Consider the following 108065-nt stretch of genomic DNA (forward strand, 5'->3'; position numbering starts at 1 on the left):
ATGTCCTTCTTATTTAAAAGCTAAAGTAATTCATAATGCTCTGGACTAAGCTGGATTGTCTTTGTGTCCTTCTTTAACTATTGATGAATAAACCAAGTTTACTCTTTTTCCATATGTGTAATGTATTCTGGTTTTGTGACTAAGCTGGATATTTTTATTTCACTACATGTTAAAGCCAATTAAAATACAAGAATTGCAGATTTACAATATCAACTCTCTGTACAGTTATGTGGCTAAGAATCCTCAGACTATTAAATATAAGAGAAATGTGACTCAAATGCAGATGCATAATTCACGTGTTACCACAGGACATGCAAAGTTGATTCATATAGCCTACATATAATAGGATGATGACACCTGGTGGATGTAGTGGGAACTGCATAAAGTAGGCCTCTGGTGCCATAGCCTACTTCTGGAGAGACTCTTGGATCTAAGAATCCATTTAAGTTAACTTTGACGTATTCCATAATTTAGCAGTAGTATATCCCCATAACAAAGTGAACCTGTGTGCTACTGTGGGACCAGATAAGAGGAAAAAGATATATTGCTCAGAAAGAGAAGGAAAAAAGTATGTAAGGGAATGCAAAAGTATTGGAAGAGCATGCAAAAAGTAAGCCTAAAAAACTCTCTGACCAATATGGGGCGAAATCACCATACTTTTACTTTACGTATTTTTATGTATTTATTGAAACTGTCCTTCATCTCAGATAGGAAAGGTGGATTGTATTTATTTATTTTATTTGGGGGGGGGGGGGCTTTTTGAGCTGTTATTTGATAGACAGGATAGCGCATAGAGTTGGAAATTGGGAAGCGAGAGAGTAGGGAAGGACTTTGAACACTGGCTGCCCACTACAGCCTCTGTACACTACACAGCACCACACTGCCCCCCTAATTGTACTTTTAACTGAATATTATATTTTATTAAGCTATGCTTTTATTAATACGCTGCAGCTAAGGCCTATTTACTAGCCCTTTGTAAATTCACATTTACAGTTAAAATAAACTATGATTTTGTTAAGAGACAACAGCATAAAATTAGGCTATATCTCTATTATATTCCAAATCCGTAAAATGCTGATTTATGCATCATTTAACAATAATATAATGTTATATAGACCACATCAAGCACTCTGTAAGGGGCTTTTCTGATTCTGAACAATCAGGTGAGAAATAAATGTATTTTACCAATTAATGTAGTCTATTCGATTTTTAGTGGGCAATGATTTCTTTTTTTCTTTTTTTTTTAAACTTTTAATTCTGTTGTTTTTATCCTTATTTAAAGAGTGGAAACAGCTAAATTTTGTTGCAACTCATTATGTCCACTAGGGGGCAGTCATAGTATAGTCTACTAATGACTACCAAAGATTCAAACCTCTCACAGATTTGATTAAAGTTAATACTAATTGTACCTAATTGTACAGCTTTTAACTTCCGTGTCACGATCAGTGCTTTATATTAACATTCAGTGGATACGCCTGCATACCATCAGCCTTTTTGTTCGGCGTTTTTATTCAAATTCGAATCTGTAATAAAGTTAAAATGCTGTAGGCTATTCATCATTTCCATGATATGTTTTTCATGTAACATAAGGTTACCCCGTTAAAAACGAAAAAAAAAACCCACTTAAATATAGGCTACCAGAGTGCGCAACAACTTACCAGCTGGAACTGAATGTCACATGTTGGATGCTCTCAGACCTGCCCTCTATCATAATAAAAGCTCCCACCTCCTCTTGGTGCCCTCTTCCCGCCCTCTTCATGTAATAGTATGATAATGAGGGCTGTGGATGTGGAGTGAGGGGTGGTTTTTAAGGCGTTTGACTCTATTTGGAGTTGTGTCCATTCCAGAAGAAAGAGGGTTTTTTTTCTCCCTCTTGTTCTTTTCTACTTGTAGCTGCATCAGCAGAGCTCGTCCGCAGGCTGCGTCCTCACAGAGAGCCTGCACCAGGATGGGTGCTCTCCCGGCGACAAGGATGTTATGGATTCTCATCTTTTATGGAATAACATTAGTTTATGGTGAGTTATAATTCTACTTTTGTCCTGTTTTCATGTTTTGCTACTTAAGAAATGTATATGTTGTAGAGGAACACTGATTTATAAAGTTTTTTAATCTGCTTTTACTATGATAAATGATTCTTAAAGTTGCTTATACCTGTACAGAATCCCTGTTTGCTATGATCTAGTTGGTGTTTCTTTCTTGCATTTAAGGATTAAGTGACTGCAATGCAGGCAATACCATTGGATACACTACAGAATTACTGCTCAGTCTTTATAGTGCCAACATTAAGCCCAATTAAATGCAGTTCTATTGATGTTTTTACCTTATATTTAACCCATACTCTTTTGTCACATGCAAAAGTTTTTATTTTAAATAAAAAAGAAGAATACAAAACAATGCTGTACTAGGAAAACACAACATTGTTACATTTTTAAGATTTAATGAATGAGGGATCACTTTGTTGAAGTAATAGCTCCACTTTTTGGTTACAGGTTCAAACGTCTGCACCTCCAGAGGGGCCAGCACATGCAAGCAGTGTCTGGCTGTTCACCCCAGCTGCGCATGGTGCCTACAAGAGGTGGGTTCCCTTTTCCGCTTCACTTCATTTAGGCAATGAAGGGCTGGTGCTGGGTGGTACAGATCTCCTCATTAAACAAGTTGTCCGACTTAGAAGAATTCATGCAGATGTATGATTTAGATGAAAGAAATTAGAGGGTAAAAGGAATGAAAGAAGGTCTGTTTGGGTTTGATTCCTGGTATATTAGACAAGTACTGTATGTATTCATGTTTCCTGCTTCACTCTAATGAGTGCAATGATGTAAAAATGTTAAACCCACCCTGGTGAGTCAACAAACTCAACCTTTCATTCAAGTGTGACATTTTCTAAGGATGACTAGATAGGTTCATAATTTTCAGAAGAACTTCTTGTACTTGTGTTAAAACTGGTGAATTTAGGAGATTTGTTTTTTAAACACAAGCACCATTTTCTTGGTGATTTTGGGACTTTAAGCCTCTAAATTAATCCAATATGGCCTCTTTCTGAACACAGCTTTTTCACAGATGGGAATTCTGTGAATAAATAACAACTTGATTACATTTTTAAAACAAAGTACTTCCAAAGCAGTGTGGAATTTGCTGAAAACGGACTGATTTCCCGTATAAAACCTGTGACCTATATTTTCTCAGGACTTTGGCCAGGGTGTTGCCAGTTCTTCCCGCTGTGATTTAAAAGGTAACCTTGTGGCAGCCGGTTGTGCTCCGTCAGCTCTGGAGTCTCCAAACAGCAAACTTCAGGTGATTGAGGACCGGCCCCTCAGCAACAAGGCAGCGGGAGCCACACAGGACGTCACCCAGATCAAACCCCAGAAACTGAGCATCACCCTCAGGCCAGGTAGATCACTAACCAAGAACAGCCAAGGACTTACTGATGGAGGAAATCTGTGTTTTGTTTTGAAGAAAGTTACATGCACGTTATGTCATGTTATGTTACATTATGTTACGTATGGTTAAGTCACATGCAATATTTACAGTAAAAGTAACATCAATTCATGTCTCCCATTAGATGATGCAAAGCGCTTTACAGTGAAAGTGCGTCAGGTAGAGGACTACCCGGTGGATCTTTACTACCTCATGGATCTCTCCTACTCCATGAACGATGACCTCTTCCGTCTGAGGACTCTGGGTAAGCTTCTGGCAGAGGCCATGAATCGCACCACCAGCAACCTCCGCATGGGCTTTGGGGCCTTCGTGGACAAGCCGCTTTCACCCTACATGTACATCTCCCCCAAAGAGGCTGTAAAGAATCCCTGCTTCAGGTACAGGTTTTGATTTTGAATGTCATGCTTTCTTACAGTTTTATGAAACAGTGTATTTGTTAATCATATTGAACAATAATGCTGACAAAAATGTATATTATCCTGCCATTATACTCCATGCTTACATTGTCTATCTCCAGATAGGAAAGACACTTCCTCAAACTATAGACATCAAAGATCAATTACTTCCATCATTCCCAAGTGTAACTACCTCCATGAAATGATAATGTTATGCAAGAGTGAGACTTACGTTTGCTTAGATTTGGTTAAGCTGTACGCTATGAAGGGAAATTCATCTGAATAAGTGGTTAATTGAATTTGTCTTGGTTGATTTTTTGCATAATGTGGTTTAATTTTAGAGACATTCTTATTCAGTTTAAGTTTGAAATTTAAACTAAAAAAGTACAACATTTATGTAAAAGTTTGGAAGTGTGTTTGGAAATACGCTAACATCTACTGTCAGACAGTTAGCTTAAGAAACCATAAAATCAGAGAGAAACCTAAAAGCGTTAAGTGTCAAAGTGTTTTACATTTTAAAGATCTAATACACACTTTGTAACAAGTCAAATATTGACTTTTAAAGTGTTTTGAGGCACACTTGTGGCAGAAGCTAAGCTCGTCATTTATGTTTGTTTAGAGCTCTAAAATAAGCTAACTGTCTCTTTGCTCTAGCTTTAGACTTAACATAGACTACAGGTGTATTAGAGAAGACTTTTATGTACTAATCTTCTTCAAGGTAATCCAATAAGCGCATCATTACCAAAATGTGGAACTATTGCTTTAGAGAAATTAGTCAGCCATTGTATGATTTAAAAAAACTTCAGGATTAGCCAAATTACCAACCTGAATCCAGATGAGTTTCTGATGGAAAGTTTATTTTAGTAGTCCATACTTCATTTAACAATTTTAGCACTCTTAATGTCTAGGACTATTGATTGGTGTTGATTTCACTTAGCTACTTGTTTATGTCTGTTTGTGGGAAGGAGCTTCATTATGCAGATGATGTCATGTTCTTCATGTTCGTCATCTTTAAACACAGCGTAGCTCAGTTAAAACTCATGCAGGCTCAGAGTCACAGCACTTGTTAAAGGCTTATTGTGGGTTCATACTGCTTGGTCAGCTGCTCTGAATCAGCTGTAGGTAATCTACTGAGAGGTTAAAAGTGTACCAATGCAAACCACCTAACCCCACCCAAAGCCTCCTCTGAGGTTGATTTGGTTGTTTGAGGTTCTCTTTGGGGTCATTTATTTTCTCGCTAACAAACACTCTGCTGAGATCCAGCTTCCAGGAATGTTTTCTGATAAAAGATAAGACAAGGGGAGAATTTTGGTCCAGTTCAAAATGGAGGGAGACAGAGGGGCACAATGGAAGTGCTGAGAAAGTCTTTTTAGAGGAAGAGTGATCTTTGTGAAACTAAAAACTTTTTAAAATGAACGATGAACAGAATAAAACATTCTAAATTATCTCAGATTGCAACTTAATCTGTTGGTCAGTCCATCAGATTGGTCCAAACTGAAACATCTCAAAAGCTATCTGATGGCTTTCCTTACAATTTGAGCAGATCTTCTCTGCCTAGTTTGAGTTCTACCAAGTTTAAGGAATCTGTTTGTTTTCTATGGCTAGCACTAATGAGTTTGACATTTCTTCTTTTATTTTGGTTGAATATGTCCAAAACTTCTGAATAGAATGACATTTAATTTGATACAGACAATCATGAGTTTAAGTCATAATTTATTAAGATTCATATCTTTTTTAAGGCTTTGGCACCCAAACTTTGGACTACTCAGAACACATCCCTGTGGTCTGCCAGTTCAAGAGTCAAATTTGGTTTATCTGTTTAATCACCCTACAAATGTTAATGTAATGGGTAGTTAGATTTTTGCAGTGAGCTAGGGTGTCTAACATTTTTTGGACATTTTTAGTTGCGTGGCTCATGATACAGTTTTATCTTTCATGTTAATATTTCTGGATGTTATGTCCATGTAAAGCACAATGTATCTCATGTAAAGATATATTGATATATTTGACTTACTTACTTTACTTACAAACAAATAATAGCAAAACTAATTGACATTCTTACAAGATGCACATTAAGTACAAGTTTATATTAGCTTGCAAGAAAACTAAACAAATGTTGACAATGTTCCTTACATTAGAATGTAAGCTTCATCATTGTTAGCACGTTAGCATGCTGATCCAGCTGTTTATTTTCCCACTCACAACTTCCCTTTAATAACTTTATCTCTAAGTGTGGAGGTCACACATAATATAAACAAATATATTCAGATGAATCCAAGCTCTGAGCAGCTTCTCTGATCAGATGATCTCTGTGTCATTGACAGCATCAACACCACCTGTCTGCCCCAGTTTGGCTACAAACACGTTCTGTCTCTGACGGAGGAGGTAGGCCGCTTCACAGAGGAGGTGAAGAAGCAGATGGTCTCAAGGAACCGAGATGCCCCGGAGGGAGGCTTTGATGCCATCATCCAGGCCGCTGTGTGCAAGGTGTGTACGCATACTAAAACACGTAACTCAGATGTTGTTTAATAGTCTTTCACACTTCTGTAACAGATGTACACACTCAAACATTTCAGGATTTGCAAACAGGAACTAGAGTTTAAGTAAACAAACAATATAATGTCAATATAAGGATTTCTGCTTAATTTCATACTTAAATATAATAGAAATAGTGAGTAATGACTGTCTACAATGGGTGTAACACCCGAGTCCCACTGTCTGTGATGTTTTCCGAGTTTTCCGAGTCATATTTTCTGTTTGTTGACATCGCCAGGACGGCGGCTGACTCCTCCCCTCGCGAATAAAAGTTGTTTAATTGAGGGACTAGAGAAAAGAAGAATACCATGCTGTACTCACTGCTTAACTGCGTTTCTAGATCACGCTCATTTCGGGTAAATTTACATGCAGTGTGAAGATACGAGCATAATAAAGATCGCTAGCATTAGCATGCTAACACAACAATGCACCGCGAGTTGTTTTGGTTTCATGCTGGTGCTCAAGGGCGACATCTGCTGGATCCGCATATAAAGCCTTTAAGTCAAGAGTCTTAAACTGAATATAACCTCTCATCCACATTCAGAATCAGAGTTAAAAAAGTTTAATTTTCCTTCCTATCTTTCTACATGTGTGGATGTTAACCAGGAACAGATTGGTTGGCGTCCCGGTGCATCCCACCTTCTGATCTTCACCTCTGATGCTAAGACCCACCAAGCTCTGGACGGTCGTCTGTCTGGAATCGTACAGCCCCACGATGGAAAGTGTCACCTCAACTCTGACAATATGTATAACATGTCCACCATCATGGTTAGTGTATACTGTAAGTGTGTGTTAGTTGCACAGGAAGAAAAGGATAAAAGGCTTTGTTTAAAACTGTAAAAGTGTGAAATGGAACATGTGTGTTTATGTGTGCATGTCCTTACTATACCACCTGGTTTGACCCCGCAGGATTACCCGTCTCTCGCTCTGATCACAGAGAAGATGTCAGAGAACAACATCAACCTCATCTTTGCCGTCACCAACCCTGTAGTTCCTCTGTACCAGGTCAGCCGCAACAGAAAAATACACAACAAAATATTTTAAGCACATGTTTTTAGAGGGAAACCGAGATAAAGACAAATCCAAGTCTGTTTTCATCTCATGCTGAACACAGAACCTTTTAGCCCAAGTCCTCCAAACCTCACTGGTTTGAACTGAGATTCTTGGATCCTGCATTGGAAGACTGGAAAACTCAAAATGAATCACTTTTTGTATGACAGACACAGTAGGATACAAACTCATTTTTTTCCAAAATAGAGCACTGTCGGAACAAACCGAGTATTTGCAGGAATTACAGAGGATGATTATCTAATTCATCATTCAGAAAAACCATCAGGTTAGGAATTTAAGGACATAAGAGGCAGGTTAAGAGTGTGAGAAAGTACTGCTTTTTAAGAGATTTTCACACAAGTATTTGTTGCCCTTACAACAGTAAAGGTTTGGTACAGCTTTCGCAACTACGTCATACCATGAAACCAATAAAACCAGTGTAGCATAAGGGTCAGAGTGTTTCCAATAAGCTTCCTTTTGGTGCGCTTGTTCAGCCTTTTCCTGCCATACAATTTAAATGAAGGAAAAATAAACTGTATGTTTTTAAATGTTTGAATGCAAAATAAGACATAAATAAATGACCTTGAACTGATAATTTCAAATGTGGTAAAAAAAAAATGTATTGACACAAATGCATTGATTCTGATTATTTAGTAGTCAGTAGTAGTAGGTGTAGTAAGGTGTAATAGTGTTAAAAGTAATTACATTATTGATGTAATATTGAGAAAATCTTAATAACCATTCATGTCATTGTTTATGTGACACAAACAGGTTTTATACGTATGAACTAATAAGTAAAAGTTATTCAAAAATGTTGATGAATAGTTTCCCTGACGGTGTATTCTGAAGCAGTCCTCCACTCTGTGTTTTTCTGTCTTGTAGAACTACAGTGAGCTGATTCCTGGCACCACAGTCGGAATACTGTCAAACGACTCTGGCAATGTTATTCAGCTCATACTGAAGGCCTACGCTGTAAGTGTTACATACACACACACACACACACACACACACACACACACACACACACACACACATACACATGCACAGACACACACACACACTCACTCATACACATGCACAGACCTTAGACTAGACAGTGTTTTAGGGATTGACATGTGTTTGCTGACACACACCCATAGCGTCTGAGTCATACACACAGTTGAGCCAGAGTCTCAGCTGAACTTCCACAGTGGCCAAAGTGTGAAGCTGACCAAATGTAGCAGACTCCTGGCTGTGTGATTATTTGGGTATAACGGCACGGAGCAGGTGGAAATTAAATCTAGCTTTATCTTTGGCTTTAACTTTGTAATATGTGTACACGTGCATATGAGCTTTAGTGTTCATCTTTGCTCTTGTATTTTCCTCATACAAATCAATGATTTGGGAGAATAGAAGGAAAAAATACGAGTTTTGATTTGTTAAAAAAAAGATTGTTGATTAATTGTTTGCATTTAGTTTTCTGTAACACTATCATTAACTTAAGCAGATTCGACATCATCTCCATTCTAAGCCTTCCATGTGTTTCTTGCTGTTTTTTTTAATTTGCTTTACTGGTATTGTCAGAAAATCCGTTCCAAGGTGGAGTTGGAGCTTCAAGGAGTCCCTGAGGAGCTGTCCCTGTCCTTCAACGCCACGTGTCTGAATGGAGAGCTCATCCCTGGCCTTAAATCCTGCTCTGGAATCAAGATAGGAGACACGGTTAGTTCATGCAACCCGTACTTTTGACTCCCTCTAAAAACATCATGGCATCACTGTTGAAAGTAATGGAAAGCTGTTCAAAGAAAAAATGATTATTATTATTCCATTCGGAGTATTCATTTTCAGAAAAAGGCGAAATAGGATGAAAGTTTGAATCAACAAATTTAAACCCTTACCAATGACACATACTGTTAGGTTAGGTTGGGTTAGGTTAAATTGGGTAAATTAATCTTAGGTTAGGTTATCTTAGATTAAGTTAGGTTAGATCATAGGTTAGGTTAGGTAAGGTTAGGTTAGGTTATTTTAGCTTAGCTTAGATAAGGTTAGGTTAGGTTAGGTTAGGTTATGTTAGCTTAGGTTAAGTTAGGCTGGGTTAGGTCAGGTTAAGTAGGGATAGGTAGAATAGGATAGGCCATCTCTTCTCCATAAGATACATAAAAGTTGCAGTAGCAGTATCCAATTGAACAGATTTATTACATGCATTAAAGAAGTGATTATGAGAAAAAATATTATCAACAGTCATGTCTATACTTTTTCACCACCAGCCAGTCTATCAATATGGATGGAAAATCACACAGGATGACTGACATTTATCATGACTAAATGGCATTAAAATAACATATTTCAGTTTAAAACAAGTTATTTTTGGTTTCTTTCCATTTCCCCTTTTGCTGCTGTTAACATGTTTAAAAGTAGGATTTTCCCTCATGGAGTCAGAGAGAAGATGATGGAAAAAAGTTGATCAGAGCTGTCTCAGAGTTTGATGTTTTCTTATTCTCCTTCTGGCTACTTCATTCACAGCAATCTGACAACACAAAGAGTTATTCTTATTCTTTTTTTTATTTAGCATTTTTTCTCTATCACAGCTTCTTTGGCTCTTTTCCCCGCTCTCTCCTCACTGCAGGTGACATTTTTTGGCCTTCACACATTTCCCTCTTTCTGCCTTGGCTCCTCTTGTTTTCACCATATATGGCTTTCTCTCCAGATTTTAAATCTGCCCACTTTTGGACATTTACCAGATTGGGATGTAATGCTGAATGAACAGTTACTTTTACTAAATACATATGGAGGCATTCCTGTCTGACATTTTTGTGTTGTTTCCACCCAATGCTTAGACAATGCTCACGGTTTAAGGGCCTATTAAAACAACATTTACTTAACTGCTGTAATTTGTTACCTCATTTACAATGGGGTGTTACAGAGAAAGGATAATCTAGGTACAAAATCTGCTGTAAGACTTAAGAAAAAAACTAATATTTATTTTATACAAAAATTTTTTGTCACAATTTCAATTCCCTCTCAGGTCTCTTTCAGCGTGGAAGCCAGAGCTCGTGGCTGCCCCAAACAGAAGAAAAAAACCTTCATCATTAAACCTGTGGGCTTTAAGGATTCCCTCTCCATCACTGTCACCTTTGAGTGCGACTGTAAGTGTCAGAGCAAAGCCCAGCCCGACAGCCCTAAGTGTAACCACGGAAATGGCACCTACGAGTGCGGCATCTGCCAATGCCACCCGGGCCGCTTGGGGCCGCACTGCGAGTGTGCAGAGGGGGATTATAACCCCACAGAGCAGGACCGCTGCAGTGGACCTGCGGGCTCCAGAGGTCCTCAGTCTGCCATCTGCAGTGGCCGTGGAGACTGTGTGTGCGGCCAGTGTGTGTGCCACAGCAGCGACTTTGGAAAGGTGTGGGGAAAGCTGTGTGAGTGTGACGACTTCAACTGCCTTCGCTACAAGGGGGAAATATGCTCAGGTAAGATCTAATGAGCCAAAATAGGAATATGATTTACCTTTCAAATGAATAATAGCATGATTAATAGATAGGTCAAATGGATACACTTGGAATGCATTTGGAATGAATACATTTGGGAATGTATTATGACTGCAGTTTTTGTTTGTTGTTGCTGTAGTTGTTTAGGTGAGAAGATAGAGACAAATGATCCCATCTTTATCACCCAGAGCGCGATGTCTCATTATATCTAACCATAAGTCTAAAATCTTAAGATTTTTAGTTAATGGTTCAAGAAAGCTTCAGCTCCTCACATTGGGGAGGCTGGAATGGTTGAATGAATATTTAACTTTTTGTGATTACAAAATTGCTCAAAATGTTGTTGGTGTAAAAGTAACAAATGTTGTTGGTGTAAAAGTAATTCCAAATATTATAATGATTTCATTTCTTATAATACTTTATGCTAATCAATACTAAGCTAAAGCTACTGCTGTCTTTACGTTCAGATTCAGCTTATTTCTCAAACTGTTAAACCATGCCTTGAAATGATCATGAACCAAACAATACTGGTGAAACTGAAAGATGAGGTAGGGTTAAGTGTCCCTCTGACATTCATAAACATAGTGTGTAGAGTTTCAGAGAATGTATGTCTCTTGGCCATTGGGGGTTTGCGGTCCCCCTTCACCACACTGGCTTGCCACCCACCCAATCTGGGAAGCATTACTTACAATAACAATCCTCCCCTCTGCCCGGGACATGGGCTCCATTCACAATAAACACATGGTGTGATGTGTGCATGCGTGTGAATGTAAACCCAGGTTGTATGTTTATGTCAGTGAGGCTGAGATTTTGTACAACAGAGTTCATCAGGATTGATGTATAGAGAAGATTTCTCAAGTTTGACAGTAGCTTGCTTCGGCCAGAGGAGAGTCTCTGTTTTCTGAAAGTTTCTCTAATGTGGTTGCGGTTTTGAAATAGTGAGGACGAGTTTGTATTTGGTAATTGTTAAGAGCTTTAAGTCAGAGCCTCATAATCCTTCTGTTTTCTAGTGATTTAAAAAAAAGACAGTATGTCATTCAGCCAAAAGAAATGATGCTATCCAGAGGATGTTTGTCACTTCTTTTCAGTCTGGGAGAAACATAAAACTATATTACGTAATAGCTTTTAATATTTTTCTAATAGCAATTCATTTCCTTGTTGTCGCTCAACGGAAGGTTTTGGGTTCAATTCCCTGCTCCTGAAGTCACATGCTGAGGTGCCCTTGGGCAAGTCACTGAACCCCAAATTGCTCCCGCTACTACGCCTGCTTTCTACAAATTCTACAGTTATCTATTACAAGTGCTCTTATTCATTGCATAGTAGTTAGTACATGAACTGGTAATTGAATTACTAAGAGGAAATCTTCATATAGCATTGTCGATTACACTGCACTCCTGCCTATAGCTTACTATAAGATCTCATATCACTCTACCCCCCATCTGCTCCCCTCACAGAGAAATGTTTTCCTTTATTCCCCAGTGCCCATAGATTAACATGAAAAATACCTTTCTGCTTACATATTGGCTCATGTGGTGTAATGAGGCTAAAAATAAACCCATGTTTGGGCAGAAAAGGGCCAAGATTGAGAGAACTGGAAATGATCAGTGTGTGTGTGTGTGTGTGTGTGTGTGTGTGTGTGTGTGTGTGTGTGTGTGTGTGTGTGTGTGTGTGTGTGTGTGTGTGTGTGTGTGTGTGTGTGTGTGTGTAAAACATGGTGTAAAACATGGTCTGCTTTTGTCTGGAAATACCTTGTTCAAGATGAGGAACACAGTCTATGTTCGTCCCCTCAGAGGGATGTAATTAAAAGTCAGCGGTCCTGTGGTCAAGTGGTAATGATAGTTTGGTTATGGTTCATTTTTATTTAGTCAGACTGTTCCAAGAAGCTTCCTGTCTCATTGTTTAAAGTGGCATTGTTGTGTTGATATAGGCTCTTTTTATATTGGTATGCCCATACACACATAGATACATGGAATAACAACAAACAAAAGTGGACACACACTGAATCATGTGTCCAAAAGTAAAAGCTCTCCACACGATAACAAATGGGGTTTGAGTTTCTTAACAAACATGACTAACCACTTCTGTTTTCAAGTGTTTGAAATCAAACAGAGGTTGTTATGCTAACATACTGTGTGTAAAAATGTCTAACCAAGATGTTACAGTGATTGTTTATGCTGGAAAAATTATACTTGAAACATTTGTAGTAGGTGTAAACAACTACATTTGTAAAAAAAAAAAAACAATGTAGTGTGTACCACTACCTCAGCTAGCATGTTTTAGCTAGCTTGTGTGAGCTTGCATGTGGTTTGTCTTACAGACAGAGTGGTGGATATTTTCAAGCTATTTTGTAATTTCTTAAACAAAGTTAAAGCACGTCATCAAACGGGAAAATACACAAAGTTCTGACACAGGCTTGTGGTAAATGTACTCAAAACCACTTAACAAGCTAGGTCATTACACACTCATGCTGTCCTGACAAAAGTTGAAACCCACGGAACTTCGTAATTCTGGTGGAGTTCCCAAGATTTCTAAAGAAACTTGTTTCCTAGAAAATGTCTAAAACGGAGTCTAATACTAGGCATTAGATTAATTCATTGTAAACATCATGTAAACGTAGTACTCATTTTTAGAGTTGCAAACTCACAATATGTTGATAGAGTGAAAAAAAAGGATGACAATGCTCCGACTAAGGTACATGAACTTTATTGGGTAATAACATGAAAAAGATTGAGACAAGAAGTTAATGCTTGTTAACGTGGCTAAAAATAACAACATATCATATTAGCCTATCAAACTGACTCTTCAAAACAAAATAATCCACAACAATTTAAAATATAGTCCTGTCAACCACCACAAAGCAGTCCAAGCCTTTCCTCTTTGTTTCCTAACTCCTACCACACCCTCGTTTTAGCACGGAATTCATTTTACTTGCACTGTCCTCCTCTCCTTAATCATTTATTGGCTGTCTCTTTGGAAAGGAAATGTTACCAGTAAACAATTTTGTAGTGGCTTTGAAAAGCCTCTGCAACCCACTGACATTTTGGTGGTGTTGTCACTACATAGGCCTCCTCATGCTGTGCAAAAAAGCAACGTGGTCAAATAATAAATGGATGTGTTCTCGATCCCTCTGCCTTCCCTTCTGTACCAGGCCATGGCGTCTGTAACTGTGGCTTCTGCCAGTGTGCACCAGACTGGCAGGGTGAGAACTGTAACTGCTCCAGACGCACTGACACCTGTATGTCCAACGTGGGTCTGCTGTGCAGCGGGAGGGGCCAGTGTGTATGTGGGGCTTGTGAGTGCACACAGCCGGGTGCTTATGGAGCCACATGTGACAAATGCCCCACCTGCCCTGATGCCTGCACCATGAAGAAGTGAGTCGACACAAAAACAATGGACGAATTACATTTTTGCTTTCAGAATGAAGTGACACCCGGATGTATGTTTTTCTTTATGAAGAGAGTGTGTGGAGTGTAAGCACTTCAAGAGGGGAAGGCTGTTTGAGGATAACACCTGCTCTAGAATCTGCAAGGACGAAATTAGGCTGGTGGACGAATTAGGTGAGACCAATCTGAACAATTACCAGCCCATAGAGCCATTACTTACAACTTGTAAACAGTACTTAGTTACTATCGCTGGCAAAAAAAAGAGTTATATCTAAAAAGATAAAGACCAAAGAAATGAATTTCCTGTTTAAAAAAATTCAGTAAACCAAAAGGAAGAGGAGAGAAACACCTAGAGCAACTCATTTGAACTATTTTCTCTCCATGCAGTGCTCCATGATACAAATGCTGTGAACTGCACTTACAAGGATGAGGATGATTGCCTGGAGCGTTTCCAGTATTATGAGGACACCAGTGGCAAGTCTATATTGTTTGTCGTCAAAGAGCCAGGTAAGACAAATCCATCCTTAATTGAAACCTTTAGTAACTGCAGAAAATTAAAGCTGCACTAATATGTAATATTTTAACAATGACTTATATAAAAACAATTGTGTGAATGGGGTTGCTCTTTGTGAGGAACCCAAATGTGATTATCTAAGCTCTAAGCTCTGCTGTTCTCTTCCTTCAGTTATTTATCTTAATTCAGCTCATTGTTTTGGACTTAAAACTCTATTAAACCTTCTTTACAGCTGCTTTAAAAAAGGTTTGATTTGGGTACATTAGCTGAGCAATATCAGAAAACTCTCAGAAAACTGTAGAAATGAGTTGTTGAACATATATTAGCATTTAGCAGATACCTAGTCAGATATTTATTGGACACATGGTTTTCAATGTAGTGTTTAAATGTTGTTTAGCTGCCCTCATATGTCCCAAAAAATGATTCAATACTGGCTAAAGGACAGTATATAAAATATGGTTTGGATTTTCTGTATATACGAACAAAGCAAAATTGATGTATAGACTGAAAAGCAAGCACTGCACAGAAAATGGACTTTTAAATCTAAACCCGCAAAAGAAAAATCAACATACAAGCTATATTAGTTGAATAAGAATATCCTCTCCTTTGTGAAACCTGTGTTTTCTCTTTACCCAAGAACAAGTTGTCACTTCCCTCTGCGTGCCCTTCATCTGCTTGTTAAGTGGCCAAATAGAAAGAGTGTGGGGCGGTAAAACAGCCTTTAATGACCAGCAGTGCCCGCAGAGAAAGTCTGTCCCAGGGTCTGCCTTTAATGAATGTGTGTGTTTAATTAAGACACAACTGGGTAGCAGAGAAGTAAACCAAAATTTGCCTTGAACACAGTGCACCCCGTCGTGTCAAAGAGGGTCGTAAACAGCTGGCCAGGTCCTCCTGGAACCCGCTGACTCCACAAATCCTCATGAGGAAAGCAGGAGAGGGAGAAGTAGAGGAGACTTTTTAAGAAAAAGAAAGGGATGGAAAACATTTTTAAAGGAAGAATGAGGCTTGGTAACTAAGGATAAAGAGAAGAGAGGAAGGGGGAAATAAAATATAAAGCATTCTCTCATTTTATAGCTGTCATTTGTATAGGTTTATAAATAGTCATGAGTTCTAACCTGAAATAATGTGTGCTTTTGCCTTATTGGTAGCATCTATAGGGATCAAAAGGGCCAGTTTAAGAGCAGGAAATAGAGGAAATACTGAAAGCTATAAGGAGAGAGGAAGAGGCAGAAAGCTTTGATGTCGGTTGTAAACATTCACCCTGGTTGCCCCTTTACGTTAACCCAGCTACCATCTATCCACTTGGCTTACTTTGCACATACATTATGTGAAAGTAAGTACAAACATGTAGAAAAATGGCTTGACGACAGAGAGCCAGACCGGCAAACAAACACATATGGAGACCAGATAGATCTTAACACTGGTGGATAGAAGTTTAAACTTCAGACATTTTTGCAATAAAGATGAAAATCTCTACCAGACTTCCCTCGTTGCCTCCTGTGACCATGAAAACAAATGCAACGAGTAACATTTTTTGCTTTGAATCAAATCATACCTTTTTGTCCATAATATTGGTATTCATTACTTGAAAAATTAACAATTCAAAGGAAAGCCGTACCACCTGTAGCTCCTTTACCGCATGTCATTCCCCACTCTCTCTCCCTGATTTCTGACTCTATCCACTGTCCTATCTCTCCATTAAAGGCACAAAAAAGCCCCCCCAAAAAAATAAAAGTAAAGCCGCTATACGGATTAGTTGTATATTCTTCTTATTGACATAAGATGACAACTCAGGTGAAAGAGGTACAAAAGAAGTGCTTTATAGTGACCCACCAATGAAGACCCTCCAAGCTCTACAGTTAGCTTAATAGTCACCGTCCGCTAATTGTTTTAATTTACCGTCCTAAACCTTACTGTTTTGGCTCATTCTCATTACTCTTCTTATTCGGCAACAGCAGGCAGTTGTGCTCTAAAAGCAACCTCTGAAGGCCACTGTGGAACAACAAACAATAAAAGGGCAAAGTTAGTGACTGAGCAAAGTGGAGCTAAATTAAAGCTTACAGGAATTGATATCAGACATAACATACATGAGGTAGCCCAAAAGACAACTCCAAATAAATGCTAATGCTGCTCGTGTCAAAAAGAAACTGTTCGCTGTCAAGTTTGAAATATCAACTTCAAAAGATGAATTTGCAACATTCTGTACATCAGCAAATATCAAATATAAGTTTAACTGTCTCTGGGTTTGTTGCTCTCGGCTCTGTGTTTATAGCGACAGGGCTGCTTCTCTTTCCAGATGCAGCTCATTCATGTGTCATGCAGAGGGGCATACATGTTACATACATGTACATGTATTTTTTTTTAGCATAAATCCCTCCCTCTCTAAACACCACCATGCCTGTATGTGTAGGAGGAGAGATGGCCCCACCCACTCTATGGTAGTGATAAAATGTCAGTGTGTTCACAGCTTGTTTTTACTGCCTTCTGGTGCAAATGAAGAAAAAACACTGAAATGAAGAAAAAATAATCACTGCTGGTGGCAGTTAGGGGGTTCCAGGCCGTTTTGTGAAGCATCAGCCACAACAAGTTAAAAAATGTCACTTTGAGCTGGTTTAAATCTGTTTAAAGAAAGAGGGAGAACAATGAATTAGTCATTTAATCATCACAAAGCCTGCAGCAATTCAACATTTCATTCCTTCCAGATTTGAATGAAACTCAGTGTGTATGTTCAGGAAATAGTCAAAGATCTTGAGTTATGAGGAAACAGGTGGTGTGCCACGCCCACTTTCATCAATCAGTATGACACTTCAGATTTTGATTCAAACACACCCACAGAGCAAGCAAACCAATTTGGAAGAAAATCTGCCTACCCAATTTTAGGACACACATTTTTTTTTAAGTTTTCTTCAGGCCATTTTTTTCCATTAAGGATAGGACAGCTACAGAAAACATTTGGAGGAGTGGGAGATAACATGCATCAAAGCACAGCCGCTTCAAGGTTTATAGCCTCCATACATGGGGCACGCAACAAAATCGCAAGGCTATCCGGCGCCCAGAATATACATTTTTGGTAACCCCTATGAGTTAGGATTCGATTAGAGGCCAATGATGATTGGCCGAATTATTAGTAGTCATGGCCATTTCTCTTGTAAACCCTTGTGAAATGTATTGGTCAATATCTTTTAAACTAAAGATATTAACAACCTTTGTAAAACATATAATAATCTTTGTCCAATGAGCATCCACAGCAAATTATGTACAATTTGACCAACAGTTTAGGAGATGTCAGAAATTTGATTTTCGGAAAAAGGAAAAATGCAGAAAATCCATCATGGGGGAATTTGGTCCAAGAGGATTTTCTGTAGAGCACAATGAGCTGGACTTGTGTGTCAAATTTCAATTAAATCTGAGTTACGGTGTGAGGGGCGTTGAACTACTGAGTTTTGTGTCCTTAAGTAAAGCGCCACCATCTGGCCAATTGGGTTTATATTTTTTTGGGGAAGCTAATCATCATTTCCAGTAACTGTGCCAAGTTTCGTGTTTCTACCTCATTCCATCTGAAGGGAATTTGAGCTGTGGAATAGGACAAATAATTATAAAAATAAATTGGCACAAAAACAATATATAGGGTTCTAAAAACCTGATCTCAAAAAGAAAGATTTTTTTGGTGGTAAATTAAGAGCAAAGTTCTCCGGAGCAGCTAATGTTGGGGAAAAAATTACCAAGGAGAGCAAAGCAAGAAGTGTAAAGTTACGAGGAAGGACGTAGGACAGAGAGGACAGCAGCACAAGCAACATAAAATCCATATAAGTGAAGGAGACAAGGAGGAAACAGTGTTATGAAAGCAGACTTCTTCTGTCCTTCCTGGCTTATCTTCTCCTGTGTGCCCATGTGACTCATTTCTTTATCTCTTCTTCTTCTGCTTTTTCTCGTTCCTCTTCCACCCAGACTGTCCCAAGGGTCCAGACGTTTTGGTGGTGCTTCTATCTGTGGCCGGAGCCATCCTCTTTCTCGGCTTGGCGGCTCTGCTTATCTGGAAACTACTTGTCACAATCCATGACAGACGGGAGTTCGCCAAATTTGAGGAAGAACGGGCTCGTGCCAAATGGGACACGGTCAGTAAATTCAGCACGTGTTCAGTTCAGTTTGTTCAGGTAGACCCAGGTAGACCCCAATGTTCATGGTCTTTAATTAAAAAAGAAACACTGAGCAATGATGCCACTCATTTGTTCTGCCTTGCAGTCCTGCAAGCACCCTTTCTACACACACATTCACTCACTAAAGGCCACACACGCAGCCTCTCACTCCTTGGCTGAAGATGTTTTTTATTATTTTTGTGGCATGTTGTAACTCCCAGCAGAACAAAAGGCAGCCACCGGAAGGGCTGGGTTTAAATTAGCTAACGCTAATTAGCTATTTACTGGTAACAGGCATCTTTGTGGCCTGAAGAAAAAGAAAAGAAATCCCATAAGGCTGAACACCATCAGAGTGCTTTAATAGTGACAGAAACCAAATTCATCAGCCACACTTTAAAGTTTATACTCGTGTCTAAATCCCAGGATAGGTGTACTGAATACATGCTGACATGGAGTAGGCATTCTTTGTATTAATGTTCTCGCTCATTCATTCATTTGTTTCCCCTTAACTCATGTATCTTAATGTGTATTTTCACAACAGGGACACAACCCGCTCTACAAAGGAGCCACATCTACCTTCACAAACATCACATACAGAGGGAAAGACTGACGCAGCTGAACAAGGACAAAAGAACAGACTTTTGCTGTCCTTTGTGGAAAGGCGCCCAATCATGTGCAGGCCTCTACTGTCCCAAGATAACAATGAATAATGATATGTGTTTGTAAATATGTAGAAAATGATTTTTTTTGGACACAATTTGTCAGGCATTTGTCATAAACACCCTCTTGTACCCTGATAAATGAGACTTCTACCTATACACATACCAGCCATGTTTGTAGTTTTTGTTTGCGCTGCTTTTACACAGCCCCCCCAAAGGCTGTAAATGTGGTTATTTTTTCACACAACTACAACTTCTGTTTTCAGTTGTTAATACCCATAGACTTTGCTGTGAAAAGTATTTTTTTTTACCATTAGTATGAAACAACTTAATACCACTTTTGTAAAGTGATGCAGTTTATTTATTGAATCATTGAAGTCAGGGGGAGAACAAATTGAGTCATCTTACACAACAACTTCATTTTCTGTTCATGATTTGTGGATTTGGTGTTTGTGGTTTTCATTTGGATCGTGGCATTGGCTGACAATCTGTCTTTTGGTCAAATGACGAGCCGGACATACAGTGTGGTCTGAAGTAAAAGTTAGAATTTTACCAGAAAAATGGTGCATTTATTTTGTGTTGACTAAATAAGGAGCATTATTCAGCAATGCCTTCTTGAAGTTGAGTCTAAGCCTTCTGAAACTCAATTTCACCCAAAAAAATACACCAAGACAGGCTCAGGCTGACATCACTCTGTGGTGGGCGAAATTGATTGAAACATGATGTGGTTTAATAGTAACTAGTATCTTCAAGGAAATGCTCCAATTTAGTTATTCAAAACCACAAATTCAATTACTAAAGATGAGAAAGGGACATCCCAACTAAATTTGACCTTAGTGTGTAGGGGCTGTAGTCTGCAATGCTCTGCCTCCATCTCCTGGATTTAAGCTGCAAGTGTAGATCACTGGTCTTTCCAACATGTGCAAAGCGATTCACATAAAAATGACAATTAGATTTGAATTAAGAGGAACAATACAACGCAAAGTAGAGGCAAAACCAAACAGATGAGTGTGAATTCTATTTTTGTGTGTTCTCTGAATTGTTTATGGACCAGTATCTGGAGGATGATGTGAAAACAAAACGTGCCATATACTGCAGATGTTTTTGTGTGTGGAGAGGAAGAAGGCCCTTTACTGTAAACCTACAGCTGCATTAAGGAGCGGGCCCCTATGTCCCCTTCCTCTTCTCTAATTAAACATTCATCAAAAATGATCTATGCTATTTAAACTTAATGGGCATAACAAGACAATAACAATACCTGCAAATACTTGAGACTAAAGTTGTCATTATACGAGAATTTTAAACTTAGATATGATACATATTGATGTCTGTATCATTACCTGAGCACAATAAAATAAAAATTGAAGTCCTAGGCCTTTGTTAAAAATATTATTTTAAGATCTGTAGTTTTTTAAAAGCCGCTGTTGTCTACTTTTCTACACTATCAATCATTCAAATAATGGAGATTTTGTCATTTTAAAACAGGTGGTTGTAAAACACCCTTACCTCACCCAGTCATTTACAATATGCCACAAAGTGAGTTGAAGTTCAGTTGTAGGAATGGACATTTTTTGATCCATGCATTCTACAGCATTAGGGGTGGTAATCACCCCCCACAACAGAAATGAAAATTGAAAAATGTACCAGACACTTCTGGAGTCCCTGAAGGTCTGTGGCTCCGGACAGCTGCCTGGCACACCCACAAAAGCCATGACTGGATTTGGCGGACTGTTTTCGGGGAGGCTCTGACCTGAGCGTCGCTCATATTATCTGGTTAATAAGCGCATGGGAAGCATCACTTAAAGCTCTCCCTGGAGCCCAGTGTGGCCTCACTGCAGGGGGTAATGATCTTTTTTATTAACAGTTGCAGAATGGACACTAACGAGGTGGCTGAACTTCTCCTCCCAGTGTGAACCTAACATCGCTCCACAATGACAGTACAAAGACCGAGTAAGCAGAAATGTAACAACAGTTGTTGGGAGGCTTCAGAGCATTGACAGCTCTGGGTTTGCCCGTGCGGGGCTCCAAGACGTACAAGGAAACCCCGAGGATCAGGGCCTCCTGTCCGGATGACACCAGCAGGAGCCAGCCACAATCCCCTCCTGAGCTAGCATTAGCCAGGCTAACAAATGTCTTCCCTTAATTCGACATAATTGCAAATGGATAACTGTATTCAAAAACTTTTAGTTGAGGTGTTTATGGGTGAGAGTTGTTAAGGAGGTCGCTATAACCGGATGGACGGACAACATCGATTTCAGGACCGTGAGTAAAAACTGCGGAGGGGTCTTCAGGTGAGAGCTTAATGCAGCCGATGTTAACATTAGCTCGTAATGGTAACTAAGAATACCACGTAGTTTAGCGATTAAAAGGTATATAAAGTAACAGCCTTGCTACTGTAAACACTGATTTGACGTCCACTTTTATTTGATACAGAATCACAGTGCGTAATCCTTTCGCGTTTTTCTCTTTTTTTCCCCGATTTTGAGAAGCATAATAACATGTAACTAGCCCAATTAGCATTAGCCAAGTGTAGCACCTTTTTATGTTAGTCAATAAAAGTGTTGAAATGGTTGTTTCACTAAAACCTCCTACAAGTCAGTTTGTCTGAAAGATTGAAGGTTTGTTTGACGCTATAACTCAATATCATTTAGTTGTATCGTTTACATTTGATTGTTCGGTTAAAATACTTAAACATTTGTTGGTTTAATATTATACTAGTTCATGTTTATGTTTCTGACTGACTGTCAACATCTTTAAATAAACATTTTGCTATTAAAAATCCGACACTAGTTGATGGACTCTCTGTCAGGTAGGAGCAAGTCAAGCCTTGTATTTCATGTAATTATTATAAAATATAGTAGAAGAGATCGAGGAGAAGTTGAAATAATTCTTGGTCTGTTGCGTGTTAATGACTTTAATTGGTTATAAAATGATGACAATGACGTAATTACCTCCCCACGCCCGATGTACAATTTGCTTGGTTTCCCTTCTTGTTCACTTGCTGATTTGACAAATTGAATATGCAATTTGTCAAAGTATCCTAGGACCTAGGCATCTGAACATGCAGGAGTTTTACTGTCACTGCAGGTTAGATCACGATGCTTTTTTGGTAAAATACTTTATCTGCCTGTGAACTGTTTCAGTCAGAATCTGAGAAAATAATTTTGCTTTGGTTCAACATCATCATCACATTGTATTGTCAGTACAGCTGGTTAGATTAATCTGCTACTGTAAAGCGTAAAACTTGAGCTGTCTGTGACTGTCAAATGTTATTTAAAGAAGCAGATGGATTTTATAAAAATGTTTTATAATCCTTTTTTACAGCTTATGAAATAGTGTTTTTTAATGTAAATGATTTTAGCTACAGTAAACTAATGCATGTTCATATGTGCCAGATTTCTCTATTCAGACGGTAACCAAACCCAGCTAGTGCACATTATAACATTTTTAATATTTGTGTCTGTCTGTGTCATTCTAGGCATGATGGAGGGACTTCATAGTCAGGCTATTAGCCTGGACCCACGCAGGCAGGAGCTGCTAGAGGCCCGCTTTACTGGAGTTGGCGTGACCAAGGTTCGCATTTCTAAATAACGATTTAAATAAAAAATATTTGAGCTGCTGATTTTATTCTTAAATCTAATGAGGGTTCCATTTTTAGGCGGTGCTTAGATACATGTTAAAATGCAGGAAATCCTCCCACAACCCTAGCCCTTTTGTTTAAGTGTGAATCTAAACATGGGCATCATATTTTCTCCCTTGTATGCAAGCCCTTCAGCTTGGGAGTATTCTCTATTTCCAGTATTGACTGATGCCCTGTGTTCTGAGTTTCCCCTGTGGAATGATGGTGTCTCCCTGAGCTAAAGCTAAACAAGACGATCTCTGTCTCGGCTGACATGGGAGCCAGCCAGCAGCTCTTTGTTTCAGTTGAGACTAGTGACACTGAAATGGCACCGAGGCTGAAGCTCACAGCACAGGCTGCGCGTGATGCTGCAACCCTGCTGTTGAACTGAGTATTAGAAAATGGCAACCCCTGAGAAAGCAATCACTCTTGTCTTCGACCTGTAGTGCTGCTTTGAAATGAAGTGTTAGGCCTGCTTGCCGTGAGATAACAACTGTGTGAATGATCGAAGACTTGGGGTATGAAAAATATAGGAAATGTTTTATTTAAGTACCATTCGATAAACATGTTTTTTTTACATGTTGAGAGAAAAAGAGCATTTCTGGCCGTATGTGTGACCTTGAGCAGCAGAAAGCCAGCAGGGCCTAAAAGCATTAGCCTCCTGCTCCAATTAGCCTGCTGTTTCTTCTAAGTCTCATCAGGCTGTGCAGCTGGCCGTGAACAGTATGCATGACTCAAACTGATTCCACCTAGTGGATGTTAACTGGAGATCTGCAGATTAAAAAGGGGATACATTATTCTCCTTCTGTGGTGTCCTTGCTTATTGGCTCTGCTTTGTTAGGAAAGTTACATCTTAGGTGATTAAAGCACGTGCTGAAATTTCTGCAAAAACAAGATCAAGGGTGGGGGAAAATAATATACTTATCAAGTCTTAAGTCCAATATCAAATCTTAAGCCAATAATTTGAAAAATGTGAAAGTTGTGAAGATCTGAACCTTGATATTTGAGTTTTCTTGTAAGTGGATGTCAACAGACCTCAACAAAAAAAAAAAATTTGGTAAATGTAGGACACTGGAATTATTGGATAGAGATCATAATGTTTCACTTGACTTTTCCATTTATAAATATGATTCTGAAATGTGTGTATCTACTTCAAACAGAGCACAACACAGATCTTCTGTCAGGTCTAATGCTTTGTTTTTTACTTTCCAGAGTTCAGCCAATAGTGAATCATCCAACCAGTCTCTATGCAGTGCAGGATCACTCAGTGACAAGGAACTGGAGGTTGGTGTGGTGGGATTTAAAAAAAAATAAATCTTTATAACAAATCAAGGTTGGAAATTAACTTTTTCGCCTACCTGCCACTGACGATGATGTGGAAAATTTCACAATGTTTATTTATTAAAGCTGTGCTTCTTTTCTGCTCATGTCAGACACCAGAGAAGAAGGGCAATGAGCAGAGAATCAGGAAGAGAAAAGGAGACATCTATGACAGCAACAGCCAGGGTAAGTCGTACTACTTACTGGTAGGGGTTTCCAAAAGAAACAGCTCCATTTTTATTCTGTATTATTCACATCATATGGTTTCATATTGGCTCTCTATATGCATGGTTTTTAATGTAGAAAACAATTCTAAAGATACAAGTCATATTCAGTGTTGTTCCTTACATCTGTGCTGTTTTTTTTCCAGGAAAACTGAGGGGGCAAAAAATAAGTGATTATTTTGAGGTGAGTAAAAACTTATATTGACCCCATATTCATTTTGTTTGTAAAAATGTTTGGCTTTAAACACTTTGCTTTGCCTTGTTTCAACTCACTCTCAAACTTGATGTAATCTCTTAACCCTCACTTTCTGACTTTCTGAGTCCTTATCCTTACCTTTTGAATAACATCTATTTGTGCTATTTTCTGTCTTGTTTGCATTCTTTGTTACTCATGTCCCTGTGGCCAGTTTGCTGGTAGCAGTGGCTCTGGCACCAGTCCTGCTCGGGGCATTTCCATGCTGGTGCGCTCCTCTCCCCAACATTCACTGTCTAATCCTTTGGTGAGCACCAGCATCCATCTCCATAGCTTTCTTCTTCTTTGTGTGTCCTTTGTCACTTCTTCTTTTTTTACATTTTCTTTTACTAATTTACCATCTGATAATTCTTCAGTTAGATTCAAATTCATTTGTATTTTTTGTCAACTCAGAGTGTCTTTATTATCTTATGATAGAGGGACGGGAAAGTACACCGTCTGTGTTGTGGCTAATAAACATGTGCGATCAGTGACTTACAGTGTACCATTGGATAAAAGGACTATTCAAATGTGTGGCCACTGTCTGGGGCTGTTTGTCAATATGTTTGACTATTGTATCAACCAAAATCAAGTTAGATTCATTTCAGTTTTCGGCTTTTTAAAAACATTTGTTCTGGTTCAAGATCTCTGCCCAAACTTATAAAACCATTTCATTTGTTAATTTGACTCCAATCAGAAAACAGGACCATTTTATTAAAGATTCCAAGGAGCTGGTTTGGTGTAGATGTTTTGCTTTGAGTAGAGGTGAGACAGAGGAAGCAACATGGGTTTGAAAGCTTACCATATTATGCCAAGACACTGTTGACTGCACAGCATGAAAAATAACTACAAAAAAAGTCTGGTTCAAGATCCAGGTTCAACATTTTCACAACCCAACATTTGTTAGCTCAGGCCAAAGAGTGAGGGCCAACACAGTTATCGTGTCAATATGATGTGTTTCACACGGTGCTGACCCTTTCCTGATCATTCAGGTCTCCTAAAGCAAAACGTGTTGTTATAATCCTTCAGTCTTACCAGAAATGTATCTCCTGTAATAGCTCAAGTATTTGATCCTTTTCTTTCATCCCCCTCTAATATCTGTGATATGTTACCATGACATTTATTACTGTTTTTTCTCTCTATCTTTCTCCCTTTCTGTCTCTCTGGATTGCAGTTTCAGCACGGCAGTCCTTCGTCCACAGGCTCAGTACACACTGACTCTTCCTCTTGCAGCTCAGTTAAAACAGCCCCCACATACTCATGCTCACACAAGGCCATCCAGGTAATAACCCCACAAATGGATCTCCATATTTATCTTTTCTGGGTTTTCTTAAGTTTATTCTTAGTCACATTTTAGGGAAACTTTTCATCTGGCATTGTATTTTGTCCTCTTGAGTGTTCAATTGTAAAAGTGTCTTTTGTTGCATAAAGTGTGCCTTCTTTGATACAAGTCGTTTTAGCAGCATTAGTTGAGTTTGGCTGAACTTGTATTCATGACACAGCCATGTACCTTTTTCAACTATTTATGAAGTACCACTTGTTTCTAAGCCGAGCACGCAAAAAGTAAAGGTCAAACTTTAAAAGGCTTTGCCACCCACACTGCACATAATCCGACATACAACACACATCCATCCCCTGCATATTACACTAATTGGCCTAATTAAAGGTCAGCGTTTTGAATTCTGGGGTAATAACCAAAACACCAATGACTTATTTTAATACATTTAAAGTGATGGTTTGTTAAATTGTGTCAGGCCCAAAGGGTGTCTCTATAATTTAATCAGGACGAGATGTGAACTGTCAATCTGTTGTTACCCCCCATGTTCAGTCAGAACTGACGCTGCTGAAGCTGAGCGCTCTAGAGAAGGACAAGAACTCTGACCTGGAGAAGAAGGAGGGGAGGATAGACGACCTGTTGAGGGTAAGGGGGTGTGAAGTAGGACTCAGTTTAAGCTTTGGGTGAGGGAAGTTTACATTTTATTCCTGACAAACTCTCATACTTTGAAATGCAACTTATACATATTACTCTTTTGATATATTTAATAATCACTTAATATTGTGGAAAAATGTGCTCCCACATGTCACACCAACCCGGGTAATTAGCCTGCTCCTGTCTGGTTTCAGCTCATCATGAACCATGTCCTCATTAATTCTCAAATACCATTGTTGCTTAATTTAGATTTAGATTTAATTTAGTCAGTTTAAGACGAGCACAGCCTTGAAAGCTGTAGGTAACCACGATTTGATGTCTGAGGCTTTATGTGTTGGCAGGCTAACTGTGACTTGAGGCGGCAGGTAGATGAGCAGCAGAAAATGCTGGAGCGCTACAAGGAACGGCTTAACAAGTGTGTGACCATGAGCAAGAAGCTCCTGATCGAGAAGGTGGGTTTATCTGCACGTTTATACAAACATGTTCGCCTGAAAGAGACAGCTTGTCCCACATTGTGAAAGATAATTTGGTTACTTTTTCCACTTATCCAATAATTTTAAATCAACACAAACATACATCTGTGTTTTTTGTTTTGTGATCGATGTATCAAATCATTCATACTCTGTTTTTTTTTTCTAATATCAGTCAAGTCGTTTTGTAAGAATACCTACATCATTTTTTGTTCATTCTTTTTTTGTAGTCAAAGCAGGAGAAAAGGGCCTGCAGGGACAAGAGCATGCAGGACCGTCTGCGTCTTGGCCACTTTACCACTGTCCGGCATGGAGCCTCCTTCACTGAGCAGTGGACAGATGGATTTGCCTTCCAGAACCTCATCAAGTCAGCATGCAAACAGGCTCTAACATCTGTGTGTTTTTCTTTGGGCTGTAAGAATACGGGAATGTTCACACGAGATTGTTCTTCCACACTCCAGGCAGCAGGAGAAAATCAACTCGCAGAGGGAGGACATAGAGAGGCAGAGGAAGCTGCTTGGGAAAAGGAAACCGCCATCCATGGCCTCAACCCTTCCACCCAGTCTGGAACAGAACAAGCGAAAGAGCCGGAGCAACGGCCAAGAGAATGAGGCGTAAGATCACAAACAATAGCTACATTACATCACATAATGAATGTTCTACACGGACCAGGCCCAGAGGTGGGCACAGTTAATCAAACATTCAACTCCATTAACAGTTAATCTGTAAACAAAGACGTTAGCTTTGATATCCATTCATTCCGTTATTTTTTTCCCTGAAGTTAAAATGAACTGGTCGCATCAATAAACAACAAAAACATCCGTCTTTTACAAGGTCTGTAGATGTGAGTTCTTAAGAAGCTGTGATGACTTAGAAAACTCTAAATTACACACGTCTGTGTTCAATATCTATGAAAATAAATTAAACTTTTCATTTATAACATATCGGCATTACGTTACACAGGACACAGATGTGTCAGCTGAAAAAAGAGAGAACAATAGAGTCAGCAGTCCCGTCTCATGAAGAGTCAAATGAGGTCAGCTGACTTGAGTCAAGGTAAAATTTATTATCCCCGATGGGTAATTTGCTTTGGAGGAAGTGATCGCAAGTAATGGAAATGACTTTAACAGAAACCAAAATTAACGGAAGTTAAATGTTCTGATAAGTTTTTTTTTTTTTTTACATTAATGTCTATGTTTAAAATACATAAAAGGCTTAACAGTGTTAATCCTCGGCTCAACGGACGCATTCTCAGCTCTGACCAGGCCAAAGTGTTAAGCAGAAAGAAATCACTGACAGCAGTAATGCTTGAATTGTGTTGTTTCTGATCTTGAGGGTTTAACTGGAATGCATCTGTAACCTTTGTTCCTTTGTCCCACACAGGTTGTCTTTAGCAGAATATCACGAGCAAGAGGAGATCTTCAAACTTCGAATTGGTCACATGAAGAAGGTACCAGATCACAAAAGCAGCTTTTTCTTCATTTTTGGTGTCTGTTCCTGGGGGCATGTTTCTCTCCAGACCCAAAGAACTACCACTACTTAGATAACATATTTGTGTGATTGTTACAGGAAGAAGCAGAGATCCAATCAGAGCTTGAGCATTTGGAGCGAGTTAGAAACCTGCACATCAGGGAACTGAAGAGAATCCATAACGAAGACAGCTCACAGTACGTATCATCTCATCATCAGTGTAATGTACCCTGTAAACGTTCTGTTGAGTGCTTTTGGTATGAAATAATGATTTTAAAAAAAAAGAAAGACAAATGATACGTTCTGCTCTAGATTTAAAGACCACCCTACACTGAACGAGAGATATCTTCTGTTATATTTACTTGGAAAAGGTGGCTTCAGTGAAGTTTTCAAGGTAAGCATGAGGGGTTTAAGCTTGCTTTCATACTTTATATGTTTCAGTTCATAATCTTACAAGTTGTTGGTGATCATATCATTTTTCTTGCAGGCTTTTGATTTGACAGAGCAAAGGTATGTGGCCATTAAAATCCATCAACTCAACAAGAACTGGAGGGAGGAGAAGAAACAGAACTACCACAAGTGAGTCTGATCTCCTGCTAACTTTGTCCTGTTCCAAACCCTCAAGCTTTAAACTGTGATTTGAAAACATTATTTTTTTATGAAGTAAAAATAAATATCTCATGTCTTTTCAGACACGCGTGTCGAGAATATAGAATCCACAAAGAACTTGACCACCCTAGGATAGTCAAACTGTTTGATTACTTCTCACTGGAAACAGACTCGTAAGTGACGCTCATCTAAAAAAAAAACCAGATCATTTATAGATATTCAGTCTAGTAGTAACTGAAACCTTCCCATTCTTTGTGTTGTATGACCTCTGGCAGGTTCTGCACAGTGCTGGAGTACTGTGAAGGCAACGATCTGGACTTCTACTTGAAGCAGAATAAGCTGATGTCTGAGAAGGAGGGTCGCTCCATTGTCATGCAGATTGTCAACGCACTCAAGTACCTCAATCAGATCCGCCCGCCAATCATCCACTACGACCTCAAGCCAGGTGATCTCAAAGTTTGAGTTTATATTTCTCAGAAAAGCTTAATTTCCCTTCTTCTTTTTGATTTCACTGATATCTGTCTGTTTACTTGTTGTGATTTTAGGAAACATCCTGTTGGTGAACGGCACAGCTTGTGGAGAGATTAAGATCACTGACTTTGGTCTGTCTAAGATCATGGATGACGACAGCTACAGCTCTGCAGATGGCATGGATCTGACGTCACAGGGCGCAGGGACCTACTGGTACACACACACACGTTTCACTTTAGTAACCAAACGACAAATATGGCCTCACAGGATTGTAGGCCAGGTGTTGCCCTTTTGGGAACCCTCTCTCCATCCAGAAAACCTGTAGAGGAAATGTAGTATAAAGAGTTTTTAAATGTGTTGTGATTGTGGTGTTTCTAGGTACCTGCCCCCTGAGTGCTTTGTGGTGGGCAAGGAGCCGCCCAAAATATCCAACAAGGTGGACGTTTGGTCTGTAGGGGTCATCTTCTACCAGTGTTTATATGGACGCAAGGTAACCAGTTGTTATGTTTTGTTCAGCTTTTGTTTAATCCATGTGAAAAGTAAGCAGTCTGTTCACTTTCTCCTTTTCCCCTTTTTCTCCAGCCGTTCGGTCATAACCAGTCGCAGCAGGACATCCTTCAAGAAAACACCATATTAAAAGCTACTGATGTGCAGTTTCCCCCCAAACCTGTGGTCACCACGGAAGCAAAGGTGTGATACTCATTTTACTCAGATATAAGTTATAGCCTGTTGAAATGCTGCATTTAGTCCTGAACGTGATGTAATTCCTCCTCAAGAATGTAGTTCAAGATGCTTTTTGATTTAATGGATGAGTAGAAAGCTAGTTTTGATTTTTGGCTTTTTGAATTTAAGTTGAAGCTTGTTATGACAAAAATGAAAGAAATGTTATAGGCAGAAATGAGATGAAGTAGGTCCAGAATTAAAAAAGTCACTTTGTGCCCCCTCTCTGCCTCCATAGGCCTTCATTCGACGCTGCCTGGCATATCGCAAAGAGGACCGTGTGGATGTTCTGCAGTTGGCCAGCGACCCCTTCCTCATGCCACATATTCGCAAAGCGCTGGGCAGCAGCACACTGCTGCCGCCTCCTCTTCCCTCCACCTCCAGCGTCTTCAGCAGCAGTGCCTCTGACTGAAGCTAAACAAAACAAAAAACAACCTAGGATGAAGCCACGTGGAGACATTACACGCTTTAAGAAACTTCTTTGCTCCCTTTATGAAAGAGAGCACGATGAGTCGTAGAGATCCTAAAAAAGTGTGAATGGAACCAAAATGATGGGGGATGTGGTGATGTAGTAAATAAGACATGACCACCTCCATCATCCAAGTGGTTAAAGTGATGTGCTGGTCTGTGGCTGTGGGCTCATTAGAACCTGAAGAGTTGCCCATATGCATGCACCAACACAAAAACTCTGGCTTATTATGAGGGGCTACTTTACCTGATAAAGAGCACCTGAAAAAAAAATTGCACAACCGACAGGCTGAGAACTTCTCCATGTGTGGAAGATCTGCCTGTACTCTGAGGAACGTGTGGAAGGAAAAGCGTTCATGAAGTGTCATTGCACTCTGCTCGAGATGTATCATCTATCAAACTATTTTTCATAACTACAGCAGTCACTTTGAAACGCGTCTCCCTATAGGTTTGAACCCGAGATGTAAGGAAGGGCTTGTTAAAGTAATAAGGAGTGACTGATGACCAAAGTTCAAGGCCGGCCTTGTCCTCATGAAACCATTAAATGGTTTATAAAAAACTAACTTGAAACAGAGGAGAGCTGATTCTAGAAAGCGTGGCTGCTTTTGACCTATTTTAAAGATTTACTGGAAAACAGCGTATCAGCGTATTATTTTAATTGTTCAGTCCATATTTTTCCATGAAATGTAATCCCTGTAATGGTTTTAACATTCAAGAGGGGACTGGCTATGAGTGAGTGTTGTGATGAGAGTTAAGAGTGGAAAGAAATAACAATGAAATTAAAAAGACATTTGTTTAACTGTGCTGTCTCTGTCCATTCTGGGGGAAATGAGGTTTAATCAATACACCTTTTATTGTGTTAAACAAAAATGTTTTTAAACTGATGCACATTCATATACGTTATTGATTGAACCATTAATGCATGATTCAGAACACGGTAGAAATTCTCCACACCAGACTTTTATTTTAACAGCGTAAAATGTTTATTAATTCAAATCCTGACATGAGAGCATCCATCACATCTCTGACAGAACTGTGACGCTGCAGACTGAACAGTCATACCATGTATCTGTTTACAGCCTGCAAAGCATGTTTGTATGAGATAACTGCAATCAAGTTGAATGAAATACTGACAGACTCCTGTTAAATACTAAACTTAATCTGTTTTTATAAAAACCTACCTTGAAGACATCACAGAGCTTATAAACAGAAACAGGAGGCTTTCTCTCTGACCGTGGAGAGAGTTACAGTGATTGAAAGATGAACAGTGCAACAGGAAATAAAGGATAAATCAGACCTAAATCTGGTGATGACTTATTTAAAATTACATTCTAGACAGAGGAAGTGTAAGTTTTATCTTTATGCAACTTTCAGATATTAGTGGAAAAAGCAGAGGATAAAAAGAAACAAAGTCTGTTATCTTATGCTGCTTTCTTTTCGTGACATTGCAACAAGCTTTGTTCCTGCCCTTTAAACTTCCACAATTCTTTCAATCTCCACTTCACAGCAAAAGTTACAATAACCCCCTCTTTGTAACAAGTAGAAACCCACGCGGTCTGGACTGAGGATCTAGTCTTCTGTACTGAAAAGTTTTGGGAAACGAGTGCAGAGTGCAGACATAATTTATTCTACTTTGGCAAAGTATCCAAATAAGATTTGAATGACATCCAGGAGCGAATGAGTTATTTTCCAGCAGGCTTATTTGTTGTAGAACTGCGAAGTCACCCAGGCCAGTCCCCACTTCAGGTTGGTGAGCATGAATTTAAGCGCTTTGGTCCACTGCTCCTCTGAGTTGAACTGAGTTTTGATGGAGTAAGAGCCGCCGCTGCCTCCCGTGTCCTCGATCTTACCCTTCTCCACATCCATCCTGAGACGAGGAATAAAACACTGATTACAGTCAAACACTCCTGGTGTCAAAATCATTATCTGGTACTATTTAGAAAGAAGTACACATGCTAAATGCTAATCTCTATGTTGGGGTTAAAGCTGGAGAAATCTTTGTCTCTCATACTTTTTGACTCAACAAGTTTCACATGAGACTCTAGAGGGCTTTTTGCAGCAATGTGATCCTCTTTTTGTTTTCTATTTTAAAATCTAAATCAGACCAATTGTTCCCTTACCCCCCATCTCTGTTCACCTAAGGTATTTAAAGTCTGCTACCACGCTGGTATATGATGATGACCGACACTAACAAGGTGTTGGTAAAGGAAAACTAAAGAGAGGTGGCAACTTCTACCATGTGCTACCTTTAACACGTGGAGGACTTTGTTTTAAGCACTGATCCCTTACATTTCAACAAGGATATAAACCTCAAACTTATCTGATCACCTTTAGTGGTTGAAATGCTTAATAAAGACCCCACGTTTAGCCATTTGCTATCTTACAAGCAGTGGTACAAAAATTGCCACCTGTGTTTGAGGATGGCACCACAGGATCATCAAAACGTCTCTAAATTTGTTGGCCTAATTTGCTGCTTCGATAAAATAACATTATTTGTGCTGAGAGGACATTAAGGCCTGTAGGTCGAGCAAAAGAAAGGTTCAGAGTCCAAAATGTAAAGGTTGTATGGAGAGGTTGGGTGTGTTTAAAGGCACATGTTCTGTTTCAGTGACATTTTTGACATAAGTGGATGCCTGTGATGGCTTCCCGGCTCTAGAGCAATCAGTAGGCGTCGACTTTTTTTTGAAGAGGAATATCGTTTGATCAATCTGAGCCCTATTTACTGACACAGAATCAGCTGGATCGAACCTTCAGACGCACCATGAAAGGGGAGCAGCAGACAGATGAGCACATGGAGCTCTATAAGGCAGCTGTCTGCATCACAAACTAAACAATAATCATGTTTTTACGTCCAGCTCTGAGGTCTATAGTGCATACAGCTGTACCGGGTTTACCCAGGTTATACCGCTTTATCTGCATTATTTAATGAAAATAATATAATTATGCACAATAAAATATGAAGCACCAGTGCAGTGTGGTTTAAGTGTTTGACTAAATGTCCTACTGGAGGCCCTGCTTTAATAATTCAAAGAGTTATAAAGGCAAAGCTTTCCCAAATGTCCCTTATTTTCCTCAATAGCATCATCACAGCCCACAATATTACAGACCCTCTAGAGTATGTTACACTTAATGGTTCAGAAAATTGTGTTCAAACTTCATGAATATTCACAGCTTCAACCTAAATGGCTGCAGTGATGCCCTTCTTAATGAGGACGGTGGAAACTGTTCAAATCATCGTGGACTGAGGGGATCTGACCTGTACGGAAGGCAGAAGCCAGTGTCTCCTTTCTCCACCTCCTCTTTGAACTGCTGCACACAGTCGAGGAAAGCCACCATTGCGTGGTCGAATTTATTGTCCCAGAAGAACCTCAGGCCGCCTGTGCAGTACAGAGGAAGTTCCTGGAAGAAGACGAATTATTAAATAATTTGAGCCTGTGAGAGTGTCTGATTGTATATGAGAGAGCTCAGCTTGATTATACTACAGTCATTACCTTGGACTTGTCTGTCAGAGACTCTAAGTACGAGTGGTTTCCATACGGGACAAGGCGGTATCTGAAGAGAGAAGGGTTGTTCAAGCTTTATTTTATGTTGAATCATAATCAAAAAACACTAAGTTGATGGTAAAAAGTAAAACCAACAACACTCCAAAAAGAAGGATTAGGATTTAGGATTATGTGCAAACTACAACTGACCTAAAACATTCAATCTGAATAAAATACTATGGGGAGGGGGGGGGAACCCAGCAGCAAAACAAGACCTGGAAACAGATGGAGAGTTAAAAATCCCTTTATAAGTGTAAGGAAGTTCACAAGAATCAACTAAAAACTCAGTAAAACGTTTATGGACAATCATAGACTCCTTCATTAGCTGTTTTCACACATGCTCAAAGCTCCTCAAATTTCCAGGTGTGAACGCAAAGCAGCCAAATATTTTCGCCCAACTTTTTCCTGATGGTCTAGTAAAATTTCCACAGGGGGGGGGATGAGTCGCTGTGTGAACACAGCAGGTAATATTCAGGAAAAAGTCCCCATGAGCGGGGTTGCCAGGGGGATGACATTTATATATCCTGTGACAGCTTTGCAACTGGTGGGATTGTCATGCATGTAAGGAAGCTGCCTCAGACTCAGTATTTTCTATTCAACTCGTTCGTTCTGTGAATATGTCCAATTACTCGTAGCACTGATGTAAAGGCAAAATATTGCATTATACCATTAGAGTCCTGTTGCCTCGTCCTTTTAAATCGTGTCTTGCCTCCCAAGACCACCCCTCCACCTTAGACAATGCTGCATGGAAGCACAGATGTGTATGTGTGTGTGTGTGTACCTCTGAAAGCGCAGCCCCATCTTGTTAGCCAGAGCGTGCAGCAGAAGCACTGTTTGCCCCCAGGCCGCGTTGATTTCATTCCACTCCACAGGCACGCTAGGGAGTCGACCCAGACGGAAGTTGTTGATGGTTCCAAACTGTCCGCTGTGCCTGCAAACAGACGATTCAGAATCGCATTCAAAGGAAAATTGAATTTGATAAAATGATGTCCAAGAGGCGATACGCGTTAAATATTTGCTCGTGCTAGATGATGAGTTACAGAAAAAACAAATGATTTATTCCTCACATGCATGACATCTATTGTGTCTGTGCGTGTGGGTGCATACCAGATGTGAAATGTGGCATTGAAGACGTTGGTCTTTTTCAGGCGGTCGAGCTGAATCTGGCAGTAACGCATCTGATTGTCGACACTCTTCAGCTCATCATCCAGCTCCAGCTGTTGCCGTTTAAACTCGCTGTACTCCTTTTGGTACCTTTAAGCACAAACACGGAGCAGTTAGCTGCTGTATCCTGGAGTTTACCTCCTGTTCGCACCGCCCTGCACAAACTCACTGTAGCTCTTCTGTGTCCAGCTGCTGAGACTGGATCCTGCTCTCTGCCAGGTCCTGAGCCACGGCGGCCCTCTGCTCCTCCACAGACTCCAGCTCCTGGACCAGTGCCTCCTCCTCCTCATTTAGCTGCTGCAGCTCTGCCAGCAGGGTCTCCTCTTCCTCCACCTGCAGGTGTGACAGCAGCTCCAGACACTGCCTGAAATACACAAACACAGTTTAACTTACAACATCTGGATTCAGTTATTTAACAGATTTTAACTTAACTCACTTGTAATTCTGGCATTCGTTCTCTGTGATGTTGAGCTGTGTGTCCAGGTGGTCCAGCAGGGTGTCAGTACATTCCTCACACAGCGGGTGGTCAACGTCTGTCTGGCCCGACATGATGTCAAACAGGTCGCTGGTCACCTGTGTGTGATAAAATCAGATCAATTAAAGGATCAGATAAACTGACACAGTTTGTTAGTTGTGTGGTTTTGGTTAAAAAAAAAAAAAAAAAAAAGCTTTACCTTCAGCCTACGACTGAGATTTTCCATGGTGCCACCATCAGATGCTTCTCCGATCAGCGTAAAGCTATTGGCGCTCTCTGTTGACATCATTCTGCAGAGCAAAATTCAGCAGTTCACTCAAAATGCAAACAAAGACACCACGAAAAAGTGATCCCTTTTCAGCTGAATGAAAATCTTTAAGTATTCACCGGGCAGGAGGGATGTATTTTCTTGAAACTCCATCTTGCTTGTTTTCTACAAAGGTCTCCTGAAAGGAAAATATAATTCTGACAATCAAGCATGCTTGCCGTAAAAAAAAAATTAAAAACCATGTCATTTAACATGATGGTATTGTGCAAGCATTTGTTTACTTTCTGTGCTGGATTCTTCAAAATATGCATAAAGTCAAAGGTTTATTATGGCAAGCCGTTCAGGAAATTAATATATTGAATGAAACTTTCAATATATTGAATGGAAGTCCGTAGTGTTATTTCAGCTGACATCTCAGTAAGAGACTAAAAAAATCCCTAAAGATGGATGCACAAAGTGCGCTCAGCAATGATTGTTGAACATTACTACTCATAAGCAGTAAAAGTGTTCCAATAATTGATGATCTTCAAGGTGACGCATTCTACATTCCAAATTATTCATATCATTTTGAGTATGAACAGCTGTTTTAAAAAAGTTTTGACGGACAACAAACTATTGGTATATTTCAGCTGATGTCATTTTGCAAAACCAGCATATTCAGCAGGGTGTCTTTTGGATTACAACAATGAAACTGGTGGATTTGGATCATTGAAATCAGCTTCAATTCCATAAATTCACTTTGTTCAATATATTCAAAGTTTCATTCCATATATTCAAAGTTTAATTCCATATGTTCATAGTTTCATAGTTTCATTCCACATATTCAAAGTTTCATAGTTTCATTCCACATATTCAAAGTTTCATAGTTTCATTCCATATATTCAAAGTTTCATTTCATATATTCAAAGTTTCATTCCATATATTCAAAGTTTCATAGTTTCATTCCATATATTCATAGTTTCATTCCATATATTCATAGTTTCATTCATATATTAATTTCCTGAACGGCATGCCATAATTTATTGATGGATTATTGATATAACTTGTAAAAATTCACAACACATTGTTATACATTGTTTTCATAATGTCTGTGGTGATGGTACTGTAGTTACTAACGGAGCTGTCAGGTTTCTGTTTTGTAAACATCAAACAGTTTAAGCACTTGACTTTGCACTTGGTTTGTGTGCTACACTTACCTCTGGTGCTGTCTGACCCTCAGTGCTGTCAGCTTGTTTGCTGGGGGTCACTGTGACCAAAGGAGCTGAGGAGGAGACAGTAACAAACAAAAGAGTCACTTCATGAACAGTTACACTAAACGTCACACGTACTTTACAGCAGAGATGGTTGACTCTTGGGATTATACAAACCAATCAGCTCCTGGATTGTAACCCGGTCCAGCACATTGAAGGATGTGTCCAGTTTTAGAGGCTGACAGCAGCGCTGACACACGAAGCTGACCTGCATGGTTGTGCTCGACGACTTAGAGCCCTCCATCGTTAACTACAAGAAAACACATGAGAACACAGAGCACACTGTTTGAAGACTGGATGAGTAACACCACTAGCAGCTTGGTATTATGTTTCCCAATGGGATTTTAGAAGTTACTGAAACGCTGAATATCTTTCGAACAATTAAACTCTGTTTGGTAAACAGCCACACAGCTAGGTTGCTAATTGTAGCTTCGCAGCAAACCAGAGCGTAACAACGTCAAAACACGTACGATGGACTCACTGTGGCGTGAAGAGTCAACAATATTGCATTATAATCCTGGCTTGCACATACCGAGGGATAAAAAATCGCTCTATTGCATCTACCGTGACTGTTGCATTTTACACCTCGGGACTTATCTTTCCACTTCCGTATTGTTGTTTACGTCGGACGTGACGTCAGAGTTAAATGTGTCGGAGGCATATATTTTAAACTAACTAACTAACCGCTGCTGCTAGATACAACAAGAAGTCTTACCAAATGACTTTATTAGTGTGTGGAATACATTTATTGAAAAGTGTGTGACTTAAAAAAGCAAAAACAATTTTAAATCAGCTGTAATAGAGTATGAATCTCAATGTTTGTGTCTGTTTGGACAAATTCAAGCTTAGAACTGTCTCTTTGAATAAAAAACGTTTCAGTCTCTCCTTTAATCTAGATTAAAGTATCAGTGTTTCTACGCTTTTTTTTTTTTTTTTTTTACAACCTATGGTTCTATACGGTGGCTGGGAAGTGCAAAGCAAAATTACAAATGTGAAAATGTTGAAAAGCACATTTACATTTTTTTTTTTTTTTTTTTTACTTAGTTTTTATTCATTTCTCTCATCAACAACAGTACAATATGAAAAATATTTCTTTTTTTCCCCTCTTTCCAGCTGTTTAGTTACATTCGGATATTAAGCCAGCAGAAATAGATTACAAAAGTAAGATACAAATCAAAATGTCCACTCCAAAGAATATACATATACACAATAATACACATAAACAAACAAGTACATAAATAAATGTTCATAAAAGTAGAGGAGAAATGAAAATCATAAATAAAAGTTGTAATCATAAAGAAATAAATTCTAATCCACTCAAAGATATCACGTGTCAAAGTACAAGTGCGAAGTCAATCCCAGGGAAAAATGGTGCATGGTCTTAATTAAACATCACTCTCTATTGCATTAGTAAAGCCAGTACAGGTCTCCATCTTGTTGTGAACCTTTCTTTTTGGAGTCTTAATTGATATGTAATTTGTTCCACTTGGTAAATGTCCCAAACTTTCTGGATCCATATATTGTAAGTGGGAGGGGGTTGGTTTCAACCAGCGTATCGTGATACATTTACATTTTATAAAACAAATTTACAAGATGTGAAACACTTTTAAAATCGGTGAGACAAATTTACAAACGACAGAATCTTGACAAAATGGGAATGTACCAAATGTCGGAAGTGACCCGTAAGTGATGGAGTGAGGGGTAATTTTGTTTGTTTTGTTTTTGTCGCGGTACATTCCCTTTCTGTCAAGATTCTGTCGTTTGTAAATTTGTTGGGGGACTGGTAAAAGTGTTCTGCGTCTTGTAATTTTGTCTCAGCGATTATAAAAGTGTTTCACATCTTGTAAATGTGTTTTGTCCTCGGTAAGTGTTTTTGGTTTTGTAATTTTGTTTCATAAAATGTAACAAGGTTTTTCAAAATGTAAATTTGTCTCACATTTTGTGAACGTGTTTAACACTTTGTAATTTTGCTTTGCACTTCCCAGCCACCGTAGCTTCTACCATAGACTGTAAATATTACACATTGCTGTGTATTGTGTGCTTTTCCCTCCGGACCAGTAGGCGGCGCTTTGACACAATTGCAAACCGCCATTAAACAGCATCAGAAGAAGAAGACAATAGTTGCGGGAAAACTGAAGCGGATGTTATCTACTCCACACTGTAGCAAAACAAGGTAAAACCAATAAATATATAATGTTAAAAGTGTCAGTGACATTTCAAAAACTGTAAATTACTTTTCTACTCATAAGTTAGTTCGCTGATCCGTTCTGGTGAACTGTCATAATCTGAAAAGTTCTGGGGTAAAGGTGTGTAAGTGTAACCTCTCAAAACAAATCATAGCAGCTAGCCAGCCGGATGATTAAGCTTAGGATACTGTTTATGTTTATGAAACTGTTATTTTATGTTACACTTCACCTAACTCATCTGTTATTAGAGTTGTTTCATCACATGTTAAAACCCTATTCTGCTTTTATCACCTTTAATAAAACACATTATGATTCTCAGTAGACACGACTGACGTTTTCATGATGTACAGAAAAGGGAACACCCTTAATTTATGTGTACTGTACATTTAATGATTTTCGACACTTTATTAAGAATATGTCGACATTTTTGAACTCATTTCAGTCGATGCTGACGTACATTGAATACACAACAGAGCAAGTTTGGTTTCAGGTGGTTTATGAAAATGTGCCAGTGCCTTACAGATAACTCAACAAAGCTGACTATCTGGATGACAATAGAGTCTATATGTACAACAAAGCTGACAATAGAGTCTGTATGTTCAACAAAGATGACAATAGAGTCTATATGTACAACAAAGCTGACTATCTGGATGACAATAGAGTCTATATGTACAACAAAGCTGACAATAGAGTCTGTATGTTCAACAAAGATGACAATAGAGTCTATATGTACAACAAAGATGACTATCTGGATGACAATAGAGTCTATATGTACAACAAAGATGACAATAGAGTCTATATGTACAGCAAAGCTGACTATCTGGATGACAATAGAGTCTATATGTACAACAAAGATGACAATAGAGTCTATATGTACAACAAAGATGACTACCTGGATGACAATACTACCCTACAAAGGCAAAAGGCAGTAACTTCTATTTTTTCGAAAATGAGTTTTTGTCATTTTTGGAACATTACAGATGTGCTTTATCATGTGGAAAGATATCTTGAGTCAACTGTGCTGTTCTTTTGAGAAAATAGTAGGTTGTATTGTAACTTCCAAAAGCCCTGGAGAAACCAAGGCAGAGTCCAGTAACTTCACTCATCAGGGTCTTTGCCTCAAACTGAGTTAAGGTCTTCTGCCTTTGTATTGCTGCGAATCCAAGTGAAGTTACTGTTTCACTGCAGTGGAGTTAAAGTGTTACGCCTTTGTTTTAATATCTGTCATCAAGCACTTTTGACACACACAGTAGCTTGAATAAAGTGTAGAAAAGAAATAGTGTTGGTTGTGTTATTTTAACCATGCAACCAAGTGAAATACAGTAACAAATGGAAGTTAATGCCTTTTACCTTGGCATGACCCCGTTATTATTGTACAGGCAATGCAAAGGCAGAGTACCTTAACTTCCAAATAAGGGTCAAAGGTCATGTTTGAGCTAAATATTTTTATGAACATTAATAACCTCATTAAAAAGACAAAGAATTGCCACATTTCCAATATTCAGCCTGCAACTCATTTGGCTGGACAACAAAAAGACTTTAAAGTCATTTTTCTCAGTTCTACACTCTGGCGAGTTAAGGTCTTTTGCCTTTGTAGGGCAGAATAGAGACTATATGTACAACAAAGATGACTACCTGGATGACAATAGAGACTATATGTACAACAAATATGACTACCTGGATAACAATAGAGTCTATATGTACAACAAAGATGACCTGATCAAAGTACACAAAGATAATCAATTGTCATAACTTGACTGCTGCAGCCACATGAGGTTGTATAAATCACTGATATGGTGAGACTTTTGGGTGAGCCCGAGGTTTTTTACTTTCCAATAAACCACAAGAAAGTAGATTATAATACAACCACAGCAAAACATGTATTCTGTTTGAAGCTGATACACTGCAGAACAGTACTGAATATTTTTAAGGCTCAACAGACTCGCATGCTGTATCCATGATGTATCCATGCTGCTGTATTTCCCAGAAACACATTCGATGTATTTCTCAGTAATACTAAAATGCATCAAATACCATGCCACTTATAGTTTTGTTTATTAGTGATAGAAATCACCATGACAACTCCAAAGGCAGCAGATGTAAAAAAGGGGATTTCTGTCCTTTGGGAGACTCTTCAATGTCCCATATGGTGAGTTCACTTCTTCTGAATTTACTTTATTTTGGTGAATTAAGAGATTCATTTAGTCACTTCAATACTTACTTTTTGCCTTTTCTCATTTGTAGCTTGGATTTAATGAGTCAACCTGTATCAACTAAGTGTGACCATCAGTTTTGCAAGTAAGTAATGTTTAATTCTGCTTAAAAAAATTAAAAAAAATATTTTTGAATGCATTAATTAATCTAGTGTTTTTCTTTCTTTTTTTAAAAACCAGATTTTGTATGATGAAACTTTTGGACAATAAAAAACAAAATCAGGCAAGCTGTCCAGTGTGTAAAGCCAAGATAACCAAAAGGTTGGACAATAGTAACAATATGACAGTAGCAGGACATTCATTATTTCTTTAATGTTAACTTTATCATAACAAGTGTGTATTTCTTTACCTGTACAGGAGCTTACAGGAGAGTCCTGGATTTCAGAGACTAGTTGGTGGATTGCAGGACATGATACACGCGTATGAACATGACACTGGCACAAACTGTAAGAATACATATCGGACTTCTAAGTAATACTAAGTTTAAAAAATAAGCTTTAAATACATTATTGAAAAACTTACCTTTTTATGTTTTCAGACTTTACTGGGATGTCCCAGCAAACAGAACAACCAGGGTAAGACTTTAAAACGTCCCTTATTAGCAATAAACAAATTCTAGTTTATTTAAAGTGGTTGCATAACTTTTATTTCCTCCTGTATTATCCTGTTTCCAGGGTCAAACATGTTGAAGCTACTAAATATAGTCAAGATATGTCATCTGAAGAAACAACAGAAACTGACCTTGAAAATGTGGAAAACAATGGCGATGTTCCAAAGTCTCCCTCCTCAACAATAGCAGGTACAATTTTGCAGTCTAATATAGAGGGGCAGGTTTGTTTTATTTTAGAGCTATTACTCTGAAAGAGAGTAGATGGCAATTGAGGTAATAAATCATGGTTTTGTCTTATTATTTATTTAAAAAATACATTTTTTTTCTACAGAATAATTATTAATGCCATGTCACATTTTATTCCTTTTTTTTTTTTTTTTTTTAGCTCAGAATGATTTTGCTAGACTAATGGGTCTTCAAGACTCGAGTCCTTTTACGACAGAAAACGAAGGCCTGGACAGTGGCCTTGGTGGAGCTCCACCAACTTCTGACAAGAAAATTACAGGTGACTTCGAACCAGCTGTAACAGAAATACCAAACGATGTGGAAAATACAAAATCAACACACAAAACAAAAGGTAAAATAAGAGTTCCTGAATCAGGAAAAGCCACTTCCAGAATTCCAGAGCAGACTCAACAACAACCTTTAAGAAAGTCCTTAAGGAGGAAGAAGAAGAAAACGGATGAGGAGCCTGAAAAGATTATTGATGACAAACAAAAGAAAAGTCTGGAGAAAGTGGCCGAGTGGCTCATGAAAGTTCCAGCTGAAGGAAGTATTGAATTTGAACAGCCACACCAGGACGCAGATGACTCAGACAGCTGTTCTTCCACTTCAACAATCGATGTCAAGCAACATTATAGTGATGTCTATGCTAGGAGAGAGGATCGTGCTAAATCTCTTGAGGAGCAGGTGTTTGGGACCGTGTACAAACGAGGGAACAGATTTAGCTCTCCTTTGCGCAATGTTTTCGCAGAACCACCAAAAACTGAAGACAGTGAGCTAACCAGAAAAGTTTCCAGAAGAGGGAAGAAAATGACTGAAATCTATGCCGATTGTGATCAAAAAACAGCTGAAAGCAATACTGAGGAAGAGCAACAAATGACAGAAGAAGTAAAGGACACAAGCAGTAACTTTTCTGAAAACTCAGACTTTATTGAAGTCAAACAGGGAAAAAATGATGTGAATAAAAATGAGGAAAAGTTGGACAATTTGCCAGAAAGTGACAAATATTGTAGTGTAGATGAGGTTTCCTGCCTTGTGCCTGAAACCAGACAACAGGAAAGAAATTTAAAGAAAAAGACTACTAACCCTGTAGAGCAGGTCGACAGTGATTTACAAGAAGGAGATAAGCAGGAAGTCCCGGAGCAAAAGAAAACTGGCAAGAGGAAAAAAGTTGGGAGGCTTACTAGAGTGTCAAAACCACTTGATCTGGTTGGAGTCCAAAATGGAGAAACCAGTCCCATGGCTAGGCCAAGGGCAGAGGATGTTCAAGTTCATATTGAGAACTATCCAAGCAGCGAGGACCAAGAAGTTCCTCTCACAAGGAGTACAAGGAAAAGTAGAAGACTTCAAGTGTTCGTTGAGGAAGTCCAGGAAGGCCACAAGAGAGTAAACTTGAAAGCCATAGTTCCCCAAAAACAGAGCAATGTAGAATCTGCTAGAGCTTCAATCGACACCTTGGATGATAAGGCATCACCTAAGAATGGAAACATAACAAAGGTGGCTGAAATAAATGGATGTATTTACGATCAAGATTTAGGTGGCATAGAAAACATGGAGACGGATGGTGGGACTTCCAATTTGAGATCAACAGAAGAAGTACCAAATACTGGAACCTTGTCCCAATCCAGTGCTGCTTGTTGTGTCCATGTGGTCCCAACATCTACAAGTCCAGCTGAAGCATCTGTGGTCGGTCCAACACCTGAAATAGACAATCCAACACATCATTTTCCAAACACTGTTCAGTTGGAGTCCTCAGCTAACCAGTCTAAATGTGCTGAAATGGAATATGAAGATGACAAGAACGACAGCGAACTGGACACAGAGCAACTTCTCAGAAGCTTCAAAGCCACTAAGAGGAAGTCTTTTCATCTCGGCGGCCCAAATGTGAAAAGAAGCCGTAGTTTAGATCAGGGAACTCTTGTAGGAGCTGAAACAGAGGAGAGCAAGCAACATTGTGCTGGAGTAGAATCTGGAAGAAATGTAAGCCATACCAAGAAGTCAGAAGACACCAAACCAGAGACATTAAGAGACAATGAAAACTTGTCTTTTGGCGATTTGATTCCCCCTTCTTACTCACCTGGTCACACAAGAAAAACAGATCAAGCAGTGCTTCAAGCCTCAATCCCTGATAGTATGTGTTCAGGACAACAACATGTCTCCGTTAGTAGTGACCTTACTCCTAATAAAGTGTCCAAACATGAAATAGAAGGTTCGATTCTTGCTGTTGTGCCCCCTGTCGTGGATTCTGGGCTCTGCTTCACGGGGATTGAACATGAGAAGCTCAATGAAGCCTCAAAGAAATCTCAAATCCCTGAGAGTCAGATCGAATGTACCACAAGGAACATCGGAGAAGTGGCTGAGATAAAAAACAGGGATTCAGATGCTGGAAGGGAAGAATCGAACAATAGTGCGGATCATTTTTTAAATGCACAGTCATCTTTAACTCCTGACAGTCTTGGACTGCCGGTTGCTCAGACTGACCCCGATACAAAGTCAAACAGTTTAAATGGAAGTGGACAATTCAGCGACCATCCTTCCAACAAGAGCAGGAAGAGGAGAAGGGCCCAGAGGCTTAACTCTTCATCCGAGTCAGACTGCAGCGAAGAGGAATTGCCAACGTTGAAAGATATCTTAGGAACATCAGCCCCCCCCTGTGCTCTGACTAAGGCCTCAAATGAAGCTAACAAACTGGAGGATGTTCCAGCTGAAGAAGAAGAAGAACAGCTGAGCCATCCACCTGCCTGCGTCAGCCCTGATCATGTTAATTCCAGTCAAGGATCGGAGGACTTATTTGGGACCCCAGAAGAATGTGAGTTGACTCCTTAGTGAAATCTGTCTTCAAAGGTATTTTATTTTCTGAAAAATCTGCCAGATTATGTTCTTGCTCTTTTGTTTCCCATTGTTATAATTTATATGTTCGTCGGAAAAGAAGTGATTCTCAAGGGTTTCAACACAAAACAATTTCCTCTCTGCAGGTGATGTTCCGGTAAATGACCACATTGTTTCTGTGGAATCGTCACAATTTTCGAGCGAAGTTCTTGTGACACAGGTAAATATGATTATGTTTGCACTTAAAAACAGCATCTGTTATGGAAAAAAAAAAGTGTATGAAGTGATTAGATATTCCATTATATTGAACACACAAAAATGTTCATGTCTTTGCCTGTTCAGCTCAACCTGCCTGCATTGTGCTCCTGCTGATGCACTGTCACATTACGCCCCAGAGAGGGCAGCCACCACATTTCCCCCGAACCAAACTGTCAGCTTCCCAGATGACAGACTACCCCGCTCTGTAAAAAATGTCCCCCTCAGCAGCTTTCTAAATTGCATTTCATTTACGTTAGTGGGAAACGCCGCCTAGGAGATGATTCTTGTTTTCTACCTCATCCATCTTCCCGCACTCTCACTTTTATCTGTCGACTGTATTTGACTGCGAGTTCGAGTTTCACGCCCCGGGCTTTAGAAAGAGCCCAGGATTAAAAACATCTGAGAATACAGAGATTTGGTGCTTGTGTTGTGTGTATGTATAAATAATCAATGGGTATACTTGAGGGGTAAACTCAAAGGATGAAATAACAAAGTATTAGTCCAGTGAAGCATTGAAACCATTTCAAACGTATAGATTTGGTTTTTGCAAACCTGCACAAGTTGGAAAATATGTTTACAAATTTAAGGTCTGACAAACTGGCTTTAACTGCGTCACTGATTGACAGCCGTCATAGTTTGCATACGATTAATCTGCAGCTACTATGTGTCCCTTTAAATGTTGCATTGCTGCTTTTCTTTTCCTCCTGTTCCCTGCCTTACATTTATTGAAGTGTCATAATTTTATAAAATGCCCTTCTTGATTTGTGTTTCCTTCTCTTCCAGCAAAAGATCGAGATGCAGAAGGAGCTGGTGCGGTTGGAGAAGTTGATGGCTCTGGTGTCAGAGGTGCTTCAGGAGAAAGAGGGCAGTCCTGTGAAAGAAGATCATCAGAGCAGCCAAACCACAGGTTAGCACAAACCACATATTTTACTTATAGCTGGAATGATAAAGCGCTGATTTGGCTAATAGATTAATTCTTGTTTAAGATTAAATGTATTTATTTGATCTGTTTCATTTTCTCTAGGATTAGATATATGCTAGTGCAAGTTTTATAGATTATGAACTCGATATCTTTTGGACTTGGAACATTTTGTCAGACGTTTTAAAGATGTCATTCTGGGCTCTAGGAAACAGTGGTAGTCATTTTTTACTACTTTTTGACATTTAATGGACAAACCAGTTGATCCAGGAATTTAAATCATGATGCAGTAACAGCTTCAAACCCAAAGCCGACAATTTTGGAACATTAAAATAAACATGTAGGGTAAACATGAAAGTTTGCCCAATTTGTAAAGATTGAATAAGGCACAGATCAGGGAAAAGTTATTTGATTGTAAAGAGAATAGTATCTTAGTGAAGCATCTAAACAGAGTCTCTCCTTTTGATCTGTTTGAAGTCATGTAGGAGTTTGTTGCAAGTATTGAGAGTTTATGGACGTTTTTTTTTTTTTTTTCAGGTCCTAACGCACACAGACCCCTCCCATCTGACCAGAACACAGACCAAGGTTCAGACCAGTAAGTAAACACGACGAAATTAACTTTGAGTATCAATAACAAGACAATTCCATTTCTGCTCAGACTCCGTCACTCTCTCCTGAAAATAAATAAAAACTGTTCCTGCCTTCTTATTGAAAGTAAATAATATGAAATTACAATCAAGTTTCTCTTAATGTTTATACAAAATCATTGTCAATACATAATTAGCATTAATGGCTAAATCTTTAGTAGGGCTTTCACACTTGCCAAAAACTCCAGAAAAGTTCACAATATTTGCAGGAGGAGCTGGATGTGTGAACACAGACAGCTGAATAGTTCACTCTATACGGAGTTTCTTCTTCTGCCAGCCCCCTAGTATTTTATCCACAAAAAGTACACTTTGAATTGAATTCGATCAAACTTTAAAGGCAACAACTAACCATTTGGGGAAATATGGTTCTGTAATTCTCTTTTACATGAAGCTACTGCCATCATTTTCTGAGCTTAGCTTAGCATAAAGACTGTAAACAGGTGAAAACAGCTAGCCTGACTAGCAGAAAGGTTTTGTTGGTGGTCACTAGGCCGGTCAGCTGTGAAAACCTTCCAGTCAAAGCTGATTTCAATAACAAATGGAATGAATAAAATATCACCGTGCGATGTATTTCTCTCCTCAGAGGCCCTTATACATTGTTAATACATCTTAAATGGAGCTACATATTAAGCAGAACAATAACTGGAGCAAGTGGCATGTAATTGGTCTCTTTGAGTCTTTAACTGAAGGAGAAAGTTAGTAAGTGTGTGTGTGTGTGTGTGTGTGTGTGTGTGTGTGTCTGTGTGTGAGACTGTGTGACTGTATGCGTGCGTGCGTGTGTGTCTGTCTGTGTGTCTGTGTGAGACTGTGACTGTATGCGTGCGCGTGTGTGTCTGTCTGTGTGTTGCTAGTGTGGTTCTCAGAGGGTGATGCATCTGGAGAGGACAGGCGGATAATCTCACTAATGAACCCAGAATCTGCTTATGCTGTGGAGAATAAGAAAGTCATTACAGACTGCATCTTATGTGTCATTTAGAGCACTTAAAGGGGAAACTTGTGTTGCCACAGTCATTTATCTCTCCTGCTTGACTGCTCCACCCCCCCAACCTCTCGCCTTGCAGGGAACTAAGTGCACTCCTTCAGGCAAGAGAGAGGGAACAAATGGAAATAGATGACAGATGAAAGCACAGAGGGTCTTAGTTAGACAAGTTCCAAATAAAAGAAAAAAGGATATGCTCCATGAGGGAACGGGAGAAGTTGGAGGAAGAAGTTAGCGCTGACAACAGTTTTCAATGAGCCTTTATTACGTCAATGCTGGTTGTTTAAGTGTAGGCCCTCTGCCAGTTGTCTGGAAATTAACCCAAAACACAACAAAGGAAAAAAATCACCTGCAAATGAGTATTAACCGTCTTGTAGTCCATTGGAAATAAAAGACTTGATTATTTTGAGATCAAGTTATTGCTCGATAATGACTTTTGGTAAAACATCTTCATACTTAACAAAATAGCATTGTGCACTGACAGTTTTGTGTCTTCAGTGGTTTAGTTCTTCTCCAGCATGCTTTGATTATGCCTCTTTAAAAATGTCTCAGAAGTCACCTGATCAGATGAATCAAAGGTCAAGGTCACGTCCATTCCCGACCTTGTGATGTGGAATACTTTATCTCAGCAAAGCCCAGAGAAATACCTGGTTATAGTTAGTTTTGTTTGTTTGAAAAAAAAACAATTGGAAAAACAATTTTTCCCTTTATTGGATAGGAAAGCTGAAGAGAGACAGGAAATGTTGGGAGGAGAGAGTGGGGGATGACATTGAGCAAAGAGCTGAAGAGTGAGGTTTATGGGCGTACTAAGGCCCGACTGATATATTGGCCAGCTTAAAATAAAATAAATAAAAACCTAGTGACTATCAATATCGGCTAATTTTGTTGCAGATATGCGTTGATAGTATGAGATTTATTAACCAGTCAAATAGCATTTAATCCGAGTTTCATTGTATTACACTAGCAGTTCTCTGTCACCAGCAGAGGGCGCTATGTGGATTACAACAAACATTATAACTCTCCAGAGTGTGAAGCGGTGATGCATGTACATGCACAGTTAATTTCACAGTTGAATTATTCTGCTCTTTATACTGTATCTTTCCCACAAGTGATAACTTTGTTTGAGGGATCAAAGCAATACATGTGTCAATTTAAAAATCTATTTATCTCTACAGATCTGAGAAAGATATCGGCCGATAGATCGGTATCAGGTTTTTTTTCCGGCTCCCTAATATCGGCATCCGCCCCAAATATCGTGCACCGGTCAGGCCCTTCTCCGTACACGGGCCGCGCAACTTACATGCCAGGCATTCTGGCGCCCCATTATAGTTTGTTTTTGTAATAATTTGAAATGATGAGTGGATAATCTCCTCTCACTTTGCCTTTCATTTTGTGGAGCGAGAGAGAGACGTTCTCTGGTGTTAAGTCCCTTTTGTAAATAATTGTGTTTGCAAACTCTCCTGTTTAATGTTAGCCTCAGCTTGTGCTGTTTCTTTGTTTATTTTAGTGTTCTGTATTTTTCTCCCAATTATTTTCATTTTCAATAAGTTTCCCTATTCCAGCCACAGCTGCAATTCAACCATAAGGGGCACATTCTAGTTTGCAATAACAATTGTTAAAGTTTGGATGGCTGCTGCTCAGCTGAAGATGTTCATCATGCAGCACGTACAGATAAACTAATCCAGTGTCTTGTTGCCTGTATGGCTGCATCAGTGACTTGAATCAAAGTGAAAACTGTTTCAGAGAACACAACTTGACTGTGTTACTGTCCACATACTTTTGAGTTAAACAGAAAAAGAACCCACACGTTAAAATATACCCATGTAGAATATATAGATTGGAGACTTCAGACATCAATAGCTTTATGGATACATTTGACTTTTAAGAGGACTTTTTTTTTTTTTTTTTTTGCTTCAGTAAGATTATATATCTCTCAAAGTCTTATTTTTGTTTGCAATTTAAGAAGTTTTGTTTGACTTTTTTTGGCTCAAAAAAGGGTTTAAGAAACGATTTAAGAAACCTGAGAATACTTAAAGCAGACATCTTGCCGTGACGTGCAGGTGACAAGCTTTGATTCATACTTTTGAATGACCTTGCTGAAATCAGATTTTCGAGATGCGTGCCGTGCATGTATTTAAGTAGTTCAGTTAAACTGGAAGAGATGCAGACATTGTTGTTACACTGCTTGTCGTCCTTTTTGTAATCTGTAGAAGTTCTCAGTCTTGAGCACATGTTCCTGCAGTAGGAGCCCTGATAGTGAGACTCTGTGTGTGCGATTTTTAAAAAGGAGCTGGAGACTCATCAGTCCTCTCTAGTATGCTTCTTTGTCTCTATAGGTGTATTATAGTGTCTGTTCTATTCTATTAAGAGAGCAACATCCAATCTGCTCCCAGGAATGTTTTGATATGATTTGATCCATCATTCTTTATCTCCAGCTTGAATAGAAATAGAAATGAAAGTTATTATTCAGCTGTTTGTGCTTTAAAGCAATGGTGAACCTGCAAATGCAAACACTACAAAATCCATAAATTCTATCCTTTCAAAACAATACAGGATGTCCTCACGCTAACTGCCTCTATTTGCAGGAAAACTCATCTTGAAGCAGAACCAGAGCCCACAACAAGATCATCTGGTGACAAAGTTGTGATCAAGCACAGCAGCACTGTAGAGACTGGTGAGACTACTGACACAGTGTCAGGAATTGACTGTGTCTTTTAGAAGAACAAAGCAGAAAATAAACATTTTAACAACCTTTCTATTAAACAAGCTTTTGATTCCATACCATTCACTTCAAATTTGCCACATACACATATACAGCCAGCGATATTTTGTTGGTCAGGTGCACATTGGAGACTGTGCTAGTTACTGATACGATACAGTATGATACAATATGTTGTCCCTTAGGGGGCCCGACCAATTTAGCAGCCAGCTTATAGTATCGGCCATTATTAGGAACTCACGGCTGCTGCAGTGAGGACAACCATGACGCTGTTGCACAAAACATACATCCTTAAAAAGTTTAATTCATTATTTTGATATGGATGGACACAAACATTGAAAGTATTACTTTGTGTTACAGATAACTAGAAATTTACTTTTTCTCTGAGAAGAATCAGGATTGTATTTTCATTTATTTTGTCTTATCTCTCTGTTCAGCAGTGCAGCCCTCCACACACACACTGCCGAGTGTTAAAGGCACTGGAGCCTCCAAGACTCCTATTACAAGTTCAGCGACCAAAACATTAAAGAACAACGTGTCTCCGTCAGAAGACAAAGAGAACAGCACTCCTCCGAGAGAAAGAAGCAAAGCTGCGATGGTTCTGGTGTCGTCTGGGTTGAGCTCCAACGAGCAGGTTTGGATCAACTCAATAAATGTTGTTTTTGTTTCTTTTAAGGGCTTTGCATGCTTGGGTAAATTAACCAATCAAAAGTTGCCTCCAACAGATAATGGTGAAGAAGTTTGCCAAGAGAGTTGGTGCCCTCGTGGTTTCCCAGGTAACACCAGAGGTGACTCACATCGTCATGCACACAGGTCAGTATTAGTGTTCATCCATCCAACAGGTTTTTAATTCATGTTTGATATATGACAATTAAATCCGCTTTTAAATATTCCACTTAAGGTCTTTTGAGGTCCTGTTTTTAAACATTTTCTTCAGCAGGAACATTTACATTTCAAGAAGTACATTGTTCTTTGAACATGAAGTTCCAGCTTGTTTTGTGCGTCTTTGTAAAAGCGCTCCTCAGAGATAAGCTCTTTGTTTCTCTCTCACCCACTCGCGCTCTCCTCCAATCGTCTGCTCGGTGCTAATTACCCTCTCTGATAGATTATTTTTAATTTCAGAGCTCGCTGTCTCCAAAGCACCATATGAACTGTCACTGTTTAAGACTTGTTTTAAATTTATTGAGCAGCTGTTTGCTGGGTAACTTAAAAAAAAAAAAAACAGGAACATTGTCCCTGTTGATCTTTGTGGTGAGGGGTTGGAGAGGAGCAAGAGGTTTCACTTTCTTACCGTGAGCAGAAAGAAAAAAATCATTTCAAATAAAGAAATATCGATACAGTGCACTTGACTCTTGCCTGGAATACAAATCAATGATAACGAGTGTATTTCCTGAGGGAAGAATAACCCCAGTGATCAACTGTGATTTATGTCTGTGAAGCTCTTCACAGTCTGTGATCATTTCAGACAGTCTAGAATTATGTTTAAAAATGATGGACAATATGTTAACATCCAACTTCTTATCCGCTGGGTGTTTTAATGGTTCGTTTGTACTTGTGGATGCCAGCAAATATTAAAAACATATTATAAATGTCAAGGAATCTCAGTACATTTCCCATGACCAGGGAGTGTCAACAGCGCAGACCAAGATGCCACTGAAAGCAACAACCAATCAGAGCAATTAAAATGTATTACTTAGCGGTAGTTTATGAGGCTGGGTTTTGAGTTCCAACATTCAATTTTGAAGGGATTTTATTTGTAACTCATTAAACTTGAACTGTTTGCCGTAACTTAATTTAGTTGTTGTTTTTTTAAATACTGACTCATAAGCAGATTCTCTTTGTTTCCTAGTTGGACAGCCATCTTTATTGCTCGTGAAAATAGCCCTTTTCACACATGCACTTTCCCAGAGTTGCTCTTTTACACATGTCCCTCACAGTGGGAGATTTTCATTGTTTGCAAGAAAAGCCGCTTTCACATACGCATTTTCTATGAACTATTTCAGGCAGGCTGCCCCTGATATCCTCTTCACTAGCTTGTTCACACATGCACCTCACAGCAGGAGAATATCCCTGTCAGACGGGAGGGGGAGTTTTAGGAGGAAGTGCATGATGTGGTGGAAGAAGCAGCAGAGTCTGATGCTATGAGGATAATGTATGCCTTTGGTCCAATAATATCAGTGCTACATATATTTCAAATCATTATGAGGCAGTTTCATAACGCGCACAGAGATAGCATCGGGCACGCCCGTATAGTTTATGGTCCTTTGTTGGTCGCATTAAAGAAACAACACCTTCATCCGACCACTCGCTCACAGTGAATTTCAGGAATAATTCTGAGTGAAGTGGGATTGAAAAATGTGGCTGTTTGGATTCACACATGCAGCTCACCCCGAAAATTTTGGGCAGTTTTCAGAAGTTATGTGCATGTGTGAAAGCACCAACATTGGAATGCCTACAACATATCCAAGATGGCTGATGAAGCAACAGAGTCTTTATATCACTGCTACATGTCATTGGACATAATCACAGTATAAACAAAAGAACGTACTGTCAGTCATAAAGTAGGAAGCAGCTGAACTGTTCCGTGAAGATCTCATTAGTTTTACAACAGTTCCATGTTTATGTTCACACATGCCGCCCACTACTACATTTTTTCTCATTTTATTTATCACTTAAGAGTGAAGTGCATGTGTGAAAGGGGCTCATGTTGAAACCTGGTCACTATTAGTTGTGCTCTTGCTGCGTTTAAAATCTATCTGAAGATTTCTGGAGGACCAGACTTATCTGCCAGAGCGGATGAAACGGGATGTGACAGTTTCCTCTGGTTTCCAGATTAACTGTGAAGGTCTTCAGTGTGGAACATCACATAGTTCTTTTTTTTTTTTAACAGTATTATGAGCAAGATTTACACAAGTGGTTTAACTGTAACTATAAATGACAGCATAGTAAAAAAGTAATTTCTGGGAAGAGTGAGCAGAAGTTACAACCTTATAAACAGCTTTTTATGAAGTATTACATTCAAACTGTCTGGATCACAGTCTGGTTCTATGTGCTCGCTAGATAACAACACTTTTTTAATAAACATTCTAAACAAGGATAAACTTAAGTTTGTTCTCCTGACATTAAACTTCATTTACATTCATGGAAAATAGTCGTTAAGTGAAGCCATTGTTCTTTGTCTAATACACTTTAATTAAAAGCTTTACATGCATTCTCGTACTATTCAACATCTTTTCACACTCCTTCCTTTCTCCTCCAGACGAACAACTGGTTTGCGAGCGCACACTGAAGTACTTCCTCGGCATCGCAGGCAGGAAATGGGTTGTGAGCTTCCAGTGTAAGTCCTCCTGACTCCCATACAACACTAAATCTAAACACAGAACGGCATGAAGTGGAGGCATGGTCTGGAATAAAAGCAGTGTTACATAATGCTCTCCCCGCCAGAAGAGGGTATGTGTTTCTGACAATAAGCTCATGAGCTCTTGTTCCTCTCTGCAGGGATTTCCGAGTGCTTCAAGCAAAAGAAACTCTTAGACGAGGTACGCTCGCCTGTTGTCTTCGCTCTGTGTGTCTCCATGTTGAATTAAGGCTGCATGATGAATCTCTCCATGTGGTTCGCTGTGATACCTCATCAATTATTTGACATCCATTTGCTTGAGTAATCCCTGCAACTTGTTCTGAGCTGTGCAAAGTATAATCCCTCTCCAGATTTTGTTTAATATCTCTATTCATTCTAAAACTTTTTCTCAGGTTAGTTATTAGCATTTAGAAGCATCGTATCGTGTATGTAGAGAAGGAAGCCATACAATAATAATAAACTGTCAGACTGAAGGATGCTCTGTGTACTCATGAGAGCATTTTTAGGCCCTCTGAAATAAATCGAATAATATTAGCTGCCTATCAGCAGTTCTGTTATTAGATTACAGTAAATAATTGCTTCAATGATTTAAAAGTAAATAGCACCCACAGTTGTATACCTTTTGGGATTAATGCTCTTCTGCTTAATGTACAGATACTGAAGTCGTTTGCTTTGTTTGCTGACAGAGCGTCTATGAAGTCAGAGGTGACGTCGTGAACGGGCCGAACCACCAGGGCCCCATGAGAGCTCGTACCACTGACGACAATAATGTGAGTCTCCTCCACACTGTATCTAACATCTACAGCATCTATTAAGGGTGGGACCAAATATCAAAGCCGCAATATAAAAGTTAAAAGCTAAAATCTAGCATCGCCCCAGGGAATCTCAAAGAGGCTCTTTTCTGTCACCTGCATGCAACTTAAAGGGTTTTGAGTTTTATTTTGACATTATTTACCCCGTTAACACACAAAGAGACACATCAACACAACAAAGAAGGGGTGGGAGGTACATGAAGAAGTTTAATCAAAGCTGTTTTACCTTTTAACTTTTTCAAACACGTCTGAGATAAATTTAAATAGATTATGGAAAATAACAGAACAAAATTAATTTTGTTTCCTGAAGTATTTAAGGAATACCAACTAAATCAGCATGAATGAAAGTTAAATTCCAGAAACAAATCAACCCTGACTAATTCTCAACTGCAGAAAAATCAAAAATGAATGCTTACCACGGAGTAAAAATCCATTTATTTCTGTCAATAGCGGAGAATGTTGCACTCATTAATTACCCTGCTCGCTGATGGAGGGGAAAAAAAGGTACATAGCCTTAGGTCTGGTTAACTTTAGTCCATCAAGTACTGACTTTTTAGTACTGATCACTGTGACATCAATTCTTCATTTTCACATTTATTTGTATAAATATGAATCTGAAGCGTTAAAGTTTTATGTTCTAGCTTGTGACCGTCTGTGTCTGTGGGCAGGTAAACACGATCCGGTGCATTGAGAGTTCATGTTCCGTTCATCCGTCATGCAGCTAGCAAGAGCTCAATGAGAGAAGAGAAATTGTTGCTTGGCAAGGCAAGCTGCTGAATACGATGGGAGTATATAGGAGCAGTATTTTTAAACTCATTGCCTTAGAAACGTTATACAGTGCTAAAAAAACAAAGTCCTCAAATGAAAGAGACATTAAAGTTATAGCCATTAAAAGACAGATCGTATTGTGAGGATTAATGATACATCAGGTTTCTGTCCAGAGTCATACACAGAGAAACACAATTATACTTTTCCTTGTCAATCCCCAAACTAAGATCATTCCCTTTTTTAATAATAACCGAGTCAAACATTCACTGAAGAAGCTCTTCTTTTTCTAATGTTTTGAAGTGAATTCAAGCTGTTTGCTTGCTAATTTAATTCCCTTGTTGGCCAATGAAGGCTTTTATCAGAAGGACTGACATTGTTTTCTAATTGACTGTTAAAATATTAGTCCATTCTGTCAGATTATTCTAATAAATAACCTTTATTTATAGCATGAATGTCAAGATTAATCATAAACAAACAACAAAAGGGTCTAAAAACTTAACAGACATTAGTGTAGGGATGATTTTGTAAGTGTAATTCTGTTTTATGTGAATGTTTTCATACTCATGTTTCTGAAAACAACCATCTGAATAAATAGGAGTCAAATACTCCTCACGGGAGCTTTAAATTAAAAAAGATCCAGAAACAGTCGTCTAAACATAGAACCTTTTAGTGGAAGAAAAGATCTGAAATGAAATACGTAACAACACTAACTTCCTGTTCTTGTCAAAGCACAGTGTCTGACCCCAAATAGAAGTCTTACTCTGTGAAGAAAATCAAATAAAGTGCCCCAATAACGAACAGCACATATACCTATTTCTTCCTATTGCACCATCCTCTCATCCTCTTCTTAGCTCAGGCCATGTTGTTAAAAAAAAAAAAAAAAGCTAATTGTAAGTTCGCTCCTGGTGTAAGGCCAGCAGCTCCAGTTCTGTTCCCACTGATGGGGAAAATTAGAAATGGCTGGATGTCATGTCGGCTGTATCCCTGCCTTTGAAGGAGCTCTGCTAATTGAATTAGTCTGTCATTTCAGGCTCCTTTAAACGGCTTCAACACATTCACAGCACTCCGATGGAGGCAGACAGATTGTCCCATTCGTACTCGCTCTCCGTCATCTGCTCTGCTCTGACAAATAGACTCAGAGGTTAAAAATGAGGAGCCACGACTCTGTCACCTGAATGTTGATGCACAAGAAATCTGTCAAAGAGGCTGTGTGTGTGTGTGTGTGTGTGTGTGTGTGTGTGTGTGTGTGTGTGTGCGTGTGTGCGTGTGTGCGTGTGTGCGTGTGTGCGCGCACGTTATCACACACTTTAATACCCCCCCGGAGGACATTAGGTTGTTGTCTAAATTAAAAATCAGTAACAGAAACACTTTTTCATCTCAGCAAGCACCTCTGGCTAACGATCGTTATGGAGGTGTGAGAAATTAGTATTTCTCTCTCCAGCTGCTTGGACATTTATCTTCCAAACACTTCCATCCAGCCGCCCTCGCTGTATATGAGACTGAGAGGTGAGATGCACTTTTCCTTTTGGGTAGTTAGTTACCACAGTTCAAGGAAATAACTTTACATTCCCATTTCAAGCCATGTTATTGACCCTGAGTGCAATAAAACAATGTGTCTGTGTGCCAGGGCGGGTCGTTTTTCTTAGAGCACTACAAGCGGGACGACTATTACCTCGGTGGTTGCTCTTACTGTTCAACTCATCACTGGATTTACTGTATTACATGAGGCTTGTGGATGTTTTTAACACACTTTAGTGAGGAGAACCTGCAATAAACTGCAACATGTACTTGGTGACGTACCGGTGACGAATACAGTGCTGTGTTGTCAAGGCTGTTTCATAGAACTGTATTGTTGAACTATTTTCTGAGGGTTAAGTCTACTGAAGGAACATCCTTTTTGGTCAACATCTCACACAAGATCATTTGAACCTTTTTCTTTCTTTTCTCGTCTTTTTTTTAGCTGCTCATGAAGGGCTACAAGATCTGCATCCAGGGCACTTTTACGGACATGACCACAGGTAAACACATCAGATTTAATGAAAATGTTGTGACAGAGAGGTTGGTAAGAGAGACATGATTCCATTATCGCAACCAGAACCGGACAAATCTTAAGGTTTGATGTTGATTCTATTGAAAACTGAGATTTGAATTGATTAGATTTGGTGATTAAAGAGATTGTTTGACGTTTTGGTTTAAAGACTTACTTGCTTTCATAATGTGGCGTGTAACTGCAATGGGGGGGGGGGGGATGATTCACTCATAAGGCTTAACATTTAAACATTTTATACTCAGTTTATATTCAGTTTGTGCTCTTTGGAGAAACTGGTCGGTGGATTTAGTTACATTAATAGGGCTTTCACACTTCCAGAAATGTCCTGAAAATCAGTAAAAATATTTCCAGGAGTAGCTGTATGTGTGAACACAAACAGCTGAATTTTTCGCTAGAGTCCGATAGAGCTGATGTGAAAACGCAGCAGGATATTCTCCGGAGAATTCACCTCCAGCCAATGGGACTGGACTCATTATAAAGAGTGTAAGCTGTGATCTCAGTGCACGTTATTAAAAGGTTTCATTACGTTTTCTGTTCGTCACGATGTTCTTCTCCGCTCTTTTGTTGATAGGGTGATTCCAGGCAAATCGTATAGGGGACTCTGTTGCTTGATCCGCTACTTCCGCGTCTGTTTTCTTATGTCATGTCTTACCTCAGGGGACCCCCCCCCTCCATCCCCCCTCCTGTCTGACAGGGTGTGAGGTGCATATATGAACGGCCAGGTCAAGAGCTTATCTTGAGCAGTCCTGATGAAGTTATCTTTTCAGGAGTGCACATGTGAAGACGGCTTATGATAGAGCTAGGCTAGCTGTTCCCCTAGTTTAGATTCCTAATGCTAAGCTAACCCGAACCTGCATGTAACTTCATATTAAGCCCCAAGATGTAAAAGTGTTCTTACCCCCCACCCCAAAAAAAGTTTTATAAACTGAATGTTAAAGTTTGTACATTTATAGTTAAATTACACATAATAAAACAGCTCATATTTTGAGGTGAGGTTCCACTTTTTCATTCATGAAAATATGAAGAATCCTTTTAAGCTGGACAGATTTTCCCCAGATCTCCAGCACACTTTGCTAATGTGTTGCAAAGTCCTGACATCAGTTCCCGGTTCATGCAGTGAAGTCAGCATTTAAAGTGTAGATATTGATCTCATTAAGATAAGCACACGGGCGTCCTGCAGTGACACCAGTCAGTGAGCTGTTTTTTTTTTTTTTTTTTTTTAAATGTGTTTCAATTATCTGAGCATCGGGAACTTACACTCTCTACTGAGCTCTGTAAAAAATAACTGTGAGGTCTGGGGAGTTCTGTGAAATAGAGACGTAACATGTAGTATTTCTATTTCTTTTGCAAAATATAAAAATCTATTAGTTTCCTCTTCTGAAGTTTTTATTCAGAATAGTGTTACAAAGAGAAAAAGATAAAGTTCTCACCCTCTACAGCCACCGTTGAATTTTTCTATCATGTTTGTTTTTCTTGTTTGTGTCACACTGAACAGAAATTCGAAAATGTGGATATTGTCTTTGATCACTACACAAAAAAAAAACAAGAAATGTTCCTTCTTTGTGTGCGCATGTTTTCAAATACCCGACCACGATTCCTCTCAGGCTGTTTGCCCTGTTCTGCTTTCTCCATCAAAAAGGACTTTTCAGAATAAACACTTATTCACTTTTATTGATGTCGGTTTCCTGCAGGACTCTGTTAGACGTCCATTTAAAAGAGAAAACAACAATAAAGAAAGAAAAAGAAGGGCAGTTCACAGAGGTTTTGACTGACGCAGCTTGAAACCTGTGCTGTTTTTTTTTTGTTTTTTTTTAACCCCTGTCATTTCAGCACTAGAGAACGATGACAGGTGTTTCCAGAGTGTGGGTGCATTGAATACAGATTAAGGAGGTGTGTGAAACATTTTTTTGGTGAGGTTTTGTCAAATCGCACAGCGGTTGCTATGGTGTCAGTTAGCTGGGATGATTTTTTTTTCTTGTAAAACAGAAGAAATGGACCTTCAGTGATTACCAAAGTGCTCTTGCTGTTGTCAAAAAAAGATCAATATCAGATTTTGAGACAGTTTAAAAAAAACTATTAAGAAGGGGGGGAATAAAAACCTTTCACCAGTATGTTGGAACCATTACATCTCATCTTTGAACTGGAGTGTAGATGTAATCCTCGTGTGGCGTTAGGTAACTGCTTATTAAACAGACTGAAATAAGGGCTGGGCAATAAACCAGGATATAGTGTAAGAATTTATATTGATAGAGTTTATGTTGCGTTACAATATTGTTATGTTTCTTCCAATGAGCCGCCAGTTTGTGTATTTCTCCTCTCACTGTCTCTCACCCTGTTCTCTCTCTCTCTCTCTCTCTCTCTCTCTCTCTCTTAGCAAGACTCAAACACTACCTGAATGACATGAATTTACATTTGCTGTGTTTAAGGAGCATTTGTATTCATTCTTCATTTCACTAACGGGTTGTTCAAAATCCACACAAACTGAAAGTTCCTTCTGGAGCTTTTCTGTTTGGATTGTGCGTCGATCTTCAAAGGTGTTCTCAGAGGTCTTCAGATTGAAGGGGGGGGGAAAGTCCACTATCATGTCATATCATATGTCATGTCATATCATGTTACCTAGCTGGTGTGCCGTGTCCACCACTGACTGCTCAGGGGTGACGCTCTGCCACATGTGCTGCGGACAGTGCTGAAGAGTTTTTCATTATACAGCTGAATTGAATACTTGATTCTGATTGGCCTAACAGAATAATCGTGCTTAAGAAGAATAAACCGTCTCTATGCAGAGCAGACGATTGCTAGGGACACAGTTCTAATCACAGCATCTTGAGGACTAAGTGTAATCATTTCCATCTGAGGAAGGAAATCTCATTCATTTAACGTCAGCGTGATTACTTTGGGAAAAAGAGAAGAACACAGCGATGATAATGGTAGAGAAATCTATAAAACTGGATGTAAATGAATGAAACATTTAACTGAGCATGGTATGGGATACGGGGATGTTTAGAGACTGTTGAATGGAAAAGAAATAGTCAACAGGCTCCTCCAGTGAGCTGACGTAGAGTCAGTCAGGTGCTGCACTGATCCATGTGGACCCGTTCACCTCGTTTCGCTTCACAATCAGTGGAAATATTTTGTTAACTGTTAATAAAGCTATTGGTTAGGGTCTTACCTCACACTGTATGGATTCCTTTGCTATAACAACTGGCTCACTGTATTTAACCTCCTAAATAAACCATCGACTTGCAGTATGCCCGTCTGGAAAAGTTGCATTATTACAGATACGTTTCTGAATCACCTTGAGCTCAATCATTAAACATGCTAATGATCCACAGAGGCTTACATTTCATAGCTCCGCCCACCAGTTAGTTTAGAACTGAAGAAGCCTCTCAGAGGAGAGGTGGAACATCTGCAAGATCTTCAACCAAGTCCAGTTGCCTTTTAGATCAAGTTTTAAAATCACCTTGAGCCTTTTCTCATACATGACCTTTTCTTTAAAAAGCATCAGGGTACATGAGCTGATACCAACATATCTGTGATAGGCTCATATTGATACTGATGATATCAGCTGATCTAGATCTCTGGTCTTATAGCTTCTGCCCTGACTCAGTCCTAATATTTAAACTATAAAAGACTAAAGTAGAAATTTAAAAGAAGTTGCCCTTTATGCAAAATTCTTCATTACTTTATCCTTCCAGCATGAATGACTCGACGTATAGATCATGTGTGAAGGTCTCACGGGAGCCATTGCTTGAAAACCCTCGAGGCAGCAGTCTTCGGTTTCCTTCTTCCTGGAGCTCTTAAAAGTGCTCCTGCAGCAGCATCCTCCCGCTGCCCGCTCGATCGATGAAGCTTTGCTAATGGCTCGACATCTGCTAGCTTAGCGTGAGGAGTTTTTAAAGACTTTTTTTTCTTCTTACATGGCACAAACATTAGGATGGAGTCTGTTTTTCTTCAGCCCAACACGATTCATCCATTATTGAATTGCTCACATTGTTGTATGTAAATTGATGAGGTTTTGTAGTTGCACAGAAAATACCGCGAGAGGATTGAGGTTTTCCTGACTCCAGAGTTCTCGTGTTCATGGCGAGGGAAGATGCTGATTTGCGTGTCTGATATGAAAAGAGACACAACTATGAACACATATACTCCAAACCGAGTTAAACATGTGCTGACTGATGGAGTAAAATGGACATATTGATGTGACTGGACTTGTTTATTGACCTGTTTTCCATCCGAACGATCAAAAGGAAGTCTGCGCCTAAAACGAGTCTGCTGCCACGTATTCCCCGGGGGGTTAAAGGGATGAAAGTGGAGAAGAGAAGGTCACCACTCAATGCCAACCATCATGTGTATGTGTGTGTTGCAGATGAAATGGAGTGGATGGTGGAGCTCTGTGGAGCAGCTGTGGTCAAAGATCCACTTCAGCTCGACGGTAAACAGGTAAGAGAATCGAGCCTCTCCAACATGAAAAGTACTAAAAGTGTCATTTATGTGTCATGCTTGAAGAGATTGGTGGTATTTAAAGAGTTTGGAAGTGAGAAATAAAAAAATAAATAAAAAAAAAGCAGAGTCCTTCTCATGAAACTCCTTCCTCATGATAGGGTTTAGCCCACCAATGATACAAAGTCATGGACTTGGCAATCCTGGTCTACCTGTGATCTGTCAGACTGGTTTTGTTGTACTTGAAATCGGTGTCTTGGTCTCAAGACCGGTCTAGAGACTACTTTTTGAAGGTCTCGGACTTGTATCTATCTTAATTATTTTTACTCTGCCTTGTCTCGGTCTCAGTCTAGTTGGACTCCGGATTTGTAAATCAAGTCCGCGTCATTACTGTGATAAGAAGGAAATTGAACAAATAACTTCTATTCATAGTTAGATTTGTATCCCCCGGTTACAGTTATAGACATTGAAAAAAAGCAGCACGAACCCCCCTATTCCAATCACCAACAAGGTAACTAAAACCCATTAACCACCAAGTTTCAGCCAAGAGATTATAGGAAAATATCATCTGACAAGCCGTGCTAGATATAAGCATAAAGTATGTCGTACAGCTACACTTGTAACGTTAATTAATCCATCATTTTCACCTTTTTGTTGCACAGAGGTCTCATCAGATGATCATTGTGCAGCCTGGATCAGACTCGTCGTCATCTTCATACAGCAGTGAGTCTTCTCTGAACATACAATATCAAATTCGACTGCTTCTGTTAACACACACACACAAACAGAAACGAGCTCATACAGAGTTTATAAATGTAGAGACGAGAGTGACAGGAGCAGCAGAGGCTGATTGCATACTTCATGAAAGGTTTCACCCGAGGTTTGAGTCTGGCAGGGGCAGAAAAGCACAGAGTGTGCGCTCGGGAGCGCTTGCATGATGGAGGTTTGTGCACTGAGAAGAAAAACTATGAACGTTCGTCCTGTTTCCATGACAACAGTCTGTTGACGATATGCTGTATGCCAGACACTGCTCTGACGCTTTGAACTGTGTGTTTTTTATTTGAGATCGTATTTACCCAAGCAGACATTGAGCATTGAGGGTGTGGGTACAAGACACGATCCGTAGTAGACAAACATACGAGGAATATCATACATTTGGGGGGAAAAAAGCGCCGGTGACGTCAACAATACACTTCTGAAAAGTAGAAATATTTTCAACTCAAAACACTCGGAGGAACTGCACAAAAAGGCGGAGCACTAAGGGAAAAAATACGCTAGATGCTGCGCTTTTTCTTCGGGCAGCCGCCTGCTGCTGCAACCACACTGCCGCTCAGAAAAAAGGTGGACACAGGGCCTGAGGCTAACAATCATTAGCCAAAGCAGCACCATTTTTTGGATAGTTTGAAATGGGTTAAGCTATTACAAGGTGAAGCTCCAGGCTAGTGTTAAGATGATTCATTCTTAGAGACTACTTTAATTCAATATCATAAAAATAAATTCTGTAACCTCAAAATATCTTCACTTTATCCACAAGCTAATGTCAGTGACGTCCTTTTTTTTTTTAATAAAGTGATGAATCATTTTACTCTAACTGGTTGATGCATTGTTTAAGTTCAGACTTCTTTTATAAATAAACCATACATGAATACACGGTCCCCACAAGCATAGATATTCTGTCTGGTGTGCGTGTGTCTCGGCACATGTCTTTCCATGAGTTCTCAGATTTGAATGCGTTTGTTCTTCTGAGGACCAATTGGGAAGTGACACAGCAGTGAAATGGCAGATGCTGCCAGCCAAAATCAGACAGGTACCTCAGCGTGAGCGGAGAAGGGGAGTGACTCGCAGAGAAAACGAGTGTTGCAGTGGAGAAATGGCCGAGAGAAAATGTCAAAGTAGAGCGAGGGGGAAATGTCAGAACAAGTTGGCCACAGAAAGAAGAGGCTGCCGTAGCACAAGGATAGCTGACAGTTTGAAACAAAGCGAGAGAAAGTGGCTCTGAGTCTCACCCCCTCCTCCAACCTCCTCCTGGCATCCCAATTTGCACTGCTACATATTTAATGAAGCTTTTCCACGTCCTTCGGCACAGGTAATCGAGAAGCCCGTCACTCCCTCCCTCCTTCTCTATCCGCCCTTATCATTTTCCTCTGAACCATTGATTGAAATCACACACAGCTCTGTTTCTCTTTCAACTGTTTTCTGATGAAACCGAAACGTGTGACTTTTGGTGCACTCTCTAGCTTATGTAAGACATATTGTGGACATGTTGGTTCGGGTTTTAACCTTAGAGCACAGTGCTGATTTCTGTGAATTCTACTGATAGGCCAAGATCTGTTTGTTTGTTTGTTTGTTTGTTTGTTTGTTTGAATGAAAAGAAAAGAAAATGTTTGTGCACCTGGTTTGGAACTTACAGCTCTTAACGTTGTATCAGAGTTACAGAAAGTGTTCATTGTTTAGATATTCATGTTTATGTTAAACATTTAAAGTTTTAAAGGGACAATTTCCATAGAAGTTTGGTATATTGTGTGGAATGAGCCTGCAGATGTTTTCTGTTCTTCTTCCTGTTACTTTGGATGGGATTTGATGTGGTTGGTGGCCTGGAAGAACTTCAAGCTTCTCCAGCTTCAAAATCTGGTTTGTAGGCGATAAAGTAGGGATGTTCCTATTGACTAATTTCCCTGTTGTTTAAAAGCAATTTAAACTCAGACTTGGCAACCAGTCTACTGTTAAGAAAACAATCAAAAATGAGCACAATTTGTTTATCCAGTCGAGTGGTTAAGATACACATGGGATAACAGGGTGAGCGGCTAAACAATGACAAATTGGTTTGCTGATTGTTGCTAATGTTAGCATAGCCACTACTGCCAGCCTTTGGTATTAATCCTTATTCCTGTGCTGGTTCAGAGTTACTCCAGTAAAGTAGTTGTCTGCCTTATTAACCTGACACAGCCCACACACAACTTTATCTCCATTTCAATTTTCACATTAAATTGCCCCATGCTACCAGATGCCATTCGTCCAGTATCCTAGTTTACATCCAGCTACTGCCCCAGCTAGTGGTGGATAGCTGCGTTACAGCTTAGACACAACAACCATCCTTGAGGACCTGAATTATTAAAGTTTTAATAATTAGTTTAACCGAACAGCAAAGATGTTGTCATGTAATCGTTTGGTCGGCTAATAGCCCACATCCCTATTTTAAAGTGGAACTTTTATAGTGGAATAAAAAATAATTCAAAATCATGAATTGGTGAAAAATGACACCAAGCTAGTACAAGAAGACAGGACAAAAATTCAAAAGAAAAGCATTACAAATATTTTGAAATGCAAAATAATGGAATTTCAAACATGCAATTCAGTGATTAATATTGATTGTAACATTTGATCGATTGGCAGCTATATTAAAAAAAACCTTTCTTGTCTGTTCAACAGGTCTCTCCAGACGAGCTGCAGTTGTAACACGTGGTTGGTTGTTGGATACCGTGGCAACCTACACCCTCCAAAACTACAACAAGTATATAACATGAGCTGAGAAGCAAATTCATCGTACCAGCAGCCAAACATCTTCTTCTCATCTTACATTTTTTACAACTTCTTTTTTAATGTCTAACACTGTGATTTAACGGTCATCCAGCTGTGTTGATCACTTAAAACTATTCGTTGTGTGTGTGTGTGTGTGTGTGTGTGTGTGTGTGTGTGTGTGTGTGTGTGTGTGTGTGTGTGTGTGTGTGTGTGTGTGTGTGTGTGTGTGTGTGTGTGTGTGTGTGTGTGTGTGTGTGTCTGTGTCTGTGTCTGTGTCTGTGTGTGTGTGTGTGTCATATTGTATATAAAGTATAATCTATGAAAAGACCCTTGAGTCTCTTATTGTTTTTATTTGTTCAATGAACTGAAGTACACACATCTAAAAAATGCAGTATCATAGTTCTAAAAACCCTGATAACACGATGCCTAAATCAGCAGAAAAACTTTACTGCTAATAATAAAGTTTCCAAATACACTAACAGGTAAAGTCAAACACTGATGAATGTATGTTTAAACACTACAAACGCGTGATCCGTAAGGGATTTGTAAGCCTGTAGTTGTGTGAGTGCTGAAATGGTTGTGCAAGAAATGTGAGAAGGTTTCACCTCCTTAGAAACGTTCAATAATGGATGGTATAGTAACATTAAGAGTCTATAAAAGAGGATATATTTAAATGAATTTAGGGGGTGCAGATCTTGCTGAGGTAAGCTTCCTTAAAGAGCAAACAAAGGTCATGCAAAATGGAATCCCTTTCACCATGCTCAATATCTCACTTTGGGATTTTAAAAGATCCACTCCCGGTGTCTCCTGTCGGATGCGATGCACTTTAATAAGCTCTTGTCATTCCTGTTTGTTGATTGTGCGACTGTTGTTTACAAATCCTTGGTGTATCGCGGCTTTCTGGTCGGGGCGGAGAGCCTGTAGAGTTCCTGAACGTGTCCTGGATGTGGCGACATGCCCTGCACAGAGTCGTCTTGAATAATTGAACAGCCATTGTGTGGGAATCAAATGAGACAGGAGAGATTTACAGGAGTGGGGCTGAAACCTGACCCCTCTGTGTGTGCTCCGCACCAGTTTACAGGAGAATGAGATTTGGGAAGATACAATGTGCTTGTCAGGTTTGTCAAATAAAAACAATTCAAGTAGAGAAGATGGTGCAGCACTAAGACTTGTTTGTGTGGATAAAATGTATGTGATAGGTATAATACATCTAAGAGGTTTTCCCCTTTGGAAAAACAGATTAAAATCCTCTTATGTGAATTCAATACAATGTTAAAATGACATGATTATTTTTGGTTGATTGTATCCTCGGTAAATCTGTTAATTATTTGGTGATGTCTTCTCTGTCCTTGTGTTATTAAACCAAAGACCAAAAAAAACCTCAAGATATTTAGTTGACTTTGACATACAACAAAGAAGAAGAAAAAAATCAAAATTAAAATTGAGTATTCACTTACACGTTTAAGAATTAAGATTTAAGGTAGCAGTCAGCACAGATGCACGTTGATCATTGTCATCACCCGACTCGACGGCCATGACAAAAATGAGAAAGGACACCAGTTAACTGCAAACAACACTGATTAATTGTGAGAAAGTCAACTTATGACATGAGAACTACAAACATGGAGTGTGTCTGTCATCATCATCATCATCATCATCATCATCTTTATTCCCAGACTCAGGAGTCCATTAGAAGACATAAAAAACAAGCAAAATAAAAACACATACAGACAGACAAAACATCACCAATATTATAAAAGACAGCTGCACCAGTGTCGCCACAAGGATGACTGGTATCGCACAGAACTATGACTGGGATTAGTCAACAGCATAATGATGGAATTCTGAGAATCCTTCAATCGGCAGATACATTAAGTTTCTCATAAGAGCCTGAAAAGTGTTAACTCCTGCATTACAAAATAACTCACTTGCACTAGTCCATGGAGGTTTTTTAAACAGTATTCTCAGGGAGTCATTATATGCAACTTTAAGCTTTCAGTAGTGTGAATGTGGATGTTGTGAAGCAAAGTTGAACAAAGTCCGAATGGTGCAATTGGTGATCGATGTGAGTCCATGTGGCATGAGAGAGAGAGAGAGAGAGACACCCTGGGGTCGGGCTTTCTAAATTGGACCAGTCCAGTCCTTTAGGAATAAGAGAGACAGAACCAGTTAGCCTGGTATTAAGCCGAGGCAGTGACTGTCGCATATAGTCTGATTCAACTTAGAAGTGGCCGCTACTCTATACAAAAGTACAACCACAAGACAAACACACTGTCACACTGTCTGTAAACATTTATATTTAGAGATATCGCTTAAGTAACGTCCACTGGTGCTTCAAGACGAAATGTTCCAGTGTAGCATGGTATGTGACAACTCAAACTTTCTAACACCATTAGAGAGCCAAAGCTTGAGTTAAGTGTAACGTCTTAATGCTGTTAGTGTCCTTAAAGTACACAAATAGACAAAGTGAATTCAAACGCTGCAGTCGATGAAGCTTCTTAGTCTGCCCTCGTTTTACACAGCCGCATTCTCGGCTGTTTATTTGCCCGTCTAGATTTCAGTGCGGTGCACAGCATTCTTAAACACAGCTTGAGTGTGTCTGGCCTTAATTTTATTGCAAATCTAATAGAGCTGTTATGTTGAGCCACTCATTTTTAAGTGAGTGTGACTTTGACAGGTGGGTCGACAGGTTTGTGATGACATTACAGAAACAGTTTAAGGCTTTTGTTTTACGCTATTGTGATCCACAACTTACCCCCCCCCCCCCCCCCCCCCCCCCCCCCCCCAATACACCCTATCTGGACTTATATATCTATACATATTGCAATAATGAAAGCAACAACAAATTTAGAAGCAGAATTTTTATATAACACCTAATATTTCCTACAATCTCAAACAAATCCTGTATGTTCCAATTTCTGCAACTGTTTCAAGTTTCATTCAGAAATTCTGTTCTTTTGTTTTGCATACAAACCGTGTACAACATGTTGACAATGTTTCTCTGCATATGGAAAACATACCCATTAATAATGTATGTTTCTACTTATAGCACTAACTCAACATCCCTCAGGATGTGTTTGTGGTTCGCACAGTTGTGATTATAATCTATGCAGAGCTAATGTTGTGGGGAAATCATATCCCTGAAACCGTAACCCACAAAGACACTGTGGAAATGAGTGAAAGAGGGAATGTTTAAAGGGCAGAGAAAGTGCAGGAAAACACATTAATCCTGCAGCTAATACCAACTGTTCAAGTAGAAGGAGCTTAGAACAATTATGCCTCCAGGACATGACTCTACTACCCCACATGGACTCTGTGGAGACGTAGACTTGAAGGCGCACGTGGTCAATATATTCAGTGTATCTGTCGAGTCTTCTAGTGCCAAAAAAAAGTTTGAAAAAAAGTGTATAAAAAGGGTACGAAATAAACCTCGAGCAACACTGAGATAATATTTTCTAAATCTGTTCTTATACTGCAGATTTGATGAATTTGGCCTCCAAAAGCAAGTTCCTAACATTATCTATAAATGATCATCATAATCTGCTCTGTGTTTCGTGTTGGAGGCAAGCATGAATACAAACGCTGCATTCGGTGTCATTCATTATGAAGACAACAACCAGGTGGCTGAAAATAGAGAGAGCGCCCGCACGAAACAGTAATGTCAGCACGTTCGCTTCGAGGCCTTTTGAATGCCAGATGTTCGGTGCCAGACGCCACAGCGCTAGGACGCCGCTTTCCTCCAGTCAGCTGATTTTTCCAGCGCTGTGCTGCGGCGGGGGCATACACCCAGCTCTGTTTCTCTGTATGTGTTAGAGTGTGATGCGGAGCAGAGGCTCACAATGCAGCTCTGTGCTTTCTCTTACTGTACGCTCAACTGAATGGATTTAGTAAGAATGTATTTTTTTGTTTTTGTTTAATAGACATAGACACAATGGGTTGGTGACCTTTTGCGGGCCAATTCTAATTACCAGCAGTCACATGACAACTCACTTTAATGCTCTACATGATGTAAGAGAGATCACTTTTAATTAGACACATGTGCACAGGACAATACATCTATCTTTATTTCATGTCTATAATCCATGTAAGACCCCCGATACTCTCAGTCCACCGCTGTGTTAGCATCGCCGTGAGCATTTAGCGTTTGATTTGAGCCAAATGCTAATGCTAACATGTGACTAGTCTACTCTACGCTGTAAGTCCGTATAAGACCAAGCATATGTTCACCGCCATGAGCCTTTACACTTTGAGCTGAATGCTAATTCTCACAATAACAATTGCAACATGCGTTTGTTTACTATGTTCACCACAGCGTGTCAAAGGCGCCATTAGCTAATTAGCACTGATACATTGCATGTCCGAGGCTGATGGGAATGTTTGTAGTTTTGCAAGTATTTTGATAAAAACCAAGTGCTCAAAATAAAAAGTACCCAAGTTATTAAAATTCAACCTGAAGTGAGAAATATTTTATGCATCAAATGTAATGGAAATAGAAAGACATTTTACTAAAAACAAAGAAACTACACTGTATATGTCCACAGTGTTAAACTGTAAGACTGATAATTGTAGACTTATGGCAGAAAAATGTAGTGATATAGTTCACCAGATTCTAAAGAAAGCGGAATTGTCTCTTAGAGAATTGTCAGAAGAGTGAACCAATTAAATCATTTGTTGGTCACTGGGTGTAGATTCTCTCTTCAGAGACAGGTCTGTTCCACCTTGACACACTCATTGAGTTTTACCTGTGTCTGTGTGTGTGTCCGTGTGTGTGTGGGTGTGTGTGTGTGTCCGTGTGTAGAGTCAGTTGCTTTTAAAACATCTCCAGCATTGACTATTGGGAATCCCAGCATGGATGATATTTCCGTTCAAACGTTGCACAGGGGAAATTAGCACAAAACAATCTGCTCGGCCATCTGGAACGTTTCAGGGAGCTTGTTTGTTTCTGAAGCTGCACATCTGTGTACGTGTATGCAAACATGTATAAGCAGATTGGCTTCAAGAACCTGAGGGTAACTTTGCCTCCCAGCTAAATTTGGCATAAGCAGAGTGATTTTCCCTGTTTTTCCCAGTGACACATGAATATGTGTTTGCATGGGGATGTTGTGCATCTCCTTCACGAGGTAAAACATCAGGCCTCGACAGGGGATGAAGGGAAAGAACAAGAACAACCACTGGAAAGACACAAATGTCTTGTTAGCAATGGATTTTATACTTTTTTTTGCCCTAAAGAATATTTTCATTGAATTATGAAAAATGATAAAGAGTAAAGCGGGAATCTGTATTATGTGCTGACAATATTCAGCATATCCATATCCCTGTCACTCTTTTCTATTCTGTCCTCATCTACCAACTGAATTTTCATACTTGTAAAAATACTTCCTCCTCGAAATAAAACAGGCAGGGGCTGAAAGTCAATTCTTAAATTTAGCCATGAAACTGCAAAAACAAGTTATTTAATAAATAAATGGATAAAAGCAGACTGAGGGCTACAGCAGAGGACAGTTTGTAAAGTTTGATTGGTGCAGGCACGTCATCCTTTTTGTCATCCTTTCCAGTGGTGCCAAAAAAGGGGCAACAAGAGGTAGATTCTAAGGCAAAAATAAGGATTAGAGATACGGTTCAAATTAAAAAATGTATTTAGTATACTTAATTGAGGGAGGGATGTTTGCCATTTTACCTGTATTTTCCATATTTATAGAAAGTTAATTGTACAGAGATTAAGGGAAGCTACACTTATTCTTTGTGTGTGTGTGGGGGGGTTATATTTTTAATTCTTCACTGTTTATCTTATTCAGTGTAAGTCCCCTAACATTAGAAGCACTGGCTTTATTCTTGTGCAGTTTATTTTTATGTTCATTGTGCTCGCACCAATAACAAAAAACTCAGGACACATTCCTTATGTGTAAAGCAACTTGTCAATAAGTTTGATTCTGATTCTGATCTTGTTCTGTTGATATTAAACTCAGAGTTCTGCTGTGCCTGTCAGCCTTACAGAGCTGCTAGCATAGCTTCAGGCAAAAAAGTCCCTGGTCCCTGCTTCTGTGATGTAATGATTGTGTTTCTTTTATTCACATTCTGTCACAGGAATCTTTGGCTTTCACACTGTTTTTCAGACAGTCCAGCAAACAACATCTTCTTTGGCTCTGAGAAATTGTGATGCTTTTTTTTTTTTTCCATTTTTCTGGACTTTTTATTGGAAAGAACTCAAATCATGTTGGATTGATTGATAATGGAAAACAGTTATAGCCTCAAAGTCAAACTCATTTGACTTGAAGAGTACATTTTCTTGTTGCGATGAGTTAAAAGCTTCAAATGTATTCATGTCAGGGTCACCCTGGGTCAGTGGTGCACATGTGGATCAAATATGTTCTAGAATCATGTGTTTATCCTCCAAGATAACACCTGGTAAAGCTGAACAATTAGTAGGCACCAGCTGTGTTGGACACACAATTTGTCACAACCTTAAATCTATCTAAAAACATGCTTTGCTTCTGTGTTTTTGTAAGATCACTTTTTCTAAATAACTGTGTACTTGATGTACTCACCCGTGTAATCCCTGTGTAGTCAAGCTGCTGTGAATAATGAATGCACTTGTCTATGATGACCCTGACTGCTCTCACACTTTGCTGCTGTGATCCTCATTAGTTGCTGACCTTAAGCCTTTAAAACTATCCTAACACTATTTTCGTTGTACCCTTTAGCTGCAAACCAAACACTGTCAAGCCTCTCTACAGCAAAGTTCACACAACCAGGGTCATGGACCAGAAAAAATATGTAGAAAACCAACCGGTTTGGTTGCCTTGCTCACTGGAAAACTTTTTCCCTTGTTGAAAAGAAGGTCACTGAAGCTTTGTTTACTCCTGGTTAAATTTGCAAGTAAAATTCCACTTTCAGAAAAATCACTTCTTTTTTTTCTCCCAAATGTTTTGTGTGTGCGTGCTGTAAAAATGCTTATATGTCCAGCTTTTGGGGGGTTTATTTTGTGTGTGTGCTTTCACTCGTTCTGACTCAACCAAGTTGCCACTTTCATTGTTGCACAGAGAAAACAGAAGGAAATGCCTCAACCCTCGTGGACACAGAGCACATATATTTTTAATCTGCTCGATTTTACATACTGTTTAAATGGGTCCTGCATTTTTAATGCATCACTCTCCCCCACTGACACGGCAACCATTACTTTGGCACTGCTATTGTGCTGCTTGGATTTCTTGTTGCTGGCCTTATTTCACCTAATTCCCTTTCTTGTAATGTTAAATTGGGGATTTGAGCAAAACTGAACGGATAATAGAGCAGTTTTGTCGTCCATCTTCCCCCCTCGGAGCATTAGGGGCTCGTTTTATATCTACTGACACTGTGCAAGCAGGAAAGACATTAAAGATGCAGAAGGGTTGAGCCTCGGCGGTCGCTGATCACCGCTGCTTTATAGTGGAATTAAAATGAAAAACGGACCCCCTGCAAAGTGTGTTTGCGCCGAGATAATGGAGCAGATAATAATAATGTCAGAAAAACAATTCAGTCGGATAGATTCCCGTCTGTCTCTGAAGTTTAAGCAAACTACCTTCATTTGCAGTGGTACACTTATTAATGTGAAATTTAATATAAAAACATGTGGACATTTAAGAATCACTTCACACAATTACTTCTCATTGTGTACAAATGGCTGCCTCATCTAACAAGGGACTTATTATGCGGGTGGTGGGCTCGATTTGAAACCCAGAGTTGTTGTTAAAGTCGATTGTTGCTCCTCTGGAACACGTTTAGCTCTCATTCCAGTTAAATGCTGCGTGACGAGATGGTTAGATTGAAACAAAGCTGCTCTCTGAATCCTGAGGAACAAGAATCACTTGTCCAGTTGTCTAAGCTAGTGGTTCACAACCTTTTTCCTTGAAATCTACTAAAGTCTTGGTCTACATCCCGATCACAGGCTTAAAATAGAACATGCCCCTCGGGGAAAAAGACAAATACATTCATGTGCGTTAATCTCAAAGATGCTTCTGCATATTTCATGCATGATGTACAAGGTTACACAGCGGTTTCTGAATGTATTCAGACTGTCATACAACCTTTGTTGGCACACAATTTTGTTGTGTATTCCTTTAGAACATATTGAAATAAATGATCTGCAGCTCTTTACTTCTCTGATTTGTCTATCTTTAATAAAACAGCACAATGGTTTCATCCTGTTATTCCAACTTTTTTTCTGTTTATTTTTTATTTTTATTTTGATCCAAGAACACAACTTCCATTCAAATTTCTAATGACACTTAACATTTTAGTTTTCTCCACATTGAAATTGAGATTGAGGCTTGTATCGCTACGTTCTCAGCTGATATTCAAAGTCAAACATCAGCGTACTGCCTCACACTAAATCTTATCTGCGAGACGCAGAATTTTCAGCCGTTCAAGCTCTATGGCTGCACATATGGGAAATTCTTTGCAGCAGCACAAGAGCAACATTTATGTTTTTTGTTTTTTCCGTGAAGTATCTCGATTAAAACTGTGATTATTGTGATTCATATTTTTTTTTAAATTCTGGACAATTCAAAAACGTGACCTTTTGATGTTGTTGAATGAAAGGTCAAGAGGTCAAAAAGTTGATCTCAATCCAACCTGGGGAAGAAAAAAAAACATCTGCAGAAAAAATTAATTGCCAGCCATACAACACGTGAGATTATCAACCAGAACTCCAAAAACTCTTTCCAGAAATGAGTATTGTCTATTCTCATATAACTAAGTCACTGGAAGCTACAGTAGGTTCATCTTGACAACTACAACAACCTCAACTTGTAAAAGAAACTGTTTCATACCCCCAAGGCCCTAGGTGTTTGTAATGTTCCCTCACTTTAAAGAGTTACGTGATATCAGCCTCTGATCTTCTTTTGTTGAACAAAAACTCTTAAAGAACTACTTCCTGTTAACTTCCTAACAGTTTCAACATGTCCTCTGTTTTCTCTTCCTCCTCTGTTTGCTCTTGTGTTGAATCTCACTCTGCTCCTGCACCAAGGACTCATCCATGTCTGCTCTAATTCCAGGAACTGCATAATATTCTACTCATTGTGAGCACCTCTGGATTACAACATTGTCCGATGGAGAGTCTTATAGCCCTTTTCCTGTCTGCGACTTTACAAATCTTAAGCTTCTGGGCCATTTGGAGTTCATTTTTCCTCTTCTCACTTCAGCTTTTTCTCACACAAATCCTCTCGGCTAAGTGGGAAGCATCTGAGAGTAGCTGGCAAAAAAATGTTACCATAAAAATGAAGCATCTTTAGAATCTCGTCATTTACCGGTAATACTCAGCTGTTGAATGGGATTTTAGTGAGCCAGACGGGTCTGAAAAGACATGAGGGATAAGTGTTTACTAAATATGGTTGCTTACTTTAGCTGAAGGCCTAAGAGACCGAAAAGTTACATTTTTCACAGTCGCTGTAGCAACAACATACATTTCTGCCACCAAAGCAGAGGCTGACCCGGTGCCTCGGGCTGATGTCACACCGGCCTACGAGTTTCTAACCTTCAATGATTATACAGATCATTCTCCAGTGTCTGTACTTCCTTAACTGTCTAAACTGCAGTCTGTACATTTATTTACCCAACATTAATTCATGAGCAAATACTGAGCAACAATTGCAGGAAAAACTTCATTTTTAACAGGCAGAAACCTCGAGCATCTGCCACTACTGGATGGACAGAGAACGTAGGAAATAGGGAGAGATGGAACGAGACAATCAAACAGACAGAAAGCCAGACAAGGAGACAAACTAATAATGTAAAATATTGTAGTCTTAGCAATAACACCTAAAATAAGGAAGATAGATAAGTATTGTAATTGGCAACAACAATCCAGAGAAACCCACAGAAACTAGGAAATATATATCAAGTTAGTGGCATGCATTAATGGGACATGAATGCATACAGAAAGAGAGAGGGGGAGAGACAGATGGCTGGTCAAAATCAAGAATGAGCCAGTCCTGGGGCACCATTGGCCTAGTGGTTATTTTTCATGCCCCGTGTACAAAGGCTACAGTCCTCAAAGTGTGCAGCCGAAGTTTCCAAGAATCCAACCTGTGGCTCTTTTGCCCCATGTCATTCCCAACTCTCTCTCTCGCTCTCTCTTCCAGATTTCAGACTCTATCCACTGACCTATCTCTAAAATAAAGGTATAAAATAAAAATACAAAAATAAAGATTCAGTCTTATAAAGAATGAGCCTGCTCTTGCTAAGCTCTATCAATGAAGGAAAGTTTAAAGCTTACTGTTTAAAGTAGAGAGGGTGTCTGCCTCCTGGACCCTGACTCATAGATGATTCCACAGGAGAGGATCCTGATAACTGAAGGCTCTACCTCCCACACTACTCTTGGAGACTTTTAGATTAGGTAATAATATTTTAGACAACCTTAACCAGGAAGGCGTATTTTTCAAATGATAATAAAAATAGAGAACAAGACTTTGTACATGCTAGTATTTTGTACACTATTTTCAAATGATCCACTTCAGGAAATCATTGTCCTTAGTGTCCATCTAATATTAACCCCCTGTAGCACTTGTGACTAAATTACAACGCAAACATTGTCATACACTGTGTGTATGCAGGATAGTTGTGTGGACATCCTCTCTACCACAACTACAGACCGGTCCCTGGTCTCGCCCCTGGCTTGTGGGGTGACCTCACGCTCCCTGCACGACAACACGGCTGTGATGCTGTGAAATGTCACTTTGCTGTTGCTCACAGATGCAGCGCCTTGCCACAGGGCCTCATCCATGATGGTGGGAAACAAGTGGAACAAGAGTCACTGTTAAAGGTCAGACTGCAAGACTCATGGATACAGTCCAGACCCCCTATACCCAAAATACTAATTTTAGAGCTTTTTGCTGAATAATATTAAATATTTCTGTAAGTTGGTAACCAAAGGCAGGGGGGCAATTTTCTTTGACAGCACTGTTGCGGGATCGATAGATTTTGTTTGCATGTATATTAGCATTGAGTTTAAAGAAACACTGTCCCTTAGTACCTCACACAGATGTAAGCCATGCTGAAGCCTGTCTTAATAAAGACAAGATTATTAACATGTAGGAATCATAGCTGTTCCAGATGTGTGTCTTTCCGTTTAATTCACTCATGATAATATAGAATTCAATCTCCAGTTTTTGGACTGAATGTTGTTTTTCATTGTCAGGAAACTTATTTGCCTTTACTTCTGTGCTGTTGATTCATTTTATAAATCCTTTTAAAGTTCTCCTCCCAAAGAAAATAAGCTTTTTCTTGGAGAAAATGTTTTGTCTTCCGTAGAGAGAGCTGGAAACTACTGAGCTTTCTGCTCCAATGAACTGATGTGCTGTGAGAAATATTCCGGCCAAGACACAAGTATTATAACTCAAAGATTTCCCACTGTACTCTCCAGTTTTCAGAGCATTATTATTCAAACCGTTTGGTATTAAAGCTGTTCCAACACTCAGCAGAGCAAGTTTTTTTTATTTCATTATCACATGTACAACATACTGTAACAGTCACCTTTACTCCCTTTGAATGACTCGTCCCTCCAGTGTGCATTATTATAACAGTATTAATTTCACAACACTTCAGTATTATGTGGTCAGTGATGATTCAGATCTCAATATTAAAAGCACTTGTGGTTTAAGAAAATTAGTGTGATCTCAGCCCACAGTTTCTTTGTAGTTTTCTTTTTTTTGTCTGTCCAAATGTTGTTTTCAATTAGTCATGAAGTGAAACAGCAGAGATCATTCGAGACATTTGTGAATGACTCTTAAAAGTTTGCGTGCATCGTATTTGTGCTTCGTTTACTTAAACACTTAAAGAAAGAATAGCATTTCAAAAAAAAGGAAGCAACACAAAAGAGGTCAAGACCTTCAAGTTGATATTTCTTATCGTTAAATTTTCATTTCATATGCACACTCACTTTTTATCTGTCCTCATATTTCATCTCTCACCTCCCTTTTGTGTCCGTGACGATGTTTGTTATATTGTTCAAGTAAAAGTGGAACTTCCCCTGATAAGAACACGGCCACAGAGAAAGATAACAAGGAAAGACTTGACAAACAACTCCTCAAAAGAACTCCACGGGGAAAGCAATCGTTCTTGTATCTTCCTTTATGCAGTGCAAAGATCTGACAAGAATTCACCAATAAATTAAGTTCATGTGCAGTATGGCTGCATGTCCATCAGTGCACACGGGTCAGGTTGCTGGTCCTACATGAGTGTGCAGCTTTTGGCCCGGTCCTTTCTGACGGGGGGAGTCTGCTCGTGAATTTCAGTCCGAGGCGGCTGCTGGGAGACCCGCTTCAGGCCGCGACGTGATCCAGCACGTTTGAGCTGAGGCCGGTGAATGCGAAACACGGACGACAGTGTGGTGACGTGGAAAACATCGCGGACGCTGTTCTCAGAGTACTTCGAGGTGCACTCTGCGTAGGCCACGGCACCGATCTGCCTCGCCAAATGAGTTCCCTGAAAACACAGAAAAACATAGAATATGGGTCTGTTAGGAGAAATATGAAAGAGTTCTAATTCTAAAGAGCTGCTCTTGTGATGATTGTTATTCTAATATGTACCCTCCTTTTTTGCTCTCTTTTGGTGCCCATTAATAAGAGACATATCTGGCTCTTCAGTTGTAAAATCTCCACCAAGTCTACAGATATTTGGTAACTTTATCTGCCATTTGGTGTGAGCCATGTGGTAAATATTTGCTGTAGCTTCTGCTTTGAATATGATGGTGCAGATACGGAGACTTAACCAAAACCTGTTAATGTGCCGGCTACTAGATCAAATGAATAACCTTAATAACCCTAGAAATTATGTAAGAAACTGTAGTTGAAGAGTATGTCATTGTGGGTCTTTAGATTAGATTAGATTAGATAACATTATTGATCCCCAGCAGGGAAACTCATTTGTCACCTGGTCAGTTCATACACACAACAAACAATATCGACAGTACATCACAGTACACAACAAGTAAATAAATAACACCACTGAAACCATTTGAATAATCATGTACAGCCATGAGTCTGAAACACAACTAAAAATGTTCATTAAAAGATCTTTTTCCTGTCTTTCACAGACAGGAAAAAGATCTTTTTGGCCATCGATTTAGTTTCAGGTAGGTATTTAAAAAAAATTAGTCATGCAGCTTTAAAATATAAACATTTATCCAGCTGTATGCCTCAGTTTGCAATTGTTGTCTAAAAGCAAGTGACTCAGCCACAGAGCTGCTGAGTGGCGGTACTTAGAGCTATGTCATGATAATTGTGTTTGTGTGTTGATAAGAGACGGAGAGGTCATGCGGTGGAAATGATGCTTTTGCATGTCCTTAAACCATGTTGAACCTCTTGAATACTGCTCGACGCCTCTTGTTCCTAAAACGAGTGAAAAATAGGCTGTGATTGCTGCAAGCCCTTAAGTATTGTGAGTGCACCCCAGCCCTCTTTTAAACATTCTCAGAAGTTTATTTTATGATCACCATTTATTACTTCATGCTACCTTATTCTTTTAAGATCAAAGACCCCCCCCACTTAATAACAGCCTGTGATCTCGGAGGCACGATCGCTAGCTAGGGCATCCAGAAAGCTAAGATACTCCACAAAGCTATGAAATATTCAAGGCCTATCGGAGCAGCTGTAAAACTCGGGCGTAAAAGCTCTGCTTATTCCCAGCAGTGGTGGCAGCATCTTCAATCTGGACTGGTTGAACTTGCATCTGGTGCCGTTATTCTGCGGCTCTGTTCTCGGAAATCAGACTCTAGGCTTTTGTTTTGTGTGTCTTTTTTTTTTCTTGGGATTTTTGTTTGTTTTCATTTACTTTGTTGGCAATGGCATTTCTAGAGTGTCTGACAGCGTATAGGTGTTCAGCTATTAGTGTTAGTGATGCTAGCAGGTGGTGGTAGCAATAGTACTTCTCTTTAAAAATATTAAAGGCTTGAGATGTGCTTCCAGGGAGGCTGTATTATTTCTGCATTAATGGAAACGTTCCAACACTTTATGCCTCTCTCTGAAGACCGTCGGGTGATTAGAGCAGCATAGTCACACAGTTAATGAGAGGTTTTGTTCTGCTGGAGGCACTTACCCCCTCGGGATCCCATCACTTGGTCAAGTGGCTACAACCCCCAGCTTTTTAGCTGTTTGCATTTCATTGCTTTGTTTAAATAGGCCAATTAGGAATACTATGGTTTTATTTTCAACTTCAGCCATTTTCAACACCACTTCTATTTTCCATGTTTGTGTGCTTACTTTTTGGCCACGATTTAGGGCTCTTTGTTCAATGCTTAAAAGCCAATGTACACTTATTAAGGCTAAACATATTTTCACTGTTTCACTCTCTAATCACACATTTAGTCATACACAACTAATAACATAAGGAAATGCCATTTACCATAATGCAAAGACTTTATGGTGAAAAATGAAAATCAGAAGGGATGCATTTCAAGAAAAAACAACCTGTTAGCTACCATAGCATAACTGCTTACTTACTGTAAGTATTCCTCCTTGTCCAAGCTACAATTACTGTATGATAGTGTTACAGGGTATGAGAATACAGGTGTACATTTATACCTAACACGAATGTTAGCTAGCTAGAATTCTGTGAGCTAGCACACATAAGCTAGCTCATGTGAGCTAGCTCATGTTGTTAGATCAGGTAATGTTTTCTAAGGAGGCTGAATGGTGATGTTAGCTGTTATTACTTTGTTAATAAGTTATTAAATATGATGTTTTACCTCAACTATGTACTAAAGTACCTCAATTTTTTCTCAATGCATTGTATTTTTAGCTGCTGATCAATTTACTGTATATAAACAACATCACTTCATAACACTATTTGAGCTCAACCCTACTCATAACTTAAATCATCCACCATATCAAATTATGTTGAATGGATTTCCCAGTTTTGATACAGCTTAGTTGTATATATCAAAATGCTCTAAAAACATTTGCTCTAGTATCAATATTGTGTGTGCGTTCTTTATTTAGGATTAATTTAGCCAAGTAAAATTACCCCAATGTGAGTATTTCAGTTTGTGCAAGTTGGATGGCTGGAAGTTTGAAAGTTTCTCAAATAATTTCAGACAGAGTTTTTTGCTGTGATCAAATGTTTCTGTTAGAATGGAAATGAGTAACTTTATGCAGAGAAACTCATCTGGGATCGTGATAGACCAATTTTGATGTCATTACTGACAGGAAAATGAGAGTGGTTACATTTGCTTTGTCGGAGGTATGGGAAAATATTAATATGTTGACAAAAGGGTTCCAAGAAGCAGGAATTCAAATTTACATGAAAATAGGCTATTAAAATTCATGCATGCCACTGTTCATCGCTTCAAGACACAAACAAAACAATAGCATTATCGCACATCCGCCTGTTTGTCTCTATCTTTGTTCAGTCCTGGCTCTTTTATCCTCCTTGTGTTGCCATATTTGTTGAAGTTATGATCTGAAGCAAATGTCACTCTCAAAATTAATTTTTCAAAAGTTTTGTTTATGTGCACAAGGGATGAAAGTAATGGGTGTCATTTGTCTCAATAATACTTGAGATTTGTATTATTTGTGTTCGGCAAATTAATATGCAGGGAAAGTTGTAGAGCAGTAATTGTTTAAAACCGTATGTTAAGCATGTTCCAAATATCATACTGTTAGATAAGCTGATAAAAGACTGCTCAGCTGTCGTTCATTTCAAGCTGGGTTTGACTCTGATGATTGCAGACGCTGGTTTGGTTTCCATGGTAACAAAAAGAAACATATATAAAAAGATGAATGGCATTTTATCTAACCTGTTCGTGAGTGACAGGAATGAGTCTGTGTTTGGAAAGCTCTCTTAAGACGTTGAGGTCCGTCCTCATGTCCAACTTGCAGCCGACCAGCACCACTTTGGCATTAGGACAGAACTCCTGCGTCTCGCCCTGCCACTGTGTATCAAAAGACAAATACATGTTAGTGCACAGACACCACAGAGACAATGAAATTAACACTTATACCTTTCTGTTTTCCATCTCATCCAAAGAGCATGGACATTAATGAGTCAGAGTCTGATGTTCCATGTCAGGATAATCAAGTTCTTCTACTTTGAACTGTGTATAAATTCCTCCTCTAAATACTTGAACATGTTGTTACACGTATTTCTGGCAGTAAACACAGAACATAGATTAAATAAATATACAGTGCGACTACACATACGGCCTTTATTCATTCAACTTTTCATTTAAGATCCCTCAACCTGGAAAGTGTTTTATTAACAGGTAAAAACATTTGGATTATTGCTTGAAGAATAATTCATATTTTATTTAGAATCAAAACAAGTTGAGAGCCTTAGCTGAAGAGGTTTAAACATTAAAAAAAAAGTTTTGATAAAAAAGCACGTTTGTATTAAGCCAGTGTAAGTAAGTATTATGTTCATTACACCATGTTGCATATTTGGTATTTGGACACTCAGCTCTTGTTATAAACTTGAAACATTTAGTTTAACAAAGTCTTTTTCTAAGTTTATAAATTTAAACTGATTTTTTTTTTCCACCAAGAACCTCCAAAAATTTTTTGCCTCTTCCTCGAGGGCCTCAGATCTGAACTTACGGCACATTACATCTTGACAAGATAACATTACAAAACAACAACTAGTTTAACAAGATAAGCAGGGCAAAAGTTTAGTGCAGGGCACTTTAGTTAATGCTGCTTCTGGTCAGACAGTGAAAATGTAAATAGACAGACAACACTGATTATATTTGACTGACATTACTCAAACTATTTAACGCTTTGTCTCTGCAACTCCAGTGATTATCTCCTCACGACATGGCACAGGCAACCACTTCGCACACTTGCTTCATTTGTTCCCCTTGACAAAGACATCTTTTTTCTTTTTTTTTTTTAAAGCTGGATGTGTGTGTGTCTCTGCTGTCGGGGGCTCCAGAGTGTTATGCTGTTGTGCAGAGTGAGCCGTTGCCTTTCAATAGGCCAGTCCACTGAACAGTATGCAACTGTTAATAAGCACCAATTTAGATGAGTCACAAAGGAGCCATGGGAAGAGTGGTTTATTGTTTGTGTTAATGTTCAGAATAAGTGAGAGTTTTGTCCAGAATGAAGAGCAGAATGAGAGCTGTCGGAGCTAAGAGTCTGGTTTATCAAGAGGAAAATAAGGCTGCAGTTTTTAATAACAGCTGAATTTTTAACTGCATATTTAAATATACTTAACCACTCAGAAATGCGGAAGCTATCATTGAGAAGACTGAGTTCATGCCTGCAGTAATATTTCTACAAATTAAGGGATGTTTAAAGACGTTTGAGGCATTAACATTAATTTACACACATTACTGGTTTACAAACCATGAATCTAAAGAGTTTAACAGTTGTACCTTTAATTGAAATTTAGGTTGGGTTGTTCTGAAACTTGATGCAGACCTCCAAGTTCTCAGGATGAAATGTAAAAACTAAAACAATGGCTTTATGGCTCTAAAAAGTGTTTTTATGCTAACCTAAGAAAGGGCACGGGGTGTGCGCCTTTACACTATACCTGTTAAACGTTTGCTTTGTGGAACATGCTAGCATGCTTATGTTTTAGCATTTAGCCCAAAACTTGTATTGTTCTTTGCTGCAATTATATGTGCACTGTGAAAAATAGTAATTTGTTCAATCTTTGACATTTTGGTCGACATCTGAGTCGAATTGAGTTAAATCAGGAAAAATGTGAAATGTTTCTGAAATAACAGCTCTAGCAGCTTGTTTCTTTAATGTCATTTTTTGGGGGCCAGTTTTTGCCTTTACTTGATAGTACACCTGCAGAGAAACAGGAGACATTGGAAGGAGAGGTTGGGGGATGACATGCAGCAATTGGCCGAGGTCAGATTCAAACTTGCAGCTGCTGTGACAAGGGCTATAGCCTCTGTATACGGGGTGCTCTCTAACAGCTGAGCTAAACCTGTGCACCTAGCAGCCTAGTTTCATGAAAAAACAAGTTTTGTTTTTTACCGGCTGACCTTATGCTGACATGTTCCACTTCTCAGAGATGGTGGTGTGATTACAATTAAAGACACTTACAGACAGTGCTTTCTTGTTGTCTGTTGGTATCTGTGCATAATGTAATTTGCAGTCTTTAAGGATAGATACAAAACATAAAGCATTATTGTAGCTTTCATCATTTCGTTCACAAATAAAGTGATTCTTCAATCCAAAAGAGCATCAGAATGGAAAGAGACAGGGAAAAAAATAGCGAGACGGGGGTGTTAGGGTGTTTTCAGTCCTCCAGTCAGAAAGTTAAAAAAAAAGAAAGAAAAAGGTGAGAAAATGTCACTCGTGGCAAAGCAAGTGTTGAAGTGTTACAAAAAAGTGATAGTCAGGATAACATCTTAGGTTGGGTAATGCTCTGACGTAGGAGATTTGATGAGCATTCGAAGAGAACAAAGGATACAAAAAGTGAAAATGGAAAAATAAGGACTTTATGAGGTGTTTTTGTAGCTTAGTCGTGCTGTGAAAAGAATATTCCTTCTCAAAAGAAAATTGGAGGGCACGAGGACTTGTTAGTCTGACAGTTTGTCAGAAATGGCTAAAGTAAAAGTGCTGTGTACTACCAGGGCATTATTCGAGAAAAGAAGCTTGCTGATGGAAAATATGCAAAAAAAAAAAAAAAAAAAAAAAAACATGACTAGGAAATTAAAACAAGACAAAATGGCACATTGCAATACTTAGACAGGATAAAGATAAGCTGTTAGTTTTGTCTTTGAATAGAGGGCCCATTCAACATGTCACTTTGGCATCCTGTGCATGCATTGTGTGAACAGTTTATTCACCACTATTACTGAGGGAACCTAAGGTCATCTAACGAGGTCAGCGGTCAAGTTAGTTCTCAAGTGGACCCCCTGTAGATGTGAGAATTTGTCCACCATGAAAGATTTGTGTTTTGTCTTATGCTGATGATGTCATTGATGAATGACGATACGACAGCAGGAATGTCTTCGGACTCGGAAAGGTCAAACACCCCAACACTTTTGATGTTCATCAACAGTTTTGGGTACTGCAATTGAAAAAAAAAGAAAAAAGTCGAAATACTCAACCGTTGGAAAGGTTTTTATTATTAAATATTCAGGACTTTGGGAATAAATTCAGATCCTAGTAAGTCCATCTTCAGGCTATAGCATTTCCATATGCCATAAACACTTCCTTTATGTTACAACAACACTTAGAATACAGTCTAGACCTTCTTTTCGTGTGAACTGATGTGAGAAAACTTTATTTGTGTTTTGGGGATAAATGTATGAAAATTGATTGTTTAATGGATTAATATCCACTGTCATTTTTTGTGTGCAAAAATGTCTTTTAGCCAAAGCTAATATGAGGCTTCACCATTCTTAGTTATGCTAAATGACTGTTTAGCAGATTATTCCTTGTTTGTGTTTCAATAAACCATGTTATGTTGTAGGAGATAGTAAAAGTTAAAGTCCTGGTGGTTCCATTGCCACAACAAAGCTCCAGCAACAAACTTACACAGAGCAAACAGGACAAACATACAGACTTTATTTGGCTAACTCAGACTGCTGCAGCTTCATGCTAGCTTTGGCTAAACTTATCATTAACCAAATTTTAAGCTGCCCACAACCTTGGAGAACTTTAAGATACATTTGATTTAAGGTTATTATTTAGCTATCCTGCTGGACACGTTATCTTATGATTCACTATCAAAGCTCTCATAGTGTCATTTATTTTTAAGGCATTGTTTTTGGCATGCAAGGAGATCTGTTTTTTAAAAAGTTAGCATCTAGCATTACCAGGTAAAGAGCTAGATTTAAACTGGAACTTCTTGAGAATAAAAACAGAGCTTAAGATTGTGAATACTGTTCTTTAACTACTAATATTAGCATATAGGAGCTCGTGCATAACTTTAAAGTTGCTATGTGAATTATGTTTCTATATTGTTTGCATGAGGCCAAATAAATCAATTGTTATAAGAGGCGACGTTTCGATACGGAACAAGAGCTGTAGATATTGTACACTCTCTTTAAATGTGGTTATGCTTTAACAAAAATGTCTCTTGGCCAGCATAGAGCAGAAAAATGATTTCAGTGACCTTTAGCGTACACATTGCATTTGAGTTATGTAATAATACCAAAACCCATTCTTTAAGGCTCCTGTTGTCTGATGTCCTGACAGGAGACAGAATGTACCTTGAAATCTGTCACACTCTGTTCCCTTCTCTTAATGTGACACTGACCTTTTTCAGCACGCTGTCCAGTGTTTCTGGGCGGCTGATATCGAAGCAGATGAGCACAGCGTCCGCATCAGGATACGCCAGAGGCCGCACATTGTCGTAGTAGGCTGAACCTGTGGGTGAAAAGGACACAAAAACATGACCGACATTTCCAGGTAGATGCCATGTAATTGAATTTTTTTTTGAAAGTTAACTTTTCTATCTCAAAGTGAGTCCTTACAGAGCACTCTCCACTGAAATAACTATGATTAAATGTAATTACCATGAACTAAGCCATTTCGCGAAGGACAATGAGTGGGTGTGATTCATTGCTTTGGAAACAATCAGAGAGGCCCCGACCAGGAACCCCAGGTCTGTTCGTCTGACAGTTTTGAATAAGCTGACAGACTTGTGACGCTGATATGTAATATGTATAATGCCGGGCTCACAAAAAGCGTCACCTGGAATTTCAGAATGGCATGTTTTTCTGCCAGGGGGCCCGGCATTGTGACCTGGGGAAGGGGACACATTCCTATCTAGAGGGGACAACATTCCCTTTGGGTTACCCTCTTTGTCTCCAACACTACGAGCTTTTGTCACCACACACAAGGCTTTGGACCACTTCACAAAAAATGTGTTTGTCAGAAAAACTCCCATAGAACCCCAATGAATTGAACATACCGCTGCACATCCAATATATACCACGAACTGAAAAAACACATTACACGACTCACAAGAGTTCAAAATCTGAAGAAAATGTTTTTTTGCTTTTAAAATGTCATTTTTTTTAAGGTCACTGGGTTCAGATACAATTCAACTATAATGTATAGTATATTTTTACACTAAAATACCTCTTTTCTTCTTTTTTTTTATCACTTACATTTAATTACTCTTCCCTCAGTCATGGATATAAAGCTGACATAAAGCTTAATTAGCACTTGACCGTTAGCTTGTCAGTCGACGCAGCTAATGGTCGTATAGTCTCTTGTGTATTTCAAATGCAGCTGGAAAACCTTTTTATTTATACATTTATATTTCCAATTATTTATCCAATTTCACAAATGAAAGTAAAGGTTGAGCTAACCAGTTCTACAGCTCTATATTTCAGTTATTTTGTGCACGCCACCACAACCCTGCCTCTGCATATTCCTCTACTGATTTATTATATTATATCACAGAAACAAAACACACTGCAACTGCCATTCCACTGTGAAATTACAACAAAACTCCTGTTTGTTACAAACTTATTTATGACTTTATTTCTATCAGTTGCAACTGCAACAGACACCCCTAATCCTAACCATGATTCAGTCATATTTCTAAACAGATCCTTGATTAATATTTGATAACTGAATAAAGTTAGGTGAACATTTTAATATAAACAAATTCAATAAATATATCAATCATCAGTTCCCGAATCATTGTAAAGTTTGTTTCAGATGTTTTCACATCATCTAAGTCTATAAAAATGTGGAATCGTTAACATCTATAAAATTGTATTTTTCCCCCAAAGTTGGCATTATGTGTGCTACAGAGAGCAGCCATATTTATCCTGTTGTGTGTCATTCTGTTAAAATATGTCCCCCAAAGTAGAACACATGCTTGTACACGTGTGTTTCTGAGATCATGAACGTCAAAATAAAGGTCACAACCAATTTTCCCCCTGTCGCTTTGACTTTTCCTGCTCCTGGGCTTCACACACACTCACTTTTCTTACACCTTTTTAAGGTGCAGTTCAAGTCGTAACATCCACTGCAAATTGGAATGATTAATTAAGTGTAAGGAGAAGAGGGCATGGCGCAGATTAAGTCCCTATAAACCTGCCACAGGTTTCCATCAGTGAACAGACAGCAGCAGTTTCACAGCTCCACCTCTGCATTAGACCACAGCTGTGATAAACCAACCTTTAAAAGATTTCTCCATTAAAATCCACTGGATTCCACTAGACTCTGCTAAACTGAATAAAACAGCAATTTCTTTCTTTTCTTGATGTCACTGACTTTTTGTTGTTGTATGTGTGTGTGTTGTGGTTTTTTAATAAAACACCGTATCTTCATCTCAGCCCACCTGAAACCCTGCAAACTGTATTTATGAAATATTGCTGGACTAATCTGTGCAATAGGATGGGTCCCTGTAAAAGAAGACATTGCAGAACTGCTGTCGAAGCGCTTCTACAAGTACACCGGGCTATATAGACTACAAGTGCAGAGTCATGTGTTTTGGTCAGCTACTCTCAAAAGAAGTGGTGCAGAGTTTTAACAACATTCTTTCAAATACTTTTTGAGGTATTTGCCCAAACAACTGAAGTTACCACAGGGTCAGAGATAACAAATACACAAAATGTGTTATTCTTTAGCAATTTCTATATTTAAAACAGGCTGGAACTTATGTCTCTGCACCAACATATCTGTAACTTGGTCATTATTAGAGATGGCCGACTGAGCCTACTGTCACCCATCAATGATCCAAACCAATAAATTATTCACATGGCAGTATCCACAGTGAATTCACCTGTGGTGACTAATAAGTCCAGAAAAGTCTTCTTTTTTTTTTTCTTTGGAGAGTCCCCTTCCGAATGTTACATATTCTGCTGAGTAGGCATTTTTCCCACCCTCATTCTCCTCTCCTGTTTAGATATTATTATTCCTAATTATAAAAGTTAGGTCGAATTACAGAGTTGGACAACAACCATCCTAACCAGGAATCAGTTGCAAATATGCAGTATGCTCACTTCACTTTGCTTCATCTTGGCCAACCATGAAGACAATGTGAGCTGTTTATTTGGCGTCCAGTCAATCAAGTTTAATGGATTGCTCTTCTCAGGTGTATTAAAGTTAGTTGCTACTCCTTTGGCAGTTACATAGATTGTTTGTTCTTTTGCCAAGTCATCCTTGCTCTGTTCTTTAAACCTATCACTGCCAGAATAAACAAGCATCGAGACTCTCCTGAGATTGAAATCTCCTCGCACTGAAATTCTCCTCCTTCTCCTTCTCCTCCCTTCACATTCAGAAATGCTAATGTTACTCCCTTGCAGCAGCTTTATAGAAAACTTTAGGGCAATAATATGTCAGTATATTTCTGCTGAACAAAGTGTTAAGACTTTGTGTCCTGCTCTTTCATTTTGTTCACCACACTAGCATGAGAATGAGAGCTAAAGGCAACCAGACCTGGTTCCATTCTTTGTGTCATCAATACCTTTATCCAGCTATGAAAGAATGTAAATAATACAAAACCAAAACTATTCTTTTAATGCTTCAATTGATGCTAACTCACGTCTATCTTGTGATTAATATATGTTCTGTTTCTAGAAAAAGAGTGTGATTGTTACATAAACATTTCACATTCATTTAATGTTTTACTTATTAAATACCTCATCAGTAGGACATCGATAAATCAGTCACACTTGGATTAAATCCTGAAAAACTGCAGAGTTTACTTGACCACTTATAATAAGAACCGAGACACACACACACACACACACACACACACACACTGAGAGAGACTGCACAGACTGCAGAGCCAGCCTCAAGGTTCCATGATGTCAACTAATCCATGTTCAGCACTCCAGCAGCAGCTAATGTGTATTGATCTGTAGGCTTTTTTTTTGACCCTCCCGGGGACCTGTAGTATGATGCCCCTCACGGGAAGTTTCCTGCTCTTGTTGCTGCAGCGCACACACACACACACACACACACACACACACACACACACACACACACACACACACACACACACACACACACACACACACACACACACACACACACACACACACACACACACACACACACACACACACACACACACACACACACACACACTCACAAAAAAAAAAACTTCAGCCCATCTGTCTCTGTCTGAAAGCCTCAAGAACAAACTCAAAAAGCCACTCAGACACTGAGCTGCTTGTATTGAGATATCTCAAAGGACAATATAAGTGGAATTTTCGGGGTTGTACAGCTCGCTTTGCAACTTGTTTTTTTTTTTTTTTTAGTATATATTTAGGGTACAAAACACCACGGATTGCAGAGTGTAAAATTGAAGTATCCTGCCTCAAATGACTTCTAATGAAACATAATAAAAATCAATTTTTACTGAAATGCAAAATGTCAAATGTGTGTTAAATGAAAGGCTGGTGTACAGTGTTTGACACAGTGACGCAGAACAGGCTGAGAAAAAGCAACCTCATGCTGTGACTCCACATGGGGTTGTCATGCCTGTGATGTCTGAAAATTCACAAAAAGCTGTTTCCTTTCTTCTCACGTCTCTTTGCACACACAAACAAAACGCCGCCAAGCAAGTTGTGTCTCAACCTTGTAGTGTTTTGTAATCCACTTGTGTGCGGCTTCTGAAGGAAGGTTCTGTTCATGGTTAGAGCGAGTTTGTCCTCCATAAAGACTGCTGTGGAAGTGATATGTTTAAGACTGGAGTTCTTCACAGTTATGTGTTGCGCATGAAGCCAGGATTAATGACATGATGCTTTATATGTAAATGCAGACATGGGGCTGCACCACAGGAGAGGCCAGGTTGGTATTTGCTGTCCTTCTTACTTGGAGCCTTTCATATCAGAAACACAACATAAATCAATGCTTCTTTTAAAGTCAATGGACAGGCATAGCTTTCATAAAAAAACCAAAAATGGATGGAAATGAAATGAAAGCGCTACTTTTCTCGGGGAGTACAGCCACAACTTATGATTATTGATATCGTCAGTATTCAAATTTTCCAAAGCTAAAAGTGACATCTTGTTTTTTTCTGATCAACAGTGCAAAGCAGAGAGTTTCAGTTTCATCACATGCTGCAGAACAAAGACAAAACAGCAGAGCATCACATTTAAGAAGCTCAAAACAGAGACTGCTGGATGTGTCCTGTCTGCTTATTCCCTTTAGTAGATCAACTATTAAAATCATTTCCTGATGTCTGACAATCCATAGATGCCTTTTACAATTTTAGATATTTCTCGAGGCTGTTTGGGTTTTGCAATAGGTTCTTGGTGTTCTCAACTCGATATTTTCCTCTTATTTTGTTGCGTCTTAATGTGGATCTTGTGCAATGTAGTTTGCTGCTTCCATTAGCCCTTTACAGATTACAGTTCTGCAACAGTGCCCATTTCGATGGGCAGCACTATCATCACATCACCAGTCTCCCCCCCCATGAAGATAGCAGGTCAGGGGCATAACGAAATCAACCCACCATTCCGCATCAGTTTGTTGCAAACTGCACGCTAGGCTTACCAGGGGGCGTAGGTATCCCGCCTTCAAATGGCATTATGTAAGCATCTGTTGTTATGTGCTGCTCTTTTGTGTATTGTTTTTTCTATTGTTCCTATTTAGTGGTTATTCTGTGGAGGCAGCTAAATGTGTGCAGCACTCCAGTCCATGACAAAATTTGCCTAAGGGGACAACAAAGAGAAACGCATCTGATCTTTTTATATCATATCATATTGTATCGATCTACCAAAGAGCTGACATGTGTCGTGTGTCAGCGCCTGTGACATTTGTCAAAAACAGTCCACTCAAATGTCACATAGCAAAAAATAAAATATTTTCATATGAGAGCAAAATATGAGGTGACTACTGTATACAAAAAATTATTCATGTCAGTTTTTGTTATCAAGTCATGCATGTAACATTGCCTATCATGCATTGAACAACAGGATATGATTCAAATTTTAAAACAGCAGAAAATGAAATAATTGTTCAACATTAACTGGATGCAGGCAATCATTCATTGTCAACTTACTTTAGGATAAAGATAAACACAGCACTTTATCTGTGCATGACTTATCCACAAAAACAACGCACAAATCTTTCATTCTTGATGGGAATACAGACAGGCGACGGAAGAAAACAGAGTATTTTAAGAAGGTCACCAAAATAGCTTCAAGTGTCTGAGCTCTTTCAAAGTAAATGTGCTGTTTTTGACTGTCTGACATGTCACTGTGAAAACTTTTCTTTTTTTTTCAAGTTTTTACACGTTTCTAAATCATACATTAAAGGGAGGATATATTATCTCCTTTATGTTATCTCTCTTTTTCTCAACAACATCAACTTGTGAAACTCATCATGAAACATGCACTGTTATATTTTTGGAACTGTCTTTGGTTAGTAAAGCTCAGAGCTTCAGAGTGACTGATAAGAGACAATCAGACTGCGTGTCGTACCTTTCACTATTCTCAGCTCGGCATGATTCAGAAGGAACAAAAACACATCTTGAGATGTTTGTGCTGACAATCACTATTAAGCCACTCTTATGACATCTTTGTCTTTAGTCTGCCATCACACTCCGATATTCATTTGTTTTTATAGTCCTGTTTCTCTCAGTCATGCCCTTCTGGAGAAATAGTTCAGGTCTAAACTCCCCAAATACATTCAGAGCGGAAGCAGCAGCAGAATGTAATACTATTGATTACCACATATTTCTTCCGACACCTTCGACTGCTTCAAGCTCATCATGTGTGCAATGTGGTGACACTCCGACTATCTGGGAAATAATAGAAGGGAAATCACCCTGTACTTCCTGATGACTTTTGCATTGTAACCGATGCTGCTTAGACACACACAAATACACACTCAAACAAACACACAAACACTTTGCGACGCCCTGCAGAGTAAACTATGTGTTGTTGTGTCTCTAACCTGTACAGAATCACAACTTACTTCAAAGCAATTCTATCGAACCGAAATAACTTCAAATGTGTTGTGCTTCAGATTTTCTTTGCAATTTGATTGGAACGAGTCCCCAACAGGGCAAGAGAGATCGTATGATTGATTTCTAAAAAAAAGTCGCAATTATTTACTTCGGGTCTTTTTTCTACATAGAATGAAACTGGTTGAGCTGAGGAAATAAGACACCTTTAAGTACCAACTTTTACCAAATTTTACAGAAGATTTGTTTTAAAATTAGAGGTCACCTTGAAGCCAAAAAAAAAAAAAGTGATGTACGATTGAAACAAAATTGTCTGCATGATATACTGGCAACATAAAGATAAGGATGGCTTTTTTCTAAAAATATCTCTGCTCAGGTGTATTGAAAGAAATGTGTCACCCAGCGTTTTTGGAGCTTGAGCTTATTTTCTCCACTTTTTGTTTCCCTTTCTTCTTTATGTTTTTTTTCCATCAAACTTTATGAGATGCAACACATCATTGGCTTACAAATTGAATCATGGGAACATTACAAACTTACAAACTCGACATATGCATGGTCGAAAGTTTATTTATAGTCCTCATCGCAGCCGCTGTGGGTTTGATTCTGACCTCGGCCTTTTGCTGCATATAATCCTCTACTCTCCTACATTTCCTGTTTCTCTTCACATTTCCTATCCAAAAAGGCAAAAAGGCCCAACAAATAACTAAAGCAGTCATTTTAGGTCAAAGCAGTATCTTGGTAATTAAATCTTCACAGGAAAGCTGTGATGTTAAATGAGATAATCATTTCCTATTTATTGGCTATTGTCCAATCCCCTTTGTCCCCCAACCTTTGTTTTCTATTCCAGTTCTTAAAGTTAAAGCTTACTCTGCTAGAAGTACTTTGAACACTTTGAATTTGATCTGTTAAACTGCAGCTCTAAATGCGCAACAGAATGAATTTAAGCATGCTCACAGAACTCAGGAAGATAAGTGCTGTTTTCAGGCACATAGACGTACATGAGTCATGGATTTGCCTTGTTATTGCTGTCATGTGTACTCCTCTGCTTCATACAAAACAAAGTCAAAGTAGCACTTTGGGAGAATAAGTGATGGTGGTGGTGCCAATCACATCAAGAGTTGACTAGTTGTTTCCACAATATGCTTGTGACAACAGATTTCCACACACATGCTTGAATATTTTTCTATAGGGTTTATATGACAGTAGGTTCAGTCTTTATTAGTACTGTAGTAGTTTTTAAACCAATCACGAAATGGGTTAACCCAAAATCACTCGTCTACAGCTTACTTACACTCTGTTGGTCGGACTTACTATAATTCAAATGTCATTTTTTATGAACTAAAACATGAATACCAAATTGAAGTGAAATATGTACATGATGTTCAAATGTGTTTCTGATTTAATGGACACAGGAGGAGAAAACTGCCAGTGTGCAGAGTTTTGCCTGAAACCAGCAGTAATCCTTGAAGAATCCTTAATCTTAATGACAGTGACATCTGGGCATCTCCCCCTCCACATTAAAGCTCCCAGCTCCTGTTGTGAGTTTATATGCTGTCTAAGCAGCCTTATGTTTTTGTGAAGCGCCCCATATACAGAGAATCCCTTGGTTCATGGAATTTGTCTTTTGAGGAAGAAATGTTTATATAGACTACAACTCAGAGTTTCAAGGCCATACAGCCAGTAAGCCATATTCAGGACGGCCATTTTCCACCTGGGGAGGGGGAAACTAAATACAGTTAAAGTGTCAAACTGCTGTTTTTTAGCTGTTATTTGTTTTCATAAGCAACTAAAAAAAACAATGGACAGTTAAAGAACATCAGAACACCAAATTTAAGGTTAAAGCAACAAATTTGATAAGGTATACACTTTATGATTGTGCAAATGTTGTGCTGGAATGTCGTCTCACACCGTAAATGAGTGGATCGTTTATGAAGCAGAAACAAATCTCACGATTTTCTGTTCTCACACTGTACAGCCCAAACTCCCACAGTTTGGGGTTAAAGTCAGAGCTATGACATTTTTTCGTTGTCTCATACACACGGCTCAAATACACACACCGTCAAAACTCTCTGGCTCTCTCACTCTCACACACAAGCTAACTAGTTAGCTAAATCATAACAAATAGTCCCTGGCAGATGGAGGTTTGCAGCTTTTCCCTGCCAATGTTTCTCTCATTCACATCTTTCATGGTGGGAGGACATTCATCTGACAGGTTGTGCTTTTCAGAAATCAGGTGAAAACTGGCCTGAAATTGTCTAGTAGTGTTTCCCCAGGTTTACTGATTAGCTAGCATTAGAAACAGCTATGGTTAGCTTTTTAGCTAACATAAACGTAAGCTAGTTGGCATATTGTGTATACTTACAAACGGTACTGTTAACTAGGAAGTGGATCATGCTAACATTAGCTGTAAGGGCTATCAGATATGTTATTTTATCTTTTAATATGGCCCGTATGTAAGCAAAGAAAAGAGCTGCTAAAGGCAATTTAAAATGTTTGAAACATCCAGCTTCTGCCACTTTACTTATTTAAAGTTGACATTATATGTATATTGGGGGGAAAAATGAAAATAGAGACACAAAACCAAACCTTCACATATACATTTCTCGGTTCACTACAGAAGCTATCACAGTATAATACTCTACAGTAGAATCAGGGTCACCATAGTGCAGCCTTCCCTCCCTCCAAGTAATGGCGAAGGTGTTGGGAGTTGAACTGAGTGGTCATAGCTACGTCTTGAATTATAAATAAGCAATAGAGAGGGTCCTAAGTGGATGGATAGACCTCTTGAGTGCCCTCTGTGTGTGTTACTGTGTCCGAACAAAATGCACAACAAAACCTGATTATGTTTTCACACACTGTAGAAACTGAGCTGGGAGGTTTCAAACCACTGAAACAAGACAAGTGTCTAATCCTTGATGGATCTCAATGTAGCCTGACAACAATTTAAAGTTTTTGCGTTTGTTTTTCAGTCCATAATACTTTGGAATGTCTTCAAGCCTCGTTTTAATGTCATTTGGGGAGATGGTAAAATGACAGAAATCTTGAACGAAATAGCAAACAACACAAACAAGAGGAATATATTAACATGAAAATAAAAATAAATGTACATATGAACATTCAAATCACTACTCACATCAAACTTTTACATGAAAAAAAGAAAAGAATCAACTGATTTCGCTGCTCTTGCTGAAAGGGTGGATGACGTTCTACGTTCTGGTTGTAATGATAGCAGAATTCTGCGACTTTTGTTTAAGTTTGGCATTCTCTACAGTCATTAGGTTGTCATTTGATGACCTCAGTGGCCGCTCAATCATGTAAGGGTTTAGTCATTCGGAAATGTTAGCAGATGCCAAATCCATTAAGTACCTTATAAGTGATGAGAAGAATTCTAAAATCAATTCTGAACTTCACTGTAGCCAGATCATGGAGTCTTAAATGTTGAGTCTTTGTTAAGAGTGTAGCTGCTGTATTATTTAAGATGCATTTGCTGCTTACTATTGGGGATATCAGGGCTATAAAAAACAAATTCAGTTTTAACATAAGTACACATAACATCATTCAATGTATCTTCCTCAATGTCAGTACACACACTGAGGGAGGCTGAATTTCTTGTTTTTTAATATTTCAGCTGACTTACTGCCTTGCCCCTGTCATAATTGTTACTGCCACTAGTAGGCACAACCTTACAATTAAGATAAAGACGTTAATTTAAAGACATTGGTGTTTGGATGGCAGTTTGCCTCTGTTCACTCAGACTAGTCGACTCCATTCGACAGGATGCTCAGTTACACATCCACCACTATCTGAGTGATGGACCATTTCTCTCCTGGGAAAGTGAGTGTAGATGCATCTAGACCATTGATTTTCAATGTACCCCTGGTCGTCTAAAGGTCTGGTTGAGCAGAAGAGAATCAGACCAGGATCGCTCTAACTCTCACTGACACCTATTAAGCCTGAGCTCAACCCATACATGACTCGGAGCACTTAAAACCCAGCACTTCTCTTGACACAATGTCCCGTCTCTGCACTATCTTCATGCTTTGAACTCACCCACTTCTATAATCTCTGAGCACTTACTCATAAACTTACTCAAACATGCACAACCTTGCACATGCTAGGTAAAAAAAACAACATCAGCACTGGGACTAGAAACCCAGTCCCTTTGCTATCTGTACTCCTCTCCAGAAAGCACCTCAGCACATCAAGCTATTTTCTCACTTTGTTTCTGTCATGGAGCCAGGTGCCACTCACACTCTGATATTCGCTCGGAAACACATTTGGGTAGTGCTTTTCAAGCAGCCAACATGTAATTGGGGTCATAAAAGCTGCTCATGAATGAATGATGGATTGTTGAAGCAATCTCAACCACAGACTCAGTCGGCCTGGGGTGGATGGATGGATGTTGAGATGTTTCATACCACTCTTTTCATTTCCAATACCAAATTACATTACACCAAATGTGCATTTTGGTCAGTACAGAATGCTTTTATTTTTTCTATTGAGAGAGTGTATGACGGTGAACTGTCACTTATTTTATGGTTGGACAGTCAGTCATATAGATACACTGAACAAAAAAAAATGGATCCAAGAATAAATACTCCTTTATGGAGAAGATATGTTTGATACATTGGCCTCAATAGCATTGGGGAGACTGAGTCTTGAATCTGCTTTGATCAGTTCAGACCGGTAGAGTGAATGCTAATCCAAGAACAAGCAGAACCTCCTTCTAGCTAGCTAAGTGAATAAAAGCAGCAGCCTCTTTGACCTGCTACGTGAGATGGAGATACACATAATGGAACTGCTTTATTCAGTGTATCTTTGACTAGATCTCTGCCAGTGCTGCACTGTTGTTGTTAACTAACGTAACGTGATAAATGACCAGAAATCAGTTTCACTTTGCTGCTTATAAACAGTTGTTACTAATTGCAGCCAAAAAAACTTTAATGCCATAGCAGTTAATTGTTGCTTGCATTGTAAGCTGCTGTTTTGAGCTTGATTTTTGGGATTGTATTGGTGCATATCCACTTACCCAGAAACCGATCCGGCATTCAAGCTATTCGAGGCATGTCTAAAACTATTATCGGCATCAGAAATCATTAGATGGATTACTTACAATGCCAGTTGTTTTGGGCAGTATGTGACAGAAAGAGCACCTGTGTTTTTTTCTCTTCTTATCGACTTGTCTAACCCTCGTGGAAATATCAGAAGTGACATTCTTCTGAACAGAAAGCTGCTTAGGGGGACAGAGTTCAAGGCAGCTAACCTCAAAAGGTTCCTTCACTGTTTTAAGGTGTGACTCTTCAGGTCGATCCTGTTTCTTCATTAACTCTTACCTCACACTTTCACATGCTCAGCTGGGAAACCTGCATATTTTTGAGGTATGTGTTTTTGTCATGGGAAATTGCTGCAGGCCACAACAACTGCTCTTTGTCGGCAGCGCTGCAGAGGCGGAAAAACAACTTGGAATTCTAGTGAAATGTAATTTCTTTGAAGCAACCCTCATATGCTTTTGTTCTATATGAATCCGGGCAAGATTATTGTTCTTACTTCTAACCCTGATATATGGGTTAGATTCAGACACATTTATTTATCCCAGAAGGGCAATTCAGTTTTGCAGTTTACAGAGTCTTAATAAAAGAAATCAAGACAAAATAAGAGGAAACAAACACAGTCACAGCACCGTTCAACAATTCAACTCACGTGTCAGTGACAACAGAACAGCAGACACACAGGTCTCATCCACATCCAAAAAGAGCACCATAAAATACAACACAAGAAATGTGTTACTGCATCATGATGTTTAGGAGGAGTTTCCTATTCAACAGTATAACTCATGACACAACGTAAAATGAAGGGCTTTAATGGAATTAAGATGATAAACTAGTTTAAGTATAACTTGTCTTTAATGTGCCATTACATATATTGTTTATAAATTAGGGCAGCTAAATGAAAATGCAATCACTACCATCCATCCCACCCTTACTTTAATCGCTTTTCCGATTGGGAGTCCCGGGTGGGGGGGGGGGGGGGGGGGGGGGGGGGGGCTGGAGCCGCTCCTAGCTGTCATTGGGCGAGAGGCGGGGTACACCGTGGACTGTTCGCCAGTCACAGGGCTGACATATAGAGACTCAACCGGCCACACTCACATTCACACTTATCGGCAATTAAGAGTCACCAATTAACCTCACAAGCGTGTCTTTGGACTGTGGGAGGACGCCGGAGTACCCGGAAGGAACCTGCGCATGCACGGGGAGAAGATGAAAAACTCCACACAGAGAGACCCTGTCCAACGGGGATTCTAACCAGGAACCTCCTCGCTGTGAGGCAACGGCGCTAACCACTGCACCATCACGCAGCCTAAGCATTACCCTAAAAAATACAACTAAAAGTTTATTTAAAAATGTGTTCATTGAGATCGCCTCCCATTGTCTATCAGGCAGACAGAAAACCATTTAGCCTTTTCCCGTTCCTAGTTACAGCAGCCGGGTCAGTGGTCCAGCACTTAAATTATGAAGCTGTGGCTAACATTATTGTTTGGAAGCTGTCATAGCTCATTGTTTTAATTTGTTGTAAAGTCAGCTGATAAATGACCTTCAGCTTCAAAAAGTATTAAACTGCAAACTTCAGGTTCTCCCAACTTGACTTGAACGCTGCCATAAAAGCTGTACGCCAGACTGTCTTGATCCTTCCAGAAATAACCTTGCTCTATGGCTGAACTCCAGCCGCATTCAAATGCGTTTGATTGTTTTATTGCACAATCTGATCTTCACAAAAAAGCTCCCCGTCTAGGCTCTCGTGCTTGACAAGTCAATCACATGCCTACTCATAAAGAACAGAAGGGTAAAGAGGACAAAGTCTGTTTAAGTGACAGGTTTAATATTAGAACTTGATATGTAATTACCTTGGATTGTAGGGGGAAAAAAAGCGATTCTAGGGCATATTCATAATCAGCATCAAATCAGTCATTAAGAATGAAAAGGTCACCCCTGCAGTCTAAGTATTAATTTAATTTATGACCTTTTGAAGTCTTACATTGGTTAATAATGGAGCAGATGCCTTTCGGTAATGTTAGCATTTAACCATATTCTCCTTAAGAATAGAAATAGCTCCAAAATACAATGGTACCCTTCCATGACAAACCATTTTTAGCTTAGGTTACAATTGATAGGAATTCAATTCTTAGCTAATAATGTGTTAGCCAGGACTTTACACATTTCTGTGCGACACTGTGTAGTCCTGACAAAGGATGATCAACAGAGTTGTATAATGATAAGTTGTCAAGTTTCCTAAAATTATATGACTTGGAACCTGGAATACAGCAGTGCAATATCATATCACCATTTGAGCTTCTCTCACTATTAGTTTGATTTCAGGGGAAAACGGTCGTCATGTGAACATGGTCTTATAGTACATGCTAAATAAAGATCATTGTTTGCTACTTTGCAGTTAGGTCAGTAGATAGACTCAGCACCACGTGAGTATTATTTAAAATAAGGCAGGTTAGAGTGTTTTCTTTGTGGTTTCTGAACTACCAGGACACACTGACTTAAGGTTGAAGGCAGAAGAGGCTTTCTAGAGAAAATGGGGGGGGGGGGGGGGGGGGGGGGGGGGGGGAACGACTTAGAAAGAAGTGGAGGAGAGACATGAAGACAGATAGAGAGATGGACAAAGAAAACGCAAGGTAAGCTGATGAAGTGCAAGAGTGCTGAGAGGGCAGTGCCCCGGTACACGGAGGCTCATGACCTTGACTCGCTGGAAACTCAAAAAAAGAAGAAGAGACTTGGTGAGGTAGCCAGAGTAGATTTGAAAAAAAAAAAAAAAAAAAAAAAAGACTGAATGAAATTAAAGAGAGGAAGAGAAAAAGTGCAGAGGTTGGCAAATCAAGACAGTAAAACTCTGTTAAAGCACATAAGGTCTGCTGGTTCTTCTTGTTATTGAAGTCATTCTGAGATCAAACTTCTCTCCCTATTTCCTCGCGTCACACTTCTGTATCATCATAATCAACACTGTTCACAATTTAAGACTAAGAAGTTTTTTGTTTTATGCTGGTTGGAGCTTACAATTGCCATTAAATGACTCCACAAGGTCCAGTGCACATTAAAATACAAAGAGAAGAGATTAATTGTTGTAGTCATTTGTTATTAGCAGACTTCAATTCAAAGTGTTTCTTAACAGGCTTTGATATAAAATAGACAACATAAACTGTAGTATAGAATGAAATAAAAACAAAAAGGAGGAAAGATGAGTTTTTGATCTAAAGGATTTCGGAAGACGGAGGATGGAGTTCCTTCTGTATGACAAGGAACAATAATAAAAACTCTTAAATCAGAGTTTCAAATAATTTGGAATACTTTAACTGCTGCAGGTAATTAGAGCGACCCACCTACACAGACATTAACCATGGGCGTGTGTATTTAGAGAGCTGGATATGATACATTACTGCAAATGTGTCCTGGTACCCACTCGCGATCATGTCGTTTAAATCTGTGGCAGACCTAACAGACGCTTTAACAAACACACACATAAAACCTGCAAATCAAACAGGGATAATTGTACATCCTTTGAACATATTTTCAAAACGTCCCTTAGCAGAGTAAAAAAAAAAAGATGTTCATGTTGCGATAAGTCAGTCTGGATTGCTCAGACTGGGCAAAAGAGAAAATGTGCACAATGACGTGTCTCACAAAATGCAAAGGCATTTTGGCTTATGCACAAATGGAGCAATTCTCTCTTGAATGAATGGATGCTTTCTTTGAATGTTCAGTTCTTGATGTTACTATATCTGTGTTGCAACCTCGACTGTGGCCTTGGTGGGGACTGAAAAGGACAACGCTAGGATGAATATGTCTCTTGCAATTAATAGGTGATGGCAACCTCCCAAACAGAATTGGCAAACATGAACACGATGTCTGACTGAAAAATGAGGTGAAATGAAATAGTGATTCCTCAGACTGATTATAAGGCGTTGGCAGAGTGTTAACTTCAATGTTGAAGTATCATCAAGGCAAATCAGTGAAACACCACAGAGATGACAGGTCTAAGCAAGATGGCTCCACATGTTTCATTAGGGGTTTGATCATTTTGTGTTTTTGCAAATTAGTTTGTCACTTCTGTAAGTATAAGGAGGCCTTGAAATGATACAGTATATAACAATTGTTTTTTTTAGAGCCCGACCGATTTCTAAAAAAGCCGATAATAGCGCCTCCTACGGCGGCCGGTTTCTTTCCTGGACTAGAGATCTGGTCCATGGACGCAGGCGTTGGTGTCTTCCTCTTCCCCCGCCGTGTGCGTTTTGTTCTGTGGTTTCAGAGGGGGGGGGTGGCTTTGGTCCAAAAAAAGGGGGCGGGCAGGATTGCTTGGTGATGGAAAACTGTCACTGTGCCCTGGTTTGATTCTTTTCCCCAGGGATGTTACCACTGGCACCGAGTTCGAAACAACACACATGTAAGCACTGCAAAGGCTTAATACACTTTGTGTTACCTGAACTGGCAATCGTTACTGACTTCAAAGATATGAATTTAAATGTAAGACTTGTATACGTTTGCTTTGAATTGCAGAAAGAAGTTGACATTTGAACGTCTTAAACTCTGTGACAGTTGTGCAAACTTTATCTGCAGAGAAACACCGTGTGACATGATCAAAGCAGCCCCGGAACAGCGTCTGAATGGACCTTGAGGTGAGGCTTTTTCTGTCAACTGCTGTTTCCGAGGCTAGGAATGCACTTTGAATCTCGAGCTTGACTCCTGTTGTTGTGATCTTAATCTTGACTCAGTGTCACACACAACACGGCATGAAAGACGGAAAAGGAAAGAGATTAAGATGGCGGAGAGATTGGGAAGAAAATGAAGGCTAGCAGAGATGCAAACAGACAAAAAGGGCCGGGGGGGGGAATTTAGTTTGGCAGGTAGAGAAGAAAAGAAAAAAAAAGAAGAGTTTAACCTACAAGGCAGGGAGTGTGAAAACAAGCAAGCGGGGTTGGTGAGGCAGTGGGTGGTGTAGTGAGATGTAGAATGAAGCAGACAAGGGGCAAGTGTTTGGTCACACAGCAAAGGCCTGATTAATTAAATCCACTGTTTGTTTCTGCACAATGAGAGGGCAGCTCGGAGGCTTGTTCTGGCACCTTGCCGAGCAAACACACAGCTTCTTCTGCTCTTATCTACTGGCCACACAGGAGCTCAGGTCTTATATCTTCAAATCTGCTACAAGTTTATATTCTATTACCAATTCAATTTACGTCCTTCTGTAGTATGAAGCCACTCACAACAAAACTGCTTTGTTAAAAGCCACTTGCAGAATTAACTTGACCTTCACTTGGTACTACTCTGCCTGTATTATAAATCCAAAATTCTCAGCTAACTTAATTAAATCATTCATCTCTGCACCCATCAGCCTGTTTTAGCTTGCTGTTGTGCTTTTGTACACTCAAAAAGAAACTATTATGATACCTGGCAAAAAAAAATCTTGCTTTATAATGCTTGTTCGATTTCCTCTAGTTGTGTTGACCTGCTGTCATGCACACTGCACACACTGGCATGCCATGCACCCCAACACGTACACAGACGACGAACTTAGTGCCAACAAACGTTTCCATGGCTGCTATGCATGCCTGCACATGCATGTGAATACAACACACACACACACAAACCCAAAAAAAAAATCAGCATGTACTTACTCAAACAAATTGGTGATTGCATTAAAAAAAGGAAGAAAAAAAACTGAAGTTTGAACAGAAGTTGAGTACTCAAAAGTATTATGGCAACTGTTACAGCACACATAAAAACCATCCTTGTATTCACTCCAACTGACTGTAGCCCCCCCCCCCGCCTCCCCTCTTCAGTCATTAGGAAGAGGAGTCAGATACCAGGGGGACTTGTGGTAATACTGATGTAGGTGCCAATGCACCTGTCTCCTGAGAACGACCAGGAATAGCTTGCAGGGACGCTGTAAGGCAACGCACCCTTCTCCTCTAAGCTTATGGAGAGCTAGAGCCAGCTCAGGTCAGGCTCGGCTCATCTGCCATGATGTACATCATTAAAAGCCCGTTTTTTGACAGACATCCAATTAAAGAAAAAGTTGAGACTTTTGGGGTTTAAGTGCCTCCTCGCTTTTTTTTTTTTTGCTGCATGTCTTTAAATACTATCTCAGTATTAAGAAACAGCCAACAAACAGTTAGCTTAGCTCTGACTCGACTAAATAAAATTGCTGTGTCTTTTTACTTTGCTGTGGGAACTCAAGTCTATATCTCTTTGAACAAACATTAAGGCTCACATATTTGTATTGTATAGCTTGTCTGTTGCCCATTTAAATAACAGTGAGTGAAATCAACAGCACTTAAAAGAAGAAATTAAAAGCAGCAGTTAGACAGACATTGCTTCTTTTAGACAAAGCCTGGGCAAGCGGTTTTATGCTAAGCTAAGCTAACTTGTTTATTTGCAGAAATGAGAGTGCTATCATTTTTTTCAACTTCCAGCACAATTCGGCCTACTTTGAAGATGTTGTGGCAAATTGTTATATAGACACCCATAAATGAGTAATTGCTTCATAAATCAGTAAAAAGCCATTAATAATTCCAGTATTTGGTCTGCCAGGTTGTCAAACACCCCTTAGCTGGTGTTTATCCTCCCATAACCCCTTTTTTTAATTTTCCTTATTAAAAAGTAATACCTCTTTGTACTTCAGAGCATCAGGCGCAGTGAGGAAGGGATTTTTGTCAAATATATTTATAGGAGAGGATTAGTGAACTTTGGTGAGAAAATACCTAACATCTTGCAGACGATCACACCTTGGAGTGCTATGTCCACTATGTCCACTATGTTCAGCCTCTATTGTTGCAAACGATGCCTTTGATATGACATAATTAAGTCCTGGATGCTCCCACTGCAATGATGAAGCCAATGTTTTTGGGCGGTTGAGTAAATGACTGTTTAAGCGTCCTTTTAGTATAATTGTAATCCATCACACAGCTCATTGAGAAAAAAAAGGTGTGTGTGTGTGTGTGTGTGTGTGTGTGTGTGTGTGTGTGTGTGAGACAGCAGAGACAACAAGCTATTTCAGAGGGTGTGTTGTTCAAACACAGTGGAGTGACCTCACCCACCGCAAACCAACAAGCAACACCAGCTTCAGCAGCTGCAGCTCTTACTGTGCAGCTTGTCTAGCTGGTCTTTCTTAGTGTCTACACGGGTGGAGGCTAATGGAACGCAGCACATTAAAGCTGCTCTCTGTGGCCGTCTGAGAACGAGTTTGAAGGTGTTGTTATGTAAGTGGAAATGAAATGCGAAAGGGCCTAAAGGCTTACAAAGGGAAAAAAAAAAACTTATGTGCAGAGACCGAAAGAATCTGACTGTTCTACAAAGTCTCTAGACTCTTCTTTAAAATGCTGAGTACAAAGTTTGGAAGCCTAAAAATGATTCCTTAAAAAAACAAGAGTTAACTCAATAGCTTTGAAAAGATGCTCCTTTCACATCTTTGAGTGCACAAATTGCTCTGCAATCAACAGTAATTAACTTATTATTTGTAACAAGAAAAATGCTTTGTTGCATGCTTTTTCAAACCGTAATAGAGTCATGTACGCAGAAACTTGCTTGTCATGCCTGAATAAGAGTTTTGCCATTGAAAACTTATTTGGCTTACACAAAGCTTTGACCTTTGTGTTCCTTTTTTTTTTTCCAGTTCAGCACAACATGAAACTTCTGTACAGACCTGAATGATTCTCCTGTTTGACCTGTTAGTCACATGTGAGTGCATGCTGTCAACCAGACAGTAATAGATTTCAAACAACCTCCTTTTTTTTTTTCTCAATGTTTGAAGTTACATCTCTGTCGACTTTGACAGTTACACCTAACTAAAAGAGTTACAGTAGCTCAGTCTGTAGAGACCTGGGTTGGGAACCAGATGGTCGTCAGTTCAAGTCCCAGTCCAGACCATGTGGAATGGGGAAGGATTGCTGGGGAGGCAACACTTCAACTGCTCGGGGTGGCAGCCCCAACAATCTGACATCTCCCTCTGTATGTATGAATATAGGACCTGTTTGTGCTTTTGGCCCTATGTGTGTGAAGTGTAAGTTAAATGACCCTTCTTTTGGCATTAATAAAGTAAATAAAAAATAACCAGCTAGCGAGCTAAAGCAAAACGCATGGCGAGAGATTCTCATATTTTTACTGTAAAATTGCTTTATAGAAAGTTTTGCCTGAATTTAATTTCCTATTTTAATTGTTTTGCAGAAGAGGAGACCCCAAAGGTCCATTTGTCTTCCTGCAGTGAACAATTAATCAACATTTATGACATTTTAACCGAAACAAGCTGGGAAATTGAAACAAGTTAATGGCAGTTAAGCTCTCGGCCCCTCCATCCATGTGGCAATCGAACAGAGTCAGTATAACTCTGTGTTTGTTGTGTGAATCTGCTTTATTCGGGGCTTTTTGGTGACCTGAACATTAAAAGGTCAGTTTGTAGAGTTTATAGCTCGCCATGCCGTTGCTCCTGCATTGGTGCAGTATACAATGACACAGCTAAAAAAAGGAACTGCAGATATTAAACAGACAAAATGTTAGAAGGCAACTGTTGACTGACAAGTTGTTTATCCTCTCACAGGGCCGATACGACTCTCTAAGTGTCTCAACAGCACACAAGTGTGAAAGTGACGACAGGACAGGAGATGTACAAAAACTGGATGAGCACACAAGCTCTGTGTGTAAAAATGTTGCATCTCAAACAGAATGAAATAGGTTATAAACATATAGTACTCCCAACAGATTGCATTGACACATTTCAGCATTGGTTGCTAATATTTTTGGCCCACAGCCTGGACGTGGTTGAACGCTCTGAGGATTCATCTGCTTGCCAATCTGGAGCGCCTCAAGTAACTTTCTCGACTCCTCATCACACCGGTTCGATAATCTAACCAAGCCAGTAAGGAAAACCAAACCACAAGCACGTCTCACCTGAAGTGTCCCACATGTTGAGCTCGATCCTCTGTTTGTCGATCTCAAAGCTGGCTGTGTAGTTCTCGAACACCGTGGGAACATAGTTCTGAAATCACACACACACGAGGCTCGAATGAGATGAAAGTGAAGGAGGGTCGTGTACAACGTAAGATTCAAATCAAGAACAGATAGTGCAGTGCGGAAAAACACATATTATTTCAAGCATATTGCACTCAGGAACATCAGAGGCTCAAGAGACTGTGTGTGAAAAGCAGATGAAGCCAATATTGAGCTCTGACCTATTTCCAATAATTGTAATGTAGGCCGACCAGCTCTGATTTCATTATCCTTGACAGTTCAAGAATTCGATTTAGAAATGAAATAGCATGAGGAGGATATTTCAGTCACACATTTCTTACTTCCTCATACAACACGCAGTTTACTGATTTTATTTTTTATATATATCTGCAAATAATTCACATCTTCATGTACTGTTAATATATTGAAAGTGTACAGTCATCAATAGGCTACATACAGAGAGCACCATCACAAAGATTTGATTAATTATTTTATCTTGATTCATTTTTTATTTAAAAAAAAAAAAATCATGGTCAGACTCTATAATGAAAACCGTTCATTTGTTTGTTTTCTTTGATTCTAAAGTTTCTTAATGCCGGAACTAAAAACAGGTTGATAACAGGTGTTGATTATTGGCACGTAGGCTCACTGGCTGCGACAGTATCCACAGACCACACTGCTCCAAGAGCTCTGTGCGCTTTTCTGCATCGCGCTCAAACATCTGTTTTGTGCAGATTTCCGCATGATTAAAAAAACAATGATAATAATATATACATAAATATATAGCCAGCTTTTAAAAAAAAAACAAAAAAAAAAACTCTATACCATGACCACGAGACGAGCATATCAAATTATATGATGAACAATGACATAACCTGTCTAAAGTAAACAGTTTGGCGTCACATGGTACGCTCTTATTTGG

The 108065-nt window shown here is 39.2% G+C and overlaps 5 protein-coding genes across 11 annotated transcripts in view; 3 read left to right on the plus strand and 2 right to left on the minus strand.

Moving 5' to 3' along the window:
- The first annotated feature begins 394 nt into the window (after positions 1 to 394).
- On the plus strand, positions 395 to 20130 carry LOC132955488 (integrin beta-3-like). Of its 3 annotated transcripts, XM_061028343.1 has the most exons (16): positions 395 to 442; positions 1894 to 2015; positions 2490 to 2575; positions 3184 to 3388; positions 3560 to 3812; positions 6155 to 6317; positions 6972 to 7133; positions 7275 to 7370; positions 8298 to 8387; positions 8979 to 9113; positions 10417 to 10861; positions 14025 to 14247; positions 14333 to 14433; positions 14647 to 14766; positions 18722 to 18888; positions 19451 to 20130. In XM_061028343.1, the coding sequence occupies exons 2-16, from the start codon at positions 1949 to 1951 to the stop codon at positions 19517 to 19519; spliced, it is 2382 nt and encodes a 793-aa protein (XP_060884326.1). In that variant the 5' UTR covers positions 395 to 442; positions 1894 to 1948; the 3' UTR covers positions 19520 to 20130. The 3 variants fall into 3 exon arrangements, with proteins under 3 accessions (XP_060884326.1, XP_060884324.1, XP_060884323.1); XM_061028341.1 differs by lacking the exon at positions 395 to 442 and having other exon boundaries at positions 1427 to 2015; positions 6978 to 7133; XM_061028340.1 differs by lacking the exon at positions 395 to 442 and having other exon boundaries at positions 1429 to 2015.
- Positions 20131 to 21220: 1090 nt separating this feature from the next.
- LOC132955489 (serine/threonine-protein kinase tousled-like 2) lies at positions 21221 to 31216 on the plus strand. Of its 2 annotated transcripts, XM_061028344.1 has the most exons (21): positions 21221 to 21859; positions 23047 to 23141; positions 24400 to 24471; positions 24621 to 24693; positions 24878 to 24915; positions 25139 to 25231; positions 26138 to 26245; positions 26792 to 26884; positions 27235 to 27345; positions 27594 to 27730; positions 27825 to 27977; positions 28747 to 28813; positions 28933 to 29030; positions 29146 to 29227; positions 29321 to 29412; positions 29526 to 29615; positions 29718 to 29887; positions 29988 to 30126; positions 30292 to 30403; positions 30496 to 30603; positions 30872 to 31216. In XM_061028344.1, exons 2-21 carry the CDS (start codon positions 23049 to 23051, stop codon positions 31043 to 31045), a joined length of 2103 nt encoding a protein of 700 aa, XP_060884327.1. In that variant the 5' UTR covers positions 21221 to 21859; positions 23047 to 23048; the 3' UTR covers positions 31046 to 31216. The 2 variants fall into 2 exon arrangements, with proteins under 2 accessions (XP_060884327.1, XP_060884328.1); XM_061028345.1 differs by lacking the exon at positions 25139 to 25231 and having other exon boundaries at positions 21223 to 21859.
- An 867-nt stretch (positions 31217 to 32083) lies between these two features.
- On the minus strand, positions 32084 to 38437 carry becn1 (beclin 1, autophagy related). Of its 2 annotated transcripts, none has more exons than XM_061028350.1 (12): positions 38282 to 38437; positions 37918 to 38050; positions 37747 to 37811; positions 36670 to 36728; positions 36482 to 36572; positions 36244 to 36380; positions 35977 to 36171; positions 35751 to 35897; positions 35425 to 35574; positions 34593 to 34653; positions 34358 to 34500; positions 32084 to 32968 (listed from the first exon to the last, which is right to left on the minus strand). In XM_061028350.1, the coding sequence occupies exons 2-12, from the start codon at positions 38042 to 38044 to the stop codon at positions 32800 to 32802; spliced, it is 1344 nt and encodes a 447-aa protein (XP_060884333.1). In that variant the 5' UTR covers positions 38045 to 38050; positions 38282 to 38437; the 3' UTR covers positions 32084 to 32799. The 2 variants fall into 2 exon arrangements, with proteins under 2 accessions (XP_060884333.1, XP_060884332.1); XM_061028349.1 differs by having other exon boundaries at positions 38271 to 38437.
- A 1462-nt stretch (positions 38438 to 39899) lies between these two features.
- On the plus strand, positions 39900 to 66629 carry LOC132955294 (breast cancer type 1 susceptibility protein-like). 2 transcript variants are annotated; one of them, XM_061028091.1, is made up of 21 exons: positions 39900 to 39973; positions 42048 to 42135; positions 42231 to 42284; positions 42380 to 42460; positions 42557 to 42645; positions 42738 to 42774; positions 42874 to 42998; positions 43195 to 45840; positions 46007 to 46080; positions 46902 to 47025; positions 47575 to 47632; positions 51249 to 51337; positions 51823 to 52016; positions 52108 to 52195; positions 54642 to 54719; positions 54881 to 54921; positions 55427 to 55510; positions 58281 to 58338; positions 62737 to 62810; positions 63473 to 63533; positions 66240 to 66629. In XM_061028091.1, exons 2-21 carry the CDS (start codon positions 42062 to 42064, stop codon positions 66332 to 66334), a joined length of 4224 nt encoding a protein of 1407 aa, XP_060884074.1. In that variant the 5' UTR covers positions 39900 to 39973; positions 42048 to 42061; the 3' UTR covers positions 66335 to 66629. The 2 variants fall into 2 exon arrangements, with proteins under 2 accessions (XP_060884074.1, XP_060884073.1); XM_061028090.1 differs by having other exon boundaries at positions 51820 to 52016; positions 66240 to 66628.
- An 11148-nt stretch (positions 66630 to 77777) lies between these two features.
- The window catches only part of LOC132955970 (rho-related GTP-binding protein RhoN-like), a 30770-nt gene continuing 482 nt past the window's right edge, over positions 77778 to 108065 (minus strand). Inside the window, exons 2-5 of one of the 2 annotated variants that reach the window (XM_061029083.1) lie at positions 107084 to 107171; positions 86520 to 86623; positions 82099 to 82233; positions 77778 to 78788 (exon numbers count right to left, since the gene is read on the minus strand). In XM_061029083.1, the coding sequence (XP_060885066.1) occupies positions 78534 to 78788; positions 82099 to 82233; positions 86520 to 86623; positions 107084 to 107171 (582 nt within the window). In that variant the 3' untranslated portion in view covers positions 77778 to 78533. Of the gene's footprint in view, positions 78789 to 82098; positions 82234 to 86519; positions 86630 to 107083; positions 107172 to 108065 lie in introns of both variants that reach the window. The other variant, XM_061029082.1, reaches the window with a different exon arrangement.

The sequence above is a fragment of the Labrus mixtus genome, chromosome 21, assembly GCF_963584025.1.
Source record: "Labrus mixtus chromosome 21, fLabMix1.1, whole genome shotgun sequence".
Taxonomy (NCBI): Eukaryota; Metazoa; Chordata; class Actinopteri; order Labriformes; family Labridae; genus Labrus; species Labrus mixtus.

Coding starts and splice junctions, on each gene's coding strand:
- LOC132955488 (XM_061028340.1), top strand. CDS start 1,787: ATGTGGAGTGAGGGGTGGTTTTTAAGGCGTTTGACTCTATTTGGAGTT. Junction 3,389..3,559: donor GAGCATCACCCTCAGGCCAG/GTAGATCACTAA, acceptor GTCTCCCATTAG/ATGATGCAAAGCGCTTTACA. Junction 14,434..14,646: donor TAGGCTGGTGGACGAATTAG/GTGAGACCAATC, acceptor CTCTCCATGCAG/TGCTCCATGATACAAATGCT.
- LOC132955489 (XM_061028344.1), top strand. CDS start 23,049: ATGATGGAGGGACTTCATAGTCAGGCTATTAGCCTGGACCCACGCAGG. Junction 24,694..24,877: donor CTATGACAGCAACAGCCAGG/GTAAGTCGTACT, acceptor TTTTTTTTCCAG/GAAAACTGAGGGGGCAAAAA. Junction 25,232..26,137: donor ATTCACTGTCTAATCCTTTG/GTGAGCACCAGC, acceptor TCTGGATTGCAG/TTTCAGCACGGCAGTCCTTC.
- becn1 (XM_061028350.1), bottom strand. CDS start 38,044: ATGGAGGGCTCTAAGTCGTCGAGCACAACCATGCAGGTCAGCTTCGTG. Junction 35,898..35,976: donor CTGGACACAGAAGAGCTACA/GTGAGTTTGTGC, acceptor TTGTGCTTAAAG/GTACCAAAAGGAGTACAGCG. Junction 34,654..35,424: donor ATGGGGCTGCGCTTTCAGAG/GTACACACACAC, acceptor TTCTCTCTTCAG/ATACCGCCTTGTCCCGTATG.
- LOC132955294 (XM_061028090.1), top strand. CDS start 42,062: ATGACAACTCCAAAGGCAGCAGATGTAAAAAAGGGGATTTCTGTCCTT. Junction 42,285..42,379: donor TGTGACCATCAGTTTTGCAA/GTAAGTAATGTT, acceptor TTTAAAAACCAG/ATTTTGTATGATGAAACTTT. Junction 42,999..43,194: donor TCCCTCCTCAACAATAGCAG/GTACAATTTTGC, acceptor TTTTTTTTTTAG/CTCAGAATGATTTTGCTAGA.